The sequence below is a fragment of the Eschrichtius robustus genome, chromosome 8 (assembly GCF_028021215.1).
Source record: "Eschrichtius robustus isolate mEscRob2 chromosome 8, mEscRob2.pri, whole genome shotgun sequence".
NCBI classification, from domain to species: Eukaryota; Metazoa; Chordata; class Mammalia; order Artiodactyla; family Eschrichtiidae; genus Eschrichtius; species Eschrichtius robustus.
Genome location: NC_090831.1, coordinates 83,698,723 through 83,830,922, shown reverse-complemented (window position 1 = coordinate 83,830,922; position 132,200 = coordinate 83,698,723). Strand labels below are relative to the sequence as shown.

The window sequence follows — 132,200 nt, the reverse complement described above, 5'->3', positions numbered from 1 at the left end:
ACGGCAAGGGTCTTCCCACCAGCGGCGGGTGATGGTTGGTCCCACCCCCTGCCTTCTGCCTCTAAGTTCTGTGGCGCCCTCTGCAGTTGGAGGGAGGCACAGCAGCTGGAGTAAGAGATTCATTCCACTGGCTTCCGTCCCAGGGACTCTCACTTAGAGAAGCCTCACCTACACCCCATCCTCCTGCCCCTCGGACCCTTGGAAGGATGCTGCCTCCTTTGCTGAGAGCCCTCTTCTCAGCCTAGTCCACCGATTCAGGGCCTTGGGGAGGGGCAGGTGGGGAGGAAGATGTTGCCAGGGCAGCCGTACACGCTTAGACCAACCAGATACACGGTGTAGGACGAAACGGGGAGGAGACGCCTGGGGGACGACAGGCTGGAAGAAGGAGTAGGGTAGAAATAGCAGAAACCAAAGTACGTCTTAGGTGACTGGAACTAATCCCTCAGCGCACACCTGAGCCTGGGCTTCAGCCTCCCCTTCAGAAACAACATCTCCACTGTCTGTGAAATAAACTGTGCCTCTGTGGAAATGCGGCCTCCCCTCAGGTTTGAAGGCGTGCTGTGGGCCAAGGATGCTGGGCTGGGTCCATCATCATTTGCAGAGACTCTCGCCCTGGCCTGGAGCCGGTTTTCCCTCTCCACCCGTGCCTGCAGGTCTGTCCCGTATCGTTTGACCAGGCCAATAGCTGCCCCTCCTCCCCAGCTGAAGGCAGTTTAATTCAGCGTGAAGGAGAGGCCCAGCTCCCCCAGCAGGCCATGGCCCATTCCTGTTCTGGAATCTGGAGGGAAATGTAGAGCAGCTCCCCCCCACCGACTGCAGTCTCCGGGAGCCACAACCAGGGCCATCTCCATCTTGGCCTCCATCCGCCCTTCCCTCCAGGAGAAGGTGGGAGGCAACGGGCCGGAGGAGCCGTCAGGCTGGGGTTCAAAAGGGCTTTTGCTCTAGGTATGCCCCCTCCCCCATTTTTAAAAAATTATGTATCCCATCTTGCACATTTTTAAGTTGATGTCTAATATTTTTCACATAAGTTTTAAAACTTGTGAGGGATGTGATTTCTGGCATTTGGTAAATATTTACATTTTAAAATAAAACTGCCATGACCCTTTAAAGTACATCTTATGAAATCCAGACACAGCAGTGATTTAATACTCTCATCTATTTAAAAACAAAAAAACAAAACCCACAACCTGCTCTTCTTTAACAGTTGGAAATTTTAGGTTGTTCCTTTTCTCTTTGAACCTATATTTTCATTCCATTCCCCCTACAGAATTGTTTTTGCTAATGCAGCATTTTTTACGGTTGCAAGTTTTTTATCGCTCACCTTATCATACTTCTCTGCCACAAATATATATTTAGAAATCGGAATTTAAATAGTTTCCTGTGACCAAAGATTGTAAGAGTTTTTTAGAAAGTTCTGGATTGAGTTATTACAACTAATTTTTGATATAAAATATAATGTACAGTTGATTAAAACAACATAGATACTAAAAATTTTTATAAGTAATTGTTAAACCTAAAAAGGAAAATACTGAAAATCCTGAAAGGAAAATTGTTAAACCTAAAAAGGAAAATACTGAAAACACATCTTAGTGAAACAGATAAATTAATTATTTGTGAATCTATGGATGAATCAGGATTCAGCATCATTTTCTTTTTCCATTTTTATAGCTCTACATGCTGAGAAGCCTTTCACACAAATAAGGAGATGTCACCCAATTCTCTGAACTCCTTCTGAGATGCGTGCCCAAAATTGCATAGTGATTTATCATCACAAATGATCTGTCAACTGGCCACTTGATGAAGTCCTCTTCAAATTTGGCTGGGAAAAATGAAATGAAAAACTCAGACTTGCCAAGGGCTTTGTTGTCTGGAGAACTAGCTCCTTTGGTGGTTCACCCCGGGCACCTGGGTGCCCTCTGGCGCTTGGGCCGGGCGGTGCACGTGTGAGATACGCGGCGCCGTTTCACACCTGTGCGTCTGAGAGGGGTGGGGCGCCCTGACTTAGTGTGTCCCCCGGATACAGAACCCTTGCAGGTCTTGCAAAGTCTTCCTGCACCCTCAGAGGCAACACGATGGCCGCTTCCATTAGCATCATCGGGGGCTCTTGCAAATGGCTTGGCCCCAGTAGGCCACTTGGAGAGCCCTGCAGCCGGAGGAGCTGAGTGCTAACTGGAGCAGCGCAGAGAACTCAGGCCTCCGCACAGCCTCAGCGCCAAGTCCTGGCCACTCGTTACCCCACGGGCCTGCTCCCTGGAGCGCCCCGAAGTCGCTAACCCTCGTGCAGCAGGGCTAGCAAGAGGGAGCTGTTTGACCTGCTCCCTCTGCAGTTGGGAGAGGCCCCTCCTCGGCCCTGTGCTGACCATGCATCCCCTCATCACCGGGGCCCCTGGTCACGGCCCCGCTGAGCTCTGGCTTTGAAATGCCACCAGAGCCATTAGGCCCCCTCTCTGGGTCCTACACTCATTAACCTCGTTCGACCCCTTTTCCTCGCAGCCAAGCCCGCTCATTAGCGTCTGCTTCAGTGTAGACAGCCCCTGGCCTGCTGGCCTTCCTGGAAAGTGGCCTCATTAACAGACTCTCCTCTTTAGCAGGCAAGTTCCCAGACCCCTGTGCCCTTAGGCTCTCCTGTTTAACCCTTTCAGCCCCCTGATTTATAAAGCTGGGGGAGACTTGAGACCACAAGGGTAGTCCTCACACCAGCCTTCCGGCTCCACTGCCAGCGAGAGACCATGGAAAGAGCCCTGTCCCCTGCACGGCTGCCACCCCCAGCTCATCATCAGAGTCGGGCCACAGAGTGCCTGCTGGGGTATGAGCCCATAAACGACATATGTCAGCAAGCATGGCAGGTGATGGTGGGAAGTGAAACACAAGTCTGACATTTCCCCGCTGGGAGGGTCCATGTAAGGTGCTACCCAGCGAGGCTGAAGCCTCTAGACCTGGTTTCCTGTGGAGGAGATGTAACTAGCAGGAGAACAGAAAAGGGACTTAAGGTGGAGTTAAGATGCAGAAACTGACCGCCAGCACGTGGACTTACATAGAGAAGGAGACACACACAGAGGCTCACAGGCATGGCGGCAGACACCCCTGGGGCCACAGAGGGGGGCCCAGGTGGACACAGAGAGACCCCTAGGGACGCACAGAGGTAGACCCAGACACGAGACACACACATGTCCATCAGTCAGTCATTCCCCATTTACGGGGCACCACTGTGTGCCCAGTATGGAAATAACACTCTAAATAAGACAAGGTTCCCGTTTCAAGAAACTCAAAATCTAGTTGAGAAGAAACAGCTCCCAAACAGTACAAGGTAAAAACAGGAAAAAGGATCAGTGCTCTGCATCTCTCCCTGGGTGGATTTCTCAGTGTCCGTTTCTGTCTGTCCTCGTGGGGAAAAGGGGTCAGTCAGCCTCTGCAGTCGCCACCTTCCTCAGCCCCCTGCTTTTTCCACATCTCTGAGCCCGTGCCCTCCAGCCAGACAAGGTTCATGGGACACAAAGCCTCAGCCACCCTCCCCTGTTTCTTTCCCACTTCCCTCCATCCAGGCCCGGGAGCTCCGTGGACCGACAGACACAGACCCAGTTCGCTGCTCTTCCTTCCTGAGTGTCTCCAGAGCCCCGTGGGCAGATGGGGCGCAGGGGCAGTGAGGCAGCTGGATGAGAAGGGAGCTGTTACAGGAGAGACAGGTGAAGGGCACCCTCAGAACAAGTCGTCCCCTTTACATGCCTGGCGCCATCGTGAGGCAGTTCTGGGGTCTGCGAGGCCCCGGGGGAGTCATTTCCTAGAGTGACATTTTCATCCAGGGTCAGGGAGAGTTTGGTGGACAAGAGCTGTCCCTCCAGCCCGGGGGGCCTGGTTAGGGACCCACTGCTCCGAGGACACCCAGAACCAACGGAGAGCAGACTTGGGGAAACTTTATTTCCAGACTGGGTGGGATCTAGGAATCAGCGCTTTCAACAGTGTTTCGGTTGCTGTCTGGTGTGGGAGCCACTGAACAAGGGAACATCTCTTGTCTCTTCTTTACAACACACACACACACACACCCACACACACACGCACACACGTTTGTGTACTATAGAAAGGGAAAGTGAGTGACCTGCTTTTCTGGAAACCTCGAAGGAGGGGCGGCTGCAGCAGGAGGGAGAGAGGCAGGTTTAAAACATGTAGATTTGTTCATCAGTATGCTCAGTATGGTTTCCAGGCTCTGCCGCTAAGGTGCCACTAATTCTCCGGAGGGGGCGCCCCCTTAGAGATGGTAATTAGCAGGAGGAATGGGAGGAGCGTGGGCTGAGATCACTGCCCTGTGGGGATTGAGTTTCCTCCAGATTTTCTTGTTAGGGAGTTCTTCCCAGAGCTTACGGCCATCCCACAGAGCTGTAACGTGCCTTCCCCACCACAGAACTATCACAGTGGCTTGCATCCGGCAAATCCTGCCCTACAGGACCTGACTCAAAGAGCCTCTCTTCCAGGAAGCCTTCCTGATAGCATCAGTAGGACGTGTCCTGACTGGGAGCTAACAAAATCCCTGCCAGGCTCCACCACTGGGCCGGAATTGCTGGAGGCATGTGCTGTTACTTATGCCCATAGCTAGAACTCTGCGCCCGGTAGGCACTCTAGAAACATGCAATCAATAAACTGGCCTTTTCTATTTGTTCCACCCAGAGCTGGTTAACTCACAGGCTAGAGTTCAGTGCTAGCAAGACAGACCATAGGCACAAAGATTCTCAGAGATCTATTGGCTTTGCACGAGGAAAAAATCCATTCTCTGGCTCCATACCTCACCACCAACAGACCCCAGAGGCCAGGCCCAGACTGAGGGCATCCCCTCTTCTCCACTTCACATGTAGACAGAAAACTGGAGGAGCTAAGCCTCCACATCCTTCCAAGACTCTCCTGCAGGTGTCCACAGATTCATCCCACCCGAGGGGCCCCACGCCTGGTGGGTCCTGACATCCTGCTGGGTGGACGGTGAGCCTGGCCTTCACCAGGTAGGGTGACCAGACCTGGTCTGCCCCAGCTCATCTAGGTTTACGCCTATTGTCCTGGTGTCATTAAAGGCATCCCTCTTACTCTCACAAGTGTCCTGATTTGGACAATGAACTACAGTTGACCCTTGAACAATGCTGGGGAGTGGGGTGCCAACCCCGGGCAGTCAAAAATCCACTTATAGGGACTTCCCTGGTGGTCCAGTGGTTAAGACCTCGCCTTCCAATGCAGGAGGTGCGGGTTCAATCCCTGGTCGGGGAGCTAAGTTCCCACATGCCTCGTGGCCAAAAAACCAAAACGTAAAACAGAAGCAATACTGTAACAAATTCAATAAAGACTTTAAAAATGCTCCACATCAAAAAAAAAAAATCCACTTAGAACTTATAGTTGGCTCTCCATAGTTGCTGTTTCACATCCAGGGATTCAGCTAACCTTGGACTGTGTAGTTCTGGAGCTCACATTTAGTGGGAAAAAGTCTGCCCATGTGGACCCATGCAGTTCAAACCTGTTTTGTTCAATGGTCAACTCTGTATGATCACCCTGCTTAAACCCCACATTTGTCTGAGTTCATAGGAGGGGCCACAAATCCTGCTTGAATAAATGAATGAGAGCCAGATCCCCAGAAACTTCCAAATGTTAGCTACTACGCTTTGGAAGGAGAGCCCGTGTAGAAGGGACCCTCTGAGGTAGAGTCCCATGTCCAGTCTGGATATCTGCTTGTTGGACAAATGCGTGAGCACGGAGGGGCAGAGAGGAGCTGATTCTAGATCTGGAAGAACGAAATTCATCCCTCAGCCTCTGTTGTGAATACAACAAAGTAATTAATCGTGATTCTTAATTAGCTCTTCAGGGCACTAAGGCTCCCTCTGGTTCCCTGAGCCCCAACTGGCGATAAACAGTCCGGCAACATGGATCCCCATGGAGGCCCCTCTGCCCAAGAAGGTGGAGAAATTCAAAGACCTGCCATTTCTTCCTGCCTCCTCCAGTTCCGGCCTCCAGTTCTCTGGGGAAGGCTGGTGGTAGACCCGCGAGCGGCCCTGCAGCTGCCTCCTTTCCTTCTTATTCTTCCAGCTCAGCCCCAAATACATCGTCCTTTCAGGGCTTTCCAAAGGGTGCACTACGGGGTCTGTGCCGCTAGTTCCTAAGCAAATGAACTCCCCCTGCCCTGTGTCTCTAAATCCGTCTCATTCCTCTGCCTGACACAGATTCTGGGCTCTCCCCAACACCATCAACAGGCACACTTGAATGGTAAAGTCTGCATCTGAAGGAATGAGGAGAAAGAAGTCCTTCCTTGGAAATGTGATGGATTCTCTTCCCTAGAAAAGTATAAATGTATAATGTGCAAAAATACAGTGTATTCAATAGCACACGAAATGTCTACAAAAACCCTCAAAGGAACCACGGATCCAAGTTTAAAAGCCCCTGACCTCCGGATAAAATTTAAATGCTCTGATTTAGCTAATAAGAATTCCCTGTGTTGGTGGTGTGTGTTAGAAGCACCAGGGCATTTAAAGCCGCACAGGTTTCTGAGCCCACTCCAGACCTCCCGAAACACGATCCCGGAGGTGGAAACTCGCACTTTTAACAAGCATCCTCACACAGGAGGGCCCTGGGAGCCACCAGCACACAAGGCCCTTCCCGTGCTGTGTCTCCCACTGTGCCCACCTGCCCTGGCAGTGGGCAACTCCTTCCCGGATCCTCCTCAGTGGCCACACTCACCTACAGTACGTACGTAAGGTTGGATCTCCTCCAGCAGGTCATGAAGGGCATGAGGGCAGGGGCTTGTCTGCCCCAGCCCTGAATTGCCAGTACCCAGGAAATGTCAGGGTTTCAAGAGAGATTTCACTTGAACTAAGGGTCCCAAAAGCATGAATCTGAAAGCCACTGAATTTGCACAATTTTAGTGCCTTTGTTACCAACCTGGGTCCTTGGATTCTTTAATCAGTAGAAATTGATAGGAGGTCAGACCAGAAATTCAGGCAAGGCTTTATTGGGATTCATGCTGCAGCACGAGGGAGCGAAACCAAGTAACAGGTGCCCTCCATCGCTCCCCAAGCGGGGGAGGGTGACAAGCCAGCTCCTTAAATGGGGTGAGTGTAGGGGTGGATTGGTGGGCTGGGCAGGAGGCGTGGCTTAGGTGCTCTGCCCCCCTGCTTGGTGGTGCTGTGTGCAGGGGTCACGCACAGTACCCTGCTTTTGCTCCCAGCACCTCAGAAATGACAGTTGGTTTGTGGCGTTTTTGTATCTTATTGTTCATAATTGCCCCAAGTCCCAGCCTTTCTCACCTTGCCCTCTTTCCTTTTGGTGCCCTGGGGGTAGGAAGTAGTTTTCTAAGTGAGATTGCTGGAGGGACCTTCTACTGAGGCACAATGGAATGAGAAAAGACAGTACACAGATTTGTAGAAACTGTAGGTCCAGATGGATTGATCAGTGCATTGAATGTGGAGAAAGGAAGGAAGACGTGAGCATTGCATGGCTCTGCATGGCAGATTGGACTAAAAGTTTTTCCGTGTACTTTCTCATTTAATCCTCTTAAAAATCCTGCAATACAGGAACTTCCCTGGCAGTCCAGTGGTTAGGACTCCACACTTCCAATGCAGCGGGCACAGGTTCAATCCCTGGTCGGGGAACTAAGATCCCATATGCCACACAGTGTGGCCAAAAAATAAAAAAAAAATTTTTTTTTAATCCTGCAATATAGAAAACTCAGTTTAAAAAGAAAAAAAAAGGTAGCTACCATGAGTTACCAGTTCCTTTTAGGGGGCCTCACCCAGATCCAGGAACTCTTGTCTCTAAAAGGCCTTGGAATCTTAAGAGTTTCTCTGTCTGGAATCTCTTCTTAGGTCTACAGGTTTTATAAAAATTTTTAAATTTACTACTTTCATTTTGGTTATAATCTAAAAAATTTAGTAAAACATATTTTATCTTAAAACACCTTTTTCACAGGATCAATTGAAAGACAGTTTAACAGTACAAAACTTTAGCTCAAGTTTCTCAAACTGAGGATTCCCTGATGTATTCCAGGGGGTTTAGAGATCTGTTTCTTTTACAAAGTCCACTACAATACCAAGTTTGAGAACCTGCCTTGGTCAGAATGACTCAGAGGCTGTGGGGATTTTGCCAAGTGGGGCAGGTGTTTTGAGCCAAATGTTGATCTATGTATGCATGTCCAGGGAAGTCATCTTGAAGTAAGCCAGTTTTTACACCAAAACACTGAACGTGGCAGCTGCCCTGGAGAAGATGCTTTCAGAAGTCATTCAAGTATTGATATTTCTTGAGCAGCTACTGAGTGCCAGTTACTCCTCTGGGCATAACGGAGGATATAGCCTTGAATGAAGTGACCCAAATCCTTGTCCTCATGGAACTTACATTCTGATGGGGAGACTGAAAATTAAACAAGGCAAACAAGCAAAATATGTTATGAAGTGTTAAGCTCTAAAGAGGAAAAGAGGACCAGAAATGGGGGTACGAAGGGTGTATCGATCTTAATGTGCCTGATGGGGAGAGGGTGTGGCTCAGTGTTGAAACTGTAGATGGAATGGCTGGGGGAGTGTTCACTGGGGTGATGGCTGAACAAAGTCCTGGAGGAAGTGAGGGAGAATGGGTAAGGATTGGGATGGAAAGCACTGCAGGCAGATGAACAGAGAGGGCAAAGGGCCTGCTTCCGTGTGTGCTGGGCAAACAGGACAGAAATCAGCGTGTGTGTGTGTGTGTGTGTGTGTGTGTGTGTGTGTGTTTGGTGGGGAGGGGGAGGGGGCCACGCAGGTGTTATTCTTGAGTGACAAGAAAAGCCACTGAGTTTTTAGGTTGAATGGGATCACTTTGGCTGCTGGGTGTGACACAGGTTGTGAAGGGGTGCAGGTACAGTAAAGAGTTCAGGTAAGAGTCTTTGGCAAAAGATCAGGTGGGAGATGGCAGTGCCTTGGACCAGGGTGGTGGCCCAATTCTGAATAGCTAGTGAAGATGGATCTGATGGCCTGGATGTGGCACGTAAGAGAAAGAAAAATCAAGACTGGCATCTGTTGTCACTAACCCAGAGGACAGGTTAATGGAGTGGACCAGTTTGCAAGCTTGCTTCAGAATTCTTCTTAGAAAGATGGGAGCTCTGGCCTCAATTTAAAAAAGAATGTTCATATTTTTTAAAGCTTGTCAGTGCTTTTTTTCTTTCCCATAATCTCATCCTGCTTAATCTCACTGTCAATTAACTCGTCCTCAGATGCAGAACAGTGGGTTTTGATGAGCCAAAGAAGGTTTTAATTAGCCTGAATTGTTTTAGTTAGCATAACTGCTTCTGCGCTAATTGCTCGTGATTGAGTTTTAAGACCCAACAAAGGCAGACATTGGCTGGAAAAATTCTACTTCGGCTCACTTCTGCACCAAGTCCTGAATGGTAAAAGAGGAGGGCAGAGAGCTTTGGTTCCCAAAGAGAGAAGGGCCCTCTCTTCCCAGCCCCAAGCTCAAGAAACTTCCATTAGGGTCAGGCTCAGGCTGTGGCCTGGGACAGAGGTGTGGAGGGTTAGAGCAGGGCTATCACAGCTAGATTCTCGAAGAGTCAGGACTGGAATCCACTTTGCAGGGTTTCCAACACAGAGCTCACAGCTGCACCCACCCCCATCCAGCAAGATCACAGCTCCTTAAGTAAAATCACCTGGGGAAACCAAACTCCCACTTCCCCATCCCCACACCTCTTGTCTAATTGTGTCACTGGATACAAGGTTCTTTTAAATTCACATTGTCAAAGAGAAGCTCCTTTTGGGAGAGTAATGGGTCCAGCACTTCACATGGCAAGAAAGTGCACAACGGTGCAAGAGTAGGGAAAACACTGAAAGGAATAAGAGGGACGACGCCCCCTCTGAGGGAGCCCCTAAGGCTCATCTTGACTACATTGTCCCTGTCCCCAACACGTACAGTCCACAGCATCTGGGCTCCCACAGAGGAGACAGACAGTGCACATTTGCTCATTCAAACAGACCCTTTCTCTTTGAAATCCAACTAATCTAACTGCCCATGACCCAGGACTGGGTCTCTCCATCCAGTGTCCACAGCTGCAGTTCTGCAGTCTCCTCTCTGGCCAACTTGGAGTGGGCTTAGAATCAAAAAATAAAAAATCAAGCCTTTCTCATTTAACTCAAGGGCCACCCTCCACCCCCACCCCACTGGGCCCAACACAAGTTCACCTGCCGAAAGTTGTGCTGATGGAGGGCTTTCTTCTTCTTTCTTTCTTTCTAAATGAGGACACAGTTTCTTTAATAGTAAAGAATCGTCAGCTTTAGGTTATACACATTGCCCACAGTAACACTGCCTGTGTGTCTGAGTTGATGCACTTGTGGACGTGTCTGCCTCCAGAGTCTACCCTTTACTATGATAATACCTCACCAGCAGGAAATGACATCGGGCAGGACAACGAGAATGGTCATAGATTCCGGACCCAAGTATCAACAAGCACAGAGCAGTCAGGCCAAAGACAGGCACCTCCCACTCAGCTGGCTCCAGTGGTAACTCACAGGAGTGAGGGGGAAAGGTATTACTCAGCTGTTTATGGACAGACCTACTAAAAACTTAAATCATTCTGTTCAACCAGCTTTCAGAAAAGGAAACGAACCCTCAAGGAGAGGAGAAAAAGGAACGAGTGACTCAGGTGACAGCTCTCCCCTCTCCAGGTGAGAGCCTCTTATGGTTCCCGTGTAATGACTCTTAGCACTCCTCACAGACCCAGACGGCAGACAGCTGTGCATACGTTTATGCCCTAGCTGCTTGCACTGATGACTCAGTTCTTTTTTCTTTTAATAAATTTATTTATTTATTTATTTTTGGCTGCGTTGGGTCTTCGTTGCTGCACGCGGGCTTTCTCTAGTTGCGGCGAGCGGGGGCCACTCCTGGTTGTGGTGCATGGCCTTCTCATTGCTGTATCTTCTCTTATTGTGGAGCATGGGCTCTAGGCACACGGGATCTAGGCGCGCGGGCTCAGTAGTTGTGGCTTACGGGCTCTAGAGTGCAGGCTCAGTAGTTGTGGTGCACAGGCTTAGTAGCTCTGCATGTGGGATCTTCCCGGACCAGGGCTTGAACCCGTGTCCCCTGCATTGGCAGGCGGATTCTTAACCACTGTGCCACCAGGGAAGTCCCTGATGACTCAGTCCTGACACATGCCATAACCTGGGCAAAAGAATCTTAAATGGCTTCACAAATGATGCCTAAATGGTTTTGGTAAATCTATATATCGAGGCGAACAGGAATGCTGTGAACATCCTGATGCCAAGTAAAAATTGTATGCATTTTATGGGAAATAGCCCAAATGGGCAAATGTTGAACAGTGGACAAGAGATAAAAGTAGGAAGATGAGCAAGGGCGAGAGAGAGATGAGAAGAGGAAAATTTTAGCTTGATAGGGCATTAAGCAAAATTGGTGGTTGAGGACAGAAATGGGTTTGTGGAGACAGAGAATATCAGTGCTATAGTCTACCAGTGAGCCTGTGGACAGTCTTCTTGCCGCCTCCCTCATCTTCCTCTCTAGTGCGGGCAACAAAGAGAGGAAGATGAGGGAAGGCACAGCTTCTCGTGAAATGAGTCATGGCTGAGAAAACTAGACTTCCTAACGTGGCTGAGAATCTGCTTCTACAAACTCCAAAGTGTGAGACAAGAAGGAAAGGTCTTGAGTTGCAGGGCGAGGCTGTATACAAGTAAGAATTTCCCGATGGCAACAAACTGTCTAAGCTTTGTAAAAAGTGACTGAGTAAGGCTTAGGTGCAGTTAGGATAGTGACAAGGACGGGAAGTAAGGTTCCTCCAGGAGCCCCATCCCTTACAGACCTACGAACCTGTCCAGTTAGCCACAAAGCCAACTCCATGACTCTACGGTACCGAGTGATTAAGCTCAAGGTCAGCCATTTGGATTGCAAAAGCTCAAGCTTTCTCAACATTTGAGAAGGTAAGTTTCCACGGCTGTCAGAGAACACACGGATTTCCTCATTCTCTGAGGCTGAATACGCTGGAGCACTTCTCTTCTCAAAGGAAAGATTTCTTTGGACCCTTCAAGGCACCCTTCCTCTAGTCATCTTCATCCCCAGCCACAAAAGGTAGAAACTAGCAGAGCAGAGATGGCAGCATAGTGTGATATGATCATGTCCTCTGAACTTGGTTCAAAACTGGTTCTGCCCCCTACTAGCTGAGTGAACCTGTAAAGCTTCTGCTTCCTTTTTCTTTTATGTACAAGGACGATAATGATACTTAAATTATTGTAAGGGTAGAAAGAGAGAGCACAAGGGACCTCTCTTAGAACACAGCCTGGCACATGGTAGGCACCCAGCAAACGTGCCCTTCTCCCTGGAAACACTGTGCTCCAACCACTGAAGTCCTGGGGAATGGGGTAGGCCAGCCTATGGGGCCGAGGGGGGGAATTCACCCCCGACACTGGGCAAGGGAAGCAGGATGGGAGCTGTAGAGGATTCGTGAGCGCACATTCACAGTCACCTCAGCGGAGCAACATGAAAACAATGCCCGCTAAATCCATCTTCTCTGGGAATTTTGGTGTTGACAACTTTTGACCCCTGTTGTCATTAGAAACTTTGTTCAGAAGACCCTTCCCCACCCCGGAGTGAGTGGGGGGCAGGGGGGGGGCCGTTCAGGCTCTTTATGGCTTGAGCTGAAGCCTCCGTTATAGCAGAGGTTTTCCTAAGGTGCTTTCAAAATACTGATGCCCGGGCATCAGAGCTCAATAAATTGGTTTGAGGGAAGCACAGATGTGAGCATTTGTTAAAGCTCCAGTGATTCCAGTGTGCAGCCAGGGTTGAGAACTAACTCTTTCACCGCTGCAACAGGTTTAAAAAGATATGTCCTGAAACATGCAAGGAAGGCAGACCATCCCAGCTGGGAGAACAGAAGTCACCAGCACCAGAGGAGCTCCTGGCAGGAGGGCAGGGCCACAGGCTACTGCTCTCAGGCATTTCCTGGTGAAGCTCCCAAATTATATCCCAATTTCCGGAAGAGATATTAATCCCTTCCACATGGTCTTAACACAATTATTGGTTAGACGCAGCCCAATAACCAAGAATTATTGAAGAGACAACAAGAGGCGAATTTTGAGGCACAGCAAAATTATTCATCCATTCATTTGCCGAATCTTCAGCTAAATTTCTTTGTGCTGTAGGCTAAATGCCAAACAAACAAAACCTGCCTTACACATAGTCAGACTATCAGCAAAGATGCTGGTGCAAGGCTCTTTCACATGAGTGATGCTATCAAAATCTCTCCATCCTAGCTGCCCCCCGCCCCCGCCCCCGTAAGAGATACAGATTAATAGTTTTCCCTGGTGACAGGAGGTTAATTTAGGTGCAGCTGTATCCAGAGATAATTTGGATTTATTTCCAGGTGATCTGGTTCTCTTGTGAATAGACTCCACTGGCTAAGACAGTCACTACCATCACCCTAAGTTTATACTGGTTAAGGGACCAATAATAAATAAAGGTCTAGAATGAATGTATTTCAAGTGATTAATTGAACAAAATAATTTTGCAAATTGTTGTCACAAAGACCTTTGGACATCAGACATCTCTAGTACCATCTCGCCCAATTAGTAAGATCATTTCTATATTTGCACGACTTGGCAATGATTTCCTTTCCTGGAACACTCATCTATATTCAGTATTTTACTACTATGAGCTATTAAGCAGTATTAAGGTTCTGGACTCCTGCAGAACTCAGGCACAGACCACCCCTCTAGACTCAACTCCTGAATTCCAACTGAAGCTTTAAAGAAACTCCTGTGTTCCTATGTACATTCCATGGAAACCAGTTAGAATCTGACCCTTCCCCGTCCCTGTTTTTCGGGAGAGTGAAGAACAGGCGTGGCTTCCCTGAGAGGCAGTGCTACTTACCCAGCTCTTGAGCTATAGCCCAGTTTGATACATACAAATACATAAATAATAAGGGCCTTACAGTATATCAAGCCAGAAAGACCCTGGCTTTAAATACACATTGGGCTTGAACAGAGGAGAGGTGTGTGTGCACACAACTCTTGTGTGTAAAGAGCCTCTTTGTTTAGAAAACAGCTCTTTCACTGCTTGTGCTCAGAATCAAGCACACGTGACACAGAACCAGCGGGCTCTGCCACTGGCCCATCTTCCCCACTCAGGTAATCAGTCGCTTCAGAGACACTGGGTGCTCTCAGGAGAAATCATGCATTGCGCACAGAGGAAAGAACAGAGAAAGCAGGGCTGGTAGAATTAATATCCAGCATCTAACTCATGGCAAATGTATTTTCCAATGAAAAGCGAAGAGCGCTTGGGTTCCAATCCCTTTATGATCCAAAGTAGGTAAATCCCACTATGTGTTTAATATATCTTTTCCCATTAAGGAGCTCATAACAGTGTCTGAGGCGGTGGTGACTGTCTGACTATGGAGGTGCCCACTGTAAAAGGAAGTTAAATAAGTGGTAAGAAGTAAAGACAACTGCCCCCCACCCCTACTCCAGCCCCAATGTGACGATGCTGGAATATACCCCAAGTGAAGAGCTATATTATTAGGAATCTGAGGTGCAAAGAATCTCTAGAAAATAAAAACTCAAGTTTATTTAAAAGCTAGTTCCTTCTAATTTAATAATGAATACTTTGAAAAGCATTGGGTAGAAGAGAAATAAGTTTCAGTGAAAGGCTTTCTTCCCCAGAGATTTGTTCAAAACTTCAAGACTCATCCAAAGTCTATTTATTGACTACCTACTATGTGTAATACTGTGGTAGGCGTCATCAGAGATGAGATAAAGACGAGAGAATCCCCGGGGGATTCTTCAACTGCTCTTCACACCCAAGACAAAGGACAACATTCTGGAAAGGGCCCCTCCCTTCCCCTCTACTGTCTGAGAGGAAGATGGGAAGGCAGACAGTCTTAGGTCTGTAAATAAAGAGCTGCTCAAATTGGCACATCCTTGAATTTTTTCCTAACAAATAAACATCTGTGTTCTGAGTGTCCTGTACAAAAACATCATAGAAGTAAAGTCCCTCAGAAGCTGAGCCAAAAACTACTAGGCTGGAATCAAGACGCTCTGATGGCTGAGAAGTGCCAAGTCAGACAAGGCAGATGGGGTTCCTCTAGCATCAGGAGTTCAGTGATTTCCAGGGCTACCTGGGAAGCCAAGTACAAGCACATCTTAAAATTCACATAGAGGGTTTCTGTCAAGGCACCCCCTCCCGGAGGCTCTGTCAGCAGGACACGGGGGTCAGCAGCCCTGACCCCACCCCAGCAAGCCTCCTCCGCACCTCAGCCCCTCCCAGTAGCCGCCCACCTACTCAGAGACTGCTGCCTCTTTGGCACAGCGCATCACCACCTTCTCGGAGAAAGAGAAAGGATAGAAAAGGCAAATCCACAGACAGAAGACAGATGAGTGGTTGCTTGCAGCTGGGGCTGGGATGCGCATGAGCGCTCTTTTTGGAGCGAGGGAGATGTTCTAAAATTGGAAGGCAGTTGCACAGCTCTGTAAATATACTAAACGCCATCAAATTGTACGCTTCAAACAGGCGAATTTTACGGCTCTATGAATAAAGTTAATTTTAAAATGTATTAACTGTGTTTAACATTAAGCCATGAGTGTCTACCCAAAGGTAGGAGAAATAGCTTTGCTGAAAACGCGGAAAGATGAGCAAGTGGATTACAGGTTTGTTCAGAATTCCTTCAGCTTTAATTGTGAGAGTAAGATCAGGCAGCCACCGAGGATAAAATGCAGTCCCCGGGAGGAGATGCAATGCTGTTTTTTTTTGTTAAGTGGACATGATGAGAGTTATTCTTTTATTAGCGCAAATGGTCAAAAGTTGCCAAAACTGTCCTCATTCTTCGATTGTCTCTTTTTTCCCAGTTTCTTGACCTTCAAAGAGAGGATATCTGGCCTCCACATCAGCCCACGTGATGCTGCCATTGGCCAGATCGCGAACTACACTGGGCAGTTCAGAGACCTGGGGTAAAAGGAAAGAGAAGTCCCAGAATCAACCAACTCGATTAGATTGTCAAAAAGAGGATTTACCCTGAACTCAGGAAACTATATAGAGAGCCAAGTCAGTGTCTACACAATGACAGGATCCCTCTACAAACTGGTCCCGGCAGCATGTTTCTTGTGACTCCCACTGAATCCTCTTTACCTAGTTACACCCACCTCCTTCCCAGGCCTGGGTTCATGCTCTTCTTCCCGCCCAGAATGCCTGCCTGCTCCCTGGATAACTCAATTTTCCCGCAGAGCCTTTCCTGATTATTCCAAATCTCTGTGCCACTTGAAGTTACTTCACGTGTGTAAAATTTAACTCTTAGAACTTGGGTCAATCAAGTAACATGAGTGAAGGGAGCTGGGAAACTGGAGAGCCCCCATTAAGGGGGCCAGCTCTTCCTCAGCTAGAACCAAACATTGGCTGCCACACAGCAGGGGTTCTCAAACTTGAGTAACCATCAGAATCAGCTGGAGGGCTTGTTAAACCAGTTCTGCCCGACCTCTCTCTCTCTCCAAGCTGAAACCCCATCCCAGTTTCTGATTTAGTAGGTCTGGGGTGGAGATTTCTCTTTCCTAACAAGTTCCCAGGTGATGCAGATGCTGCTGGTCCAGGGACCACACTTTGAGAACCCCTGCCCGATGGGAACATCGGTTCGGAGTCGCCAGATCTGGTTCTGTAAAAAGATGAGCCAGAAATCCGTGGCCTCTGTAGTAGACTAAAAATTCCCTTAGAAAAAAGCAGTCTTTCACTTCTGTTTTCCCTATTACTAACTCTCTGTAACAAGCAGAGCACATGATAGGCACTCTAAATAAAAACCTGCTCAAAATAGTCAGGTGGCTGTCAATTAAAGTGGCCACTCTTTCCTTTCCCTCCTGTACCTTTCCCATCTCCACTGTTTCCTTCCCATCAAGTAAAATTACTGAAACGTTATTCACTGTTTTGAATTGATTAACATGAAAAAGTTTATACATACTCATGTGTACATTTATATAGAAATATAAAGATAAAACTGTCTAAGCCCCCCAAAGCCTACCAATAAAACTATGGCAACAACCACCGGGGATCATATTTCCCTTGTCCAAATAAAGAACTATAAAAGGGAACTGTCAGAGAATGAGCCCAGAGTGATCTAAATGGCTATAAAATATTAGAGAAGTGTTAATGAATATTTTTATAACTAAGCCGAGGAGATTCAGAATCTGTGCTCTGATAGTAACCTATAATTAAAATTAAAAAGAAAAAAAAAAAGGGGAGCATAAACACAACAAAATCCATCTCAAATCAGAAGGAACCAGTACACATTTCTAAGATTAAAAATGCCAAAGAGAAGGCAGCCACCTCTGCTCTTATCTGCCGCATGGAGTCTCGGTCCCGCAGGGTTGCCGTGTGAGGGGCCTTGTTCACTGTATCAAAGTCAATGGTGATGCCGAAAGCCACGCCGATCTCATCAGTCCTGGCGTAGCGTCTTCCGATGGACCCCGAGGAATCGTCTACTTTGTGAGAGATGCCGTGCCTGGTCAAGGCTTCCGCTATCCAAAATAAATTAAGTAAATTAAAAATTTAAAAATGAGAAAGCCCCAATGTCATCTAAATGTCGTACAAGCTCAGGACGCTTATAAAAGGGACTAACACAAAAGAGCAATAAGTTGCAGTTGCAAGAGAATGAAAAATTCCAAAAGTATAATCCTTTGCTGGCGCCCAACCCCTCACTCATACCTACATCTCATTCAGCTGCAGGGGGACGAGCATCAGACTAAGAGCCAAGGCCAGGAGGCTTGCATGACCCTGAGCAGCTCAGTGAACGCTTCCTGTTTTCCAACTCTGAAATATGTGGGCCACACCAGGTGGCCACTAGGATCCCTTTCAGTGTTGTGGGTCCAGTGGCTGTAGATCCACTGGGGATGTTACCCTCCACTAGGGTTCCCCTGATGAAGCAAGCAGCAGGGTCAATAGGAGAAGCAAGGATGTTTGAAATCTGACTCTTGGGTCCTACGCTGACTCATTCAAATGCAAGAGAAAACATCCCGAGCAAGCATACTCTCTTAGAAATAAGAGCAGATGCTAAAATCCCTTAGATTTATTCTTTATTCAATATGTATTTTTATTGAAGAAAAGAGACATTTCCGGGGCTTCCCTGGTGGCACAGTGGTTAAGAATCCGCCTGCCAATGCAGGGGACACGGGTTCGATCCCCAGTCCAGGAAGATCTCACATGCCGCGGAGCAACTAAGCCCGTGTGCCACAACTAATTAGCCTACGCTCTAGAGCCTCGAGCCACAACTACTGAGCCCGCGTGCCTAGAGCCTGTGCTCCACAACAAGAGAAGCCACCGCAGTGAGAAGCCTGCGCACCGCAATGAAGAGTAGCCCCCGCTCGCCACAACTAGAGAAAGCCCGCGCCCAGCAATGAAGACCCAACACAGCCATAAATAAATAAATAAATAAATAAATAAATAAATAAATAAATAAATAAATTTATATATTAAAAAAAAGAGAGACATTTCCTAAAATTCAGTCTACTTGACAGTATTCCCATGGCGATTACCCAACTGGATTTGCTTACATAATTCCTTGACAAATGGCATGAAGTCCTGGTTTTGGCTCAGTGGAAGGACGGAACATTTGAATGGAGCTACTACGGCAGGGAAACTGAAGAACTAGATGGTTTGAAAAGAAAGAAATCCAAATATGTTAGTGTATAAAGATCTAAACATTAATGCCCAATCTTCACTATCAAAATACTAGAAAACATGATATGAAAAAGCAGTGTGACAAAACAGAGAAAGCAGGATAACCAGAAGTAGAATCAGAAAGATCTCGTTCTCAGTTCTGAATTTGGACCAACTCAGTGAACTCTCCCTCTCTGGACCTTAGTTTCTCCATTTAAAAGGAGGTCTCTACCATCTGCTCTGCTTACTTGGCAGGTCTATTGTCAGAAAGTTAAATGATGTAAAGGCATTCTGAAAGCTACCATCTAAGATGGTAATTATTTGGTACCACTTAAAAGCCTTACTTCTTTCTGTGGAGATCCCTAAAGAACCTCCCCCCAAATCATCAGAGAAGTAGTGTCAAAAGACAAAATTCCATTCTGTCCTTTAAGAGATTCAGCATAGCTGAAGGCTCTCTGAGCCTTAGTGACTAAGTAAAACAGAAAAGCTTAATTAGCTCACAAATGTGTGTCCCAAAGAAATAGTAGAAAACAAACAAGAAAGATGCTCTGTATACCCATAGAAAAGTACAGCCCTCCTAAACTGCTCCTGAAACAGGTTTCAGAGTTATTCAGAAATAAAACAAAGATACTCTGTTGAAGGCAAACTAGTCTACCATTTGGGGTTGGAAATGAGAGCTGAAGATAGTTCTTAAATAATATCTGTAAAAAAGGTTCACTTGAAGGCAAGAATATGAGACTCAGAATGAATAGGTCCCATTAAAATAATGAATGACACAGGGTCCAGTTTATCCTCCCAAAAGCCTAATTAATCTTAAATGCCAAGCAATGGTGAATATTCCACTGTAAGTAAACCCTAGACTCTACCAATATGGCACCTGAATCATGGAACACTCAGAATTCCGCTCCTCTCCTCCATCTTGTGATAATTTCATTTAATGTGAGAGAGAAGTGGGGACCTGCCTTTATAGAAAATTAATTTTTTAATCTCACCAGCAATGCTTTTATACCAAATTTACAGGAAGATGGATCGAGGGACTATGTGCTAACAATTTAGAAACATTTTTGGCTTCTCACAGCCTAATCAAATTTCTCTCCATGATGAGAATCTCTATGTAATTCATAAAACACTGTAACTAATTTATTCTTGCCTAGCCTTTATGAAATTTTAATTAAAACTCTAGTTATATCAATATCATTAGACTCAAAGGAATAGCTAAAAGATTTTTTTAAAAAACTTTTCATTAGAAAAATAGCAGGAAAAGCTTGAAGCAAACTTGACCTCTAAAAAGAGCACATTCAGTTAAGTATGACATCATTCCTCAGGAAGAACCATGCCTTATGTTTGCATGTCTGGTGTCCAGCTCAGGTGCTTACTATCTGTTAATGAATGGAAAGCTGCTCCTTTAATGTCAGGAAATGAAGATATAACTTTACGGCAGAGAATAAAAGAGTAGCTTTATGAGCTACACATTACCCATGGTATGTCAGACTTTTAAAAATACTGGTGCCAAGAACTCATCAGTCCGTTTTCAAGATGAAACACCCTAGAAAGAACTACAGAGCTCATGTCCAACGTTGGGTACACACTCAGCTTTAGCTGGTCATGCAGGCAAGAATGCTTCTTTCAGTTAATTTGACCTATACAACCTCTCCTCCCTAGCATTCTTCTTCTGAGTGCCTTTCCTGGAAACCTGAAGCTATAAATTAAAGGAGTATAATTTCCACAGGCAGAGGCGAGGTGAGAAAGGTGAAATTAGCCAGAATGAAGAGATACGTGGAAGGCATGCAGCAGTGATTCAAAAGCATCCGAGCCAAAAGAAAACTTGAGGGAGTGGATGAAAACTTCTTAAAAACATTTATCTTTAGCTAGGCTTGAATGTTAGGAAAGGTTACACCTCACATACTACTGCCCAATTTATTATCTGTCAATCTCCCACACTGGAATCACCTGGGGTTCTTATTTTAAAAAAACCCAAAAAACCAGATCCCTGAGTCTCAGACCTAGTGAGAATCAGTATCTCTGGAATAGAACCTAGGAATTTACATCTTTACCCCCAACATACCCCAGACTATTTTATGCAGTTTGAGAAGGTTCCTTTCAATGCTTTACCGATGTATAAATACAGTTTTTTGGTTTGGCCAAATTCTATGAATTATCTCCTCCTTCCCAATTTTCTGAAAACACGAGTATATCCAGAAAGTACCATTCCTTCCATTGATGCAATACAGACAGTTCTCCCAAAGTAATATGTTCTGTCTCAGAACTCAAATGCAACTAAAACAATGGCATCTAGAATAAGCTACACATCCAAGCTCAAATGAGATAAAAAAGTGCTTTGCTTTGTAAACAGTTAAGCAAAGGTGTTAACATTACAGTAAATAACAACTGATTGTTTCAGAGTTGTCTTAACATCACTCAGTAAATGTTGTTCTCTGACACTGTAAGAGAACAAACAGTACACTGTACATGACAACTCACCGTTCTCTGTTCATCTCCCTCGCGTATTTGGAATGTATGTTCAAATACTGTATACATGATCCTACCCAGGCCAAATGAGGGTTCAATTACACTCGGAACAACTTCTTCCACTGCAAGAGAGAGAGAAATTCAGTAACACTCTCTCAAACCTCACATAATGCATTTCAGGTCCTCTCTAAACAATTTTTACTGGCCCTAAAAATATCTCTATTCTAGATAGATTGTGATTGATCTTGTACATCAGGACAAAGAGATCAGAACAATCCTAAAAACTATTTCCTGGTAGAAAACACAATGCCTTTAAAGAGAAAACTGGAGTGAAAAAATTTTTTACCAAATTTAATTTTGTTTATACAGCATAAAAATGAAACAAGATACCAGGGTATTCCTTCCCCAGTTGGTAAGCTATGAACAATAGCAGCCACACTCTATCATCTGCCTCGGCTATGCAGAAAGCATTAAAACTCTAGAGCATCTGTAACTTTGCTAGAATTAAAAAATCTACCACCACAGCTGGCAAAATTAACAAAAACAACTCCTACATACAACAAGTATCATGTGATTTGTGTTTTACTCTTTATCTTGCTATCTGGATGAGAACTCCTTAAGAGAGCCAAGTTACTGCCATCGTATTTCCAAGGATCTGGGGTCAGGAGCCCCTCAGAGAAGAGTTGGCTCAGGGACCAGCACTCAATCCAATACATTTACCAGGGGCGCCACAGCTCTTCCCATGGGTGAGGCTATGCCTGTGGTATACACAGGAACTGTCTTCATTATTACTTATTATTCAGAAAGGAAGCATGGCTAAGCACTATCCAGGTCTAAGGTAACTGACCCTAACCTTGGAGAATTTATGTTTCAAGAGAAATGAGATAACTGGAACCAAAAACTTACACATGAGAATAACATTTCAGAAATATGATCAAGGCATTTCCTGCCCATCCTTTCCTGGCATCCAAGCAATGGTGAAGTACAGCTCTGAGCCAGCTGCCAGGATCGTGCCTAAAAAGCCCCAGAGCATGAAGAAGGATCCCCTGCTTCCTCCTATCACTTTTCAGACTCCTTTTACAGCTCATTGCAGCCTGGTGACAATTATGCAGGCCAAACACAAATGGAAAAGGAGGCCTGCTTGCTCCATGGGCAGTAACATCTCAAATACCCACTACTCTTAGTTTCCAGAAGCTTCAATTCAGCCAGTTAACCACAAGCATCCTTCGTATATTCTCCAAAATAGTCATTTCCCAATTCATGGAATTTGTTCTACCAAAAATAATCATCTCCTTGGCTTTTAAAAAAGCATGAAAGATCACTAATCCAAACGCCTTTTAACAATTTGCCAAAATAGACAGAAGGGATGAGTTCTCTCTTTTGCTTAAGAAACAAAAGGACTTTTCCTTAAAGTGAGGAAAAAAAAAAAAAGATGTTTATAATCAAAGAGATATTCTTCATATGTACCTCAGGTCACAGGAAACATAAAGGTGGCATTATAAATTATTCTTCAGTAATGAGTACAATTATGTTTAAAAAAAAAAACAAAAAACCCGAGATAATACCTTGAACATATTCATCAAATTTAGGGTTATAGCATTAAGGATTTATTTTTCTTCTTCAAATTTTCCATAAAATGGTTATGCTATGAAACTTAAAAAAACAAAAAAAACAAAATGCCTTTAAGGAGTAATGATTTTTGTTTGTTTGTTCCTTAATTATTTTTACAAATTTACCATGTAGTGTTTTCTGGAACCTCTTCACATTGACCATGTCTTTTGTCAACTGAAATGTTTTCCCTTCAGTTTCAATAGTAAATTCCCTACAAAGAAACAAGGCACATTACATATCGGTGAAAACACATATCCCATGCCTTAATTTAAAGAAGTTTTACAGATTGCTAAACTGTTTTTCATTTTAAGTGTAATACAACTTGGTCAACAACCCAGATATAACAGCTGAAGTCAAATTTAAATTATTTCGTAAGGAATACCAAATTAATTATTCTAACAACGGCACCAAACAGTATTTTGGGAGGCACCCAAAAATGTGGTTAGTCTTATAAAATTCCACAAGTGACTTATGACCAGTTCCTTTGGTTTTGAGATCAAGGTAAAACCAAAGAAAAATTTTTTAAAATTCAGTTTTAGAATAATTACAATAAATTTGTCAAAAACAGTCCTGCTGGCAAAAAGACCACTGTTCTCATTACTGTCACAACAAATGTAAAAATGACCAACTTGTCATCTTACAGAAAGAAATTTTAAAACTCCCATACTATTTCCAAAATAAACTTCGACACTTACGTTGATGAAGATCAGCTTAAAAGAAGTTTAATGATTCTGCTTGACATGTCAATATAAAATACTATCCCCACAAAAATCACTGCCTGCGTGCCATATGCTCACATCCTGAGATATGCCCATTCCATTTCAGGTTATAAGAATTCACCTTTATAAAGCACTTCGTGTAATACCTGTATTTCAGCTTATGAGCTATTTCCTCACACTATGAAGATCAATTTGGATGTGTCTTAGCTCACAAGCAGCTCAGGGCAGCGAAGAGTGCCCTCACGTGGTTGTCCTTGAAGCTGTATGGCTGATACATGGTTCACTGCATTTTGCTAGTTTCTAGCAGTGATCATCTCATGCATCATAGGAATGGTTTTCACTGATTGCCTCCATTTTTACTATTCTGTCTGAAGTCTGTGCACGCATGCATTAAAGACTCCATATAAACAGTATCATATATATTGTCTCTATGAGCACAATCTAAGTGTAGAGTAGGTAATAATTATAAAAAAGCTGAAATTAGCAAGGAGATAGCCATTATTTGAGAATAATTTTTTAAAACCTGTCTTGTTTGTAGATAAAGATATCTGCTAGTAACCTATGTTTATTTTATTGGCATTTGATGTTATTTTAGCATAAACAGACATTAATTCTGGGAGACCAGAAATGTTTTAAAATTTCTTGTAAATTTTATCTTCAGCTTACAAGAGTTCATCTTATGATAGTTCTTTTGACAAATACACATACATATGCAACCACCATCACCCCAAAGGTTCCCCTAAGTCCCTTCTCCTTCAATCCCCTCCACTGTTTCTATCGCTATAAACTACATTTGTCTTTCCTAGAATTTGGCGTATAATCCTTTGTGTAAAAGGGGTTTGGCAAAATTTCTGTGTATGAAATATTCAGGGTTTGCAGGCCATATGCAGACTCTCATACTCTGTTTTTTTAAACAACGCTTTGAAAATGCAAGTCATTCTTAGCTAGATAGTGGTACAAAAAAACAATATGAAAGATGTTTCAAGTGCACTTAAAATGTATACTCTTTGGTTATCAGGTATTCTATAAATGGCGAGTAAGTTGATTAACAGTGTTTATATCTTCAAATTCCTATTGATTCTTTTTTGTCTACTTGCTCTACTGATCACTGAGACGGGGTGTAGAAATCGCCAGCTGTGATGGTAGATTTGTCTAACTTTCCTTTCAGTTCTGTTAAGTTTGCTTTATATATTTTGAAGTTGTTTTTAGTGGTATACAAGGTTAGAGGTGATGTGCCTTCTTGATGAATTGATCCCTTTATCATTATGAAATGCAACCTGGTAATTTTCCTTGTTCTGAAGTTAACTTTGCCTGATGTTAATAAGCCACTCCACCTTCTTGATTAATGTTTGTATGGGAAATATTTTAAAATTCTTTTCCTTTTAAGCCTATTTGTGTACAGGCATATCTTGTTTTATTGTGCTTCACAGATACCGCATTTTTTGCAAATTGAAGGTTTATGGCCACCCAGCATCGATAAATCTCTCAGTGCTATTTCTCCAACAGCATTTGCTCACTTCATGTCTCTGAGTCATATTTTGGTAATTCTCACAAAATTGCAAACTTTTTCATCATTATTACATTTGTTATGGTGATCTATGATCAGTGGTCTTTGATGTCACTGAAGAGTTCAACTTGCTGAGCGCTCAGATGGTCGTTAGCATTTTTCAGCAATGAAGTATATCTTAATTAAGGTATGTACATTGGTTTTTATTTTTTATTTTTTTGGCCATGCCGCACGGCATGTGGGATCTTAGTTCCCTGACTAGGGATCAAGCCCATGCTCCCTGCAGCGGAAGCATGAAGCCCTAACCACTGGACCACCATGGAATTCTCTGTTTTTTAAAATATAACGGCTATTGCACACTTGATAGAGTAGTGTAATGGTTATTGCACACTTGATAGAGTAAACATAAATTTTACATGCACTGGGAAACCAAAAAAAATTTGTGTGACTCACTTTATTGCAACATTCACTTTATTGCAGTGGTCTCGAACTGAACCCACAATATGTCCAAGGTATGCCCGTGTATTACAGTTACAGTGTCCTGGAAATAGCATTTAACTGGGTCTCGAATTTTTTAACCAGTTTGACAGTTAAAAGCTATTAATTTGAGTGTTTACATCATTATATTTAACATAACTATCAATACTGTTGAGTTGAAATCTACCATTTCCTGAGTTATTTTCTATTGGTCTCATCTGTTCGTGGTTCATTTTTCGTCTTCTCCTGTCTTTTTCTGGAGTATTTTTTATTATTCTATTTTAGCCCTCTCATTGGGTTATTAGTTACATCCCTTTGGTTTCTGTGTGTTTTATCCAGGCAATTGCTCTGGACTTTACGGTATTTCCTTTTCTAAACTTACCATGGTCTCCCTCCACACGTAATGTACACACCTTACAACAGTATACATATTCTTACGTATTCCTAAGTCTTCGCTCCCATCCTTTGGGCTACTGATGTCATACATTTTACTTCTACATATTATAAATTTCACAGTACATTGTTATTGTTTTTGCTTTAAACAACCCATTATCTTTTAAAGAAATTAGGAGATGTCATTTTAAAGAAATGAAAGAAAATATTACTCATTCACCCAAATATGTATCATTTCTAGAGCTCTTAATTTCTTTGGGTAGATCTAAATTTCCACACTTCTGCCTGAAGAATTTCCTTTTACATTTCTTGCAGTGTAGGTCTGGCTGGCAATGTATCCTCTTGAGTTTTTTTGTCTGAAAATATTTTCTCTTCATTTTTGAAAGATATTTTTGCTGGGTATATGACTTTTGTCTGTAAGCACTTAAAAAGATTTCATTCTATTGTATTGTGGGTAGGTACACAGAATTTCATTTGAGATACTGCCTCTAGATATTCTATTTGGTTTTTTTTTACATATACATTCCCATTTCTCTCCTCATATGTTCATGTTTTCTCTTAACATCCTTGAGCACAGGAGGCATATTTATAGTAACTGTTGTTGTTTGTTTTTAATTTATTTATTTTTGGCTGTGTTGGGCCTTCGTTGCTATGGGTGGGCTTTTCTCTAGTTGCGGCGAGCGGGGGCTACTCTTCGCTGCGGTGTGCGTTCTTCTCATTGTAGTGGTTTCTCTTGTTGCGGAGCACGGGTTCTAGGTGCACAGGCTTTAGTAGTTGTGGCATGAGGGCTCAACAGTTGTGGCTCACAGGCTTACTTGCTCCGCGGCATGTGGGATCTTCCCGGACCAGGAATCAAACCCGTCTCCCCTGCATTGGCAGGCGGATTCTCAACCACTGTGCCACCAGGGAAGCCCCTATAATAACTGTTTTAACATCCTTCTGTATTACTTTCATCACGTTTGTCATTTCTGGGTGTTTCTTTTGACTGATTTTTCTCCTCTTTATGAGTCATATTTTCATGCTTTCTCATATGTCTAGAAATTTTTTATTGTTTGCCAGACACAGTAAATTTTATATTGTTTAGTGCTGGATTTTGTTGAATTCCTTTAAAGATTCTTCTCTATCATTTTTACATTTATACTTACAACAATTACACAGACGACTCCAAAGTTCAAAAAAAGAGCACTGACTTAAGAGATAGACGTAGTTTCTAATTACCTTGGATAAGTCTCCTCCTCTAAGAAAGTTATCGGGGGAAAAAAAAAATCTTTATAGTCCATATCAAGTCTATTTCCAGGCCATAATGCCAAAATCTTGACAAACACAGTCCTTTAAATGTAGCCAAGAGATAGTACTTACCTGCAAAACATTTCTAAAGAAACTCATCTCACCCTAACTTTCAAAACCTGGCAGAGAAGACATAGCTGACTGGAGCCCATGTAAAAGTACACATCTTAAATCGTACCCTTTTTCATTCAGTAGTTTCTCCACTTCTGTAATGTAACACTCATCACAAATGGCAAGGTACTCCATCACCAGCTTTGCATCCTTCTTATACGCCTTGCCAATTGCTCCCTTATTAGGCTCAAATTGAACAACGTTGACTGTTTTGTATGAAGTAGTCAAGGAATACAAAACTACAGAACTGCCTTAGTATTTCGGGAAATGACCTTGAGGACAAGCCATCATCGACTTAAAACAACTATCAGTTCCCTATTGGTGTCCGAGATCCTCTACATGCTGATTTCCAGTGCAAGATGAAACAACTACCCACAAAATCATTCAGATAAACCTCAGTCAAAATAAGTAAACATCATCAAGAAAGACTTTTTCAAAGTTACAGTGAGATAAAGGGATATTATCTAATCAGCAGTATAACCCAATACATAGCATAATAACCTCTGAAAACAATTCATTCATTTCTCAAATGTCTCAACACGACAGGATCTATTTTCTGTCACTGGCCTAGCCCTTAGATCAGCTCACAATCTCACTGGCTGGTAAAAGAAGAAAACTTCTCCTCTGATGATCTACAGATCAAGTGAACTAAATTATTTCATCTACCATAAAAGGCACTCATCTTTTAATAGAGAAAGTATTCACCAGGCACCCTTTAATCAAAGAGCATGTATGTAGATGAAGGTGTGGGAAATGGCTGAGAAAAATTGGTCAACATCCTGAAAGACATACAGAGCATTTTTCTTTCAAGGACCAAACACTGAGGGGGCACATGTCAGATTACGAGTAAAGAGAATAGGAAAGGAGCAATGAGATGGGTAAGATAATAGGTTTAAATAAAGTGCCAAAACATCGCAGTTTATCCATAGAACAAGGTATAGACTTGGACTTATCCATTTCCAAGATGTTTACACTGTAGTCCTGAGCTGTTAAAGTGACCAGAAAGGATATGGGCTCTTTCAGAGGCTTCTCAGCTACGAGTGGGACTTTGGTGGCTCTCGCATGACAGGAAAGGTCATAACAGGAACGGTCAGCACATCCGACAATCTCAATCCAGCCCTAAGAAGACATAATAGAGAGAAACATTTGTAAGTCACACAAGGTTCATTCACAAATGCATGCGGATTATAGGTTAACTCTTTCACATACTCAAGAATAATTCAATTATAGAATCTCCACTCAACTTTTATAAATGTTTGAAATGGGAATAGTTTTATACATCTGGTAGTAGCAGCAGCAGGTGGGAAGGCAAGGATTCACCAAAGGGATCAGCAACATGAGAAGAGGAGATATTACAACAGAAATCATGACATTATAATAAAAGAGCAGCAGAAATAAGAACATGCTATTATGATGCTGTGGTGATGGTAAGTCTGAACATAGGTGACAAAGTTATGAAGGATAACATGTGTGGGGGGATATCACAGCACACCCCGCACCTACGTCAGTCAGGTTCATAACTCTTCGCTGGAAGACTCTTATGAGAAATTACAAAGAAAATAATATAGTGTGTATGCATTTTTCTGAACCATTTAAAAGGAAAGAAAGGCGGTTCTCTGGTGGCCCAGTGGTTAGGATTCTGGGCTTTCACTGCTGGGGCCCGGGTTCAATCCCTGGTTGGGGAACTGAGATCCCTCAAGCCGCGCTGAGTGGCAAAAAAAAAAAAAAATTTTTAATTAAAAAAAAAAAAAGGAAAGAAAAAGAAAAATAATAGATTACGATGCATCACAAGAAGGAGGAAATGAATAGAGTGCTAACGCATCCCATCAGCCTTGAAGGGTAAACAGAATGGACAGAGGACAGATGCTCAAAGAGGAAAAAGGAACTTTTTCTATGTTGCTATTTCATTGTTTTAGTGACTTTCTCCCTCTAAAAAGTTTTGAAAAAACTGTTAAGTAGATTCTGAAGGGTGTATTTAAGTGTTAACACCCAATAATACAGCCAGCCCTCTGTATCTGTGGGTTCCGCATCTGCGAATTCAACCAACTGTGAATGAAAAATACTCAGAAAAAAAAATTCCGGAAAGTTCCAAAAAGCACAACTTAAATTTGCTGCAAATCTGGCAACTATTGGTGTAGCATTTACACTGTGTTCGGTATTCTAAGTAACCTAAAGATGATTTAAAGTATACGGGAGGATGTGCATAGGGTCTGTGCAGATACTAAGCCGTTTTATATAAGAGACTTGAGCATCCAGGATTTTGGTGTCCGTGGGGATTGTGGAACCAAGCCTCAGCAGACACCAAGGGATGACGGTATTCCCTCTGTATGAAGTGTCTACTGCTCTCAAAACTTGGCATCAGATAGCTGTACTAAACACACAGATCAGCTGGCCACAAATGTGGGCATTTGTGCTCAATTCAGTTTCCTACCCAACAAAAGAAAACTCAGTAAAGAACAGATACTGTTTCGGTCACAGAATAAAACTTAATAACAGCATTACTACCACAGGGGTGGCAGGTTCCATTTCTTGTTAACGCCTAAGTTACTTTTCAAAAGCAAAGTGTTTTCAAAAATTCTTAAGAACCTGTTATTTGAATAAGTACAAAAGAGGTAAAAAGCTTAGTTAAGTAGATATCTAGTTAGTCCTTCTCATGAATACTTACTTTTGCCTTTAATCAAGAGTTTGGGAAAATTCAACCATCACAACTACTAAGCTTTCCAAGCACATGCTACCACATGGGGTACTTCAAATAAAGAGGCAAATATAAAACTCACATAAGCTCAGAAACCCCAACACTTAACAACAACAAAAAAATAGGAATTAAAGAAAAAAGCTTAAAAACATGTAACTTGATCATTTGACAGTCACTAAAGACGTCAACTAGTATATCTATGCTCTTAAACATATAAACTTGGGGCTTCCCTGGTGGCGCAGTGGTTGAGAATCTGCCTGCCGATGCAGGGGACACGGGTTCGAGCCCTGGTCTGGGAAGATCCCACATGCCGCGGAGCAACTGGGCCCGTGAGCCACAACTACTGAGCCTGCGCGTCTGGAGCCTGTGCTCCGCAACGGGAGAAGCCACGAGAGTGAGAGGCCCGCGCACCGCGATGAAGAGTGGCCCCCGCTTGCCGCAACTAGAGAAAGCCCTCGCACAGAAACGAAGACCTAACACAGCCAAAAATAAGTAAGTAAATAAATAAAAATTAAAAAACAAAAACATATAAACTTGCTCATTATCATTTACTAAAGATGTCAATGAATATATTTATGTACTGAAAGGTGACACTACAAAAACACGCCTAAGAATGGTAGACAATAACTTTGGGATCGTGCTTACCTCTGAGCAGAGAGAGGAAAAGGGTGGAACATTAGCTGTATCAGTAACTTTTTTATTAAAAAAAATAAAATATGAAGCACACAAAAAGAAAATATTAAAGGCTTTAAAGGAGTTCTCCCCTCTCTTTAAAAGTTTGTTACTTCGGAGCTTCTGGTCTTGTTTAGTCCAGTCTTCCAATGACCTTACACAAAACATTGTAGCCTAATCTCAAAGCTAGGCCCACATTTCTGTTTTTAAAATTTTTTCTTAATTCTTTAAAATTTAGGTATAATTAACATATAAGATTATATTAGTTTCAGGTGTACAACATAATGATTCTATATTTGTATATACTGCAAAATGATCACCACAATAAGTCTAGGTAACATCCGTCACCATACACAGTTACAATTTTTTTTCTTGTGATGAGAACATTTAAGACCTACTCTCTAAGCAAATTTCAAATACATAATACAGTACTATTAACTATAGTTACCATGCTGTACCTTACATCCTCAGGACTTATTAGGCTCACATTTTCTGATCTCTCATCCTTGAGGGTTTGGCCACAGCTCACAGTGACACTCAGGAAAGGATGAGCAGGAGTGCAGTAGGGTTTATGAAAGCAGTGTAGAACAATGGTTAAGAGCAGGGGCCTGGAGTCAGATAGCCCTGGTTCACATCCCAGTGCCACCACTCACTAGCTGTGAGACTCGGGCAAATTACCTAACCTCTCAGCACTTCAGTTTCCTCAGAAATAGGACCAATGCACAGAATTACTGTGAGGATTACATAAGATAATAATACACTTAGAACGGTATACAGCCCTTAACAGTTCCAAATATTAAATGAACAAACAAATGAAATGTAATCCAGGCCAGATTCAGAATCTAAATTGAGATAGCAAGAATTTGTGTCCAGGACTTCCCTGGTGGCACAGTGGCTAAGAATCCGCCTGCCAACGCAGGGGACACGGGTTTGAGCCCTGGTCCAGGAAGATCCCACATGCCACGGAGCAACTAATCCCGTGTGCCACAACTACTGAGCCTGCACTCTAGAGCCCGTAAGCCACAACTACTGAGCCCACGTGCCACAACTACTGAAGCCTGCGCACGCAGAGCCTGTGCTCCGCAACAAGAGAAGCCACCGCAATGAGAAGCCTGCGCACTGCAATGAAGAGTAGCCCCTGCTCACCGCAACTAGAGAAAAGCCCGCGCACAGCAACGAAGACCCAACGCAGCCAATAAATAAATAAACAAATAAATAAATAAAATAAAAAATAAATCTATAAAAAAGAAAAGAATTTGTGTCCAATTTAACTTGAAATCTTCTCATACAAAACAGAAAATAGTTTATTGGCTTAATTTGAAAATGAAAAGAAATTCCAGAAAATGTAATACATTTTGAAGTTAATGATCACCTACAATCCAAAAATAGTTACCACTATCATTTTAGCATATGTCAAGTAAGCTTATGAAGAAAGTAAAGTAACAAGAAAAACCTAACAGATTCTTTCCTAATTCCACAAAGGAAAAAGAATATATTAAAAACAATATCAGTAACAGCCACTACAGGTATATGCATACCATTATGCATGTACACATGTGTATATGTTTGTAAAGCATATAAAATTATCTTGAATAGGGGTTGACAAACCAAGACTCATAGGCTAAGAATCGTTTTTAGATTTTTAAAGGGTTGTTAAACAAAAACAAAAAACAAAAACCCCCAACCAAGAAGAGAGGCAACAGAGACCCACAAAGCCTAAAATATTTACTACATTTACTAAAGAAAACATTTGTTCATGCCTGATTTAGAAAAGAGACATGAAACACTTCTGGGGAGCATACAATAGGAAGTTTCACTTTCTCCATAACACACTTAAGAGTTATTTTTTGCTTTCTGTTTTACAAAAAAGGGTCATCATTTTTTTAATGACTTATTTTTAATTAAAAAAAAATGTATCCATTAAAAGAAAGTCACTTTAAAAAGTAAAAAGTGAAACCAAGGACATGTGGGAACCACGGACTCCTGGGCTAAAGTCTCCATATGGGTGAGAAGCCTCCCTAGCACCAAATGAGGGAGACGCCAGAAGGCTCTTGGCCCCCTTGTTTTGGATGCCACCCTGTTCCCACTGCCACCAATGCAGGAAGCATCTCCTATATCCAAATGCCTTTCAATCCGAAGCTTCAGCACTAATGTTCATGTTTGAGGGTTGGGGGTGGGAAGGAACAGTGAAGAGGTAAACTGGAGGTCTTCTCTGAATTATTATTAAATATACAGAATTTGAGAAAAGGTAGTTCCTAAACAAGAGATCAGAATCTACTAGTCTATCCCCCAAATCTACCAAGTAACTCTCGAAACTAAGAGCACTATGACCTTCTTTACTCAGCCTCACCACCACTTCCAACGTTTGCTGGGGTCCTTGTCAGGAAGAAGGCCACCCCATCTTAGCTGCACTCAGGGATATTACCAATCACACTGCCCACACCAGGAAAGGACACACCAGCACTGCCCCATCAGTGGCCTTCTCTCGCTCTCTCTCACTCTTACTCTCTCTGTAAAAGCCATCCAAGTCTACAAAGGGCTTCTGGGGCACAGGAGTAGCCCCCCACTTATGAGAGCGCAGGGGGGCAACTACTTTTTCCATTTAGCTCAGGAAGAGATCTTTTTTTTTCTTTTTGTTCCACTCTGACATGAAGCACACAAAGGGCAACTTTGATATCCATGCTTCTAGGTTAACAATGTGAAAATCACATGGTAAAAACCACTGCATTCTACTTACATAGGATGTTTTGGATTCGGCATCCCAACAGTCACAGGCATAATGGGCCATCTCATTCTCCATGTGCTGTCGGAAGCGGAGCTTATCTGGAGATACACCAACCTTCACGAGGTAGAGGTAGATGCGGCCAATGAAATAGCCTAATACTGAGTTGTTAATCACGCCCTAAAAATAAATGAATAAACAAATAAGTAGATAAATAGGCAAGCAGCATGCAAGCAAGCATAGAGGAACGAACAAAAACACAAACATTAATGCTTTTGAAGGCCAAGGTACCATTTTCCATTGAGTTATTCATCATCTACTGAAAAATTTTTGAAACACAAGGTAAGCTAATTTATCCAGCTTTCAGAACAATCTTAGATACCCAACATGTGATCTTGGCTATTTTCAAAAGGTTTAACTGTCAAGATAACAAGCAGATAATAATGGCGTCATTCAAAATCTTTCTACCATACTCACTGGGTCAGCAAAAATTCAGCCTAATACCTCATACCTTCTAAATCTACAGTGCTAAAAATGACATTCATAATAATGACCCTAAGGAATTATAAATATATTTCTTCTGAATTAGCAGAAGTCATAAGACATGTTGAGGGGATTTTAATGTACTCTTATCCAATGAAATTTGTGAATCCCATATAGTATATGTAATCTTATATTTTTAGTACAGAAGGATCTTAGAAATCATCTAGCCCCATCTCCTAGCCCCCGCAGGGCTCTTTTCTGCAAAACAACTGACAAGTTACCCCTTAGCCTCTACTTGAATATTTTCAGACAGGAAGCTCATTGTTCCCAGGGCAATTCATTCCACTATTAGGCAGCAGCTACTGTTGGAATGTTTTCACTCACTTATTTCTCCAAGCAAATAATTAGAGAAATTCTATTACATGCAAGGCCTTACCCCAACTGCTATGGGTAATGCAGAAGAGTTTAAAATCCAGAGGGCTTGCTTTCTGTGAGTCAAAATGTCCCCCCAAAAGTAGTATACACTGTTAAAAGTCAGATTGATGGGGCACAGTTCAAACCAAGAACTTTTTTCCAAGTGCTCTGCTAAACATATTTTTCATGTTAGCCCCAATGGTCCACAGAGTGGCGTGTTCAGGTAATTTCCTCCCACTATAATAATAGTGTGTAATAAATACTGTATAAAAACACATACTGTATCAAAATAAAATGACTGCCAAAATAAGATATTTTGTCATCCAGTACACAGAATTTGCTAAGTGCCGAAAACCTGGAATAGGTATAATCTAAATTAAGTTACCTGTGGAATCTTACCTGTTCAACAGCATCTCCGAGGCGCATTTTCCGAGCAGACTGTCCGCTGACCTGGGCTTTCGCTGAATACAAATACAGGTGGAGGTCTGCCACATTCTGGAACTTGGGATGGTCTTTCTCACTGGGATCTACAAAGTGCTCAATTTCTGCCATTGTGAATTCTCTGAAAGCCAAAATATAAGGGATAAAAGATGCACACTTCACTATAAAAAACAATAAACAAAAGCCATTATTTTCAACTTCATTCTACAATGATACAGAATGATATGGAAAATAGTTTTTAGAGAACAGATTGATACAGTTTTTTTAAAGTTAGGAGAACCTGAGTAAACATCAGACACACACAAAAAATGAGATACTGAATAATGGCTTCCGAATAAAATGATTTTTCCTTAAAGCATTAGCAAGTCTTTATAGATGTACACTAAATGAAGCTCCTAATATTTACTTTTCATAGAATGGGAAATTAAAAGTGCATTGAAATTATTCTTTAGCTTTTATAGCAGTGTGATTTCTTCCTTTTTCTTGCTCTGAACAAGTAAATGACTGATAATGGCACCATACAGCTGGTGTCTTTAGAGTAGCAGCTTCTCAAATAAAGTGTTATTCAAGGCAGAGGACATAGGCATGAATCGAAAAAGCTAACATCAAGCTAACTGCATAATGATGAAATAAGTAGGCACATAGTAATGGTTTCCCAAAGAGATTTCCCTGAATGGCAATTTAGTAGCTATTGGGTGGAAAAGAGTTTTAAGTTAATTTTAGGAGTCAAAATCAAATCTCTCTTCTTTAAAACACACACACAATTTACTAGTGCACTTTCATGATTATCTCAGATGTTTTAGAAGTAATGAAAAATTGCTTAAATGGTTCCTAAAAATACATGAAATGCATTGCGAAAGAGCTTTGATATTTTTTTCAATTTTATTTTTTAATGGTATCCCTTATTTGGTCCAGCAGCACCTATGTCTTGTCTTTCAACAGCTATCAAACATCTTCTGTGCGCATAGAAATATGAGAGAGAGAAGTATGATGTCTGTCCTCACACAGCTTCCAACTGGGATGACAGCAACACAACATCTAAAATGAAGGGCAGATCAAAATAAGGACCTTGTCCAGAATCCCCAAATAATCTGCTGCCAAAGTCTTTCCATCTGTTCTGTCAAATAATCCCAGCTCAAAGACAGGAGATAGAAATCAACACTAATACTGATTGTATCAGCTGTCTGTTGTCTTTGAGTTCAGAGACTCTACCTGAAACTCTGGAGACATAAAATAGACATAGGACTAGAAGACAGAGCCAGCCAATCAAAATAAAATTTAATTTAAAAAAATTTCATATGAACAATCCAATGCTCCCAACCTAAACCAAAGGAAGCATAGCTATACAAAGACTTATCACCTGATAACTCTATGTCAAGAAGAAACACTAAACAAACAAGTCCTAGCCCTACCATGAAACAAAAGCCATGGGGATACAGACTTGTGGAAGAATGAGTGGATTTCTAGCCAGGATCTTGCAGAGACACATGACAAAACCAACCAAAATCCAGATGGAACACTTTGAACTGAAAGTGCCCAAGGAATAAAATGTCAGGAAGCCCCAAGGGACTTTCCCCAGTTAACTCCTGGGGTTGCTCCTCTGTTCTGAGCTGGTTTTCCTATTTACCATTTCTTATTCCACAGGCCCCAGGTTTTGTCTTACTTCACGGTCCTTTACACTCATCCAACAGCTACACTACTTGATGTAAATCCTCTCCAAAACAGTGGCTTTAGACAAGCTCAGTCTCACACAGCTTCCTCAGTATTCTGAAAGCATGCGTGCAGACACTAGTGGGACAGAGGGGAAGCCCAGAAGCAAAACGAGAAAAGATACGAAGAAACCCAGACATTGAGAAATAAAACAGATTTAAGTCTGACAAGTTTTTCATTGTTACAACACCTAGTTAAAGTTTAGGACTACCTCTTCTCTCTGCAGCAAGGTCCAGGAGGGTCCTCCCCACTCCATTTCTCTAGGTTGTGCAAGCTCCTTCCTCATGAAGTCTCCCTTTTCTAGACCATTCAGCTGAAGGGACTATAGGCCTAAAGATACAGTCTGGTGAGAACACAGGAGCATTTCCTCAGAGGGTGTCATGGGGACTAACAAGATTAGGCAGGTGCTTTGATGTAGAGTCACAGGCTGGGATATGCTATGACTGACGCCTGTAATTACAGCAAGTAAGAAAAGAAGAGAGGAAATGGGCGGGCCACTGGGACTGTGGAAAATAGTTCTGGAGTCTAAGAAAGTTAAGTTTACCTACATATCCCCTTTTTATATCGAATTTATTACCTTAAGAGATGATATCAGTAAGAAAATGTATAGAAATCTCAAAAAACTCAAGTCATAAATAGCTAAGTCATAATAAGTTTCTAAAGAAAAACGTAACTCAGAAGCGCCAGGATGCCTTCCCGCACATTCTGGATACACCTGACAAAGGGAGGTTATTAGAATAGAGACAAGAGAGCATCTGAACTAGCATAGATAGCGGTAAGCTTGCTAGCTGGACGCTGTCATAAAGGTGCCCCAAATATCTGGAGGAACACCATCTGGCTGCTGAAACACCCTCACCCCAATACCAGCAATGCCATCTGCCCTGGACACCTAGCATGGCCCTCCTGCCCTAACCATCACCTCCTTCCTCCCCACCTCACCCTACACTCATCTATACCACCACTGCCAGAGAATGCCTCGGTGTAGACAATCAAGATCTTGCCATCCTCAAAACATAAGATGAACAAGGAGAAAAGATCATTTTGGATCAGATGTGAAACTTCAGCTATTCTTCACCCTCCTTCCTTTCCCTTCAAGTCCACTTCAGTCACTCAAAACTGTCCGTCATCCCAGAGATTACATTTGGAGGTAACAAACAAACAGCAAGTATATAATCATGTTAAAACAGCAAGTATATAATCATGTTAAAACAGCAAGCTTTTGTTTCCACTTCAATGCCAAAATCATTTACTAATTTCACCAGAAGAATAACATGGGCGGTACCTGACTCGGATCAGTCCAGATCGAGGGGAGATCTCATTTCTGAAAGAATTTCCAATCTGGGCAGCAGCAAAAGGCAACCTTCCTTGGTTGAATTCCAAAAGTCGTTTGAAATTCAGGAAAATCCCCTGTGCAGTTTCTGGTCTCAAGTATCTGGAAATATAAACAAATCAGTCTGTTATAAAGGAGGAGATTATGTTTTCCAATAAATCTGAAATTCTAGATACAAATCCTAAAAGTCCTAAATATACTATCTTCACACAAAGCTGTATGGGCCTTAAAAAAAAAAAAAAAAGTTTTAGAAATAGAAATTTTCCTCAGTAGCAAACATTCTCAAACAGGTAATAGAGAAGGTATCAGGTGATTGGCATGGCAATACCACTGTTAGACATGTCATTTAATTTCATCACTCCAGTGAATCACACATGACCTCTCTTACAATATCTCTAAAACCTCTGATATTCTCCTGACTAATCATTTACTTTGGAGGCAGATGACAATTTTAGATCCTTTTGAAAATAAAGTAAGTATACCTCTGCTGTTAACCCACATATTAAAGCATAACTGTGGAGCTAAAAAGAAGCCGGTACGGGCTGACATTTAACATTAGAGCTCACTCATCACAATCATCACACCATGGCAGGCAATTTTCAGGGTTTTTCATATCATTTTCTTCTTTGTACCCAGAGACACAAAGAAATAGAGAAGTCCAGAATGATCGACTCTTTGTGGTATTTTATATCTTCAGCCAGAGGCCTCTTCTGTATTTCTCCACATTTTAAAAAGTTACCGTCACTCAAATACACCCTGATAGCCATTGTTTTCTTCTCAATTTCACAGACAATATTCTGGGCGAAACATCACATAAGAAAGCGCTCCCAACAGCCTACTTCAAAAGAAACGTTTTATGAAAACAACTTTAAAGTAAAGAAAAATTAAAATTTTACTCTCGTCTCACTCTTCTCTTCAACAACTCTTTTCATTTTGTGGTTTTTATCCAAATATAAGTATAGTTACAGTTAATATGTATATTTACTAAGTAGAATGTACTAAATTATACTTTATACTTTTCTATTTTCTAAAAATATCGTAAAATTTTCTCATATTTAACAGTTACAGAGTTAGATTCTACTAAAATAACCTACTTTACTATAATTTATTTAACCATCCTGAAATTATGGGATAAATAGGTTATTTCTACTTTTCATTTATACACTCTTGATAAGTATAGCTTCCTTTCCTTTTGAGTTATTTCCTTAGATAAATTCACAGGAGTGGGTAGGCAGGTCAGAGGGCATGGCCCATTTTATGACTCTCTGTATGTATTGCCGAAATGAAAGGTTCACCCTTGGCCTCTTTCCACAAAATATCCTAAATCAACCCACTGTCTTATTAAAATAATTCCAATAATACATCCTGTCACAATTAATTTTTATTATTCTTTAGTTTCTATTCCAGGAAATATGATCTATCTAGCTTCATCTAGCAAAACCCATCCTCTTACCCTAAAATGAGACCATGAGAAAAACATCTGAAGCTATGAAATGGAATACTTTGACTAAGTTTGTTAACAATGGACAAGGAATCTGGACATACAGATTCTTCTTCTGAATCATATTGTAAACTGTTCAGGTTTTCTTTACTCTATCTGTGAAAACCACACTTTAGCTTGAATCAACAAGCTAAACGTATCCTGTCCAACATGGTAGGTCACTAGTCACATGTCTATTTAAATTTAAATTCTTAAAATTAAATAAATTTAGAAATTCAGTTCCTCAGAAGCACTAGCCCCATTTCAAGTGCACAACAGCCCCATGTGGCTAGTGGCTACCATATTGGACAGCACAGATTATAGAATATTTCCACCACTGCAGAAAGCTCCATTGGGCAGTGCTGATCTACAACAAATGGTTTCTAAAGTCTCCTTCGACAGTAAGTTCAACGTCTTTCAAAATCATTCTCCAACCCTCTCTCCTGCCCTATGCAGCTATAACTACAAGATGTGATGATCACAGACTTCTGTGTTTATTTTATGACCAAAAAAAAAATCATCATATATGCTAAAAAAAAAAACAAACTATATTCAGAAACAATTAGAAGAAATAAAATTTAAGAATACATCTGTCATTATTTCTCCTTAATATATTTGTCTACACTTTCTACAAATCACTTTTCAAACATTTTCCTTCATGGCTGATATTGATATTTACCTTTTATTACAAGTAATTTTAATAACTTCATTACATAAACAATAAGTGATCCATACCCAGGCATGTTTCCTCCAGGCCCAATGAAGGTCTTGAACATTAAGTTAAAAGGCACTGGAGGGGAAAGATCATTTCCAGTAGTGGGGGATTTTACATTATAGTTCACGAAAAGATCCCCCAGTTCTTGCTGTCCATAGTTATCGAGCTGAAGAATACATCAAGAAAATGATTAGTGTAAAAGACAGAAAAAACAAGGCATACAATAAAGTATTATATATAAAACCCCATCCATCATTAAAATTCACCCAAAATAAAAACATCAGAATTAACCTAACCTTCAAGATATTTACATTAAACCCATAAACAGTTTATACTCTTTCCATTTACCAACAGAGAAATGGAGTATCTTTCTGGGACCGACCTAAAATTCACACACGTACCATTGAAAGATACAAAGGTACAATGAAAGATAAGGTAAAATACCTCTTGTTGAATTATAATAGTTACTGGTTGGCAAGAATCTGAATCACATAAATAAGTTTTCACAGTTGAATTTTACTACTCTGTATACTTAAGAGCCAGGTGCACTTCCCTGTCTATTACTTAAATGTGCATGTAACTTTCCTTTCCCACCAGATATTAAGTTCCTTGAAGGTAGAAGCTGTGTCGTATTCACTTCTGCATTTTCCAGGGCACTGCACATCCTATACATTGATGATCAATGCCAAACCCTCTAAAATGATATATGAGCTCCAATTCAAAAACTTCAAATGACTATGACAAACCATCTAACAGTAAAGAATATTTAAAACTTAAAAAAAAAAACTTCTAATAGAAATAAAATAATTAGATAAATCAACTAATGAGTGATGGCATGTGGGGTCAGAAAAACCAGGGTAAATCACCCAACTCCACCACTTATGGGTTGTGTGACTCAGGATCAAGTTCCAACCTAATCTCTCTGAGCCTCAGTTTGCTTATCTGTAAAATAGGAAGAACAGATTCTACCTCACTTCTTAACCACAGAGGGTGAATCAATGCCTTTTATTTTATTTTTTAAAATTTTTATTTATCTATTTATTTTTGGTTGTGTTGGGCCTTCATTGCTGCGCACAGGCTTTCTCTAGTTGCGGCGACCGGGGAGCTACTCTTCGTTGCGGTGCGCAGGCTTCTCATTGCCGTGGCTTCTCTTGTTGCAGAGCATAGGCTCTAGGCGCGCGGGCTTCAGTAGCTGTGGCGCATGGGCTTCAGCAGTTGTGGCTTGCGGGCTCCAGAGTGCAGGCTCAGCAGCTGTGGCACACGGGGCTTAGCTGCTCCACAGCATGTGGGATCTTACCGGACCAGGGCTCGAACCCATGTCCCCTGCATTGGCAGGTGGATTCTTAACCACTGCGCCACCAGGGAAGTCTGTCAATGCCTTTTTTATTTTTAATTTTTTTTTAAGTTTATTATTTATTTTTGACTGCATTGGGTCTTTGTTGCTGCACGCAGCTTTCTCTAGTTGCGGCGAGCAGGGGCTACTCTTCATTGCAATGGGCGGGCTTCTCATTCCGATGGCTTCTCTTGTTGCGGAGCACGGTCTCTAGGCGCGTGAGCTTCAGTAGTTGTGGCTCGCGAGCTCTAGAGCGCAGGCTCAGTAGTTGCTCCGCGGCATATGCTCCCAGAACAGGGCTCGAACCCGTGTCCCCTGCATTGGCAGGCAGATTCTTAACCACTGCGCCACCAGGGAAGCCCCCTCAATGCCTTTTAGATAAACTATCACGCTTCATAAAGCTAACAAGGAGTCACAGGCACTAACAGGTCCAGAAAATGCCATTATGTGTTGAAGCAACAGATGCGCCTCTGGCCAGGGAATCCACTGGGGCCATTTCTGAGTATCAGGCCGTTTCCATGGGTTCCTAACTTTTCACTAAAGATTAAACTGACAGCTATATACAACTGACCCTTGAACAACACATAAAACTTATAGCTGGCCCTCTGTAACCACAGTTCCCATGCATCTGCAGATTCAACCAACCACAAACCGTGTAGTACTGTAGTATTTGCTACTGAAAAATAGCAGAGTGTAAGTGGGCCTGCACAGTTCAAACCCACGTTGTTCAAGGGTCAACAAATGATACAATATGGCAAATCAAAACCCAAACTGTTCTCCTGGAACACATATCTGAGATGAAACAGAAAGTGCTCAAACCATAAATTATGACTTAACAAAACAACTAATTACTTCCTGTTTCTGACAATTTATTTGGAAATAAACGGAACTGTTAAGATCAAAGACATGTGCACACAAAACCTTAATAAGTCTAAAATTCTGAATGGGAAACAGAATAATTTAAGGGTAATTTGAGGTGCTTTTCATTTCTTCTTTCTTATAAAGGTCATGCCTTTGGAAAAGGAAGGAAATGAGAAATGACGGTGTGGCCATAACAGTATCAAAGAACAAGAATTGATTTTCTAAACCATGAGTAACAACACTAAAGCAATGTGCTTCAAGCAAGGGATAAAACATACTTCACAAGGTTCAAAATAAATTGGCAGATGAGTCAATAGCCAGATTAAGAGGTTTTTCAATTTAAATGAGGAAGGAGAAAATTTCTCAGCTAACGTTGGAAAGCTAGATACCACAGAGGAAAATCAGCATGTTTAAAAAAATTAGGGCAACAGTGGAGAAGTATCCAGTAATTTTCATGAGAGAAAAGCAGAGTTAGAGTCCTACATTCAGCCTCATTTATATACCAATGTAAAGAAAAAATATATAAACACAGCACTGGTTGTTGTTTTCTTTTATCCAAGGAAGTAAAAAAAATTAAAGAGGTGAGCCCTGGTGGACCTCATGATCAAACATGGTGCTGGAGAAATGTACTTTGCTTAAAAGGATGGATGAGGTGAGAAATCAGCAACATTCACATACAGGCATGTTCAACTTCCTGGGGCAAAGGTGTGCAGTTTTCATCATATTTTTAACGTAGTATGTGACCTAAAAAAAGGATAAGAACTACTTCTGATATAGAAGGTATTTCTGCACTTGGTAAAAGTCAGAATAGATGATCTCAATGCCTTTCCTAAAACTTGTCAACTTCAATACAAATTATAAAACTAAAGGTCTACAGGAAAAGCAGGGGCCTGCTCCATCAGGTTCTAAAAAGAATAGCATGTAGTCAGGGACAGTGCAACCAGAAGCAGATCAAGTGGCTGATGAGACAGTGCTCATATAGATATCTGCCCTAAATCTCCACACTGAATGCTATCCATCATTAGACACTGTCCTGGTTTTTGCTGTTAAATCCAGAAAACTGGTTTCCGAAGAGAGAGAACTTATTTCATGCCTATTTACATTGACTTGCTAGTTTGACAGAAATAAAGGTTAGTCACAAAAGGTTGACAGAGAAGAAAATAAAAATGCAAAAAGAGATGATATGGGGGACAGAAGGTAAACTCTCCTTTTTTACTATTGTGACCAGGTCAGCACAATATGGAATTCAACAGTTATCAAATGCTGAAAGACACACAGCACCTACCTGGGTTATTGCGATCTCTCAAGTACTCACCTGGGCCAAGACACTTTCCATCTCTGATTTCTTCTCAGCAGAACACTTCTTATCAGACATCAATTTCTGTAAATGAGCTATAAGAACAACAGTGTTAGTACATGTCAATTTCAATCAATGGGAAAAAGGACAATGTACTTTTGAGTTTCAATGTTGGGCAGGTAAAAAAACGAACCCAAGGATAATGTTCTTAATTTATATGAATCCCATGGTTGATTTTACAGGGACAGTAATGATATTGTCTTGATTCTTTCCATGACTTAGAACTTCTAATTATCTGTATATAACTTTTTTTTTCAATAAGGGTCTTGTTCTGTATACTTAAGATCTGTGCACTTTACTCTTTATATATGTTATGTCCCAAGAAAAAATTTAAAAACTTGAGAGAAAAGTTTAATCCAAACCCTTTGTTTTGATCAATCCTACTTGAAAGGTTATTTATCTGAGATGAAGAACCATACCTTTCAATAGATGGTCAGCACGAAAACACTCTCCATTTTTTACATCTTTCACCATGAAGTCAGCAAATTTGTCTACATGGCCAGAAGTCCTAAGTTAACAAATGCCAAACCAATTAGTCATTTTCATACAAATTAACACATAAATTTTACCTTATAAGACAATCTCCCTTCTATATATTTATCCAAAGTTTACATCTGTATATCTGAAAGATGGAAACTCCCATATCTATTATGATATATCCCATGGTAGATAAAAATGTACACCGAAGAAAATTCTTCCTCAAATCTATTCCCACCCTCTCCCCAACTTCTTCCTCCCCTTAGGAAAAAAATACTAACTAGATTACACTTTTCCACAAATTGTCATAAAGTCTGTGCTACTTTGCAGAATCAATAAATCCATGCCTATCCCATTATTATTACTGGTCTAAGCAAAGGCCAAAACCATGGAGAATTTGACTAGCCAAGACTTTGTGATAACTCAGTATAGACACTGAACCTTAAGGAAAGAGTTTTCTGCCACTGAAACCTGGTTGGACACTGGCATTATCTCTGTACAGCTATTAGTGGGGCAAGTAGCTAAAGAATAGGCTGTCCTGATCCATCATCAAGAATTCAACTTGTTTTAATTGGCTGAAATTATTAAGAGAGAGCCTAAACTATACAAATAGCGAAAATTAGCTCTTTAACAGGCAACATTAAATGAATGAAGTGATGAGATACAAAATGTAAGAATTCCTCTTTCAGTTTCGTATTTGAGAAATCCTGACCTGCTTTCAACAATGTTGGTAGGAATAATCTAAATTTCTGCATTGAAACATCAATACAAATAGTAGCATTTGATTTAAAATACATATACACCTTTGCCCAGAGCTTCTATGAATTTATACTAATGAAATAATCAGGATATACATAAAAATTCATCTATTGGGATGTTCAATGTAATCAAACATCAGAAACAACTTAAATGTCTACACTCATGCACTAGTTAGGTAAATTATGGCACATCCATAAAAGAGAATACTATTCTGTCATTAAAAATACTTTAGAAGAATACCTAATGACATAATGTTCACCTATATTATGTGAAAAAAAGCACTGTGCTACTAAATGCATATGAACTTAAAAAGACAGAAAGGATAAATACAACATTTTTAACATGGCTACCTGTGGGCAATGAGTATATATTTTCTTTGTTTTTCTTTATTTTCCAGATATTCACAATGAACAGGGGTAGTTTTTTGAATCAAAAAGTTACTTAAGTATGCATATTAAAGAATGTCAACCCTCAAAGTAAAGACCTTACTTTAAAACTGGCTCAGGGGTGAGCATGGTGCAATCAATCTCCAGAATCTGTTCCTCTTGGATAAAGTGCTGCCTCCAGGTCTGAATAATATTGTTTTTCAAAGCACATCCAACTGGCCCAAAATCATAGAGACCACTAACACCTGCAAAATATGAGAGGAAAACGGGTACTCTACCTTGTCACTCTGAACGAATCAAAGTAAGCAGACGTGAGAAACTGATACTTGTAAGACTTCACATACTCCCTAAAAATGTATTCAAGACAACACTTCAAATCCCTTAATACTGAAGAGCCTTATTTCCAGCTAGCTGACAGAAGTAAAACTAAAATGGTCTTACTCCATTAACTGCAGTATTTCCATATTTGAAATTTCAAGTAGGATTAGCAAAGAACTAAAAACAAAAGTTCCTCCATATGTAAGAAACAAAATGAAAAAGCAAATTATAGTTTTCTGCCATAGAAATTAGAAAATAATTTGCTGCATCAGCTGAATAACAATGATCTCAAATTTTAGCACCCAATTCTCTAATTTATTCTTGGGTATTTGAGCCACTATTTAAACCTCAAGAAGTTAAACATTTAGAGATCTGCTCAGACTAAAACTCAAATCAAGCTTCAGTGGCAAAGTACTGAAAGTCTAATATTGTTGCAGTAATCTCTGTTAACTATGAAAAATATCAGTGAATTATACTGGTCTACATAAATTCATATAGTGTTCAGAAAGATGTAGAGATTTATCTGCATAGCCATGAAGAATGTTTTCTCCTGGCAGTCGCCATAATGAATAATCTAGAAACTATGGTTTACCACTGCCCTTGTGGGGAGCGGCACAGTACAGTCAGCCAGTGCTAGAATGGCCCTCTACTGCTCTCAGGTCTTCACTGGCATTTTAAGAAGGGTCTGATATGTACATGGACACATCAAACACTTAATATCTGGGCCTCTCCAAATTCCCTAAGTCTTAATGGAAAAATGCTATCTCCAAAAATAAATAGGGTTGAGGGAAATAAGAACTGATATCATGCCAAATGAATGACTCTAAACAAATGAAAGCAAGATATCTATCCTCTGCTTTGTGTGACCTGAAACTATTAGATATCAAGCAAGCTGTGGTTTTGATTTAAGAAGAATATTAAAGCCACTAACAATACAATTTTTCTTTCTCTCATTAATCCCCTACCTCCATAAATAGCAAAAGCTTGATCATAGAAAAACCTCCTCTTCAGGGTATCTTCCATTTTTGCTCTGTCCACAACATCATCTTTGGGCTGTAACGCTAGCTCCTGTAAGGGATTTTTAAAGAGAAAATATGTGATTGAACGAGTGAGTGGGAATTTCAATTTATACATGTGAATTTATTTTATTCCTCAGCAGAATTCAGTATAAAATTTATCAGACAAGATTTTGATACCCTTAAAACAATAGAAACCTTAAGGTTTTTTCCCCTTTGAGTTACAGAAAAGATACTTTTACTTAATTATTTAGGAAAGTATACGATCATTTCCAAGATTACAAGACTAAGCTTACTTAGATGCAGATACTGATAAGCAATATCTGCATTTTTAGTGGATCACTGTAGCAAAATAGCAACTTAAAACTCCAAACAGGAAATTCCCTGATGGTCCAGTGGTTAGGACTCGGTGCTTTCACTGACGGGGCTGGGTTCAATCCCTGGTTGGGGAACTAAGATCCCACAAGCCATGCAGTGCAGCCAAAAAAAGAAAAAACTCCAAACGATTTCAGTTTGTTGATGGGACGCTTATAATTTGAAAAGTTTGGGAGCAGGTATCAGGTGACTAGAACTTCTCCTTAAAAGAAAATAATTTAAAACAGCATAACCATTATTTGCAGGTATAGGAGAATTCATAAAGAACACAATGCCTTCCAGGGAAATTCATGGAACATAACCAGTCTAGGATTTGAGTCTCGGGGGAGAAGGGGTAGGTCAGGGTTGAGGAAGGCTTTGTAGAGAAATTCTGAATTACACGTTGAAAGGATGAGGAGTCTGCCGAGTAGAGGAGGAGGAGGAGAAGGCATACTGGATAAATAGAGATAAAGCAAATGTTACTTGTTCAGAAACTTTTCTAGGTCTCTCCTAGAGACTAAATACAGATAAACAATCCTATACCTACTTACATTCCTTTTTGAGGATCCTGAGACTCACCTTTGCTTCCAGAACCCTCTTCCGGGCTTTGAGCTCAGCTACTGCTTTGTCTACATCGACCTGGGGTGCTTTATCTTCTTTCAGTTTTCGCACAAGATCTCCCTAGCCAACAAAGAGAATCTGTATTCACAACTGGTTTCAGAAGTCAAGAAAAGTTAGGAATGGGTTTTTAAGCATGCCTTTTAAAAAGTATCCATGTAAGAATGAGGAAATTCAAATGTTTATTATGTGAAAGGTCATTATGAGTAACTGTAGTTCATTGCCCTCAGCATTAATAATCTAGCAGAATATCCAAATACAAGTACATAAATAACTATGCTTGCAGGGTGATTATTACTGGTTTGTTTGTTTGTTTTCTTTGTGGGGAGGAGACAGATGGTGGAGAGAAAAGCATTGATAAAAAGTAAAGAGCAAGGGCTTCCCTGGTGGTGCAGTGGTTGAGAATCTGCCTGCCAATGCAGGGGACATGGGCTCGAGCCCTGGTCTGGGAAGATCCCACATGCCATGGGGCAACTAGGCCTGTGAGCCACAACTACTGAGCCTGCACGTCTGGAGCTTGTGCTCCGCAACAAGAGAGGCCACGACAGTGAGAGGCCCGCGCACCACGATGAAGAGTGGCCCCTGCTCGCCGCAACTAGAGAAAGCCCTCGCACAGAAACGAAGACCCAACACAGCCAAAAATAAATAAATAAAAAAATTTTTTAAAAAAAGTAAAGAGCAATATAACTACTGAGAACACAGAAGAACCAATAAATAGACTACCCTCTCCTTCAATCCCTCTCCTTTCTTGCATACAAAAAAATGACTATCTTAGTTTTCTGCTTACTTCTCTGAACATTTCTTCTCAGTCACTACTGGCTAATCTTCCTCTGCCCTTTATTGTTGGAATTTTTTCCTTGCTACTTTCTTTAGACTACTTTATTCACTTCCAACAACCCTGTACACTGATTTTATTACAGTAATGTGGTGGAATAGGCAATCTGAGAAAACAAACAAAACACTACCACATGGTCTGGGAAACTTCAAGATGAGAAATTAAAGTTATCAAATTAATAGAGCCCTTGGGTGCCCAACAGAAGCAACTGCTCTCTAAAGGAGTAGACCTTCCATAGGCCTTTCAGGATTTTCCCAGATTAGGGTTACCAAAATAATAAGCACTAAACTCAAAATTTAAAAATCCATGAGGAAAGAAGCCACCATGAGTGAGACTCAGCAGAAATGACAAATAACAAAATTACATCCTTTAAAAGTATTAGAATGACCAAATATACTTTTTAAATGCTCAAGATGTTTAAACTAAAATAAAAGGAGGAATCAACAACATGAGCAAAGAACAAGAGACTATCAGAAACAATCAGGAGACTTGAAAAAGAGCCACACAGATCATCTGGAAATAAATCACTGAAATTCAAAACTCACTGGACAGTTTAAATAGCAGATCAGACACAGCTGAAGAGAGAATTAGTGACCTAGAAGAACGACCTAAAGAAATTATCCGTGGATAATTTCCATGCCATGGAATGCAGCAGAGAGACAAAGTTGAAAATACAAATGAGGTAATGAGACACAGAGAAGAGAATGGAAATGGGATAGATGTCCTCCTTATTCCCCTCTGTACTTTCGAACTAATTCCTCTTTTCTCCTTCTAAAACTCTAGCTCCTTTGAGGAGCCTGTCATCACCCTTTCCCCCGTTGTTGATATTTTCCAAGCTCCTGCCTATTTTCCCTCATTCAATGACAGTCTCCCTCTCCTGCAATTCATTCTACTTTAGAATGTCCCAGTTAGGAGGTGAAAAAGCTGTATAAAATGATCTCAACCTAGAGCCTAACTCTGCTTATATACAATGAGAAGAATTTTCCCAGTTTTAACATACACTGAATTCTCCAGGAATGCACCCAGGAAAATGTAATTTAAAGGAAGACTAAAATCAACTACAGTTTAAAAAAAAAAAAGGAAAATTGTACCTTGTTTTGATCAGAATTTTACAAAGTTGTTATTATTTGAAATAAAAAACAAACCAACCATGTGACCACAGGCTATGCTGCTGTCCTATCTGAGTAAACAATACAGTATACCTCTATCAATGTGCACTTACAGCAACTGCATTCACAGTAAATCTACGTAGAGGTATAAGCATCTGCTTAATTCAGTATAACTTCCAGTGGAGTCATACCCCCAAATCTACATATTAAAATAATATTATTTTATTATAAATTACTTTTTATTTATTTGTATTACATTTAGAGCATTATGTGTACACATATCTTTCTTTAATTTATGTAGATATTTCATATGAATTTCATTACAGGGTAGTAATGGAGAATTTCAAAATATCTGGTGTAAAAGGGTACACTGGGTCTGATATAGTTGAGAACCATTGAATTGGTTCTTCCTCTCAATCTCTTACTGCATACAAATAAATCTGGTCTGTTATTATACTAGCAGTTTTTATTCTATTATCTTGACCTCTCTAGCTAAAGCAACATCCTCAGTCACCTTCTAACTTTATTTTAACTTCTTTATTACATGTATAATACCTGAAATCACCCTATCAATGGATTGGCTTATTTATTTACATGCATTTTATCTGTCCCTGTCATTATAAAGCAGCCTCTTTTAAGACAGGAACTCCGGCATGTCAATTCTGGCACTCAAATATTTGTTGCCTGCTATCACAACCTAAACCTAGCACAACGCTAAGCACTTAGTGCTTGGTAAATATCTACTGGCTTATTCTTTACTCATTCAGTGGTTCTTTTCCCTTCCTCTACCCGTCAGAACACTTATCTCATAAATGTTCACTAATAGTGCTTTTTGATGGGGATAAGAACCTTGTGAGGGTCTGTGTTCTGAAAAGAGAGTGGCAAGTAGTTCTTTTTGAATGGCTTAAAGAAGTAAGCAAGCAGTTCTTTTGAATACCTACCCTTATGTGTCAAGTATTGGCACTCCCATATTTTCTTTGGGAGCTTTTCAAAGGACACTGGGCAAGCAAGGCCACAAGTAGGTAAAGGTAAAGGTAGAAAGAATTTAAAATTTTTAAAATTAAAATTAAGTTTTCCTGAATCATTTTTCTGTCTCTTAAAGTTCAGGCACAGAATCAGGCACACATACATTCAAGGATAGGCTAGCTATCAACAGAAGCAGTGGGAGAGTGAGGATTCCTACACTGAGTTCATCATCTCTAAAACTCTCAGTGAATCAAGGAAATAATCGTGTTTATTCTGAATAATGGAATCATTAAAACCATGATTTATAATGATTTAACTGTGTAAACAAAAGAATTGGAGGTGATCGAAACATGGAAAGTAAGTACTTAAGGATTCCTAATTTCTAGTTATTTTCTTCCCTCTTTCTTCTCCACCAACTATAGTGTGTGTGTGTGTTGAATGAAACCGATGTGAAACATCATCAATATTTCTAAATTACCTTTGAGAAACATCAACTAGAAGCTTAATTCCTGCATAAATTCTTACCATAAAGACATATATTAGAACTAAGAGCCTGTGATTATAAAGCAGAATAGTTATTAGGTGAGAAATCATTTCAAGGGATCTTTTTCATGCACCCTTCATATATATCATGATGCATATTCAGTTGGCCAAGGAAAAACAAGAAAACATTTCCTCACCTTTTTAAGATGTTTGGCTTTACACATATGGGCCTAGAGGGTTCTTGTTAAGATTAAAAAATTAATTTCAGATTTCCAAGTTTTATAACCATTGACAAAAACTTCATAAACTTATCATTTGTCCTTTGTGCATTAAGCAACAGTTTTAATGGGCACTCTCAGTTCAGAAAATCAAAGCAGAGAAAAATCAAGGGCTCTAAAATTTCCCAAAATTGAATTTTATTATTGGCCACAAATATTATCAGTTGCTTATGGAAGTGACAGTCTCACTTCACTCATTTTCCGGAAAATGAATGAATGCCCAATACCCAAGACTGAATAACAATTTTTTGTCAGACATTTTAGAGTGTTTCATTCTTGCAACTCGAACAATCATAAGTGCTCTTCCTCAGACAATCATCATGTGTGGGTATGCTTTATGCATACTTCCCATTTAGTCACACAGAATATTAAAAAGATGTGTGCACAAAGGTCCGAATTTAATAAAATTAATAATTCTTATTGGGACTTCCCTGGTGGTGCAGTGGTTAAGAATCCGCCTGCCAATGCAGGGGACACGGGTTCGATCCCTGGTCCGGGAAGATCCCACATGCCGCAGAGCAACAAAGCCCGTATGCCACAACTACTGAAGCCCACTCACCTAGAGCCTGTGCTCCGCAACAAGAGAAGCCACCACAATGAGAAGCCTGCGCACCGCAACGAAGAGTAGCCCTAGCTCACCGCAACTAGAGAAAGCCCACGCACAGCAACGAAGACCCAACACAGCCATAAATAAATAAATAAATATTTAAAATAATAATAATTCTTACTGCTTTTTCAAGGATACTCTAAAGCAAAACTGAGGTTTTGTTTTGTTTTTTGTTTTTTTAAAAAATGTGTGAGAGTGTGGCAGAGAATATAATGGCTTGGCTTAGTATCCCTGACTTGATTAGTGCTCAGGGCCAGCAGTTCTATTCACCATGCTTTGCACCATCGGTGCAAATGTCAACACAATGAAAAATGCAAATAATATTCTTAGTTTTATTATAAAAATGGTTTTGACCTTGGAGACCTCCAAGAATTTGCAGACCACTCTTTAAGAACCACTGCCCTAGAGCAATAGTTCCCAAACAAGATACTCCAGGACAAAGTTTTCACCAATATGCAGTAAAAGGGGGAAAAAAAGAAAAAAAAAGACAACGTATTAGACCTTTTTTCAAAGCTAAACCTGTTAAATATAAAAGACTGTTCTTTATTCTGAGTTATGGTCTGTCCTTTCTTTGGTATTAAAATACACTTTCTTTTATGAAATAAAAGGGGAAATAAGATGGTAGTTTGTTGATACATTTCAGTCAATCAACAAACCAAATCATTAGAAAACAGCATCCACGTAGCACAGCAGATTGGGAAATTTATATGAAATACATATTTATCTGAAACACATGCCACTATCAAGACCAGTTATTAATCACCTTAAAAAATCCCACTCCAAGGATGCCTTCAACTGCACAAACTTCACAGTGGAAATATGCAGAATGAGTAGAAGTGACCGTGTGTCTCATTTCCTCATATAAGCAAAAAAAAAACAAACAAAAAAAAAAACAAGAAAAAAAAACGGTTTAACTAGATGATCTTTAAATTCCCTTCCAATTGACCCTGGAATCAGTGCAATTCAAAGTTCCAGGTAGTTAACTAATATATGTGTGGTCCTGGACAATGAGGGAAAAAAACAAAAACTAACTTACATAAACTAACTTACATATTCAAAAAATACCTTGAGGTACCAAAAAACTAATAATCAAGCCAACATAAACAATACACAGATAGTAATAACATCGGAAGCCTATTCCATCATCAAAGTTTACTTCAGTTAACTAGTTCCACAGTCTTACTACAGATGGATAATTTGCACTGCAGTTCCAGGCTAACGTGGCAGAGGGAGGGGTTTGGGTGTATGTTTTTCCAAATTAGATGTATTCTCCCTTCTAAAGTGAAGTGGAAAAAAAAAAAAAAAGTTGAGAGTTAGAGAAAAGACAAAGGAACCACACCTAATTTCATTTGGGGAGGGTGGGTGGAGGGAGATGGAGAATAAGCATTCACAGCGCTTTGGTATCAAGAATAAAGAAAAAATTAAGCCCATAGTGAAATTTCAAAATAAAACACTACTGAATCAGTCAGGCTCAAACTAGAAAGAAGTAGATAAAGTGGCAGAATTTGCCGAATTTTCGGCAGCTCTGCCCCAATGAATTATTTCCGAGGGAGGGATCCACCCTCCATAGCTAAGGCAAGTTATTGCATCAGGCGCCCGTGCAGGAGAAACCCATTCGGTGCTCACTACTAGGTCATCAATCCTCGGGGTCCTATTACGAGCTTTTGGCTCTACCTGACTGGATGTGAGAATCCCTTTGAAATAACCTTTTCCTTGTTCTCTCTAAACCCTGATATTCATGCAGTGCCCTAGGAAAAGGAGGCCTGTATTAAATCACCAAGCTCTCCAGCCCATGAAACCTCCCTCCCTTCCGCAAAATCAAATTTCAAAATGTTCCATACGAAGGATGGCTGACTTCACCGAGTCACTCAGGGACATTTACAGCTTCCCACGTTTACGATCTGAAAGCTCACTCATTCTGGGGAACCCAGAAAAGGTGACAGAAGCGAAGGACGATGAACTCACATTATTAGAAAAGAAAAAGTTCAGCACCTCCCCACATCCACGTTTCAACTATTTTTATTTCCTCAACGGATCATTCGGCCAACTAAGCACCGAATGAAGGAAGATGTCAAGGAGGAAACACTATTCAAAGCATCCTGAAGATTAAAAAACAAGAGTCAGGCAGTAAGAAGAGAGAACCCGCAGCTTCGGCTCGTAACTGATCAGGGAAGAATTAGGAATCTCGCCACCCAGGAAGCACAAAGAACACAGGAGGGACAGGAAATCTTTAGTTGAGGCTATTGAGCTAGGACAGGAGGAGAAGCAAAGGGTCACAGATGCCAGCCCCATCGGAGAAGCAAGTGGTACGGGCAGTAACAAGGATTGCGAAGGGAGAACAGATCGCATGAGGAGGGAGGCAGAATGTCGAGGGATCCGAGGAAGTCACCCCAGGAGAGGGGAGGACAGGGGTCCACCGGAGGGAAGGTGGCCGGCGCACGCGGGGACTTGGGTCCAACGTGGGGTGGGCGAGGAAGATGCCTAGAAACCAAGTGCTTCCAGAGAATGAAGGAGAGGGATAATCGGCGAGGTGGACCGGTGCCCGGGGAAGAGAGAGAGAGAGAGGATGAGAAGGAGGGGACCAGGGAGAGGAGAGCCGGGGCTGAGGGCAAGCGAAGAATGCCGGTACCTGCTGGCGCACCGCTAGCCTGAGAGGTGCCAACACCTCCTCAGCCCCCGCGCCATCCATGCTGCTCCGGGAGGCGGCAGCGGGGAACGAGGTCGGGGCGCGGGCTGGCTTGCTGATGGGCCGGCAGGGCAGAAGAGGAGGCCGGGCCGGGAGCCGGGGCGGCGGCGACAGCAGCAGAGCGGCGCGGGCGGCTCTAAGCAGCGCCGGGCGCAGAGAGGGCATGAGACGGCTGCCCTGGGAGGTCCGGAGGGGGCGGCGGCGGAAGCGGCGCGCGCGGCCGGGCCGGGTGCATGATGAAATCGCCGCGTAAACGCCGCGGTGCGCGCGCAGCCGCACATTCCCCACCCCCGACGCGGCGTCGGGTCGCCACCAGCCGATTCGACACAAAATCCCGGAAGGACCCGGAATCCCTCAGAGCCCTTAGAGGGCTTGCCCCACCGTGGGCGCACGGGAGGGTTACGAGGTCCCAGGTAGACCCCCCCCAGTGAACAGGTTTGCACGATTATGCGTCAGTGTGGCTTCAAGGACGCAGCTCCATCCGACACATGCTGACCGAAACTCATGAGGACCTTCAGAGCACAGGCTTGTTCAGGGGCCCTGACGCTCTGGCTCACCGACGGGAGTACACACTTCTGTTTGTGTTCTTTCGCCCCCTGGTTCTTAAAGGCTCATTAGACATCACATCAGATAAGGACTTAGACTCAATATTGCTCAGCTCAGATGATCCTCCGATAAGGAAACAGATCAAGAGAGGTTAATGATTTGCCCACCTTCACCCATCCATGCCTTCCAATGTAAAGACAGAAGTTGGGGAAAGGAAGGGGAAGAATGACGGGCTTTTTGGAGAAGATCAGTGCTGACCAGCCTTTGAAGGGCGAACAAGATTTGAATCAGCAGAGATGAGGAAAGGCTGGGAAAAGGTAATGTGCCGGAGAGTGGAGATGAGCGTCCAGGTGCCTGGGATTCCCTCTGCCTGGCCTTGCTTCAGCTGACCTGCCTCTTGTAGTTAGGCCCCCGCTGATGGACCCTCCGGAAATGGCTTCTTCCCTCCCTCCTGCCCCAAGGGAGGGTTGGCTGCAAAAGCTGGATTCCCTTTCTACAGAGGGAATAGAAAAATAAAGAATGTATTAGTTATAGAAATAGCATTGCACATACCCACCAGAGTGCCTAAAATGGAAATGATGGAAAGTGCAAAGTGATGCTCTGGGACTCTCCCACACAGCTGAGAGGAATGTGGATTTGTACAGCCACTTTGGAGAACTCTTTAACAGTAGCTACTGAAGCCAACCATACACACCTAATGGGTGACCAGCAGTTCCACCCCAGGAGTATACAAGAGTAGACAAGCTCAACAGAGTGAAGTCACCTTTCCCAGACCTGTGAAATTTCATATTACTTCTCTTCTTGTTCCGGTTTGTGGTTCTGGAGAAGTACACACAGTTTACCATAAGCAGAGCAGGTACAGAAGGACCTTCTGCAATATTAAACAATTTGTATTTTTAAAACTTTTATTTCAAGATTTGATATTTACTAATCAGAATTTTTATTTGGCTTTATTTTAATAAGTAATTTTAAACATTTTAATTGAAGTATAGTTGATATACAAGATTATATAAGTTACAGGTGTATAAGACAGTGATTCACAATTTTTAAAGGTTATACTCCATTTAGTTATTATAAAATATTGGCTATATTCTCCGTGTTGTACAATATATCCTTGCAGCTTATTTTATACCTAATAGTTTGTACCTGTTAATCCCTTGCCACTATATTGCCCCTCCCCCTTCTCTCTCCCCACTGGTAACCAATAGTTTGTTCTCTATATCTGTGAGTCTATTTCTTTTCTGCTATAGTCACTAGTTTGTGTAATTTTTTAGATTCCACATATAAGTGATATCATACAGTATTTGTCTTTGTCTGACTTACTGCACTTAGCATAATACTCTCCAAGTCCATCCATGTTGCTGCAAATGGCAAAATTTTCATTCTTTTTTATAGCTGAGTGGTATTCCAATGTAAATATGTACCACATCTTTATCCATTCATCTGTTGATGGACATTTAGGTTGCTTCCATATTTTGTCAACTGTAGATAATGCCACTGTGAACGTTGGGGTGTGGGTATCTTTTCGAATTAGTATTTTTGGTTTACCCAGGAGTGGAATTGCTGAGTCATATGGTAGTTCTATTTTTAGTTCTTTGAGAAACCTCCATACTATTTTCCACAGTGGCTGCACCAATTTACATTCCCACCAACAGTATATGAGGGTTCCCTTTTCTTCACGTCCTCGCCAACATTTGTTATTTGTATTCTTTTTGATGATAACCATTCTGGCAGGTGAGAGGTGATACCTCATTGTGGTTTTGGTTTGCATTTCCCTGATGATTAGCGATGTTGAGCATCTTTTCAAGTGCCTGTTGGCCATCTGCTTTTCCTCTTTGGAGAAATGTCTATTCAGTTCTTCTGCCCATTTTTTAAATAGGGTTGTTTGGGTTTTTGTTTTTTTTTTTGATCTTGAGTTGTATGAGGTGTTTATATATGTTGGATATTAACCCTTTAACAGTCATATCATTGCAAATATTTCTCCTATTCAGTAGGTTTCTTTTTGTTTTGTCGATGGTTTCCTTTGTTGTGCAAAAGCTTTTAAGTTTAATTAGGTCCCATTTGTTTATTTTTGCTTTTATTTCCTTTGCTTTAGGAGACAGATCCAAAAAAAATATTGCTACAATTTATGTCAAAGAGTGTTCTGCCTCTGTTTTCCTCTAGGAGTTTTGTGGTTTCTGGTCTTACATTTAGGTCTTTAATACATTTTGATTTTATTTTTGTATATGGTGTGAGGGAATGTTCTAATTTCATTCTTTTATATATAGCTGTCTGATTTTCCCAGACCATTTATTGAAGAGACTATCTTTTCTCCAGTGTATATTCTTGCCTCCTTTGTCATAGATTAATTGACCGTGTGTGGGTTTATTTCTGGGCTCTCTATCCTGCTCCATTGATCTGTCTGTTTTTGTGCTAGTACTATGATGTTTTGATTACTGTAGCTTTATAGTAAAGTCTGAAGTCAGGGAGCATGATTCCTCCAGCTCTGTTTTTCTTTCTCAAGATCGTTTTGGTTTTTCAGGGTCTTTTGTATTCCATACAAATTTTACAATTATTTGCATTTTTAAAACTTTTATTTCAAAATTTGATACTTATTAACCGTAATTTTTATTTGGCTTTATTTTAAAGGTAATTTTGAATTTATCTTAATAGTTTTCAATATGAAAAGCAATTAAAATTTTTACACATACTCTTAGTTACATTTTTATGTATATTCAAATTCTGTACACTTTGAATACAGTTACATATTTTTAAAAATTCCTTAGGTCAGTAATGTCTCATCCATGTTCGTGTGAGGATAGTCTCATCCCTAGTCTCCAAATCTATCCTTTCCCCGCTCCAGTTCATCCTCCCCACTGCTGCCTCAGTGATTATTTCTAAAAGGCAAAGCTGTGCTTGTTGCACCTCTGCTCAGGACACTCCATTAGGTCCACATGGCCCTTAGTAGAATTTCCTAAATGGTTTTCCTTAGGAAACTACTTCTGCAAGACAGTAATAATGGCTTATATTCTTTGAACGCTTACTAAGTACCAGTTAGTGTTCTGAGTTATCTCGTGTAATTTACTCACCAATCCAATGAGACAGGACAGGCTACATAATAATTCCCATTTTACAAATTCAGGATTCAAGACACTAAGATATTAAACAGCTATGGTCACACAACTACTGAGAGTGGAGACCAGAATATGAGGCTGGGGCAGGGAGTGGGGGGGAGCGGCAGTTTTGCCATGCAACTCATGAAGCTGGTGAAGCTTTCAATGAGCATGGGAACCTGCTCATTTGGATGCACTCTCTCAAGGCTCTGGAAGAGGCCCTAGCACTGTCTACACATGGTCATATTTTTTTCTTTCTTTATTAAAGTTCTTTATTTGAAGGAGTGACATTTACATAGTAATGCACAAATCTTAAGCATAGTTCAATGGATTTTAACAAAGGAATTCCCACTTATAACCCACATCCCAAACAAGATAATGAGCATTTCCCTCACCTCACAAAGTTCCCTCCTGGGCTTTGTTAATACCCTCTATTGTTTTGTCCATTTTCTATTACATTGATTTCTACTTTTATCTTTATAATTTTTCCTTTTACTTAATTTGGGTTTAAATTGCCCTTCTTTTTCTGGCTTCTCAAGGTAGAAACCTAGATAATTTATTGTAAGCCTTTCTTCTTTCCTAAATCAAACATTTAAAACTATAGATTTGCCTCTAAGTACTGTTCTAGTTGAATCCCCAAAATTTGATTGTTGTTTTTATTTCCATTTAGTCCAAAATTCTAATTTTCCTTATGATTTCTTCTTTGACCTATTAGTTCTTGAGAGGAGCATTATTTAACTTCCAAATAGTTGGGGCTTTTAAACATATCTTATTATTTTTAGAATTACTTTCTTGTTTAATTCCTCTGTGGTCTGGGAAAAACTTTTGAAATTTGCTGACTCCGATCAGTTTTATGATATGGCATACCTTGGTGACCGTTCCATGCCTTAAAAAGAATGTGCATTATGCAGTTGTTATGTGTAGTGTTTTATAAATGTCAGCTAGACAAGGTAGTTCATGATGCTGTTCAGATCTTCTTCATTATTAATTTTTTTGTCTACTGGTTCTATCAATAACTGAGAGGATGTTAAAATCTCTGACTATGATTGTGAATTTGTCTATTTCTCCCTTTAGTTCTGTCACGTTTGCTTTACATATTTTGAATTTATTCAGCACATACACATTTGTAATTGTTACATCTTCTTGCCAAATGACATTTTTGTTATTAAGAAATGTTCATCTCTAAATATACCTCTTATCTTTAAACCTATTTAGTCTCACGTGAGTACAGGCACTCCAGCTTTTTTATGATTAGTGCTAATGACCAGTGCAGAGCTGAATCCTCCTACCATAAGCCAAGTGAGTGAGCCACCTAGGAAACAAGTTCCTAGCCCCCATCTGGCCTTCAGATGACTGCAGCACCAGCCAACATCTTGACTCGTTACTATGTACAGAAGAGCCAGGAACCTGTCATACAGTCGTTTGATAAACATTTACCTTTTACTTGAGACGCAGAGGTCTCCAAGGCTTGATTTTCTGGGTCTTCTTCCCTTAGGTGCAGGCTCTAATGGGGGCTAAAGCAGGGAGAAGGCCTGAAAAAGATTTTAAATGCAGGGTGAGTGAACGAACACACCCTGTGATCCAGCTGATCTAGCTTCCTTGATTCTCTCTCACTGACTTTCTTTTCTGGCTCCTGGGTCATTAACAAAGTTTTGCCTCAATCTCCAGCCTGCCTTAGCAAAGATTTATTTCAGTTTCTGTCCTCTAAAAATAAGGAGGCAAGGTCCCTTGAAACCTGAGTGAAATTGTCTATGGCTGAGGCAGAGTAGTTTATCATCAGATTAATTTCTATTTTGATTTTACTGGTGTAGAAGCATCAGGAGGAAAGAAAACTGCTTCCCTTCCCTCCTTGATTCCCAGAGCATAGTTAAAGGAAGACTTTTATCTTCTAACTCTGTTAAATTAGGGGGCATGGGGAAAGTTGCCCAACCAGGGGCTTGGAAAGTGAGGAGCAGAAGTGGCTAGAGTGGCAGGATTTTCTCTGAGACAGGGAACCAAGGTCTGCGGATCTCAAGAAACGGAGACCAGCAAGTGTTCCGAAACACCGTTCTGGCCACAGTACCAGGGTCTCGGTGAGAACCGCTTATGCAGCACCCCTAGGGAGGCTGGATCCAAGTGCCAGGACTCCTAGCCTTTGAAAGGATTCCTGTGTTCCAGCTTGGCATGCAAGTGACCAAACGATTGTCCTTCAAGGGACTTCTTAGGACTTGTTCAGTGAATATCCCAGCAGTGAGACAGTGGCCTCCCTGAATCTTCCATGCTGCTTAAAAACCCTGGCACCTGTCACATACTCATTCAGTGACATTTACAGAGTGCCTACTAGGTGCCAGACATTGTTCTAGACACTGGAGGGACAGCAGTGAACACGGCAGACAGACTTCCTGTTCACAAGGAGCTTATGTTCTTTGGGACCAGACTGGCAAGATAAAAATGAGCTGATTAGTAAATAGTTTCAGACAGTGATAAAGACTCTAAAAATAACAAAGTGGAGAAATTGTATAGAGCATGATCTGGGGTAAAGGTGGTCTGTAGATAGATGGTCAGGCCTCTTTCAGGAGGTGACATTTGAAGGATATAAAGATGACAAGGAATCAGCCATGAGAAGATCTGAGGTAATAGCATTACCTACTTGGCCTGTGTAAAGAACAGTAAGAAAACCCACATGCCTGGAATGTTGTGAGTGAAGAGGAGAGAAGCATGAAATAATATCAGAGAAGTAAACAGAGACCAGATCATATAGACCTTGTTGGCCATGGTTAAAAAAAAAAAATTATTTATTTTCAATGCAAAGGGAAGTCATTGAAACATTTGAAGCAGGGGAGTGAATGGTCTGATGTGTCTTTTAAGATGATCATTCTGGCTGTGTGTGCAGATTGGGCTGAAATAAGACAAGAGTGGAGGTGGTGAGACCAGTTAAGAGGTAGTTACCTGTAGTTGCCCATTAGATTGCCTAGATCAGAATTGTAATAGTGGTGATATTGAAAGAGGTTGGATTTAGGAAATATTCTGAAGGTAAAGCAAATCAGACATGCTGTAGATTAGTTGTATTGGAGGATGAATGAGAGTCAGGAAAAGCAAATAATAAAGATGGACTTGTAGATATTTTAGCCTGAGCCAGTGGGGTAGATTGTGGTGTCATTTCCTGATGTGGAGAAAATTGGGAGACGTGCAGGGTTCCTGCATCAGAGGAAAGGGATCCAAAAAAGAGAACATAGATTAGACTTGAGGAAGAACATGGTGAGGAGGACAGAAGAAGCCTTCAGATGGAGAAAGTGAGAGGCAGACACGGCGTGAGGTTAAGGGACCCCCCCTTCTGTCGGTGTCTATTTTTCTGTGAAGGAGGAGGTAAAGTCATTTGTTGAATATGAAAGGGAAAGTTGCGGGGCTGAAATGTTGAAGAGGGTGGAGAAGGTTTGGAAAAGCCCTTGTGAAGAACAGTAGAGTAACCCTGTCGGGGAAATGTGGACAGGAGTCAGGCCAGTACTGGAGGCCCAACCAAAGGCGGAGACTGTTATGAGTTGAATTGCACCTCCCCCCAAAAAAGTATGTTGAAATCGTAACCCCTGGTACCTCTATATGAAATTAGCAGGTTCTGGGATTACCCAGAGCATCTTTTGTTCAAACAAGTCTGGTCCATCTTCACCACCTGGGTTAAATGACCCCAACGAGAGTTGGGGTAGTCACAATACCAGGGAGTAGTCTCCTGTGCTAGACTGAGTCCTCCGAGATGCAGACACCAAGATGGGATTGAGTGTGCAAGGATTTTATTAAGGGAAACACCTATGTGAAAGGAAAGCAGGAGGAAGCCAGGGAGGCTGGAAGAACCACCAGACCATGATGCAAGTCTGACCCCGAGGTAAGGAAAGAGGGAGTGACAGTTGGGTGAAGCATCCTAACCTGCCACATAGTCTAAGGAAGGTTCAGCAAAGCCCCTGGGAGTTCTGGAACGAAAGTTGACAATACAGGAGTCGGCTGTACTTCAAGGAACCAGCTGCCTTAGTGCATCAGCTACACTGTCACTGGCAGGGAGCAACCTGTAGGAGGCGTGCTTTGGCGCAAGCTCTGTCATGGATTCCAGAGAGCAGCAGCTGTGGTAGGAGGTCTGTGAGGTGTATTCTTGTGTATTCTTGCCACACCTCCCATCAGATCACCGTGTAACCCAGGTTTTTCTTGTCCTTTCTGGATCCTTTGCGGTCTAGCTTACGGAACGTGACTAAAATTTACTGTACACCACTTCCCAGCCTGGCTTAGGAGAACTCCTGTGTGCCATCCTCTACGCTCTTCCCTTTTCTGCTGATTGTCTCTCGATGTCCATATGTTAAAGACGGCAGAGCCTGGTCCCTGAGTGACTATGTGGGACAGAGCCCCTCGCCCCAACCCTTTCTGATAAACTCCGTGAACTGTTGACACAAGCAAAAAGTAAGTTTCCATTGCGTTTGAGCTATGATACCTTCTGGCCTATTTGTTAGAGCAGTAAACTTGCCCTAACTACTGTGCTACCACTGGGCCACGTATGAGAAAGATGGTCAGGGTATCTGGGACACAGGAGAAGGAGGGAGAGGGTAAAAAGAGCATCTGATTTACAGAAGTTCTGTATGCACATGACTTCTTAGGAGTATGGGGTTAGGCTATGCTGGGATCACTGACACAGGCTGATGGGGAATCATCCAGAGTGAGTGGACTGACTGGCGGTCCTGGTTCTCTTCGCCGGGTCAGTATCTGTCCAGCTTTCTGATGCCTGTACTTGAAATAAGGTGCCCACCTTCTTTGCCTTCTCCTTCTCTGGCCATTTTTCCTCCAAGCTCAGCTGTATGCAGACTTCCCGGGAGCCCCACCCTGGCTTTCTTCCAGCCCGCGCCTCCAGGATCCTAAAAGATGCTTCCCAGACCTTGGTGTGGGAGGGAGGCGACACATGTCTGGTCCCTGTGTGGCCTTAGACAAGGCCTTTCCCCTCTCCGGCCTCAATCTCCCCCACTGAAAAATGGGGGAACTGGCCCTGCTGACCTCTGGCCCCTGACTGTGTTTACTGTGGGTTTGTGAATTTGTGACTTAGGGAGACAAACCCCTAAGAAATGGAAGGACAGCAGATTTCCGTCTGCCCAGCAGAGGGGAGCATCTCCCCACAAACCAGCAGCTAAGCAGAGTGAGCGCTGTGACAGGCCTATGCAGGCCCAGCCTTCTGGGGCCTCCGTGCGGGAAGTAGCCTCTGAGCCAGAGTTCTGAGCACCAGAGACCCAGGCCCCAGAGAGTGACCACAGGGAAGCCCTGGAGCCCCTTCTCAGCCCTTCCTTAAGGCATCCCGACCCTCTACACCTGTCCTGCAGAGAGAGGGTGGGTCAGTCCCTAAATATCAGGGGGGCTCTGGCTTTGCCAGTTAGGTGGGGAGGAGAAAGCTTATGCAAGCTGGGAAGACAAGACAGCAAAACCAGACAAATTCACCAAAGCTAGCGGCTACCTCTAGGTTGACACGTCTCCAGCTGGACGGGACCTCAGACTCCCAGTTATGGTTTGAATTGTGTCCCTCAAAAAGACAAGGTCACCTCAGAATATGACCTCATTGGAAATAGGGCCAGGGCGATGTAACTAATTAAGTTAAGATGAGTTCCTACTGGAGTGGGGTGGACCTCTACTCCAGTGTGACTGGTGTCTGTAAGAAGAGGGAAACACGGGGGGAAGATGGCCACGTGGAGACGGAGGCAGAGATTGGAGTCATGCTGCCGGAAGCCAAGAAACACCTAGGGCTGCTAGAAGCTGGAAGGATCCTTCCTCAGAAGCTTCAGAGGGAGCACGACCCCACCATCACTTTGATTTTGGACTTCTAGCCTCCAGAACTGAGAGATGATAAATTTCTCTGAAGCCACCCAGTTTGGGGTACTTGGTTATGGCAGCCCCAGGAAATAATACACGCCGCCCCACATTCCTGGGCAGAGGCTGTGCATCCACTCTGTCCCACCTCTGCAGCAGACTTTGTTCCATATGCACAGCGCTTGCTGTCGCTGCCATTGGTTTTAATTCTGAATTTTTGTACCTTTAGCTGGACCGCTCCTCCGAGTGCCTCACTTGGCACCTGTGGGCATTTGAGCTGTGGTCCCTGTTCCACATGTCGCTGGCGTCTGGGAGGGGGAAACCCTCGGCTGCCCTCCAGACCCCCCTCAGCATGAGCTGTTCATTCCGTCCCTGTTTCCTGTCCACACGGGGCAACTCTGACCCAGAGAAGGTTTTTACGTTGCAAAAATCTGCGTCCCTACAGCTTCGGCCCAGCAGTCCTTGCTCTGTCCTAGGGCCACTCAGAACCCTCTGCTGCCTCCGCCTTTAGACATTTACGCACAGCAGGCTCATCCCCTTAAAAGCTGTCTGGTCCCCGGTCCCTCAGAAGGTCCTCACTGCTGTGGTTTCCTGACGGTCGCCTCACCTGGACAAGCTCCAGTTGTTAAACTTCTCTTTGTGGTTAGGGACCAAGACTAGACACCATACACCTGGTACATGTTCTAACCAGAGTCAAGAGGGCAGGAGCCTCACCTGCCTTGTTCTGAACTCAGTACCTTTGATGATGCAACCTGAGACCATCTGAAAGGCTGTGACCATTGTGACTCCAGGGGAGAGGTGAGGGATGGTTTGTTCTCTGGTCCGAGAACACTTCCACAGGCACAGGGGTGTGGTGTGAGGATGGTAAGCTGCCTGCCAGTGGGAAAAAGTGGTATCCATCTGGGTGCTCCAGACAGAATTCTTTTTTTTATTGGAGTATAGTTGATGTACAGTATTATGTTAGTTTCAGGTGTACCGCAAAGTGATTCCATTGTGTATATATATATATATGTTATTTTCAGATTCTTTTCCGTTATAAGTTTATAAGATACTGAGTATAGTTCCCTGTGCTATACAGTAAATCCTTGTTATTTATCTATTTTATATATAGTAGTATGTATCTGTTAATCCCAAACTCCTAATTTATCCCTCCCCTCACCTTTCCCCTTCGGTAACCATAAGTTTGTTTTCTGTGAGTCTGTGTCTGTTTTGTCAATAAATTCCTTCATTTTATTTTTTAGATTCCATGTAAAAGTGATATCATATAATCTTGTCCTTCTCGGTCTTACTTAACTTAGTATGATATTGTATAGGTCCAGTTATGTTATTGCAAATGGCAATATTTCATTCTTTTTTATGGCTGAGTAATACTGCATTGTGTATATATACCACATCTTCTTTATCCATTCATCAAGACAGAATTCTTGATTCTGAACTTGACATCTTTTTCTCCTTTACCCTCCAAATATAGTTCTTGACTCTTTTATCTCCAAACCTCTCTAAAATTTGTTTCTTCTTTCCCCACTGCCTCCATCATTCCTTACCTGCATCCCTGCAACAGGTTGCTGTCTTCAGACTGGCCCCTTGTAATCCTTTCTCCTTGCTACAATTACAGTGAGCTTCCCAGTTTGGAAATATGGTCATGTGACCTATACATACACACATAAAACCTACCCACGACTCCCCTTACCCTTGGGGTTAAAATCCATTCTCACCATAGCCTACCTCTCAGCCTCACTCTAGCCAGTCCTTGCTTGCCCTCTATGATCCAGCCTTACTATCCTGCAGGAGGCATGGTCTTTCACCTTTGGCCTCTGCACATTCTCATATCTCTACCTGGAACATTTTCTTTCATCTCCACTGCCCCCTCACCCCCATCATGTCCCTAATCCCCTTAGTCCTTCCCACCTGGCTTATGCTTCATACCGGGGAGAGTTCTTGGATACAAACAAGATCCCATTCAGGCTAGCCCAAATGACAGGACACCTACTGGAGGGACATCCGGGAGTCTCAGTGGGAGCCTGGGGGCCAGGCTCAAGAATGCTCAGACCTGAGAGAGGTCTGAATGGCCAAGAAGCAGAGAGTTATTAGTCAGGAATTGCTTCTGGCCGCAAGTAACAGAGACGTGAAAAACAGGCATAATAACACAGTGCTCTATTTTCCTCTCATCTAAGAAGAAGGCCAAAGGTGACAAGTCCAGGGCAGATGCGAGGCTTGAGGATATTGGCGCTGAGTTCTTTGAGCTTCTCTTGACTTTTCCAGGGTGAGTTCAAGATGGCTAGTGAAGTGCCAATCACCAGGCTCACCTCTTGGGCAGGAAGGATGAGGAAGAGATAACAGGACGTGGGCAAGCATAGCTGCCTCCCTCTTCAGGAGCCCTCCCCGCTCAACAACTTCTGCTGACATCCCGTTGACCAGCACTGGGTCATACAGTGTGATGTTTAATTTTATGCGTCACCTTGGCTAGGCCACAGTGTCCAGATATTTGATCAAACACATCTGGATGTGGCTATGAAGGAATTTTTTAGATGAGATTAACATTTAAATCAGTCGACTTTTGAGTAAAGTAAATCTCCACCATGTAGGTGGGCCTAATCCAATCAATTAAAGACAGCCTTTAGGAAAAGAGTGAGGTCCTCTGAGGATTTGGCCCACAGGCTATAGTTTGGAAGCCCCTGTCTTAGGGTAGCAGTGGGCAAGGAGGTAGAAAGAACAATGCAAGGGGAGAGAAGAAACTGCCATGAGAGCTAAGGGAATATTGGCAAAAGAGGAGCCCTTTAAATCTGCCAAGGACAGAAAGAAGGCAATTCTTTGTTGGTACTTGACAGTTTACCTGCCTGGGAGAAAAGGGCAGAAAGGTCTGCATAGCTGGAAAAGTGTCTCGGCCATCTCAGGGTTAGCACGGCATCCATCCTGCTGGATTCTGCAGATCCTGCTGGCCAGATGCCCAAATGCAGTCAGCTCACTGTGACTTGTTCCTTTTGAAAACAGCAGGTGGAGAAATCGCTCTCTCAGCACCATGGCAACCAGATCGCATTCTCCTCTCACAGAAGAATCACAAGTGCGCCCCTGCAGACATTGATCCATTTGTGTGCACTGAACTCCTTTCAAGGCCAGGCCCTGTGCTGAGTGCTTGAAACACAGAGATGTATAAACTAAAGTCCCTGATTTAAAGGAGTCCACAGGCTGGAGCAGGAGACAAACCTGCGAAGGCAACAGCGTGATAAGTGTTTGACAGAGGAAAGAACACACCGAGTGCCGCGGGAATCGCTCCTCCTCTTTGGGATCAAGAAGCTGGACTGCTGGGCCTCTCTGAAGAGCTGAGCTCGAGTTGAATTTGGGAGAATCAATCAGACTTGGTCAAAAGGATGAGCTGGGGAAGCTTCAGAGCACCTTTAAGGAGCAGCAAGCATGGCCTGAGACCAGGGCCCTCGAGGGTCGCAGAGACAGACAGGGAGAGGCCCACGGTGCTAAACCAGAGTGCTCTGTCCACACTGCTCTCACTGGGGTCCACCATCAGCTAGCGCCCAGTCCAGGGGCCATTCTCCAGCCCATTTTTTAACCCCCTTCCTTCTCTCTTTTTTTTTTTGGCTGCGCCGCATGGCTTGCGGGATTTCAGTTCCCCAGCCAGGGATTGAACCCCAGGCCCATGGCAGTGAAAGCACAACTCCTAGCCACTGGACCACCAGGGAACTCCCACCCCCTCCTTTCTCTTAAAAGATCCTGTCTTGGAATAAAGACACAGACGTAGAGAATGGACTTGAGGACACAGGGAGGGGGAAGGGTAAGCTGGGACAAAGTAAGAGAGTAGCATTGACATATATACACTACCAAATGTAAAATAGATAGCTAGTGGGAAGCAGCTGCATAGCACAGGGAGATCAGCTGGGTGCTTTGTGACCACCTAGAGGGGTGGGATAAGGAGGGTGGGAGGGAGATGCAAGAGGGAGGGGATATGGGGATATATGTATACATATAGCTGATTCACTTTGTTATACAGCAGAAACTAACACAACACTGTAAAGCAATTATACTCCAATAAAGATGTTAAAAAAAAAAGAAGAAAAAGGAAAGATCCTGTCTTGATCACAATAGCAGGATACCACCAGCTCCTGATGTTTCCTCTGCTGTCTGGCTGCCCTTTCTCACTATTCTTATTGACTCCCCCACTTCCTTAAATTCTGACCTTCTTCTCCAGCTATACTGCCTCTAGGTATATCAGAAACCTCTTCATTTCTCATTTCCCTCTCTAGTTCTCTTTGAATATTCATCTCAATTTATCCTACCACAAGATAAGCCTCCTGTACGTGTCTGGGAATGTGGCTGCAAGAACTCCAGAGAAGCAATCCTATGGGGATTCCCATATTCACCCATCCATCCTGGGGAAGGATTCTGATTGACATTGGTTGGGTCGTGTTCCTGCCCTGGAACTCATCACCATTACTAGATTGATGGGGCAATATGATTCATGATGAGGGAAACAAGGTTCCATGTTTGGCCCCATCAAAGTCACACTGAGTGAGAAGAGAAAGGCAGTTCCCAAAGGCAGGTGTGTTGGTCAGGGTCCCAGTCAGGAGACAGGAACTACACTATGTGAACAAGGGAAGTTTAATATGAATAATTATTAACTGATAACAGAGGGTTAACCACTAAGGGGTAAAGAGAACTCTGAAGAGCACAGAAAGAGATAAACGGATAAACAAAATGTGGCATATACATACAACAGAATATTATTCTGCCAAAGAAAGGGAGGAAATTCCGACACATGCACCAACATGGATGAACCCTGAAGACGTTTTGCTAAGTGAAATAAGCCAGGCACAAAAGGACAAATATCATATGGTTCCACTTATATGAAGTGAATTCATGGAGACAGAAAGTAGAGTAGAGGTTACCAGGGGCTGATGGAGGGGGAATGGGGAGTTATTGCTTAATGGGTACAGAGTTTCAGTTTGGGGTGATGGAAAAGTCTGGAAATAGGTAATGGTGATGGTTAATCCAACGTCGTGAATGTCATCGTAATGACACAAAATTTACCATTTTAACCTTTTTTTTTTTTAATTTTTATTTATTTATTTATTTATTTATTTATTTATTTATTTATTTATTTATGGCTGTGTTGGGTCTTTGTTTCTGTGCGAGGGCTTTCTCCAGTTGCGGCGAGCAGGGGCCACTCTTCATCGCGGTGCGCGGGCCTCTCACTATCGTGGCCTCTCTTGTTGTGGAGCACAGGCTCCAGATGCACAGGCTCAGTAGTTGTGGCTCACGGGCTTAGTTGCTCCGCGGCATGTGGGATCTTCCCAGACCAGGGCTCGAACCCGTGTCCCCTGCATTGGCAGGCAGATTCTTAACCACTGCGCCACCAGGGAAGCCCCATTTTAACCATTTTAAGTGTACAATTTATGTTCATTTTACCACAACAGAAAAAAAAAAAATTGCAGGAAGAGTGGGTCTAGGACTGAAGGAGTACCCAAGGAAGAAATCACCTTGGAGAAGGCCTTTTCCAGGGCTGAGACTCAGACCCCATTGGAGAGACATTCTGTGGCCCATTCTCCCTCACATACAAAGAAACAAGCCAAGGGGGCATAGGTCACTCCAGTTTGGGATTAGTTGTTCAGTTTGATTTGGGTCACCACTGTGGTGGTTTGGATAGGAACAAAAAGAGGTCACCAAGTTGTTGCAGCCTTGATTGCCACATATGGCATAACAAGTTGGGCATCAGAAGAAGCATGCGAATTTTGTGTCCATCAGATAGAGACGAGGTTGTACCAGTCTGGGTGTTTCAGCAGTATGAGGGGGCTCTGGGAGGCGTGACTGGGGCTGCTCCTGGCAGCATCAGGCACAGAAGGGTACTTCAGAAGCGGCTGTGCCCACATGAATTTTCCTATTTTCATTGTATTCAGACCGGGGTGACAAACCCCACAGAAGGGCAGGTTGTAGTAATAGCTGCTGCCTGGTCTAGGCAGACAGTGTAACTGTGCCAGGTCTTGTGGACAAGGAGCCATTAATTGCACCCCTGACCCTGCAACTCAACAGCTCCAGGGTCCAAGGCATGCCCTCCATGGATGCCAGGGTTATTGTTCTTCCTCTACCACTGCAAAATTGGCACACCCTGTTCCAGTGCCTATACCTTCATCTTTCCTTCAATCATCCCCACAACCTGCCCAGACCTTCCGTCCAGAAAGGTCACATACGAGAGGGACAAGGGCATTTTTACCAAATTCACAGAGACCCACAAGAGTGCCTACATGGGCTGCTCCAGGAGGAGCCCCAAGCAGGGCTCTCAACCAAGTAGCTATTATCTTTATGCTCTAGGGCCATCTCAAGCCAAGAAGAAAATCTGCGTGGCCGAACCAGAATTCAGTTTGGATCCCCTCAGTCCCTTTTTGGTTGATCTGCCACCAGGAGGATACACACCAGCCTGGCCTGGTGTTGCATCTAGGGAAAAAAAGGAAGCATCATGCCTAGGAATGGTCAGGGTAGAATCTCAAAATTTCAAAATAAGCTTATATTGCTCACCACCACTTTTGTTCTGATCATTACCCAGGAAGCAAAAAGAGGAGATGGTCCCTCTCTGGGCATCTGTATTAGATAGACTGTAATCTATCTAATTCAGTGACTGTATTACATAGATTGCTTGAGCTGTAGTAATAAAATACCACAGGCTGGGTGGCTTAAACCACAGACATTTACTTTCTCACAGTTCTGCAGGCTAGGGGTCCATGATCAAGGTGCCACAAATTCGGTTTCGGGTAAGAGCCTCTTCCCGGCCTGTAGCTGGCTTCCTTCTCAATGTGTCCTCACCTGGCCTCTTCTGTGTGTGCACCCATTCCTGTGTCTCTTCGTCTTCTTATAAGGACACCAGTCGTATTGGATCAGGGCCCCACTCTTATGACCTCATTTAACCTTAATTAGCTCCCTAAAGGCCATATCTCCAAAGACAGTCACATTGGGGAGATTAGGGCTTCATCCTATAAACTGCGGCCGGGGGGTGGGGGGGACGACACAATTCAGGCCATAACAGTGACCGAGGTATGGAGGAGATGACAAGGTAAAGTTAGAAATCTTGGGAAAATTCATTTTTGAGGAGGCTATTCAAATGCTGGGTCATACCAGATGCCTGTCGACGGGAGGGAGCAGGAGAGGTCCATGGAATACCTTGACTACGGATCCTCTGTTGGGTGGTTGTATGGCTGTTAGCATAACTGACCCCATCTTGAGACCTTACAGTTTCCTTTCCTTCTGCCGACCCTACCCAGGACTGTACTGTCCAGCAAATCACTTCTGTGTCATCAAGGGCTTTGTAGTTAATAGATATTGTTTAATAATCATTAAGACCAGGTGGCCTCTATGCTCAGTTAGTCCCCAAACAATGATGAAAACCTTTGCTGACCTATTCCCAGCACCCATGAGACTAGTTACCCATTCATAAATCTTGCCTTAGGAATGCATGTCCTGTTTCCAAGCTCCTATCCCCGTATCTTAGGTTAACTACAAAATTGTCCCCATGGCCCCTCGGTGGTGTGGAGTGCAGCTGTAAATGCTCTGGATTGTTGTCTGCCTGATCCAGATCCCACCCTGTGAGTAAGTTACCCTACAATCAACTGATCCGTTGATTATATGGAGCTGCCTGCCTTATTTTTTTGTCTCAAGATACCTTCTCAGTTCGGTGGGCACTTTCCATTCCCTTGATCCTTCTACAGTGATCTTTGCATTTTCGACTGTAGATGGTGTAGAAAGCTGAAAACAAGACCCAATTTTGTTTCAAGGACCGTAAGGGCCTGGCCAGTGTCAGTTAGGGAGCTGCTGTATTCCCAGAGTCGGGGAGGGAGAAATGTTCCTCTACCTTTTTAGGTTCTTCTGGCTGGTGTAGGAGTTAAACTGACATAAGACTGATTAACAGGAGAAAATCAAACAAAAGTTTAATAACATGTATACATGGGTGAGCCCCAGGAAAACTGAGTAACTCTCCAAAATGAGTGAACCCTCACCTTAAGTACTATCTTCAGCTAAAGACAATAGACGATGTGGGGGGAAGTGGTTTGGGACTACAAAGGGGTGGAAGGCAATTCGTATGGAGATGGAAAAGCAACTGTTTGGTAACCAGATGTTTGCTGGGCCATAGACACCATGGGCCACAGAGTGGACTCTCATCTCTAGGCCCTGCTGAGTTCCCCCCACCATACCTGGCCCATATTCTTTGCAGATATCCCTGGTGATAGCTCTATTCCAGGAACAGGGCCTCTATCTAAATTCTTTCAGGCAGATCAAAGTCTCTTCCTGAGTCTTTTGGGCCTTGATTGTTTTCAGCTCAAAATAATCCGCATGGCAAAGAGATATTTGGGGGGGGGGCAAGTTTTGCTCCGCTACACTAGTGCCTAGAATAGTGCCTGGTACATCACAGGTGCTTAATCAGTTAATAAATGTCAGGTGTCTTTGCCTATCTAATTCTTTTAAACTCTTTTATTTCCATTTCATTTTGCTGACTTTTTGTTATTCCTGCCCTCTATGTCCTTACAACATTTTCCGCAGTGTTTTTCCTTCCTTGGGCTAATTTCTATTTTCTTTTCTTTTTCCACTTTTTTTCCCTGAGCTCATGTTTCTCCTCCAGATGTCTCACCATCTTTTCCCTGTACTCTGTCTTCTTAGAGGCAACCATTTCATTAAGTTTTTTAAAATGCCTGGCAGTTGTTTGGTTACAGCTCTTGTCTGCTCTAAGGCAGTGTTTCTGGTGAGGATTCTGCATTTGCCACTTGCTTTTCCTATCCCTTTCCTCTGCTTGGAGAGATCCTTTGCAGCTTCCTTTTTGCTGACTCATCTTTGAACGAGTAGAGTTTTTCCCAGACCAGCTCTTTGCTGAAACATCATAGGGGAGGGGTCAGGGCAACGTTCCCTGTTAGCTGGAATTTTCCTTATGATCCAGGGTTTTAGATGTGAGTTTGATCGGCCTTTACTTCTCAGCTCAGGCGTGTCAGGGCAAGTTTGGCAACCCAGGGATACTTGGCCTCTGTCAAGGAGACGTGCATGATTTGACTTTCACTTATTTATTCCTTTGTTGCCTAAATGCTGAGAGAGGCCATTTATGTCCTAGTGCCTGGGGGCAGAGACAGAGGGTGGAAAGACAGTGTCTGCACCTCAGCCTCACAAGGACCAGGTTTGAGCCGTCTGCAGAGAGGAGCCGCCAGGCAGCAGAAGACAGAGCTCTTTTGTCAGGGGGCCACATGCCCAGGTGAGATGCAAGAGCATGGCAGAGGGGCAAGAGCTTCTTCACACTCCTGCCAAGATCGGGGGCTCAGGTGCAGGGGCCAAAGGGAACACAGCCCTGCTTTGGCATCACGTCAACTGAAATCTGAGGTTACTGGGGACAGAAACCAGCCTGACCAATGTGTGCAAGCACCCAACTTTCTTTCTCCCTCCACCTTCCACATGGTCCTGATGCAGCCGTCAATGACAGGGCCACCATCGCCACATCTTGTCACATCTCAACACCCCTCACCACCTCCACCTGGGCCCTGGACCCAAGCCTGGCCTAGAACATTTTAAGACCCAGTTAGGAGTCTATGTCTTTGGACATCTTAATCGAAGAAGAATCTAGTGTAGATCGAGGGGTCAAAAGAGGGATTGAATATCGAGACTCTGAAGAGATGGGGCCGCTGTAGAGTTTCCATGTCTCTCAGAGGCCCTGCTGCAGATGGCTCAGTGATAATCATCTTTGGACTCCCCATCAGGTTCAAATTCCCTGGAAAGAGAGAACCTAAGGTTTATCAACATGTGAGGAAAGAACTAAAATGTATCAGCTGCCAAAGCCTGATGTCATCTATTTTGCTTTTGCTTCACTAGAAGAAGCGCCGGTGCAGTGTTGTGCCAGAACCTGGCCTCTCTAGAGAGATCCTGACGGTCCCACTCATGCAAAGTGAAGATCAAAGGAACCAAAGGAGAGCAACAGCCAAGCTTTGTCATCAATAACCCTTCACTCTTTACCCTAGGTAAAAGACAACCACCCTCTTCACCATGGATTTCAAGTTAAAATATGATACGTTTCTCGAAAAGTCTATTTCCTTTTAAAATCTTTTTGCATAATCTAGGTTACCCTGGCCCTGATGTCCTTTTTTAAAATTTCATTTTATTTATTTATTTTTAATACAGCAGGTTCTTATTAGTTATCTATTTTATACATATTAGTGTATACATGTCAATCCCAATCTCCCAGTACATCTCACCACCACCACCCACCCCGCTACTTTCCCCCCTTGGTGTTCATACATTTGTTCTCTACATCTGTGTCTCTATTTCTGCCTTGCAAACCAGTTCATCTGTACCATTTTTCTAGATTCCATATCTATGCATTAATATATGATATTTGTTTTTCTCTTTCGGACTTACTTCACTCTGTATGACAGTCTCTAGGTCCATCCACATCCCTACAAATGACCCAATTTCATTCCTTTCTATGGCTGAGTAATAGTCAATTGTATATTTGTACCACATCTGCTTTATCCATTCATCTGTCAATGGACACTTAGGTTGCTTCTATGACCTGGCTATTGTAAATAGTGCTGCAGTGAACATTAGGGTGCACGTGTCTTTTCGAATTATGGTTTTCTCTGGGTATATGCCCAGTAGTGGGATTGCTGGATCATATGGTAATTCTATTTTTAGTTTTTTAAGGAACCTCCATACTGTTCTCCATAGTGGCTGTATCAATTTACATTCCCACCAACAGTGCAAGAGGGTTCCCTATACTCCACACCCTCTCCAGCATTTGTTGTTTGTAGATTTTCTGATGATGCCCATTCTAACTGGTGTGAGGTGATACCTCATTGTAGTTTTGATTTGCATTTCTCTAATAATTAGTGATGTTGAGCAGCTTTTCATGTGCTTCTTGGCCATCTGTATGTCTTCTTTGGAGAGATGTCTATTTAGGTCTTCTGCCCATTTTTTGATTGGATTGCTTGTTTTTTTTTAATATTGAGCTGCATGAGCTGTTTATATATTTTGGAGATTAATCCTTTATCCGTTGATTCGTTTGCAAATATTTTCTCCCATCTGAGGGTTGTCTTTTCATCTTGTTTATAGTTTCCTTTGCTGTGCAAAAGCTTTTAAGTTTCATTACGTTCCATTTGTTTATTTTTGTTTTTATTTCCATTACTCTAGGAGGTGGCTCAAAAAAGATCTTGCTGTGATTTATGTCAAAGAGTGTTCTTCCTATGTTTTCCTCTAAGAGTTTTATAGTGTCCGGTCTTACATTTAGGTCTCTAATCCACTTTGAGTTTATTTTTGTGTATGGGGTTAGGGAGTGTTCTAATTTCATTCTTTTACAAGTAGCTGTCCAGTTTTCCCAGCACCACTTATTGAAGAAGCTGTCTTTTCTCCATTGTATATCCTTGCCTCCTTTGTCATAGACTAGTTGACCATAGGTGCATGGGTTTATCTCTGGGCTTTCTATCCTGTTCCATTGATCTATATTTCTGTTTTTGTGCTGGTACCATATTGTCCTGATTACTGTAGCTTTGTAGTATAGTCTGAAGTCAGGAAGTCTGATTCCTCCAGCTCCGTATTTTTCCCCTCAAGATTGCTTTGGCTACTCGGGGTCTTTTGTGTCTCCATACAAATTTAAAAATTTTTAATTCTAGTTCTGTAAAAAATGCCATTGGTAATTTGATAGGGATTGCATTGAATCTGTAGATTGCTCTGGGCAGTATAGTCATTCTCACAATATTGATTCTTCCAATCCAAGAGCATGGTATATCTCTCCATCTGTTTGTGTCATCTTTGATTTCTTTCATCAGTGTCTTATAGTTTTCTGAGTACAGGTCTTTTACCTCCTTAGGTAGGTTTATTCCTAGGTATTTTATTATTTTTATTGCCATGGTGAATGGGATTTTTCCTTAATTTCTCTTTCTGATCTTTCATTGTTAGTATAGAGGAATGCAAGAGATTTCCATGCATTAATTTTGTATCCTGAAACCTTACCAAATTCATTGATTAGTTCTAGGAGTTTTCTGGTGGCATCTTTAGGATTTTCTATGTATAGTATCATGTCATCTGCAAAGTGACAGTTTTACTTTTTCTTTTCCAATTTGTATTCCTTTTATTTCTTTTTCTTCTCTGATTGCCATGACTAGGACTTCCAAAACTATGTTGACTAAGAGTGGCGAGGGTGGACATCCTTGTCTTGTTCCTGATCTTAGAGGAAATGCTTTCAGTTTTTCACCAGTGAGAACGATGTTTGCTGTGGGTTTGTCATATATGGCCTTTATTATGTTGAGGTAGGTTCCCTCTATGCCCACTTTCTGGAGGGTTTTTATCATAAATGGGTGTTGAATTTTGTCAAAAGCTTTTTCTGCATCTATTGAGATGATCATGTGGTTTTTATTCTTCAGTTTGTTAATATGATGTATCACATTGATTGATTTGCGTATATTGAAGAATCCTTGCATCCCTGGGATAAATCCCACTTGATCATCGTGTATGATCCTTTCAACGTGTTGTTGGATTCTGTTTGCTAGTATTTTGTTGAGGATTTTTTGCATCTATGTTCATCAGTGATATTGGTTTGTAATTTTCTTTTTTTGTAGTATCTCTGTCTGGTTTTGGTATCAGGGTGATGGTGGCCTAATAGAATGAGTTTGGGAGTGTTTCTTCCTCTGCAATTTTTTGGAAGAGTTTGAGAAGGATGGGTGTTAGCTCTTCTCTAAATGTTCGATAGAATTCACCTGTGAAGCCATCTGGTCCTAGACTTTGGTTTGTTGGAAGATTTTTAATCACAGTTTCAATTTCATTACTTGTGATTGGTCTGTTCATATTTTCTATTTCTTCCTGGTTCATTCTTGGAAGGTTATACCTTTCTAAGAATTTGTCCATTTCTTCCAGGTTGTCCATTTTATTGGCATAGAGTTTCTTGTAGTAGTCTCTTATGATGCTTTGTATTTCTGCGGTGTCCATTGTAACTTCTCCATTTTCATTTCTAATTTTATTGATTTCCAACCTCTCCCTCTTTTTCTTGATGAGTCTGGCTAAAGGTTTATCAATTTTGTTTATCTTCTCAAAGAACCAGCTTTTAGTTTTATTGATCTTTGCTATTGTTTTCTTTGATTCTATTTCATTTATTTCTGCTCTGATCTTGATGATTTCTTTCCTTCTACTAACTTTGGGTTTTGTTTGTTCTTCTTTCTCTAGTTTCTTTAGGTGTAGGGTTAGATTGTTTACTTGAGATTTTTCTTGTTTCTTTAGGTAGGCTTGTATAGCTATAAAATTCCCTCTTAGAACTGCTTTTGCTGCATCCCATAGGTTATGGATCGTCATGTTTTCGTTGTCATTTGTCTCTAGGTATTTTTTGATTTCCTCTTTGATTTCTTCAGTAATCTCTTGGTTATTTAATAACGTATTGTTTAGCCTCCATGTGTTTGTGTTTTTTACATTTTTTTTCCCTATAATTGATTTCTAATCTCAGAGCATTGTGGTCAGAAAAGATGTTTGATATGATTTCAATTTTCTTAAATTTACTGAGGCTTGATTTGTGACCCAAGATGAGGTCTATCCTGGAGAATGTTCCGTGTGCACTTGAGAAGAACGTGTAATCTGCTGTTTTTGGATGGAATGTCCTATATATATCAATTAAATCTATCTGGTCTATTGTGTCATTTAAAGCTTCTGTTTCCTTATTTATTTTCATTTTGGATGATCTGTCCATTGGTGTAAGTGAGGTGTTAAAGTCCCCCACTATTATTGTGTTACTGTCGATTTCCTCTTTTATAGCTGTTAGCAGTTGCCTTATGTATTGAGGTGCTCCTATGTTGGGTGCATATATATTTATAATTGTTATATCTTCTTCTTGGATTGATCCCTGGATCATTATGTAGTGTCCTTCCTTGTCTCTTGTAACATTCTTTATTTTAAAGTCTATTTTATCTGATATGAGTATAGCTACTCCAGCTTTCTTTTGATTTCCATTTGCATGGAATATCTTTTTCCATCCCCTCACTTTCAGTCTGTATGTGTCCCTAGGTCTAAAGTGGGTCTCTTGTAGACAGCATATATATGGGTCTTGTTTTTGTATCCATTCAGCCAGTCTGTGTCTTTTGGTTGGGGCATTTAATCCATTCACGTTTAAGGTAATTATCGATATGTATGTTCCTATGACCATTTTCTTAATTGTTTTGGGTTTGTTTTTGTAGGTCCTTTTCTTCTCTTGTGTTTCCCACTTAGAGAAGTTCCTTTAGCATTTGTTGTAGAGCTGGTTTGGTGGTGCTGAATTCTCTTAGCTTTTGCTTGTCTGTAAAGCTTTTGATTTCTCCGTGGAATCTGAATGAGATCCTTGCCGGGTAGAGTAATCTTGGTTGTAGGTTCTTCCCTTTCATCACTTTAAATATATCATGCCACTCCCTTCTGGCTTGTAGAGTTTCTGCTGAGAAATCAGCTGTTAACCTTATGGGAGTTCCCTTGTATGTTATTTGTCATTTTTCCTTTATTGCTTTTAATAATTTTTCTTTGTCTTTAATTTTTGTCAATTTGATTACCATGTGTCTCAGCATGTTTCTCCTTGGGTTTATCCTGCCTGGGACTCTCTGTGCTTCCTGGACTTGGGTGGCTATTTCCTTTCCCATGTTAGGGAAGTTTTTGACTATCATCTCTTCAAATATTTTCTCTGGTCCTTTCTCTCTCTCTTCTCCTTCTGGGACCCCTATAATGTGAAAGTTGGTGCATTTAATGTTGTCCCAGAGGTCTCTTAGGCTGTCTTCATTTCTTTTCATTCTTTTTTCTTTATTCTGTTCCATGGTAGTGAATTCCACCATTCTGTCTTCCAGGTCACTTATCCGTTCTTCTGCCTCAGTTATTCTGCTATTGATTCCTTCTAGTTTATTTTTCATTTCAGTTATTGTATTGTTCATCTCTGTTTGTTTGTTCTTTAATTCTTCTAGGTCTTTGTTAAACATTTCTTGCATCTTCTTGATCTTTGCCTCCATTCTTTTTCTGAGGTCCTGGATCATCTTCACTATCATTATTCTGAATTCTTTTTCTGGAAGGTTGCCTACCTCCACTTCATTTAGTTGTTTTTCTGGGGTTTTGTCTTGTTCCTTCATCTTGTACCTAGTCCTCTGCCTTTTCATTTTGTCTATCTTTCTGTGAATGTGGTTTTCATTCCACAGGTTGCAGAATTGTAGTTCTTCTTGCTTCTGCTGTCTGCCCTGTGGTGGATGAGGCTATCTAAGAGGCTTGTGCAAGCTTCCTGATGGGAAGGACTGGTGGTGGGTAGAAGTGGGTGTTGCTCTTGTGGGCAGAGCTCAGTAACACTTTAATCTGCTTGTCTGCTGATGGTTGGGGCTGGGTTCCCTCCGTGTTTGTTGTTTGGCCTGAGATGACCCAGCACTGGAGCCTGCCTGGCTCTTTGGTGGGGCTAATGGCGGACTCTGGGTGGGCTCACGCCAAGGAGTGAGTTCTTCCCAGAACTTCTGCTGCCAGTGTCCTTGTCCCCATGGTGAGCCACAGCCACCCCCTGCCTGTGCAGGAGACCCTCCAACAGTAGCAGGTATGTCTGGTTCAGTCTCCTATGGGGTCACTGCTCCTTCCCCTGGGTCCCGATGTGCACACTACTTTGTGTGTGCCCTCCAAGAGTGAAATGTCTGTTTTGCCCAGTCCTGTCAAAGTCCTGCAATGAAATCCCACTAGGCTTCAAAATCTGATTCTCTAGGAATTCCTCCTCCCATTGCTGGACCCCCAGGTTGGGAAGCCTGACGTGGGGCTCAGAACCTTCACTGCAGTGGGTGGACTTCTGTGGTATAAGTGTTCTCTAGTTTGTGAGTCACCCACACAGTGTTTATGGGATTTGATTTTATTGTGATTGCGCCCCTCATACCATCTCATTGCAGCTTCTTCTTTGTCTTTGGATGCGGGGTATCTTTTTTGGTGGGTTCCAGTGTCTTCCTGTCGATGATTGTTGAGGAGTTAGTTGTGATTCTTGTGCTCTCGCAAGAATGAAACAGCCCTTGTGTCTTTGTTTATCTACTAAGAAGATTGATCCCAACTCAGTGACCCCATCCATATCCCCTCCTGGTAGGAGTTGTGTGGAGCTCAGGTGAAAGGCTTTCTGAAAACTCACCTGAAACCAACTCAACAGTCTAAGGGGAATTTTGATGGGGAGAATTTAGAGAGGATTCAATTAAATTCGTAAAAGGAATCGAAATTGGATCTAAGTAAGAAAAAAGAATTCATGGAGAAGGAAAAGATGTCCAGTTACACTGAGAGATTAAAATCTGAAGCAATTACCATTGAGATTTTGTTCAGGAAATGAGTATTGACTACCTACTGGGCATCAAATGATATATTTAATGTTAAAGATACCAAAGTAGATAAGACATAGGCCCAGCCCTCCAGAGCTCATTGAGCAGTGGAGAAAGTATTTCAATGTTTCAGTGGAATCATCAGGAACTGGAGTTAACAATCTATCATATTTTAATTGCCTTTTTTTCCCTGATTATAAAAACAATACATGCCTAGTGAAAAGAATTTGGAAAACAAAGAAGAAATTAAAAATCTGCTTGATCCCACCACCAGAAATAATCCCTGTTAATAATTTATATCTTTTTTGTAGGTATATATGTTTATAATAAGTGCTAACACTGATCAATGCATTCCTCGTGCCAGGGACTATGATAGAGTCTCATTTAATCTGCACATCACCGTGATGAAGTGGGTACCATCATTGTCCCCAATTTACAGATGAGGACACAGAAGTTTTGAGATTAATCTGCTCAAAATCTCATAGTTAGGGATGGGAAGAGGTAGGACTCATTCGAGATCTGTCTTATTCCCAAGCTCTCAACCAGCCCAGGGACTGGAAGGACCCAGCGGCAAAGACTTCACTATTAGAGGGGCAAGGCTATTCTGAATACAGCTCTATGGCTGTGACTCAGATTTGGCTTTCAGGGGACTAATGTCTGATTCCTATGGAGAGACAGGGGCTGAGAAAGCTATATCCTCTAAAAACAAAAAGAAAACAAAAAAACTTGGTCTCTTTTTTTTTTTAACATCTTTATTGGAGTATAATTGCTTTACAATGGTGTAAAACTTGGTCTCTTTGGGAACTCTTTAAAAGTAATGCAAAGGGGAGAAAAGAATTCTTTGTCATAATCTGGGAGGAGGGCTCGGTGAATTGAAGGCTGTCCCTGCTAATATAGTGCTGCCACCTGGTGGAGAAAGTGGTGTAGGACACTGTGTCCCGCAAAACCAGCCCTGAGAGACAAACATTACAAGGGATGGAGAAGAAGTATTTGGAGAGAAATTTGCAAGAAGTGGGAAGCCTTGCACTAGCAGGTAGGGACAAGAGTTGTAACTACACCGTGACCCCGTAACTCTCACCACATCCTGACCAGGCTTGGATAAACAGATTATGTATATGTCCCTGTACTAATTAAATTAAAATGTTTTTCCCCTATACTTTATTGTAATGAAATTACCTTTGATGTTCACACACCTTAAATGCTTAGTAGATGAAAACAAATGTTATACTAGGTCATTATCAGGAGCCATTTGATTGGCAGCTAACATCAAGAACAGGGCACAAAGTAAGTGATCAAAAATTGCTATCTGCGGGGCTTCCCTGGTGGTGCAGTGGTTAAGAATCCACCTGCCAATGCAGGGGACAATGGGTTCGAGCTCTGGTCCGGGAAGATCCCACATGCCTCAGAGCAACTAAGCCTGTGCACCACAACTACTGAAGCCTGCGAGCCTAGAGCCCGTGCTCCACAATAAGAGAAGACACCGCAATGAGAAGCCCATGCACCGCAACGAGGAGTGGCCCCCGCTCACCGCAACTAGAGAAAGCCCGCACGCAGCAACGAAGACCCAACGCAGCCAAAAATAAAATAAATATTTTTAAAAAGTGCTATCCGTTGGGTTTGTTCGTCTCACTCTTTGCCTAGGATAGGAGATCTTAGTCATCCTGGTACTAATGACAGCAAAAGCTCCCCTGGCATTGGACCCATGTATACTGACTACTTGACTCAAATCTCCTTATTATTCCCTTTTCTAACACAAAAACTTAGAGAATCATGATCATTGTTTTACATCTCTATTAATTAGATAAAAATAAGTTTAAAATAAAAAGATGTATGTCCAAAACTATAAAGTTTTTGGTATCTGGATCTCTGTCAAAGGTAGATGAAAAGTCCTGTCCAGGATGTCTGTGGGAGGAGATACATGATATAGAACACAATCTCAAGTTCAGGGCTGGGCTTCAAGGAGTCTATATACCTCGTGAAATATTAGGCAAGACGGAATTTCTCAGAAAATGTGTGCTTTTTTTCCCTGGGGAGAAGTTTGAGAGTTTTCATCTGCTTCTGAAAATGATACCTACCCAAAGAGAAGGTTCGCAATCGTTGCCTGGAACCCTTCAGAGGGTCCTTCTAATTATGGGGTGCTCCAATGATCCACACCACATGCACTATTAGTATGAATTATTGTTAAAATAATTAGCATTAAAACTGATTTGAAATAACTTACTTTTAAATAAACATTTTGATTTACACGGCTTTGCCTGAGGAATCCCACAAGTGATGAAGGGTCAGCCCGGACACGGGTCAGGCAGACTTTTATCCTTTCAGCCTTGAGACCTCCAGACAGAACTAAAGATCACCAGAGGTTGTGTGAGAATCAGATCATCAGAGGCTGTGTCAGAGGCCCTGGGCGACAATAAGGGGGTCCTATGTTCTGAGCCTGGCTCTGCTCATAAAATCTTGGTGACTTTGGGTGCTTAATTCCCCTGGTCCTCATTTTTTTAAAATAGATTTTTATTGGAGTATAATTGCTTCACAATACTGTGTTAGTTCCTGTTGCACAAAAAAGCGAATCAGCCATATGCATATTCATGTCCCCACATCCCCTCCCTCTTGAGCCTCCCTCCCATCCTCCTATCCCACCCCTCTAAGTCATCTCAAAGCACTGAGCCGATCTCCCTGTGCTATGCGGCTGCTTCCCACTAGCTATCTATTTTACATTTGGTAGTGTATATATGTCCATGCCACTCTCTCACTCCATCCCAGCTTACCCTTCCCCCTCCATGTGTCCTCAAGTCCATTCTCTGCATCTGCATCTTTATTCCTGTCCTGCTCCTAGGTTCTTCAGAGCCACTTTTTTTTTTTAGATTCCATATATATGTGTTAGCATGTGGTATTTGTTTTTCTCTTTCTGACTTACTTCACTCTGTATGACAGACTCTGGGTCCATCTACCTCACTACAAATAACTCAGTTTCATTTCTTTTTATGGCTGAGTAATATTCCATTGTATATATGTGCCACATCTTCTTTATCCATTCATCTGTTGATGGACACTTAGGTTGCTTCCATGTCCTGGCTATTGTAAATAGAGCTGCAATGAACATTGTGGTACGTGCCTCTTTTTGAATTATGGTTTTCTCAGGGTATATGCCCAGTAGTGGGATTGCTGGGTCATATGGTAGTTCTATTTTTAGTTTTTTAAGGAATCTCCATACTGTTTTCCATAGTCGTTGTATCAATTTACATTCTCACCAACAGTGCAGGAGGGTTCCCTTTAAACCACACCCTTTCCAGCATTTATTGTTTCTAGATTTTTTGATAATGGCCATTCGGACTGACGTGAAGTGATACCTCATTGTAGTTTTGATTTGCATTTCTCTAATAATTAGTGATGTTGAGTAGCTTTTCATGTGCCTCTTGGCCATCTGTATGTCGTCCTTGGTGAGATGTCTATTTAGGTCTTCCACCCATTTATTAACTGGATTTTTTTTTGATATTGAGCTCCATGAGCTGTTTGTATATTTTGGAGACTAATCCTTTGTCTGTTGTTTCATTTGCAAATATTTTCTCCCATTCTGAAGGTTGTCTTTTTGTCTTGTTTATGGTTTCCTTTGCTGTGCAAAAGCTTTTAAGTCCCATTTGTTTATTTTTGTTTTTATTTCCATTACTCTAGGAGGTGGGTCAAAAAAGATCTTGCTGTTGTTTATGTCAAAGAGTGTTTTTCTTATGTTTTACTCTAAGAGTTTTATAGTGTCTGATATTACATTTAAGTCTTTAATCCATTTGGAGTTTATTTTTGTGCATGATGTTAGGGAGTGTTCTAATTTCATTCTTTTACATGTAGCTGTCTAGTTTTCCCAGCACCATTTATTGAAGAGACTGTCTTTTCTGCATTGTATGTTCTTGCCTCCTTTGTCATAAATTAGGTGCCCATATGTGTGTGGGTTTATCTCTGGTCATTCTATCCTGTACCACTGATCTATATTTCTGTTTTTGTGCCAGTACCATACTGTCTTGATTACTGTAGCTTTGTGGTATAGTTTGAAGTCAGGGAGCCTGATTCCTCCAACTCCGTTTTTCTTTCTCAATATTGCTTTGGCCATTTGGGGTCTTTTGTGTTTCCATACGAATTGTAAAATTTTTTGTTCTAATTCTGTGAAGAATGCCATTGGTAGTTTGATAGGGATTGCATTGAATCTGTAGATTGCTTTGGGTAGTATAGTCATTTTCACAATATTGATTCTTCCAATCCAAGAACATGGTATATTTCTCCATCTGTTTATGTCATCTTTGACTTCTTTCATCAGTGTTTTATTGTTTTCTGTCTTTCACCTCCTTAGGCAGGTTTATTCCTAGGTATTTTATTCTTTTTGTTGCAATGGTAGATGGGAATGTTTCCTTAATTTCTCTTTCTGATTTTCATTGTTGGTGTATAGGAATGCCAGAGATTTTTGTGCATTAATTTTGTATCCTGAAACCTTACCAAATTCATTGATTAGTTCTAGTAGTTTTCTGGTGGCATCTTTAGGATTTTCTATGTATAGTATCATGTCATTGGCAAACAGTGACAGTTTTACTTCTTCTTTTCCAATTTGTATTCCTTTTATTTCTTTTTCTTCTCTGATTGCTGTGGCTAGGACTTCCAAAACTATGTTGAATAATACTGGCGAGAGTGGACATCCTTGTCTTGTTCCTGATCTTAGTGGAAATGCTTTCAGTTTTTCACCATTGAGTATGATGCTTACTGTGGGTTTGTCATATATGGCCTTTATTATGTTGAGGTAAGTTCCCTCTATGCCCATTTTCTGGAGGGTTTTTATCATAAATGGGTGTTGAATTTTGTCAAAAGTTTTTTCTGCATCTATTGAGATGATCATCTGGTTTCTATTCCTTAATTTGTTAATGTGGTGTATCACATTGATTGATTTGTGTATATTGAAGAATCTTTGCATCCCTGGGATAAATCCCACTTGATCATGGTGTATGATTCTTTTAATATGCTGTTGGATTCTGTTTGCTAGTATTTTGTTCAGAATTTTTGCATCTATGTTCATCAGTGATATTGGTCTATAATTTTCTTTTTTTGTGACATCTTTTTCTGGTTTTGGTATCAGGGTGATGGTGGCTTCATAGAATGAATTTGGGAGTGTTTCTCCCTCTGCAATTTTTTGGAAGAGTTTAAGAAAGATCGATGTTAGCTCTTCTCTAAATGTTTGATAGAATTTGCCTGTGAAGCCATCTGGTCCTGGACTTTTGTTTGTTGGAAGATTTGTAATTACAATTTCAATTTCATTACTTGTGATAGGTCTGTTTATATTTTCTAATTCTTCCTGGTTCAGTCTTGGAAAATTGTACCTTTCCAAGAATTTGTCCATTTCTTCGTGGTTGTTAATTTTATTGGCATATAGTTGTTTGTAGTAGTCTTTTATAATCCTTTGTATTTCTGCAGTGTCAGTTGTGATTTCTCCTTTCTCATTTCTAATTTTGTTGATTTGCGTCCTCTTCCTTTTTTTCTTGATGAGTCTGGCTAAGGGTTTATCAATTTTGTTTATCTTCTCAAAGAACCAGCTTTTAGTTTTATTGATCTTTGCTATTGTTTTCTTCGTTTCTATTTCATTTATTTCTGCTCTGATCTTTATGATTTCTTTCCTTCTACTGACTTTGGGTTTTCTTTGTTCTTCTTTCTCTAGTTGTTTTAAGCGTAGGGTTAGATTGTTTATCTGCGATTTTTCTTGTTTCTTGAAGTAGGATTGTACTGCTATAAACCTCCCTCTTAGAACTGCTTTTGCTGCGTCCCATAGGTTTTGGATCATCGTGTTTTCATTGTCATTTGTTTCTATGTATTTTGTTTATATCTTCCTTGATTTCTTCAGTGATCTCTTGGTTATTTAGTAGCACACTGTTTAGCCTCCATGTATTTGTGTTTTTTATAGTTTTCTTCCTATAATTGATTTCCAATCTCATAGCGTTGTAGTCAGAAAAGACGCTTGATATGATTTCAATTTTCTTAAATTTTCTGAGGCTTGATTTGTGACCCCAGATGTGATCTATCCTGGAGAATGTTCCATGTGCATTTGAGAAGAAAGTGTATTCTGCCACTTTTGGGTGGAATGTTCTATGAATATCAATTAGATCTATGTGATCTATTGTGTCATTTAAAGCTTGTGTTTCCTTATTTATTTTCTGTTTGGATGATCTGTCTATTGGTGTGAGTGGGGTGTTAAAGTCCCCTACTGTTATTGTGTTACTGTCAGTTTCTCCTTTCATGGTTGTTAGCATTTGCTTATGTATTGAGGTGCTCCTATGTTGGGTGCATAAACATTGTAATTGTTATATCTTCTTCTTGGATTGATCCCTTGATCATTATGTAGTGTCCCTCCTTGTCTCTTGTAACATTCTTTATTTTAAAGTCTATTTTATCTGATATGAGTATTGCTACTCCAGCTTTCTTTTGATTTCCATTTGCATGGAATATCTTTTTCTATCCCCTCACTTTCAGTCTGTATGTGTCCCTAGGTCTGAAGTGGGTCTCTTGTAGACAGCATATATATGGTTCTTGTTTTTGTATCCATTCAGCCAGTCTGTGTCTTTTGGTTGGGACAGTTAATCCTTTTACATTCAAGGTTATTATCGATATGTATTTTCCTATTACCATTTTCTTAATTGTTTTGGGTTTGTTTTTGTGGGTGTTTTTCTTCTCTTGTGTTTCCTGCTTAGAGAAGTTTCTTTAGCATTTGTTGTAAAGCTGGTTTGGTGGTGCTGAATTCTCTTAGCTTTTGCTTGTCTGAAAAGCTTTTGACTTCACCCTTGAATCTGAATGAGATCCTTGCTGGGTAGAGTAATCTTGGTTGTAGGTTTTTCTCTTTCATCACTCTAAGTATATCCTGCCACTCCCTTCTGACCTGCAGAGTTTCTGCTGAAAAATAAGCTGATAAGCTTATGGGGATTCCTTTGTATGTTAATTTTTGTTTTTCCCTTGCTGATTTTAGTATTTTTTCTTTGAATTTAATTTTTGTTAGTTTGATTAATATGTGTCTTGGTGTGTTTTTCCTACGGTTTATCCTGTATGGGACTCTCTGTGCTTCCTGGACTTGGGTGACTATTTCCTTTCCCATATTAGGGAAGTTTTCAACTGTAATCTCTTCAAATATTTTCTCAGACCCATTTTTTTTTTCTCGGACCCCTATAGTTTGAATGTTGGTGCATCTAGTGTTGTCCCAGAGGTCTCTGAGATTGTCTTCAATTCTTTTCTCTTTATTCTGCTCCTTGGCAGTTATTTCCACCATTTTGTCTTCCAGCTCACTTATTCGTTCTTCTGCCTCCGTTATTCTGTTATTGATTCCTTCTAGTGTATTTTTCATTTCAGTTATTGTGTTGTTCATCTCTGTTTGTTTATTCTTTAGTTTTTCTAGATCTTTGTTAAACATTTCTTGTATTTTCTTAATCCGTGCCTCCATTCTATTTCTGAGATTCTGGATCATCTTTACTATCATTACTCTGAATTCTTTTTCAGGTAGATTGCCTATTTTCTCTTCATTTATTTGGTCTTGTAGGTTTTTACCGTGCTCCTTCATCTGTGACATATTTTTTTGCCGTCCCTTTTTTTTTCTTTTATGAGTGGGATTGTGTTCCTGTCTTACTGGTTGTTTGGCCTGAGGCTTCCAACACTGGAGTTTGTAGGCTATTGGGTAGAGCTTGGTCTTGGAGCTGAGAGGAGGAACTCCGTGAGACCTCACTCCGATGAATACTCCCTGGGGTCTGAGAGCCTCTGTTAGTCCAGTGGTTCGGACTCAGAGCTCCCACCGCAGGAGCTTCGGCCCAACGCTGGGCTCATGAACCAAGATCCTGCAAGCCGCCTGGGGTGGCAAAAAAAAAACAAACAACAATGTAAGAAATAAAATTAGACTAGGAAACCAGCAGATATGTTAGGAAGAATATAAAAATAAAAATATAGATGAATCAACAACCAGAAGGTACATCAGTACCACAATAGTACAAAAGAGGAGGAAGGAAAAGGAAAAAAAAAGGGGGGGTGGGGAGGCCTTGGCTGTGGAGGGCGGGAACTAAAAGGGTGAGGTTTGGGTGGTGGGCAGGGCCAACGCTCAGGACCCACAGGGCTGGAGAAGGCCCTGGGGGCTGTGGGCGGTGGAGCTTAGGCTCAAGTAACAGAAGGGGCCCAGGCGCGCCTGCCACCCCTGGTCTCAGAGGACAGGGGACCCCACCTGGAGCCCAGCAAGCTTCCTGGGCTCGAGTGGGTGGGGCAAACGCCCTTCTCTCTTTTCCTGCTCCTCTGGTCTGGGAGGGCCCCCTCTCGCCTGCTTCTCCTGATCTCCCCGGCTTCCCTCCTATGCCCCCAAGGACCCACGTGGCCTGGAGGGGGCTTTGGAGGGCAGGGAACCAGCCTGGGAGATCAGCAGGCTCCCTGTGCCCAAGTGGGCGGGGCAATCACCCTCCGCTCCTCTCCCGCTCCTCCTGGATGGCTCCTCCCACCTGCCTCTCCTGATCTCCCTGGCCTCCCTCCTATGCCCCCAGGACCCATGCGGCCTGGATGGGGCTTTGGAGGGTGGGATACTGGCTTGGGAGCTCAGCAGGCTCCCCAGCCCGAGTGGGCCAGGCAATTGCCCTCCGCTTCTCTCCCGCTCTTCCCGGAGAGCCCCTCCTGCCTGCCTCTCCTGATCTCCCCGGCCTCAGGGGCGACGAGCCTGCCTGGCCTCCACTTCTCCTCCCCCCCTCAGTCCCACTACGTCCTACCATTTCACTCTGAGGTTCCTCCCGTCTCCTTGGGCATCAGAGACCCCGCCCAGTGGCCGGCAGGAGCCCTAGTTGTGGGGAGACACTAACTCGGTGTCTTCCCACACCGCCATCTTGACTCTGCCTCCCTCATTTTTTCTTTACTTGAATTGTAAAAACATAAAGATCAGAGTCCACTCTGTGTCCCATTGTCCCTGCGTGGCCCAGCACACGTTTATTTACCAAACATTTTCTTTTGCATCTTCATATGAAGTGCCTTCCTCCTTTCTGAAGTTCTAAACCACTCGCCGCCAACATCTTCTTTTGTCTTTAACCACAGGTGGTATTTAAGGCGAGGGTTTTGGCCATCTTGGAGAGTTAGTTTTCCTGAGTCTCTCCCATGTGTATGTTGGGGAGGGGGAAATTTCCCCCTCTACCCCTCTTTGAGTTCTTGCAGCTGGACTAATAACAAAATTGATGCAAGACAGATTAACAGGAGAAAAAACAACAAATTTTAATTCGTGCACACAGAGGTCTCATGGAAATGGGACCTAAGAAGTGGCCAAAGCAGGCAGCTTTTATACTTTTTAGACAAAGAAACAATAAATTTGTGAGGAATTGACAGGACAAAGAAACGTGGGTTTTGGGTGCCCAATTAGTGAAGAATCGAAACAGAATGTGGGCTTGGGGTAGTAAATTAAAGAAGTAAGAAGGTTTGTTTCCAGCAGCTTCTAGGCCTGTAATTCCCCCATCTCTGGGGATAAGGGTGTCCTTCTACTTCCAGATGCAGGGGTGCACCTTTCACATGGGAGATTTATTTCCTGCTTTCAGGGAGACAGAAAGGAGGGTCAGAGTGTCCCTCTTGTAATGGCTCTTTCTTAAGTAACTTTAATTCAAAATAATCAGTATGCCATTGCTGCATATTTTGGGGTGAACTTCCCTGGGCCCCAACATATAGATGTTATTAAACTTCTGTTTGATTTTCTTCTGTTAATCTGTCACACGTCAATTTAATTCTTAGACCATCCAGAAGAACCTAGAAGGATAGAGGACAATTTCTTCCTCCCTGACAGTGGCAACAACCTAAAAAGCTCCTTGATATCTCTGTTTTATAAATTCACTAGTTTCTTTAATAATATACTAAATATGCGAATTAAAACCACAATGATGTGTAACCATACCCTTCCCAGAATGGCTAAAATTAGGAGAGCTGATAACATCAAGTATTAAAGAGAGTGTGGCACAACTAGAACTTTCAGATATTGCTGGTGGGAGTGTAAGTTGGTACAGTCATTTTGGAAAATTGGCAGCATCTTCTATGTCTACCCTATGACCGAGCAGTTCCACTCCTGGGTATATTCCCAAGAGAAATGAGTGTTTATGTTCACCAAACGATGCATTGGAAATTGTTCGTAGCAGCTTTATACATAATTGCCCCCAATCTGTTAACAACCCAAATGTCTATTAAGAGTAGGATGGATAAATAAATTGTGACGTATTTGTAAATGAAATTCCACACAGGAGTGAAAAACACATACTCCTGCTTCATGCACTAACATGGCTGAATCTCACAGATGTAATATTGAGCAAGAGAAGCCAGACCCAAAAGAGTACATAGGGTGTGATTTCATTGACGTGGAGTTCAAGAATAAGCAAAATTAATCTCTAGTGAAAGAAGGCAAAATAGCGTTTGCCCTTGTGGGGGCAGGTTGACTGGGAGGGGTATAAGAGAGCCTCCTGGGGCGCTGGAAATCTTGATATCTTCTGAGTCGTGGTTACACAGGTCTACACATATGTAAAAATGTATTCATCTGCATTCAGTTTTATGCACTTTGTGTAATTTATTAATCTGCACAAAAGTAAAAAGAAAATAATGTCTGAAATCCATCAGGCTAACGGGTAGTGATGGCTCTGTGTCCCGGAAATGTCAATCACAGTTTGGTCTTGTGCTCCCTTCTATATGGCACTGCCCTGCCTATAGTCCTCTGCCCAGGGGACCTCGAGGCGCTGCTCTGGGTGGGGTTGGGGGGTGGCAGCCACTGCACCAGGTCAGCCAGGACCTGAGATGGATGCTGACCAGGTGCCCCCTGCTGGCATTGGGGCTGCAGATTTGGAGGCAGCAAGGAGAGAGCAGAGTCAGAAGCAGCAGAGATGAGAGTGTGAGAGAGGCTCAGGGGAGGGGCTGGGCTGGAGTAGCTGTCTCTCAGCATGCTTGGCTCTTGACAGCTTTCCTGATCCAGGTCTTTTCCAGATGTAGCGTTAGAGCATCTGCGCATAGCAAACTGACCTTCAGTGATTTTTGCAACCTTGTCAAGGTGAGGACAACTATATCAATCAGGACCTAGCAGGAAAAGGTGACTCACTCAAACAAGGTAATTGAGGAGAGTTTAATGAAAGGACACATACAGAGGTGAATAGGTTCAGGGGATGGCCTCCCTCCACCTGAATCCCACCCAGGTGTCCCCTTTTCTATAGGCTCATGCCCCAGCCCTCTCCCTACTCCGTTCCAGTCCAAGTGGCCCATCTTTAGTCCCTCTAGGGGTGAAGGTGTGGGCTATGCCAGTGGTTCTTAGTCCCAGCTAGCCATAAACTCACCTGGGGAAGCTTTAAAGTACATCAGTGCCTGGGCCCCACCCCCAGAAGTTCTAATTTAATGGGTCTCAGGTAGATCCTGGGCACTGTGCCATTTAAAAGCTCTCAGGTGACTCTAACAAGCCCAGATCAATTCTTTCAGACTCTCGGGGGCCTAGGATCTGGGCATAGGTGCTTTTTCAAATTGCCTCAGTGCAGCCAGAGCCGAGAAGCTCTGTTCTGTTTTCTTTCAAAATCTATCATTTGGCATAAACTTGCGGATCTGTTCTCCTCAGACTTTCCTTTAAAGTGTATTTCAGAAGTAAAACAATATAATAAGTTTAAAAACTGAACATTGATTATTTTCACCCTAATAACACTGCTTGAGGTACTGTCAGTGTCTCTGGCCAGAGTCAAGAACAAAGGAATAAAGAAAATAACATCTATATTCATAACAGCATTATTCACGATAGCCAAAAGGCTGAAACGACCCTAGTGTTCATTGACAGATGAATGGATAAACCAAATGTGGTACATACATACAATGGACTATTTTTCAGCCTTAAAAAGGAAGGAAATTCTGACACATGCTACAACATGGATGAACCTCTAGGACATTATGCTGAGTGAAATAAGCCAGTCTCAAAAAGACAAATACTGTATGACTCCACTTATATGTGGTACTTAGGGTAGTCAAAATCACAGGGACAGAAAGTAGAAGGGTGGTTGCCAGGGACAGGGGTGCGGGGAATGGGGAGTTGTTTAACCCTGGGTACCAGGTTTCAGTTTTTCAGGATGAAAAGAGTTCTACTCCTAGAAGAGAACATAGGCAAAACATTCTCTGACATAAATCATACCAGTGTTTTCTTGGGTCAGTTTCCCAAGGCAATAGCAATAAAAACAAAAATAAATGGGACCTAATCAAACTTACAACCTTTTGCACAGCAAAGGAAACCATAAAAAAATGAAAAAACAACCTACAGAATGGGAGAAAATATTTGCAAATGATGTGACAGATGAGGGCTTCATCTCCAAAATATACAAACAGCTCATACAACTCAACAACAAAAAAAACAAACAACCGAATTAAAAAATGGGCAGCAGACCTAAACAGACATTTCTCCAAAGAAGACATACAGATGGCCAGTAGGCACATGAAAAGATGCTCAACATCACTAATTATTAGAGAAATGCAAATCAAAACTACAATGAGGTACCACCTCACACCGGTCTGAATGGCCATCATTAAAAAGTCTACAAATAACAAACACTAGAGAGGGTGTGGAGAAAAGGGAATCCTCCTACACTGTTGGTGGGAATGTAAATTGGTGCAGCCACTATGGAAAACAGTGTGGAGGTTCCTCAGAAAACTAAAAATAGAGTTACCATAGGAACAAGCAATCCCACTGGATTGTTCCCCTATGTTCGTAGCAGTGCTATTCACAATAGCCAAAACATGGGAACAACCTAAATGTCCACTGACAGATGAGTGGATAAAGAGATGGTACATATATACAGTGGAATACTGCTCAGCCATAAAAAAGAATGAAATAATGCCATTTGCAGAAACATGGATGCAACTAGAGATTATCGTACTAAGTGAAGTAAGTCAGAAAGAGAAAGACAAATACCATATGATATCACTTATATGTGGAATCTAAAATATGGCACAAATGAACCTATCTATGAAACAGAAACAGACTCACAGACATAGAGAACAGACTTATGGTTGTCAAAGGGGAGGAGTTTGGGGGAGGGAAGGACCAGGAATTTGGGATTAGCAGATATAAACTATTATATATAGGATGGATAAACAACAATAGTACAGGGAACTATATTCAATATCCTGTGATAAACCATAATGGAAAAGAATATTAAAAAAGAATGTCTAAAAAAAAGATGAAAAGAGTTCTAGACATTGTTTGCACAACGATGTGAATGTATTTAACACCACTGAACTGTACGCTTAAAATGGTTAAGATGGAAATTTTATGTGTATTTTACCACATTTAAAAAATAAATTTAAAGCAGGAATATTTAATTCATTTAAATTGTATGTTCATACACAAGGTTGACAAGAAAAACTCCCCTTCGTCTTACTCACACCCCAATCCCTGGGGTCTGCTCTGGATACAGGGAGAGCAAATCTTATCAACTGCCTTTCTTCTTAATCCAGCCTGGTAGGAAGACACAGCTGAGCCTAAGAATATAAACTAGAAATGAAAAACAACTGAGAAATCTCCTTCTAATTCTCCGCGTCTTTAGTGAGGACGCCCAGAGTGAGGGGTCTCAGCTGTTGGGAGGGGGAAACAGCAGGACACCGTTGTGGGCAAGAGGACCCAGGGCAGGCCGGGCAGTGGAGGAGGGGCGGTGCAAGTAAAACTTCCCTGCGAGCTCATATAGAAGGAAGAGGACATTCTTTTCCAATTATGCTGCTGTAGGAAAATATTCTTCTTCCTCGATGTGGCTCTCCAGTGTACTGTCTCTGAGCATTGTGTATCATGCGAGCTGTGGGCTTCCGTCCAAGAGTCACCCTCAGGGGCAGGAAGATTATAGGGAACAGGAGGAGCTGTGACCTCACCTTGCCCTGGGTGGGGGGGCCAATGCCTACCCCATGCTCCTCTGTTGGAGCTCCTCGGTGATATGATTCTAAACTAGACTCTTACTTGGGGAAAGGGATTCCTGTGGATTAGCACGCTCCACTGTGCTGTTCAGGGTGGAGGAGCAGATACCAGGGCAAGATCAGCCTGTGTATGCTTCCCTGCACAGCCTAGGGAATTGACGAGGTGGTTAAATTTGAGAAAAAGTGAGGTGAAAGCTGGTTACCCCATGAGAGAACTCTTATAAATCATTTACCATTTTCCCCACTTTGATTCTGGGAATAATATTTAGCATCTGGTTTTAAAAACCCTTTTCTAGGGGCTTCCCTGGTGGCGCAGTGGTTGAGAATCTGCCTGCCAATGCAGGGGACACGGGTTCGAGCCCTGGTCTGGGAAGATCCCACATGCCGCGGAGTGACTAGGCCCGTGAGCCACAACTACTGAGCCTGCGCGTCTGGAGCCCGTGCTCCGCAACAGGAGAGGCCGCGATAGTGAGAGGCCCGCACACCGCGATGAAGACTGGCCCCCACTTCCCGCAACTAGAGAAAGCCCTCGCACAGAAACGAAGACCCAACACAGTCATAAATAAATAAATAAATAAAATTTTAAAAATAAATAAATAAATAAAAACCCTTTTCTACTGTGGAAATACCAACCGATTGAGATCAAGCAAAATCTGTTTATTCAGGGCTCGCTATAGCAAGAGTCAGCCAACATCACTTAGGTTTTGGCAGACACCCAAAGGCAGGCAGAGGAGTGGGAAAGCTTTGTACTGGACAAAGAGGAAGGCTGCAGGTGTGCCCTGATTGGAGGCTGTTGACATGGAAAGCTGCAGGCAGGCTAACCAGAAGCATGGCATCCTGTGTGATTGGTCAGGGGAGCATATTTGCTTTCCCCAGTTGATCCCCAGTTGGAAGCTGCAACAAAAATTAGGGAGGCTATCAGATATTAATAAAGTCCTGGCCATTTGGGACCGATTGTTACAGGAGTTATTGTTTCACTTGCTGGACTAGTTGTTAGAGATAGAAGTCTGACTTGCAGATAGTAGGTTGGCTTCCTGCGCTGGTTGCTGCAGATTGTGGGTCAGAGTTCTGTTTTATATATGGTCTGGCTATTGTCCATTTGTATATTGAGTCTCTCACTACCAGACTGTAAAGAAAAAAATGTTGCCTGCTATTCCAGTTCTATAAGGATAAAGCCATTAGCCACTGGAGTTGCCCACTGACAGTGCACCTGAGGGGAATTCACTGTGAACGTCCCTCTAACTGCTTTTGCTGCATCCCATAGATTTTGTATGGTTGTGTTTTCATTGTCATTTGTCTCAAGGTATTTTTTAATTATCTTTTTGATTTCCTCATTGACCCATTGTTTTTTTTAGTAGCATGTTGTTTAGTCTCCATGTAATCGTTTTTTTCTCATTTCTTTTTCTGTGGTTGATTTCTTGTTTCATGTTGTTGTGGTCAGAGAAGATGCTTGAAATAATTTCCATGCTCTTAAATTTGTTGAGGTTTGTTTTGTGGTCAATCCTAGAGAATGTTTCATGTGCACTTGAAAAGAATGTGTATTCTGGTTTTTTTGGATGTAATGTCCTGAAAATATCAATTAGGTCTAACTGTTCTATTGTATCATTTAGGATCTCTGTTGCCTTGTTGATTTTCTGTATAGAGGATCTGTCCATTGATGTGAGTGGGGTGTTAAAGTCTCCTACTATTATTGTATTCCTGAGAGGAATTCAGGATGGAGAAAAACGGGAAGCATTCTGCATTCTGTGCTGGCCCCTAGAGAGTTAAGATGCATCTCTAGGGAAGAATTTCAAATGACCCTAGATTCTTGCATCTTCCCATACATAAAGAAGCACTAAAATCATTAACTTGAGATGTCTGTTCTTTGTGATTTGCAGTCATCTTTTGATGTTCAACTGCATGTTTTTTCCAGCCAAAAAAAATTCATATACGTCCTGGTTCCTCCCTTACTTCTTCAGAGCAGTTCCTCAGAGCTACCTGAGAGGCCGTCTCTGAGGCTATAGTCCTCCGTAAGGTCCCCAAAGAAAACTTGACTCACAACTTTTGTGCTGTGCTTCCTTATTTCAGTCAACAAAAGCTTGAGGTGTATCAGCCTGAAAGTCTAGTGGTGGTGGAGCTGTAGGAGTGAAGCTTTCTTTGCCCCTTCCTCTACTCAGGCCAGTGTAGTCATAGAAATATCAGATCAAGGTGGGGACAGTGGTCCAGAAGTTCCAGGCTTTGCCACTACCAAAGCTGAACGTTTTGGGGACAATGAGGAAACCTCTGCTGCAGTGTGGACAGACTCAGGAGTCTCAGTGAGAACAACCCTTCCCCAACAAGTGGAAGGTCACCTTGGCAGCCAAAGGAAGCACTCCAGTTATATTGTCTGTCTGAGTGGAGGGAGTTCCCAGAGAGGGAAACCCTTTTATAAAATCCCTAATACCCCCGACTTTTAATTTCAGCAATAGAGCATGCCACTGAAAGTTATTGAAATTGTCAACATTGGCTTGCGTCAAATTTGTAAACAGCTCCTTGGCTGCCCCTTCCCTACCGTCACCTGGCCCCCATCGCTAACTGTAGAAATCTTTAGAATTTTCTCTAGGATTCATTCTCCCTTACCTGACCCCTGTTATATTTGGTTCATAATTCTCTTATGGCTTTTAGCTTGCTGTATAGTTTATGATATTCATATTTACTTCTTTTAACCTCCGCCAGACTATAAACTGTCTTTTTTTTTTTTTTTTTAATCACCTGCAGTGTTAGTATAGGCACTGAAAAAACACTCACCAATCAGTGTCCCTGTGATGGATGACACATTCATTCACCAAATACTTGTTGAGAAGCTTCTCGGAGCCACATCAGAAGATAGGCACTAGAGGGTACAAAGACAAAACAGTCACTGCCCCTGGCCTCAGGGTGAGAGCAAAGCAGCCACATAATTGCCATACGATGTGGTAAGTAAGTATGAAGTGCTTTGGGAACACAAATAAGGAAGTGACTTGCTTTGATGAGCAAATCAGGGGAGGCTTCACGGAAGAGGTAACATTTGAAGGCTGAGTGGAGGTTTTCCTTGCAGAGAAGGAGAGAGCATCCAGGTAGAGGGAACTGTGATAGAAAGAGGAGGAGCTCAGTTGATGGCATCCAGGGAAGGGCAGGTGGGGCTGGAGTTCTGGTGGAGATGTAGCTGCCCGAGTTCATAGGGGCTAGATTGTGAAGAGCCTTGAATGCCATTTTTATAAGTCATTTGGATTTAATTCTACTGGCAATATAGAGTCCATCCAGGCTGCTAAACAGAGGGATGGCAAACATCTGTGTTTTGTTATGATAATTTTGGCACCGATGTGGCAGATGGATGGGGGCACCCAGTTAAGAGGCTGCCGATGATAGGGACCTGAACTAGAGCAAGAAATAACTGAAATTCCCTTCTGCTCCTCTGGGGCAAACTGTTCTCCTTGGTAGTTTTCAGGCAATCAACTTGGCCAAAGGCAAAATCCAAGGCTCAGTGTTTCACCTACTGCGTGATTTTTGCTTTCTCCCACTCTGTGTGTTTTCTTTTCACTTTCTTGATGATGCCCTTTGAAGCACAGAAGTTCTTAATTTTGATAAAGTTCAGTTTATCTACTTTTTTTCTTTTTCACTTGTCCTTTCAATGTCACATTTTAGTAGGCTTTGTCTAACCCAAGGTAATGAAGACTCACCCCTATGTTTCTAAGAATTTTATAGTGTTAACCCTTATGTTTCAGTCTATGACCATTTTGAGGTAATTTTTGTAGATGATATGAGAAGAGTCCAACTACACTCTTTTGCATGTTGATACGTAGTTGTTCCAGCACCATTTGTTGAAAAGCCTGTTCTTTCTCCCTCTGAATTACCTTTGTTGAAAATCAATTGACTATAAACACAAGGGTTTGCTTCTAGACTCTCAATTCATTGATGTGTATGTTTTTCTTTATGCCAGGACCACATTGTCTTGCTGCTTTGTAATAAGTTCTGAAATCAGAAAGTGTGAATCTCCCAACTGTGATCTTCTTTTCAAATTTATTTGGCTACTCACACCAGCATCTCAGAAGTGCCATCAGACAGCTTCTTTTTGTTGTTGTTGTTAATTACTGGAGATTAACTAGCCACAGGAATTTGTTATTTGTGAACTCCATAGGTTATATCTAACTCAGACACATCTGCTATCAGATGGGAGGGAAACGCTGGCAAAGAAAAAAGAAAAAATTAAAACTTTTTTTATGACTTGAAAAATAAAGAACTCTAATTGTATAGCAATTGTAGAAATGTATCTGAACATGTGTTTTGGGAATGCAGATGGAATAAGAATGATTGCTTCTGGCTTGTCCTTAGCTTCATGACATCCTAAGAAATTGAAAGGGCTCTAAGTACAAGACTCTTCCTCCATTCTCTAGTAAAAGAAATAGGGAAGTTCTATAGAAGAACATACAAATACAAATGAGCGGGGCTTCCCTGGTGGCGCAGTGGTTGGGAGTCTGCCTGCCAATGCAGGGGACACGGGTTCGAGCCCTGGTCTGGGAAGATCCCACATGCCGCGGAGTAACTAGGCCCGTGAGCCAGAACTACTGAGCCTGTGCGTCTGGAGCCTGTGCTCCGCAACGGGAGAGGCTGCGACAGTGAGAGGCCCGCGCACCACAATGAAGAGTGGCCCCCACTCGCCGCAACTGGAGAAAGCCCTCGCACGGAAACGAAGACCCAACACAGCCAAAAATGGATAAATAAATTAATTAATTAAAAAACAAACAAACAAACAAATACAAATGAGCAATGTCAAGATATGAGGGAAAGCTTTGTGACCCAACAGCAAGGTGTCGATAAATCTGAAAGCTGAACGCCTAGCTCAACTTACAGATGGACTGAACAAGTATGGAAAAATATCATATCATAAAGTAGAAATTCAGCTCTATATCTTTCTGTAATTACCTAGCTTTCCTGAGAGTTTAATAAGATTTTCTCATTGTATGGGTATGTAATGGTTAATTTTCTGTTGTCTTGGAGGGTGCTTTGGAATGAGATTAATATTTAAATCTGGATTGCCCATCATAATGTGGGTAGGCCTCATCCAATCAGTTGAAGACCTGAATAGACCAAAAGACTGGCCTCCCTGAGCAAGAGGGAGTTTGCCAGCAGACTGTCTGCCGACTTTGTCTGTACCATCAGCTCTCCTGGGTCTCCAGCCCGCTGCCCCACACTGCAGATTGTTACTTGCATCTTCCATAATTGTGTAAGCCAATTCCTTATAATAAATCTCTGTAAAGGTCCACATCCTGTTGGCTCTGTTTCTCTGGAGAACTCTGACAAATCTAGGGCATAAATAATTTCTAAACAAATAGATTGGTGTATCTTTGCCTACCTCCAGAGAGAATTTATAAATTATAAAGCCCTTTAAAGGTAAAGGAGCTTCTATTTTGATTGACTTAGGAAGCTAATCTTCTTTCATATAAATAGAAGAGAATTAAAGAAAAGAAAGATTTAATTCCATACACTTTGAATCTACCGGTTTGACAATTTTGATTTGAAAACAATAATAAGTTTTCTCTGTTTTTAACAGGGTAAAAAATAATGTTAGCTAATATTCTAACTTTTGCAAGACCTGGATTTGTTTATTCATAGAAATCCATATTAATCTGGACTCCCTAAATCTTTTACTAGTCTTGTTCTTCAGATAAGCTTACATTAGTAATTATTTAATAATATAAAAGCGTAAGAGGGCCTTCCCTGGTGGCGCAGCGGTTGAGAATCTGCCTGCCAATGCAGGGAACACGGGTTCGAGCCCTGGTCTGGGAAGATCCCACATGCCGCGGAGCAACTAGGCCCGTGAGCCACAACTACTGAGCCTGCGCGTCTGGAGCCTGTGCTCTGCAACTAGAGGCCGCGATAGTGAGAGGCCCGCGCACCACGATGAAGAGTGGCCCCCGCTCGCCGCAACTAGAGAAAGCCCTCGCACAGAAACGAAGACCCAACACAGCTAAAAATAAATAAATTAATTAATTAAAAAAAAAAAGCGTAAGAAATTTGTATGTCCAACTACACTGAGTTATAATTATATCTTTTAAAAGTATTTGCTCTTAAGAATTTCAGAAAATGTTAAAAACTAGTTACTCTATTTCCACTGTCCATATAAATTTCATAATATCATCTGTCTGACAATCTTTTTGATATCAGCAGTGACTGTATTATTTTATAGCATCAACTTAAATCATAATACCAAGATCCTAAATTGGCTTTGAGAGAGACCTTGGATTAATTGAGTTAATAAATAACCTTTGGATGCCCAATTTCTTGGCAGATCAAAACTAAAAAGTAGGAGAATATAAAACAAGCAAGCATAATTTTAACATATCTGCCCTTGTCTCCTGTTTTTATCCTTTAGAGAGTGACCATCAGTTAGTGAATTAATAAGGATATACCAATGCCTTTGGGTCATGTTAGCATACAGGGTACTATTTGCTATGTTACAGACATGCAGAATGAATGAATGTGGCATGTGAGCTGGTGGTACACAAGCAGGCATCCTTGTAGAGCTGTGGTCTGCTGCTAGGTACCTGAGTATGGCAGACAGTGCTCCTTTGCTTCCTCTCCAGTTTTCTCTGTGCCTGACAGGGAACAGAAGTTAGTTTCTTTGGTTAAAAGTTGTAATTAAATGAGTACTCAAATAGTAGTTGCAAAGACATACAAATATGTAAGGTAATGGATATGTTTTGTTGGGTTTTCAAGGAAATTGCTGTAGTTTTATTAAGAGATGGTAAGTTTAATGTGATATATATGTTTTATCTTATAAAGCTATAAATTTATCATTTAATTATATGTGCATGTGTGTATGTATGTGTGTGTATATATATATATGGCATGTGAATTAGTAAAAGAGTTTGTGAATGACAGTTCAGAAAAAGAATGATCTTTGGATATCTTTTTTTTTTTTTTGGTTTTTGTCATGCTTTTGAATCATTTTTAAACAAAAATTCTTTACTTCTAAGTTAGGATTCCTAGTAATTATTGTTACTCTTTTAATTTTATTTTAAATTGTCCATCTTACAAAGATTGCAACGATTTTCTTATCTTTAGGCACCCATTACTTATGCTCTGATCTTTATGTATGTTCATATCTCACCTGTGATAACTCTTTTATTTTGCATTTCCCATATTCAAGCCCTAAATTCAAAATAGCAAATTTGTTAAGATACTTCTTGCAATCTTGACCCTCCTCAGAAGGGCACTGGGTAGCACTGTTTGTCTCCTAGAGATCATTAGCATGTTGGGTTTTTCCATATTGCTTTTAGCTCAGTCCCTACAAAAGCAAACTAAAACAGATATTCCCTTGGGAGACAAATGTTAAATAGGCCTTTTTCTTTCCTACTCAGACATTAGAGCAACACCTGACTTTGGGCAGCCTGACTATACTGAATCCTTCATAATTGTTCGTACAGAAAAGGTAAGTTGTGCTTTAAAAGTGCTTACGCAAAAGCTAAAATCTCATCGCAAGCCTACCGTCTACCTTAGGTAGGGTTAGCTACCTTGTTTATTGCGGTGGTGCTGTGGCAGAAACAGTTAAGCTAGTTGGTGCCTCAGCGGGAATTATTCTAGATCCCCTTCTCACTCACTGCCCTCATAAGATTTGCTGTTCAAACCTAATTGCTTCAAAACAATGCACAATAGTCACATTTCACCTATGGCAGTTTTTTGTTGTCTAATTCCCACATAATTGTCAAGAACCACTCCAACCTAAGTAATCCTAGGGGTTTTTTTTTTTCCTAGTAATCCTAGGAAATAGTAATCTTATTTCCTTAGTTTCCAACCTAAGGAAACCAATCTAGCTCCCCCTCCTAGTAAAAATGAACCCCACGACTGCTGAACAGCTCTTCAAACTCAGCATTCTCTGTCCCCTGGCCAATGCTGATACATTATTTTTTCATAGTTCTTATCTTTAAAATAAAGTACATTCTGTGCTGCATAAGCTGTAACTTCTGAACTCTCTGCCTCTTAACAAGAGCACACCACCTTGTTAAAGATTTAAGGATTCAAAACCACTTGCTGAAGATGCTCAACATCGCTAATTATTAGAGAAATGCAAATCAAAACTATAACGTACCACCTCACACCGGTATATATCAGAATGGCGATCATCAAAGAGTCCACAAACAATAAATGCTGGAGAGGGTGTGGAGAAAAGGGAACCCTCCTACACTGTCGGTGGGAATGTAAATTGGTGCAGCCACTATGGAAAACAGTATGGAGGTTCCTCAAAAAACTAAAAATAGAACTACCATATGATCCAGCAATCCCACCCCTGGGCATACATCCAGACAAAACTGTAATTCGAAAAGATCCACGAACCCCAATGTTCATAGCAGTACTAGTTACAATAGCCAAGAGATGGAAACAACCTAAATGTCCATCGTCAGATGAATGCATAAAGAAGATGTGATATATATATATATATATATATATATATAATGGAATACTACTCAGCCATTAAAAAAAGATAATGCCATTTGCAGCAACATGGATGCAACTAGAGAGCATCATCCTAAGTGAAGTGAGTCAGAAAAAGAAATGTACTGAGGATGCCAAGACGTCAGCCTTGGAAAGGTCATATCAAATATATTTAACCACAAGTAATACTCTTAAACTCTAGGGTATATACTCATGGGTTTATGATTCCCAGTGTGAAGTCACTAAGGATTCTACAACCTGGACGTCCAGTCCCACTGGAGGTGTATAAACCTAAGGCTCAGTAAAAAGCTTTAGAAGCACAGAGCTCTGAAAGTGGGTAGCTACTCAAGTTCCCATATAAGACTTTTAGATTAAGATTTGTGATTAGGATATAACAGTTTAACACTTGCCTCCTTTTATTACTTCTTTCCTTTGTATGGGTCAAGGTATTAGATTGTAAAATAACTGCCATAGTTGTTTTTGCCTTTCTCTCAGCTGTCTTCTTTCCCATAAACTCTTTGAACTCCCTTGTTTACCTCTCTCAAACAATTGTAATGGCTGCCAATTTTTCCAACAAGTGGTTTTACCATCTGTCTTTAGACTCCTCTAATAAGACCTGCTAACATATATCTATATGTCTTCACTGAACCTAGGCCCCCAACCATTAGCTGCTGTTCCTAAAATGTACAAAGGCCTCAAAGGAATCCAAGGAATATGAGGGATAAAGAGACATGAGACTAATTCTCCTGATTAGGTTTAGGCCGACTAGGAAACTGGATACAAATGGTTCCAAATTTTTAAATTATATTTAAATTATATTTAATTTAAATTATATTTAACTTTATTATAAAATATAATTTCTTGAGCACTTCCAATATGTGTTTAAATATTACTATAAACTCTTATCTCAAACCAACATCTAGTGAATGATACCACATCAAGAAGACACAAAATTCTTCGTGGTCAACCATGGTCTTGGATCTGAATTTGACCACAAAAAGGGAGTAAGTATTTATAATAAGTCCTAGCTCAACTATGGTGTAGATACCAAAGGAAGGACATCAGCAGGAAATATGAAAGGTGAACATACCACCTTCCTACTCCACAGCTGAGTCACAAGATTTCTTGGAAAAATGATGAATAACTAAAATTACCTTCCCTGATAATAATGCAGTCTGCTTGGGTGCAAATTGCCCTCTTGATAGCTTTTAGCCAATCAGCACACGCAAGGACAAAACAAAACAAGAAGTTTTGTCATTGCTCCCCTGACTGAGAGTGTTCCCTCCATAAACCCTGTTTTGCCTATTGGATGGCAATCTGTATACAACTAATCTCCCTTATAGATGAGTAAATGTCAGCTGTGCTTTAAATTAATGTCTCTGAGATGTTCTTTAACAAGGGTGATGTCAACATCCAAGATAGGGAATAAAAGCAGGGAAGTTAGTCTGGAAAGGAGTTAATGTTTGGAACATGCCGAGTTTGTGGTACTTGTAAAGGACATACAGGTGATAAGCAATTAATTAAAAGGAAAGATGGAGGCTGAAGCAGAAATTAGAGGTGATTAACACAGATGTGGTATGGACGATTTTGTAATAGATTACCCAGTAATGCATAATGTTAAAATGGTGAATCACCACTGTCTGAGAGGAAGAAATTTTCTTCTATCCTTCTAGGTTCTTCTGGTTGGTCTAAGAATTAAATTGACATGAGACAGATTAACAGGAGAAAATCAAACAAAAGTTTAATAACATGTATACATGGGAGAGCCCAGGAAAACTGAATAACTCTCGTAAATGACTGAAACCCTCACCTTAAATACCACTTTTAGCTAAAGACAAAAGAGGATGTTGGGGGTTGTTGTTTCGGACCTCAAAGGAGAAGAAGGCAATTTACATGAAGACGGAAAAGCAAGTGTTTGGTAAACAAATGTTTGCTGGGCCACAGAGAGACAATGGGACACAGAGAGAAATTCTAACAAACAGACTTTGCTAGCTTCCTCCCTGTCTATACACCTAGTTCACACTATAGTTATCTATGGTGATAGTTCCTTTCCTGGAACAGGTCCTCTGTCTACATTCTTTAGGCAGTTAGGGGGCCGGCCAAAGGTTCTTCATGAGTCTTTTGGGCCTTGATTATTTTCATCTTGAAATAATCCACATGCCAAAAAGATACTTTGGGGTGGCAAATTTTGCTCTCCTACACCAACAAATTAACTACGCCACCATCTGAGGGATGTGTGAAGAAGAGGAGCAGGCAAAGAAGATGGACTGAGCCATGCAATGAAATTAAAGAGGAGCAAAGAAATTTATTCAATCACATACGAAGTGCCATTGCTTTTAAGACATCTCTATTTCAGAAATGTTGAGAATTGAGCATCTTAGCACTGATGAAATACAGCAGAATGTGGGCTGAAAAGGAGGCATTGGATTTGGAAGTTAGGGAGTCATTGGTTAATCCATTTCACTAAGTTGGTAAGTGCAGAACTGGATGGCTGTGAGTTGGAGCAAATGGGAGTGTGGAAGTAGGAACTATTTGCTGACCACTACAAATGGGAAGATGTGAGGAAGCTTGAATGAGGCAGGACACAAAGGAAGGTAATTTTTGTGTGAAGAAGAACTGAGCCTCTTTGACAGCTAAGAAGCAGCTGATGGAGAGGTAGAGCTCAAAGGTCCATGTGGGGCAGGTTAAAGTAGATTAGTGGAGAGGAGTACAGCTATGGAGTCAGTCGGGGCTGGGTTTAAGCAGTCACTTTTCTACTTACTAGTTATCTGACACTGGACATATCAATTAGACCTTCTGAGCCTTGGTCTACTCATTTGTAACAGCAGGATAATCATTCCCCTACTTCATGGAGTTGTTGTATGTCTTAAGTGAGATTATCCACTTAATGAAGTGTTTGGCACAGTGGCCAGGATGTATTAAATGCTCAATAAACGAGATCTACTATTAAGAGATTAAGAAAGAACATAATTGATTAGCCAAATGCAGGTGGGAAAGGATGGAATCAAGTTCATAGGTGGAGGAATTAGCCCTGAAAAGGAGGAGGGATCCCTATGTGGTGGTACTAAAAGATGTCCATAAATTCTTTGATCCCCTTTCCTTCAAAAAATGGACCCTAATTACCCTCCCCTTGAGTGTAGGTAGTACTTGGTGAATCACCTCTAACTAATAGAATGTGGTGGGAGTGACAGTATGCAACTTTGAGAGTAAGTTATAAAAGGCGTTGTGACCTCCATACTTGTTCTTTGGATTACTCAATCTGGGGGAAGCCAGCTGATATTTCATGAGAACAGGCAAGCATTTCAGTGGAGAGACCCATGTGGTAAGGGATTCAGGCCTTCTGCCAACAGCCAGGTGAGTGATCCATCTTGGAAGTTGGTCTTCTAGCCCCAGTTAAGCTTTCACATGAGTGTAGCCCGAGCTAACATCTTAACTGCAACCTCATGAAGGACCCTGAGCCAGGCTCTCCCAATTAAGCTACTTCAAAATTCCTGACGCATGGGACCTCTGAGATAATAAGCGTACTTTTAAGCTACTAAATCTAGGGATGATTTGTTACACAGCAATAGAAAATGAACACTCCCTCTTTCTCTGAGACAGAAGGAAAGTGGAGAATGATAGGTGAGGACAGGCATGATATGGAAAGGAGAAAAGGTAGGTGCCTGATGGTCTCTATTTTCTCTTAAGATTAAAATACAAGACATGTTATTTGCTGACCATGAGGTAGCTTGATGAGACTGGCAGAAGAGACAGGCAGAAAATAGGCAAGGGAATCTACTAGGAACACAAGTAAGATTGATGATTCCCTTTCGTGCCTCTCTTCCTTTATGCCAAACGCAACCACAGAAATCACGCTTGATATTGGAACTAGATCAGCCTCCATGCACTGAGCCTTCATCTCAGGAGTGAAATTCAGAGGCATTGCAGCCTGTCTGAGCCAGCCCCAGAGACTGCCTGTGTGGGCAAACTGCTGATGAGTGAGTTCAGGGCTGAGGATGGTTCAGGCTCATCTTGGGAAAGTACTCCCTGCTGTCAAGAATGATTAGCCACAGCTATATAGAGCCTAGCATATTATTTATGAAGAGGGATAGAATATCAGAGGGAAATATTATAATAGAAAAATCGACAGGCCTTATGGATTCTGCCACAAGCATATTGCAGTGAAGGGAAAGCCCTACAGTCTTTTAAATACCTCATTTGTATTATTCTTTCATCCTTGGTCCGTTTTCCCTCCACCCCCTCCTCTCTGGTTATTAACAAGGGAGCCCTGGGAATTCTCCTGATTTAGCCAGCTATCAATCTTGATCACAGAACAAGGTGGAGCTCCAGCACATAGAAGAGGCCAGGTTAAGGCTGCCCTCTCCCAGTTATACCACCTTATAGCCTTGGTCTCTTTAAACCCTAAAGGCCCACCAGGAATTGAATCACTGTGTCTCCTTACAGAATGACAGTTCCTGCTCTCCTTGGGAGCTTAACTTTGCTTTGTACTGATTCTGTTTGCAAATTGGGAAACTTAAACTGTACTGCAAAACTGGTACCTTTTCTACATTACACAATAGATTCAATTCATTCATTCATCCTTTCACTCAGTTATTCAATTATTTAGCAACTCATTACTGAGTGCCTACTCAATAATGGGACAGGCATGTACTAAGTGTTGGGAATAAAAAGATGAATACTACGTTCTTGAGGAGTAGCAAAATGGCCTGCTGGCACATAGTATCACTCAATAAATTTGTGTTGAATGAATGATAATTCCTGCCCTCTATGGGCATCCTAGTCTAGTAGGGGGAGGGAAGCATGTTAACAAATAATTACAATGGTTTTAGTGCAATAGTAAAGGAATAATTCCGGTATTATAAATATAGAGGACTGTATCTACCTGGAAGTTAGGGATGGTTTGATAAAGGAAGTAACATTTGTTTGATCTTGAAGAACAAATAAGAGTTTTTCCAGGAAAGGAAAGTAGGAAAAGTCTTTGCATGAAGCCCCAAATTCACAGGTCCTATTTTTAGCAGGATTCTTTTCACTCCAATCTAATCCTAATTTGCTAATATAAATATTAATCAGCGTTTTGCTGGGTTTCAATCTTTTGAGTTTATTTTTGCTTTTGTTCCCTAGGTAGTGATCGGTTGGCAAAGTTAGAGGCAAAACAATTATACAAAAGAGATTATTTTTGACAGAGTGGATGAAATGAATTCAAGGAAAAAAAGATGTATTTTAAGTTTCTTCCTCAGAAATATTTTAATTTATTGTAATTTCTAAGACAGATGGAAGATAGTCTTCCTAAAAATGGTCTCCCTATTACCGCTAAAACCTTCCTCTCTGACACCTGGCTGAGAACCCAGAAAACACGCCTTGTTCTTTGCCAGACCAGTGTTTACTGTTATTTGCTCACTTTGGAGTAGCTTAGGAGCCCATCAGATATTGTACACCAGACTGGCAGAAGGACTTGGAACTGCCAAATATAATAACCAAATTGGTCATCATCAATTCATTAGTGATTATATAGAGAGAAAATTTTTAATTACTTGACAGCATGGAAAATCACATTACACCAGGGAGTAGAACTTGCTAAGCCCGCAGATTCCTCCAAATTGGAATTTAGAAAGAACTCTTATTTGCAGCAGAAAACATGAATCAATACTGACACTTCGTAAAATGTTTTAATGACTAAGCTCAAGCATTTTGTCTCAAGCTACTGGCCTAACAACACATGCCACTGTTACCAATGCTAATTAGATAATTTCCATGAAGTTGTTTAACCTGTTCTATTAAGCCTGTAAACTGCTTTGACAATCTTAAAGGAATGAACAAGGAACAAAGTAAGAAGGATGGGAAATAGAGCCAAGGAGTCAAATCTTTTTCCAGTTTAACTGAGAATTTTGGATTCTATCACGTTTGCACTCAGCCTTGCCATCAAATTCTTATTTTTCAACAGCTTGCAACCGTTACTGCATTTAATAGAGGCTGATGGTTGATGAGTATTTTTATACATAACTCTGCAGTTTCAGACTGATTCTCAGGTGTTTAACCAGCAAAGCCATGCAACGCTTCACTGAGTCAGTTCCATGAGAAAGGGTTATCACCTGCCGAGCCAGGCAGTGGTAAACCAGAGCAGTACAAAGATTTAGAATCTTCCCTTTCTAGCTGACATACCACTGCTTGTCTTCAATTTTCTGGATAATTTAGGATTTTATTTAATATGATTTTTCAAGAACTGAACAATCATCCTAAACAAATCAAGGCCAGACTATTATTAACACAGAGCAGCATTTCCCACACTCTCAGTACTATGCTCTCCACTTCAAAGGGGTTCTGTGACAGAGAAGGTTTGGGAAAGTCAGGAGTAAACAGAGCTCACAAGGTTTCTTTACTACAGGCATCCCTCAGATTTCTTTGTGTGGTAGCAGACATCATGGATCTCCAGGAGGAAATGTAGAATATAGTGGTTTCCAGCTCATTTGATCACAGAAGCTGTTTTTTTTTTTTTTTTAATCTGTATTGGAGTATAATTGCTTCACAATACTGTGTTAGTTCCTGTTGCACAACAAAGCGAATCAGCCATATGCGTACACATGTCCCCATATCCCCTCCCGCTTGAGCCTCCCTCCCATCCTCCCTATCCCACCCCTCTAGGTCATCGCAAAGCACCGAGCCAATCTCCCTGTGCTATGCTGCTGCTTCCCACCAGCCAACTATTTTACATCCGGTAGTGTATATATGTCGATGCTACTCTCACCAGAAGCTGTTTTTGAATGCAAGACCATCTGATGGGGTTGATGTCCCACAGAGCACACTTTGGGAAATATTGCTGTTCAAGTCTACTTGTTATTCTCAAACACTCCACATTGTTAATAGAGCACTGGACACGCTAAGAAGGATACTCCAGTGAAGGGGCAGCATATTAGTAATGACTGACTTTCCCTTCCCACAGCATCCACTGACTACCTACTAGGGGCAAGGGTTCTGGCACCATCCCTTTCAAAATAGTAAGGGCCTTGCATTCCTTGAGTGCAGTGCACATGGGAATGGGAGTGACCTGTTAGGGAGACATGTCAAATCCTTTAACCTCTTCACCCCCACTTCAAATCAAAGGAATTTGATGTCCAAATTACCTACCAATATTCTGCAGTTACCTCTCACAACCACTAATTAGAAACCCTTGAAAATAAAGTTTTTATTTTTCTATATTTTCTATTGAGGTGAAACTCACATAACATAAAATTAACCATTCAAAATGAACATTTCAGTGGCGTGTAATATCCAGTGCATTCACAATGTTGTGCAACCAGCTCTTTCTAGTTACAAGACAGTTCCAAAATAAAACCTCATACCCATTAAGTTACTCCCCATTCCCCTCTCCCCTCAGCCCTGGTAACCACCAATCACCTTTCTGTTTCTATGGACTTAGCTATTTCATATAAATGGAATCATACAATATGTGACCTTTTATATCTGGCTTCTTTCAATTACCATAATGTTTTTTAAGATTTACCCACATTGTAGCATGTGGATGTAGCATCTACATCATTCCTTTTTTTTTTAATACATCTTTATTGGAGTATAATTGCTTCACAATACTGTGTTAGTTCCTGTTGCACAAAAAAGCGAATCAGCCATATGCATACATATATCCCCATATCCCTTCCCTCTTGAGCCTCCCTCCCACCCTCCCTACCCCACCTCTCTAGGTCGTCGCGAATCACCGAGATGATCTCCCTGTGCTATGCTGCTGCTTCCCACTAGCTATCTATTTTACATTTGGTAGTGCCTGAATGATTTCCTACTGTATGGATATATCACCATGTGTTTATCCATTTATCCCTTGATGGACTTTGGGTTGTTTCCACCTTTTGACTATTGTGAATAGTACTGCTATGAACGTTCATGTAGAAGTATTTGAATACCTGTTTTCAGTTCATTTGGGTATGTACCCTGGAGTGGAATTGTTGGGTCATGGAAATAAAATTTTGCTACTGCAATTTTGTGGCACCATAAGGCAAATCAAACAGTTCATATGATTTAGCTAGCTTGAGACATAGTTTTTAATGCATTGGGAAAACATGCATATAAAATGCACTACCCACAGGAAGCTTAGAGAATGACTTACTGAAGCAAGTTTCTTCTCTATACACAAAACATACCTATTTCTCCCATGAATACCGTTCATTTCCAGTGAGCTGTTTGAGTTTCTGTTACTCAGCTGTATAGAGTGTCTGTTGTCTTCTCAGCCAATAAGCGTTTAACAAAGACAATAAGTAGAGATGCCTTTTGGTAGCTCTATTATGGGGATTTGTGGTACCCATGTGAAAGCAGAAATAATAAAGAAGAAAAAAGGTTGACACCAGCACTAGATCAGCTCTTCTGGAAAGATTTTGAAATATCCAGAGTTGTATTATAGTCAGGTAAACCAGCTTCACTTGCATATAGGTCTCTGAGAAGAGTTAATTATCAATTAAATATTGTTGAATAGACTGAAAACGTGAAATCCAAGAACATTAATGGAGCAGAGAACCCAAGCATAGTTCTCACTTTCCAAAAATGTTTCCAAATGCTTAACCTAGGCCTCATTCCAAAGTCAGTCTTCTTATGGGGACATTAAGAAAAGCTGGGCTCTCATCTAATTACTGTGCATGGTATTAAGAGTTTTCTGAGTTTAAATTTCTTTCTAGGAAGAAAAGAATGAGGTCTATCACCAAGAGAAACATTGGGATTTTCATTTAAGTAAATCTACATTCTAAAATGTTATTACTTAGATTACTCCTGTTATTAACAGTAAAAACAAGCAGCAAAATTTTTTTTTACATTTTAATTTCAGCTGAATTTAAAGTGTTGGAAATAACATGGACATATAAGCTGAGAAAATGAATATATTATGATGCAGTTTGTCAGACTTTAACATTAACAGTAGTAAATCTTGAGAATGGTTCCTCTGGATCTAATATACCTGTGGTAAATAACATGGAGATAGCTGAATCGCTGTATATTTCCAGGACCTTCTGTAACTGATTTAAGGTTGGCAGTAAGATCTAACAGATCATTATCCTAGAACATATGTGAGACCTTCTTCAATGCCAGATTAGGGAAATATTCTTGTTCTTGTATCCACTGACATCTCAAAGAGCAAAGAGAGAACATCCAGATAGGCACCATAAGATTCTGCAGCTTTGGGGCCTTCAGAATGAGATCATATCCTTCCATAGAGCAAGGTTGAGTTGATCTGGCCTAATTATCTGATTGATGTGTTGAGAGGTAGGCCAACTTGGAAATGTATTTGCTGCATCAATTTTCTCTTTAGGCAATTTATTTAGTCATTACCCTCTTTTTATCCTTGTGACATGAGATCTCTAGATATTGACCTAAAATTCCATAAGATGTGAATTTAATAATATTAATAATATATGTATTTTTACATAATAAAAGAAATACAAGAATACATGCTCAAACATGCAAAAAAAAAAAAAAAAGAATACAGAATGAAAAGATGAAAGCTTTTTGTTCAACTTGCTCCCCTCCCAATGCCATTTCCCTTCCCACAGGTAAGCACCGTTAACAGTTTGGTGGATGCCTTTCCAAAGTGTATAGTTATAGATATAAATAGACATAGAGATAGATATCAAAAGAGACCATTTACCCAAGCACTAAATAATAAACTTTATTGGAACTACTTTTCAGGGTTAATCTCAAAACAAGAATACAGATTAACTATCAAATCTATCAATCAAATCTATCAAATTACTGAGAAATTACTGCCTCCTGGAGTTTTACAATTCTGTTTTTCCCAAAAAAAACATTTTGGGGACTTCCCTGGCGGTCTAGCAGTTAGGACTCTGAGCTTCCACTGCAGGGGGTGAGAGTTCGATCCCTGGTCAGGGAACTAAGATCCCACATGCTGCAAGGTGCAGCCAAAAAGTAAAAAACAAAAAACAAAACGAAAAAACAACCAAAAAAACATTTTGGGTTTAACGTGTTCTGACATGTTTCCCTGTCATATGCCAGACCATAAGCTGGGAGGAGACATAAATACTACTATGGTTAATAAAATTTACACAGGATCCTGTATGTTAGAGCATTAGTATAAATTTTAAAATAACTCAGAGCTGAAGTGACTCTCAGTAAATCAAGGAAAGCTGGAAAAAATCAAAGAGAAAAAAGGATTTGGGAGCCTGTGTAAAGGGTAGGGGAGATTTTGACTCTGGTTCAATTAATCAGCAAGTATTTACTATTCATCTCTGCTGTAGTAAGCATTGTAGGTATACAGAAATATAAAGTGTGGTCCTCACCTCCAGTGGGTTTACTATCACCTGAGAAATTAGACCAGACAGACAGAATAGAATCAGATAATAAAGGCTTGCACAAGGGCTTGAACTTGATAAAGTGATAAATAGCAGGCAGCCTCTGAAGGTTTCTACTCAAAGGAGTGATACAATAAAAAATCAAAAAAAAAAATTAAAAGACTATGTCTTTACCCCCTTGCATCCCTTCATTTCCCCTCCATAATTACTGCCCCATTTCAGGCTTTCATGACCTTGCCTACTGCAGTGAACTTATATCCAGCACTCAGCCATCTCCCCATCCTACTCCCTCCCAGGCCATCCTACACACAGCCACAAGAATGAGTTTCCAAAGGTGCAGGAGAGGGCTCAAAAGTAAAAAAAAGTCTCCCCTTTGACCACCAAATAGTATGAACTTTTGAGTGAAAATTCAAGGCCCTCCCATCAACTATGCTAATCTCCTTCCAGACTTGTCTCCCATTTCCTGATATAAATCCATTGCTCTATTGAAATTGAACTACTCACCACTCCCCAAACCCATGTCTGTGCTGTCTTCATGTGATTCGCACCCTTAACCCATCTCCACAGAAAAGCAGAGTCCAGGAAACTGTTGCAGGGATCCAGGTGTGTGACGATGACACCAGGGCGAGGACGGGGAGCATGGGAATGCAGAGGAAGGCAGAAACGAAGGGAGTAGTAACAGATCTACTGACTGATTGGGTATAGGTTTCAAAGGAGAGCAGAGATCAGTCAGAGGTAACTCATTTTAGGTTTTAGGCAGTGAATAGAATTCTTTCCCAGTAACTGCTTATTCCACATCCTCGTAGTTGTTGGAGGTTCATACTTATTTCATACTGCCAGTGTAACCTGGGACCACATATAATTAATAATAATTTCTTGAAGTTTCTTAGTTTTCCTGGGTCTCTTCCATGTATTCGTGTTATTAAACTTTTGTTTGATTTTCTCCTGTTTAAAAAAAATAATGATTTCTCTATACTTTAGGTCAGTAATATATATTTATTTAAAATAATACAGGCAGAGCAAAATACTTTAGCTCCCAAAGGAGCTAGAAGTCTTCTAGATACACTCTAAAATATTGTTGTGGAATTAAATATGCTGCTTTCCCCATAAACTATATGCATTTAATAAGAATTCTTATCTCATTACCAGAGTGGTTTGGAGTACAAGGTGGATGAGATTGCCCTGTGAAAACTGAAGTGAGAAACTCAACTGGATCTTGGTAAGGCTGGAGCCAGGCACTGGAAAGAACTCAGGACTCAGGTTTTTCTATCTCCCTCCTCCCCTTAGGCTGTGGTCTGCTCTCGTCTCTGTCACTCAGATCACCTTCCTCCTCTTCTCATTCCTTCTGTTGTAAACGTGGCTGAGACCAGCTCAGAGTGTTACAGCTACAGTCTTGGCACCCACAGAGTAACCTAACCCTTTCAGACTCAAGTTCAAATTCTCAGGGAACAAAAGTACAATGAGCAGGAAAACCAGATCCCTGTGTTCCCAGATCAGTGCTTCCTTCTCTGGAAGGAAAATCTACTCAAAAGACAAATTACCATTGGAAAGTTGTTTGGTGGGCATGGAGTCACACCTCCAATCCCTCAGCAGTCCAGTCTTCTCTGCCATAAAAAAGCACCCGTATCAGTCCTTTCTACCTTCACCCCCACCACCCTAGTCCAAAGCCACCGTCTTGTCAAAACTTCTTGAATAGCTTCTTTACTTGTCTCTTAACTATCATTTTTATCCCTTTGGAACTGATTCTCCACTCAGCATCCAGAATTATCCTATTAAAAAGTAAGTCACATCATATGCCTGCCTAAAACACCCCAATAGCGTTTGATTTCTTAGAATAAAATCCAGACTCCGTATCATGGTCTTCAAGGTGTTACACTAGCTGGCCCTTGCCTACTTCTCCACCTCATCTGCTACCACTCCTTCTCTTATTCCTTCCACTCTAACCAGCTGACCACCTTGATGTTCCTCAGACATGCTAAACTCACACCCGAAGCCTTTTCATTTGGCTTTTATTTTCTTCGTGGAAGAAAATGCATTGATCAATGAACACAGGTATCTGGTTTATCTACTATAGTTCTCATCTTATATCAAAAAATTGGCTTTCTGATGTATACATCCATCTCTCATGAGTCTGGTTGTGCGAATCTTCTCCCAGAGCCAAGATTAAATTTCTCAGCCCACAGAGCTAAGAGATAGATTCATGACACCCAGTCCCTTTCTGTCCCACTGAAGTTCTACTGCCCCAAATGGCCTTGCCTAAGCAGCCAGCTGCCCTTCCTCAGCAGACACACTGCCTTCTCACCATACACCTCTTCAAACTTGCCATGGTGTGCAAATGTTTTGCCTTGAAGTATTCTTTTAAAAATGATAGCGCTGAAATTGATAGCAACAATGGTATTCAAAGTGGATGAGTGAGTTGATCCACTGAGGTGTGAAAACAATTAAAATTCTATTTTTATTTTTAATCTGAAATATTAGAATTTTTATTCATTTATTTATTTATTTATTCTGTGGCCGTGCCTTGCAGCTTGCGGGATCTTCGTTCCCCTACCAGGGATTGAACCCAGGCCCTCAGCAGTGAAAGCGCAGAGTCCTAACCATTGGGCTGCCAGGGAATTCCCTAGAATTTTTTACTATGCTTTACCTTTACTATATTTAGTAAATATATACTAATATAGAATTTTACTTTAACACTAGAACCCACAGTCAGTCAGATAGATAGTCATCATCTGTCTCTTAAGAGATATGAGGTACCCTGGGGGAGGGGTGGGAGTGCCTTCCTGAGGAGCGGTTGACAGTGACACTAGCCCTCCTTCATTCACTTTCTGTGCTCGTGATTTACTGTAATTTGCTTGGTTAAGTGGATTTCCAGAGAACTAACTAATTCTCACAAAGAAGATTTCTGCCAAGAACTGGACTGAAGCTCTTACTAAAATTGCAAGCACAAGAAAAGAAAAAAGAAAGGGACAGAGCTGACATTTCTGACTTCTGGGACAAACTCTTCATCACCTACCTAATGATATAAAAATAATGATGATCTAATATGATTTGACAAGGTTAGCTAGAAAATGGAAATTTATAGGAGGACTATTTGAAATATGGATTTTTATCCACTATTATTTATAATTAACTTTGCCCCACTTGAATGTTTTGCATTGATATGACAGTTAAATAGTTATTTTTAAAATTTCTATTTTATGGATATTATATCATATATATAGTTTTATATATATTGTTATATATATAGAATATGTGCTCAAAAAATTTAATGATACAACCAAAAACTTTAAGTCCACTGGATTAAAAGATGGCATTTAGAAGAAATCTGACCTCATTATCTTTATTATCAAGTAATTGAATGCTAGTACTATTATTTCATAGTGTCCTTATAGATATGATAGAGATTGTACTTGAAAGCGAGCTATTAATAACCAGTTATATGTAGACCACGAGGGCTTTACAATTTGAGAAATTTGGGAAGCAACACCCAGTGATGACTCTAGAATCAGATTGCTTAATCTCTGCTTCAGTCATCGCTAACTACAGCCTGGGGCAAGTTATTTAACCTACTGCACATCTGTTTCCTCAACTGTAAAATGAGGATATATTAGTAATTTCTGCATAGGGCCACTTTCAGGATTGAATGAACTAATATATGTAAGAGTTTAGACTGGCATTTAATAAGCACTCAGTGATTGTTAACTAATATTAACCAGGCTTTGGTTAAATTTGTTCTTTTTTTCCTAAGTGTGCTTTGCTTTCTTAAAAAAGTTTTAAAACTTTTCTTAATTTTAAAATTAAAAAAATTTTTTTATTGAAGTATAGTTGATTTACAATGTTGTGTCAGTTTCAGGTGTTCAGGAAAGTGATTCAGTTATACATACATATATATCTATTCTTTTTCAGATTCTTTTCCCTTATAGGTTATTACAAAATATTAAGTATAGTTCTCTGTGCTATACAGTGGCTCCTTGTTGGTTGTCTATTTTGGTTAAATTTGAAAAGACAAAACCCCTTGTTACCTACTGCCTCTTGTTGGCCAACAGGGGTCAGTACATGGCAACCAACATGGGGAAGCTAAATAAAATGCTTCACTGGGGTAAGAAAAGATTTTCTGTGTCTGAGGAAACATCAATGTTTAACTTCAGAAAATTTTCACAGAATAGTGTTGAGAAAAATCAGTCACCATAAAATTAAGCAATTAGTGAGAAGTATAGGAAGAGAAAAGAAGTAAAATACCTTAAAAAATAATTAATTAAATAATAAATACATTTTAAATGTTGAAAGCAGTTTAAAACACAGAAGGATGTTTTAAATGGTAGTGCTCCGAAGCAGAGACCTTGGGAATTCATGGTGCAATAGAGGCCTATCTTGTCAAGGAAGGCAACTTGCTTACTGAAATGACGAAATAAGTACGTCAAGTTCTGCCTTAATGTTTAGGGGGCAGGAGAAGGTATGAGCCTTCCTACTTGCAGATTATATAACAACAAAGTTATTATTGAATGCTCAGTATGTCAAGTGCTTTACATATATCACCATTTTTCTTTTTTGAATTTTTAACATGAAAATATTCAAATATATAGAAAAGAATAATAAAACAAGCATCCATATATGCACTCAGTTTAACATTTAACACTTTTCCACATTTTAATTTTTCTGAATTATTTAAAAATATAGGGACTTCCCTTGTGGCACGGTGGTTAAGACTCTGCCTGCTAGTGCAGGGGACACGGGTTCGAGCCCTGGTCCGGGAAGATCCCACGTGCCATGGAGCAACTGACCCCGTGCGCCACAACTACTGAGCCTGTGCCCTAGAGCCCGCGCTCTGCAACAAGAGAGGCCACCTCAGTGAGAAGCCCGCACACTGCAACGAAGACCCAACGCAGCCAAAAATAAATAAAAATAAAATTAATTAAAAAAAATATATAGATAGCAAACATTTTACCCCTAAATACACAAATATGTGTATCTCAAAGGAGATATTTTTCTACATAAGCACAATGCCATTATCATACCTAATAAAAAAACAACTGTCTAATATCATCTAATGTTTTAGTCTGTATTCAGATTCTCCGATTGCTCACAAAGTATCTTTTATATCTGGTTTATTAAATCAGAACCGAGGACAAGCCATTGTATCTGGTTATGACGTTTCTTAGTTTTCTTTTAATCTAAAACAGCCCTCCCTCGGTACTGCTTTATTTCTCTTCTTTTTTCTTTCTTTTCTTTTCTTTTCTTTTTTTTTTTTTATGGCACTGAGTTAATTTAAGAAATTGAGCCATTTGTTCTGCAGGATGTCTCACCATTTGTTCTGGATTCTTCTGATTGTCTACTTCTACCCTTGTAGTTCCTGCTTGATTATACTGAGGTTAAAGATTTTTGGAAACAATACTTCTCAAATGATGCTGGTGCTTCATATTGTATCACATCAGGAGACACATAATGTCAGGTTGGTCCATTTTACTGATGATAAGATCGATCTAGGTTAAGGTGGGAAGGGGCCAGATTTCTCCCTTGTCATTATGGATTTCCCTGATTACCGGCACGTGTGAATATCTATGTGAATATCCTGTTCCCTATCGCACTTTCACCAATTGGTCTCATTGATGATCCTGGCATGAATCAATTATTCCACTAGGGACTGCAAAATGGTGAATTTCTAATTCTATCCTTCATTTTACATTATTTAGCTGGCATGTTTTTGTAAAGAGAACTGTTTCCTCATCAACTGGGGCCATTTAGTTACCCTGAAATACAGCTGCAACTAGAAAAGCAGGATAAATGGTAATTTTCTTAAATTACCACTTTTCAGAGTAAAGAGTTGGTGTAATAGTCACTGCCAGTAGTATGGCAAAGAAAGTTTCTTAAAACTGTTGTTTTTTTAGATTTGCTTTACACTTTAGTGGAAATGAATTTTATGTTTGACATTTTAAATAAATTGCGGTTATTAATTTGACGCTCAAATTGTTCTAACTTTGGCCAGTGGGCATTCCTTCAAGCTAGCTTCTGTGTTTTCAAAGGACCTCGTTTTTTAATACCTCCTGATTTTCTGTCACATGATGTTCTAAGTGCTCCTATTATTTCTCAGCTCTTGACCCAACTGACATCAGCCATTTCTCCAAGGAGCCCTGGTACCTTTTAGTGGAAAAGTGGTATATAGAGATCAAAATCCGGGTGCCAAGGATAGTCATTGCTTCTAGGCCCTGAGTTCATATTAATATTTTCATTTCAAAGTTAACAATATAGAGTTTTTATGTCATTTTTATTATACAATACTTCTATATCTTTACACTGGAGCTTCTGCACCTAATAACATTAACAAAGTTACTTTTAATACTTACACCAACCCTAGGAGATAGGTGATCATAACTTATGTAATTGTGATCATAACATGTTATAATCTCTATTTTAAAGGAGGAACCAGATCATTGCAGCTCTGTTCACAATAGCCAGGACATGGAAGCAACCTAAGTGTCCATCGACAGATGAATCGATAAAGAAGATGTGGCACATACATACAATGAAATATTACTCAGCCATAACAAGAAACGAAATTGAGTTATTTGTAGTGAGGTGGATGGACCTGGAGACTGTCATACAGAGTGAAGTAAGTCAGAAAGAGAAAAACAAATACCGTATGCTAACACATATATATGGAATCCAAAAAAAAAAAAAAAAAAAGGTCTTAAGAACCTAGGGGCAGGACCGGAATAAAGACACAGACGTAGAGAATGGACTTGAGGACACGGGGAGTGGGAAGGGTAAGCTGGGACGAAGTGAGTGAGTGGCATGGACATATATACACTACCAAATGTAAAATAGATAGCTAGTGGGAAGCAGCCGCATGGGACAGGGAGATCAGCTGGGTGCTTTGTGACCACCTAGAGGGGTGGGATAGGGAGGGTGGGAGGGAGGGAGATGCAAGAGGGAGGCGATATGGGGATATATGTACACGTATAGCTGATTCACTTTGTTATACAGCAGCAACTAACACAACGTTGTAAAGCAATTATACTCCAACAAAGATGTTTAAAAAGAAAAAAAAAAAAAAAAGGAGGAACCGGAGACGAGAAGTGCAGGAGGTTAGGCTTCCAAGTAAACAGCAAGCGTCGTGATTTGAACGCTGCACGCTACTTCCACCAGGGAAGGGAGCCCCTGACACTCAGAGGAGCTTTTCCAGGAAGCCAAGGGTCCTTAGAAAAGGTATTAGGGAGGTGATCAGGACTGGGGGTGCGGGTACCAGCTTGTGGGGGTGAACAGACGTCCCAACTCCAAACGCAGAGAGCGGGACAGGGGCAAGCTGCCGGCTGATGGACCGTGGGGGGCATGGCCAGAGCTGCTGTTTCACCTTAAATGGACCAAAAATTCCCTGAAGAGCACACAAAGCCAGTGAACCACGCAGGAGCCACCCAGAGGTAAAAACCATCTGGCCGGGACCGGCGAGCTACTACCCACAAATAGGGGCCCTGACCCGCCCCCGCGTAGAGGGAGCCAATCAGAGGGAGCCTTGAACACGGGGGCGGGACAACAGAGGAACGGGTCCAATGTGGAATCAGCCCCGGGTCGCCTCAGGGCAGAGTATTGCAAAGTCCAAGCAGCGAGCGGAGAGGAGGCGGTGGGCTGGCCAATCAGAGGGAGCAACTCACAGCGTTGGATACTGGCAGCCAGTCAGTAGAGTGCTCGCAGGTGACTCGCCCGGCCGCAGCTTCCAGCCTTTCCCCTAACCTCTAAGGCTGCGCGGTGCCGCGGTTCCTGGATTGGGGTCATCTGCCACCGCGCTATGCTCCTCGTCCTCTCCTCACTCTCCTGCTACAGATCCCAGGTCCGTACAGGCGTCCGGTGGGACATGGCGAACTTAGGCGGCGAGGACCTCCGGAGCCAGGAAGGGGAGAGTTTTCTCTACTTCGCCTATGGCAGCAACCTGCTGACGGAGCGGATCCACCTCCGAAACCCCTCGGCCGTGTTCTGCAGCGTGGCCCGCCTGCAGGTCAGTGCTCTCCGCCCGTCCCCTGCGATGGCCTCTGCCCCTTCTGCAGACGAGGGAGCCAGGATTTCGAGAACTCGCTTTCTCTGCGCCGCTCGTTGGCAGCACTGGGCCGGGAATGCAGCTCTTTCTGCTCAAAGTACATCAGGGTTCCTTGCACGACCCCGGGCCGGTCGCTCTCGCCCTCAGCCCTGTGCTTGACACCTGCTGAGCTGTGCTACTCTGGCACCTGTGCCTCCCGGGCTGCGCTGAGGTCTCCCTCCTGACGTTCTCACCAGCTGCTCGTTCTGCCCAGATCCCAGCGCCTCTCCCTTGGCCACTGACTTAGGGGCATCATTACAGAATCCATTCGGTTGGTCCCTCTGAGAAGCCTTCTCTGACCCAAGTCAGGGAGTCAGTTGCTTTCTGTTCTGTACCTCCCTTTGCTCCAGGACTTGTCACCTGGTTTTGTAAAAATCCATTTACCTGCCTTTTGCTCCCGATCCGAGAGGTCCTGAAAGCTGGAGCCGTGTCTTATTCACAGTAACGGCTGTGCTCAGTTAAGTCAAGTGGCTGGATAAACCTTCGCTTGCCTTGGTAAGAATCATTGCTCTCAGTACAGTCCATTTATTCATTTAGTGCGTAGTCTTCCAGCACTTACCTGGAGATACAAAGATGATTGAGTAAAGCTGGCTGCTTTCAGGACCTCCCAGTCTATAGGAGAGACACTCAAACAAGTTATGTACAAAGCCTTTTGACATTGTTGAACCAAACAAACATGGTCTCTGCTATTGTTGTCAGGGTTCTTAGTTGCAAGCAACAGAAGTGGCTGATTCAAGCAGAAAAAGAATGTGTTGAAAGGCCGTTTGAAGAGCTCACAGAATGACCAGGAAGGTAGGACCACAAAGCTGACAAAACAAGCAGGCATAAAAGGGAAGCTGTAAAACAGCCAGTATCACACCAACAGAACCAGCCCAGTAGGCCACTGTTGCATCGCCGCTAAGCTTGGTAAACGTGGACGTTGCATTGTGCATCACCTGCTCCGGACCCTGCCTGCTACTGTCACTACACCTCCAAGTTCCTGAAACCCACATATGGTTGCCACCACCAAGGTGGAGTTTTTGCTGCCCTGGGTCACTAGTTTCTAATTCAAAGCCCTAGGTGGGTGTCCTGATTGGCTAAGTCTTGGCCACGTGCCCATGCCGTGACTTCAAGAAAAGCTGGGAGAATCAACTTCTGGCATTTGAAACTTCAGAAATGGGAGTTGGGCTCTGAACACTGTCTACCCCCAAACTCATAAGGTAGGGAATTCCCCAAACGTGGGAAAGAAGTTCAAATGGTTTATAATTGGAATGCAGCAAAGAGCTATCAAGCAAATGATTATTCCGTCACAGGTATGGTCAGTCTTAAAAGGAGACACGTTATACCTTACTCTCAGTTTTGTTCTGAACTTAAAACTGCTCTAAAAAAAAGTGAAATCTTTCTTTTTTTTAAAGGAGACATTCAAGGTGCTATGGAAGTGTGTGACTTGGGGACCTGACCTAACCGGGATGCTCCGTAAAGCCATTCCTGAAAATGTGACTTTTAAACTGAGACCTGAATGACTGGAGATGGGGGAAGCAAACAGAATGACCAGCAGGGACAAAAGACCTCAGGAAAGAAAAAAGCTGGACCTTCCAGCTAGTGTGGCTGGAATCTAGTGTGTGAGGAGGGTGTAGCATGAAGACTAGAGAGGTCGGGAAGGGCCACATTTTACAGGACCACAGAGGCCAGAGAAGACTTGGGTCTTTATCTTGAGATCAACGAGAAGACCTCTGCCAAATTTAAGCAAATGAAACATCAGATTTACATCTTTGAAAGCTGGTTCTGGTTGCTATGGAAAATGGATTGGAGGGGTGGGGGCAGCAGTGGATGTAGGGAGCCCAGTTAGGAAGCCTTTGCATCAATCCATACTAAAGATAATGGTACCCTGCAGTGGTAGCAGTGGAGGGTAGATGGGTTTGGGAGATACTTAGGAGTGAGTACTGTTAGGCCTTGGTGATTGATTGTGAAAGGAAGAGGAGATAATGGGGATGACTAAGGTTTTTGATGCAACAGAGTAGATGACGGTGATGTTTGTGAAAAGAAGAGGAGAATTAGTTTGGGAGGGAAAATCAAGCTCAGTTTGGACATGTATTTGGCCCTTAAACAATGCCGGGGTTAGTGGTGCCCACCCTTCACCCAGCCGAAAATCAGAACTGCCATCTCTACCTCGAAAACAAAGGAATTGATACATGACTCACCCAAGGGCAGGAAGCTGAAAAAGTTTGGATAGAATCAGGACTCAGACCCTAGTTCTTTTGATGCCACATATTCTCTATTTTAATCTCTACTCGAACTTTTCCCCATACTTAGTTAATTTGATGATATGTAAAAGGAAAATATAGATGCTATATTTATTGAAAAAAATTTACGTATATGTGGACCTGTGTAGTTCAAACCCGTGTTATTCAAGGGTCTGCTGTACTGAGTTTGAGATGCTTGTTGTATATCCAAGTGAGCAGAAAAATATTAGTGAACATTCATTAAATACTCACTATATTCTAAGCACTTTTGAAGCTCAGAAGAGAGATCTGAGCTGGATTAGAAGACGATTGGAATATTGGATGGTATTTGAAGCCATTGGAGGGGATGAGATTGTCTTGAGCAAACTGCTGAACAGAGAAAAGGGCCTAAACTGAGCCCTCAGAAACTCCAACATTTAAAGACCAGATAGTGGAGGAGGAGTTGGCAAAGGGAATTGAGGAGATCAAGGAACAGTCTAAAAGAAAGGAGACAGATCAAGACCGGGTGGTTAATGATGTCAGAAGCAGCTGAGAAGTAGAGCAAGACAAGGAATGAAAGTTGTCTGTTGGATTTAACAATAGACAACCAGTTCCTAGTGTGGTTGTAACTTTTATCAGATCTCCTGATGTCCTGTCAGGGATACCTGGTCCTAGAACATCCAGTATACCAATTGAAGGTACTGGTCACTCAAACCGACCTTTTTTGTGAAATTCTGACAGGTTTTTAAGAAAATTAAGGTGACAGAGATAAAATATAAACCTTAGATTTATTATCTAGTCTAACCTTTTTTTTTTTTATCATTAAGGAAGCTAAGCTCTGGAAAGATGGAAAGAAATCTTCTTAGACCAAACAGCCAAATAAGGATTTTTAATCTTCCTGGCTGTGTCCTTTGATTACTCATCTCTGTGAGGGAGGAAACTAAGCTCGAAACCTTGACTCCATTACTTATTAGTTGTGACACCTTAGGCAAGTTGCTTAATCTTTTTAAGCCACAGTTTTTCTTTCTGTTAAATGGGTATAAAAAGTTGTTGACAGGATTAAAAAGAAGTCCGTATAAAGCTCATAGCACAGTGTATAGAACCCAGTAATTTTCCAGTAAGTGTTAGCTGCTCTTATGATTATTATAGATATGTTAATACAATTCAGGAATATTAAATTTATAAGTGTACAGATCACCCTCTAATGCCAACTCCCTTAGGACAAAAAAAATATGCTAATAGGATACACTTACATACGTAAAAGTGGAAAGACTGTTATAACCCTTATGTAGCCATCACCCAGCTTCAACAATTATGTACACTATGATTGTCTCTAAGTTAAAATCTATGTGTATGTAACTGGGCTGGGAAGTAGTTTTCAAAAATAAAGATAGCTGTGTTAAGGCATCAGGATTATGGGATTTATTTTCCCCTTTAAGCCTCTTGTTTATGGTAAGATACGTGTACATATTCAGTATACAGTTCACTTTTAAAGAAAAATATGAAAAATTATAGTCCTTGAGATCTGGGTCCTTGGTTATTTATCTTTGTATTTTTTACAGAAGGAACTCAAAGTTTGTTTTAGTTGCATGGAGTTCAAGGTAAATCTTTTTTTATTTTGAGGAAGGAAATTTTGGTTCACATGGATACTGATCATATCACTTTGGTTTCCTTTGTAGGATTTTAAGCTTGACTTTGGCAATCCCCAAGGCAAAACTAGTGAAACTTGGCATGGAGGTATAGCCACCATTTTTGAAAGTCCTGGCGATGAAGTATGGGGAGTAGTATGGAAAATGAACAAAAGCAATTTAAGTTCTCTAGATAAGTAGGTGACTTCTAATTATAAGTTAAATAATTACTAATTTAGAAAGTGGATCATATGCAAGGATGTGTATATATGTGTTGGTTTTTCAAAACCATATACTATGGACATATTCTTTATACTTTAGAGTTAACCTAAAAGGTATAATGTTCATTCCTAAAAAGAAAAGCCTAGAAGGGTCACACTCTCTGATTGAGATTTGGGGAGACATTTGTAATCTCTTCTATAATTGATGGAAGTCCTTATTTTCATTCTATTTGTTTTTTAATAAAAATATCTTTGTAGTTTCATATTGTGAGAAGGCATGAAGATTTTTGTAATTGTTACATACTTTTATTGATTTCAAAAGCAGCTCAGTTTTTATTAGTCAGTTTTTAAAAAATAATTCTTTAAGGTGGCAGTTGAATCAGTAAAAACAGTAATAATCATTTGTAAAAACTTCAAAACATATTAGAAATGCTTTGATGCTGTTTATAAATAGAACTCAAGAGTTGTGTGGCAGAGCATTTAATGCAAAGAAAGTGGCAGAAAAGAGTAGGATTTGAGAAGAGCAGACAAGCATCTGACATGCTTAATACTTTACTTCACTTGCAAACAGGAATGAGCCATTCTCTCTACTTTTCTCTGGGTGTATATTCTCTTGCTGTCAGAACACATAGTCGTTTTTGTAGCCTAGAGAGCAATGTTTCAGGGTTACAAAGCTTGAAATAACTACACTGAAGCATGTTTTTAGATAGGCTAAATATAGAGATCTATTAGAAGCATACCCAGTAATAGTAAGTCTCCAGCTTTCTAATTGAAATGCTAAACTTCCTTTTGATGTGGTGGTACTTCTACTCTATCCCAAAATATACAGGGAGCAAGTACATCCATAAATAGTTAAAAATTTTAATCCGGTAAACTAACTTGGCTAAGTCAAGTATGATTAAAATTTGACTGTTCTGGTTTCAGGCAAGAAGGGGTTAAAAGTGGAATGTATGTCCCAATAGAAGTTAATGCTTCTACTCAAGAAGGAAAAGAAATAACCTGTCGAAGTTATCAGATGACAAATTATGAGCGTGCTCCCCCATCACCCCAGTATAAAAAGGTATCCTTTTAACTAACTACTTACAAGGACTTTTGGTAATTCCTTGTTAATTTTCACTGAGCTAAACTAAAGAATATCTTGTTTGTTTTTTTAAAATATTTATTTATTTATTTATTTATGGCTGTGTTGGGTCTTCCTTTCTGTGCGAGGGCTTTCTCTAGTTGTGGCAAGCGGGGGCCACTTTTCATCGCGGTGTGCGGGCCTCTCACTATCGTGGCCTCTCTTGTTGCGGAGCACAGGCTCCAGACGCGCAGGCTCAGTAATAGTGGCTCACGGGCCTAGTTGCTCCGCGGCATGTGCGATCTTCCCAGACCAGGGCTCAAACCCGTGTCCCCTGCATTGGCAGGCGGATTCTTAACCACTGCGCCACCAGGGAAGCCCGAATATCTTGTTTTTAAAAGGCTTTGTGTGTTTTAAATTCTACATGTACAATTCATTTTAATCAAAATGTTTCTTTAATACAAAAAATGATAGTTATTTACCAAATAACTAAATGTTCAGATTTATTTATAATGATAGAAATATGTCCCTAAAACTCATTTATTAAAAAAAAAAGCTTGTAGAAATGTATTTGAGTCATAATTCTAGACATGTTTTTTTCTTTTTTAAAATAGCATGTATGAGTGTATTTTTTGTAGAGTTATTCTATACCCATGCTTTTGTAATCATTTTTTTCTTCCTCCATAAAACAGTATTTCATGAACACCAAGATTCATTTTTGTAGGTAAAAATTATATTTCCTATTGCTGAAATGTTTTCCATTTCCAGATGGAGGGAAAAATAAGTCACACTGCTTTTCAAAATCAGGGATACCACTCCCTCAAGCACCAGAAAAGAATTCAGGATAGAGAGTCCAACATCCCTTTTCAGAAACCCAAACTTAGGTACTTGTTGGCAGGCCCAATCAGGACATGATACCTGGAGAGGGTGACCCAGTTCCTGGGCCTAATCTGGAATTTTCTAGAAAGGAACCTAGAGGAGTTAAGCCTGGTATGGATCTGGGAAGTACCACTGGACACACTTGCTATTTATTCCCTCACGTCTAATTCAGAGGTAGAGTAGACTCCAGGATTCAACTACAACTGATACCTGTAAACTGGAAATTTTTTTGGAGAATGGTGTTTGTTTCTTAAAAAGTCATGCAAATTCTGTACAATAAGTTTTTCTCTTAATATAAAAATATTTTAAATCATATTACTGAGTACAATTGCTCTTCCATAAGAGTGTATCCTGTGGCTTTGAAAACTCCCTGCACATTCATGCTCATTGTGAGAGGAATGACTATCCCTCCATTTTGTTCTAGAATTGTTTATTCTAGAGTTATCTGAAAGCTAATATTTCATACTTTGATACTACAAATAAAGGTGTGGTATACTAAATTAAATTATGTTCCTAACTAAAGGGTTTTTTGTTTATTTTAACCATTTCTAGGTGATTTGCCTGGGTGCAAAAGAGAATGGTTTGCCACTGGAGTATCAAAAGAAGTTAAACGCAATAGAACCAAATAACTACAAAGGAAAGGTCTCAGAAGAAATTGAAGACATTATCAAAAAGGGGGAAGCAAAAACTCATTAGAACCTAATAGAATACATCTACAGATATTTTCTCTATATGCTAATACATTTTTAACATTTAGACCAGGGATCTGGGATATCTCTCTGTTTAATATATTTTCAACAGTGTTCTGAAGGGATATCTCACTTGGGTGATTCCTTGTTTTCAGGCTATAAAAAGACCAGGATAGGAGTTAGACAATTGAAAAGGGGGCCTTGCGGCATTGGAATGCATGACAAATAGATGTGAGTATTCCTTCTGTGAACCCTTAAAGTTATTTTATTGAGTTGATCTGAAGTGTATTTTTGCTCTGTGATAAAGGGTAGATTTGCAACTTAAGGATGGTGCTGGTAAATCACTCTGCTCTGGGATTTTTTCTTAGCTTACTAAGAGCAAGCAAACTGCAGAGACAATTGATTATAACAACTTCAAAATTTAAAAGATGGCATACTGTTCTTAGAGGAATAAATGTATTTGTAGTTTAACCTATAGTCCCTACTAAAATACTACATTTCATTTTGTTAGAGAGACTCATATCATCACACATACTGGGTCTGGTCTTGGTCTATAGCCAGTCTATACTAAAGGATAATTGCACAGACTCTGGAACCAGACAGCTGAGGATTGACTGTCAGTTCCAGCACTTTCTAGCTGGGAAACTTTGGGTTATATGACTGTGCCTCAGCTTCCTTGCCTGCAGACTGAGGACAGCCCAAATATCTATGTCTTAACAGAGCCTGGCATATAATAAGTATTAGCAATCATTATTGTTCTTACTGAAGAATTAAGTTTGTACAGAGCTATCCTTGGAACAAGATTTTAAAGTAGAAGGGTCAAGATTATGAGGGAAAAGTGTTTCCCGGAAGCTGAAATTTGATTCTTGGCTTACCAAGAAATGGTCACCTTCTTAAATTTATTTACTGAATAAGTGGAAGAAAGAAGAGTCATGAATAAAACAACACTGGTTATCAAAAAATCTCTTATGTCTCTGTGGAATGCAGTGAGCTGGACCTTCAAAACAGGTTATTAGAATGAGAGAGAACAAGCCACAGGAGCATAAAACAAAGATTTGGTTTTTACTCTTGGGAAGAAGGACCAAAGGACTTCTCAGCTACAGCTGCAATTCTGTAGTGAGGCTGAGCCGTAGACTACAGGTTTGACCATGTTTCATAGCTGTTACACCTCACTGTTTTCAAGTATACCCTCCAGTATTCCAGTTTTCGCTAGTTATTAACTCTTCCCAAAAAGACCAAGTTTGTCTGTGACCCAGAAGCCAGTTATGGTAATATAGTAAGCAAGGCTCAGTTGTGCTGTAGGTACTAAAAATTGCATATTATTCTAAAATCTGTCTCTCCCACCTAAAATGACAGCTTTCATTAAGGAATTTAAAACATTAACAATAAAATCTCCATGTCTGGCCTTTTAACAAAAATCTGTTAATCATGACTATTTTTCTGGTTGTTTTCAAGGTAGTACTAGCAAATGTCATATGTAAGGAATTTCCATTTCTACCAGTGATTTTGACCCTCTAACCACAATACAACCAGCTCCTGGATATACTATAGCAAACATAGTTTTTGAAAAGCATTTCTGGGCTTGAAAGAAAATAAGGAAAATCTTGAAGTTGTACCAATCCCTCTCCCACAAAAAGAAAGAAGATAAAGTGAGCTGAAAGGCTAGACAGTAATGGTAAACAAATGGCCTGGATGTCCTTGCCAATAATAGCCCCAGAATTAGATGACTAAGCCTTGAGCATTCCTGCTGCAGGACAGGAAAACTGAACCTGAGAATTCTGTATGATACTAGGACCCTTGAAGAGAACTAAAACAGTCCCCAGTTAGTAAGCCTGGTGGCTCCCAGCAGAGATAGATGCAAATCCTCTCTGAAGAAAGTGATCCTAATTCAGGTTCTCAGGTTTTCCACTTAAAATTTTAAAAGATAATAGGAAAATGATACACTATGAATGAGAACAGAAAAAACAAATGTACATCCCTAAGGTTTTAGGATACTGAAATGATCAAAAACAGAATATAAGTATATTTGGAGACTTTGACTTCTGGGAAGATGGAATAGACATACTCGTCCCTATTTCTTTAGTTAAGTACAACTAAAATCCCTGAACATAATATATAAAACAAGCAGAACAGCTAGAGACCTTAGGACCCAAGGCATGACATGGTGCTGAATTCCCTGGATTTCCTTTTGCCTCATGCATCTCAGACTTCTAGCTGAAGAAGCCAGCAACCTGAAAGCACCAATGAGCATGAACAGAGATGAAAAACAAACAAACAACAAAAAAAACCAAGAAAAGCTGCTCTCTAGCCAAAGGACTGGGAAATGGACAATCTAGCCAGATAAAACTTAGAGAATAAGTGCTTTACCCCAGCCAAACACCACGGAGAAAAACTATGGAACCCTCACCTCCACCCAAGCCAGCAAAAGGTCAAGAGGGAAGCCTGGACTTCCACCCTTGCCAGGTTGTAACAAGGCACCCTAACCCTGTCCCCCACCACCATTGCCAGGGTAGTGTCAGAAAAGGCTGAGTAGAGAGCCACCCAGCAGTAACAATCACTCCCCCTCCCCCCCAGTAGTGTCAGTGGAGACCATGTGAGGAGCCTCTACTTAAAACCCCATCTGGCAGTAACAAGGTGCCCCTCCCTGTCCCTGCTGGGTGGTGTCAGAGGAGGCCAAGTGGCAGATCAGGACTTTATCACCCAGTGGTAACAAAGCCACCCTTCCCTGTGGTGTCAGTGAAGGCCATGTAGGGGGCAGTAATGAGGCATTCCTACTCCTCCCAGCCAAGGAGGCATCTGTGGAGACCTAGTGGAAAGCTGAGACTCCTACCTCCCCTCAGCAGTAACAAGGTGGACCCTCCCTTGGGTGACACCAGAAGCTGGGGGAGAACCTGAACTTCTACCTCCATTTAGCAGTATTGAGGCAGTGGCCCTCACCTTCCTCTGCTGGAATGGTTTCAGAGTAATCCGGCTAAAATAGGAGATTTCAATAAGATCCAGTCTCATAATTTCCAAAATGTCCAGGTTTCAACTGAAAAAATCACTCATCATTCCAACAACCAGGAAGATCTCAAACTAAATGAAGAAAGACAATCAGTAGATGCCAAAACAGACAATGACAGATATGTTAAAATTATTTGACAAAGATTTTAAAGCAGACATCATAAAAATGCTTTAGTGAGCAATGAGGTATGTGTTTGAAACAAATGAAAACACAAACATTCTCAGTAAAGAAACAGAAGGTATAAAGAAGAACTAGATGGAAATTTTAGGACTGAAAAATACAGTAAGTGAAATTAAAAACTCAGTGGATGGGTCCAACAGCAGAATGGAGGGAACAGAGGAAAGAATCAGTGAACTGGGAGACAGAACAATAGACATTAACCTGGTCTGAAAAGCAGAGAGAAAACAGACTGAAAAAAAAAAAAACCAAAAAACAAAACAGAGCCTTAGGGACCTGTGGGGATATAACAGAAGATCTAACATTTGTGTCATGGGAGTCTCAGAAGGAGAGGAGAGAGGACAGGCTGAAAAAGTGCCCAAAGAAATAATGGTTTAAACATTCTGAATTTGGCAAAAGCCACAAACCTACAGATTAAAGAAGTTTAATGAAGCTATGACAGTCTCACATGGTTTAACCTAACAGACACCTAACTCCCAAGTTTGTGGATGGGATTAGCAATAGTGTACATAAAATGCCCAGCACAATGGCTGGTATACAGCTGTTGTCTAATAAATAGTAATTAACATTTAAAAAGAAAAGAAAAATCTGAGTGAACTCCAAACATAAACCCAAAGAAATCCACACCAGACACACTGTAGTCAAACTTCTGAACACTAAAGACAAAAATTCTTGAGAGCAGCAAGTAAGAGATGATACCTTACCTACAGGAGAAAAGCAATTTCAATTACACCAGATTTCTCATCAGAAACCAGGGAGACCAGAAGGAAGTGGCACATTTTTCAAGTGCTGAAAGAAAAGGACTGTCTACCCAGAATCCAGTGAAAATAGCCTTTGAGAATGAAGGGAAAAATCAAGACATTCTCAGATGAAGGAAAACTAGGAAAATTTGTGGCCAACTGACCTACCCTAAAAGAATGACTGAAGGAAGTTCTCTTAACAGAAAGGAAGTGATAAAAGAAGGAACTTGGAAACATCAGAAAGGAAAAAAATAACATGGTAAGCAAAAGTATGGATAAATACAATAGAGTTTCCTTCTCTTGAGTTTCCTACATAATGGTTGAAGCAAAAATTAAAATATTGTGAGTGTGGCTCTGAATATGTGTAGAGGTACTATTTAAAACAATTATAGTGGCTTCCCTGATGGTGCAGCAGTTAAGAATCCACCTGCCAATGCAGGGGACATGGGTTTGAACCCTGGTACTGGAAGATCCCACATGCCATGCAGCAACTAAGCCCGCACTCTGCAGCTACTGAGCCTGCGCTCTAGAGCCTGTGAGCCACAATTACTGAGCCTGCGTGCCACAACTACTGAAGCCAGTGCGCCTAGAGCCCATGCTCTGCAACAAGAGAAGCCACTGCAATGAGAAGCCCGTGCACCGCAATGAAGAGTAGCCCCCGCTTGCTGCAACTAGAGAAAGCCTGCATGCAGCAATGAAGACCCAACGCAGCCAAAAGTAAAAAAAAACCCAAAAAAACCAAAAACCCTAACACAGGCATCCCCAACCCCTGGGGAACTGGGCCACACAGCAGGTGGTGAGCGGTGGGCAAGCGAGTGAAGCTTCATCTGCTGCTCCCCATCACTCCCATTACTGCCTGAACCATCCCCCCCAT

General features: G+C 41.4%; 2 protein-coding genes across 7 annotated transcripts; one reads left to right on the top strand and one right to left on the bottom strand.

Moving 5' to 3' along the window:
* Nucleotides 1–15,624: 15,624 nt before the first annotated feature.
* Nucleotides 15,625–54,502, bottom strand: GARS1 (glycyl-tRNA synthetase 1). The gene is made up of 17 exons (XM_068549248.1): nucleotides 54,235–54,502; nucleotides 47,289–47,390; nucleotides 46,305–46,407; nucleotides 45,125–45,266; nucleotides 43,819–43,907; nucleotides 43,358–43,434; nucleotides 39,869–40,014; nucleotides 37,606–37,755; nucleotides 34,572–34,734; nucleotides 33,291–33,455; nucleotides 28,193–28,305; nucleotides 27,254–27,394; nucleotides 22,818–22,903; nucleotides 21,094–21,203; nucleotides 18,507–18,600; nucleotides 17,284–17,474; nucleotides 15,625–15,918 (listed from the first exon to the last, which is right to left on the bottom strand). Exons 1-17 carry the CDS (start codon nucleotides 54,454–54,456, stop codon nucleotides 15,793–15,795), a joined length of 2,220 nt encoding a protein of 739 aa, XP_068405349.1. The 5' UTR covers nucleotides 54,457–54,502; the 3' UTR covers nucleotides 15,625–15,792.
* A 123-nt stretch (nucleotides 54,503–54,625) lies between these two features.
* Nucleotides 54,626–128,763, top strand: GGCT (gamma-glutamylcyclotransferase). Of its 6 annotated transcripts, none has more exons than XM_068549242.1 (12): nucleotides 54,626–55,154; nucleotides 101,293–101,363; nucleotides 103,288–103,368; nucleotides 113,812–113,881; nucleotides 118,010–118,111; nucleotides 119,077–119,269; nucleotides 119,944–120,077; nucleotides 120,478–120,649; nucleotides 124,491–124,529; nucleotides 124,608–124,753; nucleotides 125,702–125,837; nucleotides 127,269–128,763. In XM_068549242.1, exons 7-12 carry the CDS (start codon nucleotides 120,016–120,018, stop codon nucleotides 127,410–127,412), a joined length of 699 nt encoding a protein of 232 aa, XP_068405343.1. In that variant the 5' UTR covers nucleotides 54,626–55,154; nucleotides 101,293–101,363; nucleotides 103,288–103,368; nucleotides 113,812–113,881; nucleotides 118,010–118,111; nucleotides 119,077–119,269; nucleotides 119,944–120,015; the 3' UTR covers nucleotides 127,413–128,763. The 6 variants fall into 6 exon arrangements, with proteins under 6 accessions (XP_068405343.1, XP_068405341.1, XP_068405342.1 ...); XM_068549240.1 differs by having other exon boundaries at nucleotides 54,626–55,693; XM_068549241.1 differs by lacking the exon at nucleotides 103,288–103,368 and having other exon boundaries at nucleotides 54,626–55,693.
* Nucleotides 128,764–132,200: the final 3,437 nt, after the last annotated feature.

What these genes read in the sequence shown, in the direction of transcription:
- GARS1 (XM_068549248.1), bottom strand. Translation starts at nt 54,456, where the DNA reads ATGCCCTCTCTGCGCCCGGCGCTGCTTAGAGCCGCCCGCGCCGCTCTG. An exon ending in TGCTGACCATCTATTGAAAG is followed by an intron (nt 43,435 to 43,818) that starts GTATGGTTCTTC and finishes TTGTTCTTATAG; the next exon opens with CTCATTTACAGAAATTGATG. An exon ending in TGCGGCAGATAAGAGCAGAG is followed by an intron (nt 15,919 to 17,283) that starts GTGGCTGCCTTC and finishes CTTTTACCCCAG; the next exon opens with GTCTCTGAACTGCCCAGTGT.
- GGCT (XM_068549242.1), top strand. Translation starts at nt 120,016, where the DNA reads ATGGACCAAAAATTCCCTGAAGAGCACACAAAGCCAGTGAACCACGCA. An exon ending in CACGCAGGAGCCACCCAGAG is followed by an intron (nt 120,078 to 120,477) that starts GTAAAAACCATC and finishes CTCCTGCTACAG; the next exon opens with ATCCCAGGTCCGTACAGGCG. An exon ending in TTAGTTGCATGGAGTTCAAG is followed by an intron (nt 124,530 to 124,607) that starts GTAAATCTTTTT and finishes TTTCCTTTGTAG; the next exon opens with GATTTTAAGCTTGACTTTGG.